Consider the following 144,179-nt stretch of genomic DNA (forward strand, 5'->3'; position numbering starts at 1 on the left):
CTTAATGGAATGCAACCACTGACTAACTGTTCTATAATTTCCTTTCTTCTGCCCCCCTTCCTTCTGAAAGTGTGGGGTGACATTTGCAGGTTCCTAGTTCGCCAAAAGCTTTCCAAAAAAGTGACACTCTTGAAAGATCATTACTCATTCTTTAAGAGAATGATGAGGGGGAATTTCTTCTCTCAGAGGCGGTGGGAATGTGGAATGTGCTGCCAGAGCAATGGCACGGTCGATCTTCCAACATTTCAGAGATGTTTGGATGGGAGGGAATGTTGGTTGCTGGAACTAGGCAGATTAATGGCTTGGCACAGACTAGACTGGCCCAATGGCATTTTCCTGTGTTGTAATGTTTCATGACTGTAATGCCTTCACAAACTCTTCAGCTACCTCTTTCTAAACCTCGGGGTGTAAATCATCTGGTCCAGGAGTCGTATCTACCTCCAGGCGTTGCAGCTGCCAAAGCACATTTTCTCATTAATAATAGCATCCATACTCACTTCTGTCCACGATACTCTTGAATTACTGGCCTTTTCTGAAAAAGATGATAAGTCAGGGTAAGAGGTGTAGTGGGCAGGGGAGACAGAATAACAAAGCGGTACTTCATCGGTGACATTGGGAGAAGGGGAGAGGAGTTAATTAATAAAAATCTCCTCAGGATATGTTTTTCTTAACGAAACCAGAATTGCATGCCGGCATGTGTAGAACTAATACAAAATACACACCACTAAAGTCAAATGAGAGCATAATCCAGAAACATGAAGAAATGGTCACTATGGAAGATCAAGTGAACCACTCATGTCCGTCCATAGAAGACATCCCAGCGATTTGAGAACACGATTTCCTTGCAAACTGAGAAATGAGTGTGCTTCGTGATGGCTGTACCTCAAGTTGTACCAGCTTGATCTAAGAAACAAGTAAAATATAACTATTATTATTATTTTTTTTCATCATCTTCATCCATCATCATCATTATTTGACAAACCTTGCATAGACATTCGATCGCTTCTTCATCATTAAAGGTAAAATAATTAATTAAATGGTCTAACTATATTCTAAAGATATAAATATGAACTTTAGTAAGGATCCGTGCAGAGCAAAGTTATGAAAGTTGCCATAGAGCTGGTAGTTTATGAACCAGTTCAGCCCGATACAATACAACTGAGAGATAGATATTAAACTTACGATTAAAAGACGTGGGAGCAGAGATAGGTTATCGAGTTTGCACCACCATTTCATCATGGCTGATCCAACTTTCCTCTCTGACCCAATCGCTTTCTTTCACCCTGTATCCCTTCATGTCCTGACAAGTCAGGAATCTATCAATCTCTGTTCTAAATAAGCAGAAAGTCTGGGCCTCTACAGCTGCCTGTCGCCACGAATTCCACAGATTCACCACACTCTGGCTAATCTCATCAACGTTGGATATGGAGGCCCCGCTATTCAGAAACTGTTTCTTCTGGTCCCAGAATCTCCCACCACAGGACGCATTCGGTCATCATCCAGCCCATCGGGGACATTCGATATATTCAAATTGTATCACCCGTCAGATTCTCTTCATATGACAAAATATTGAAGCCCGGAATCATTTTCATAAACCTCTGCTGAACTCGTTCAAGTGCTAACCCATCCTTTCTAGGTCCACGGGCCTAAAACAGCATACAATCACTAAGTGAGATGTTGTGCCTTTTTCTGTTCACAGCTGGTATGTACAGACCACGTGAGGTCCTCAGTGATGTGGATGCTAAGTACCTTAAAGCTGTTTACCCTCTCAACTATAGATCCATTGATGTCAATAGGGGTTAGCCTGACTCTATTCCTCCTGTAATCCACATCCAGCGCCTTTGTTTTTGCGACATTGAGGGAGAGGTTGTTAACTTGACACCACTGTCTCAGAGAGATAACTTCTTCCCTATAGGCCACCTCGTTATTTTTTGAGATTAGTCCAATCAATATACTATCGTCGGCAAATTTAATTAACAGATTGGAGCTGTGGGTGTCGATACAATCATGGGTATACAGGGAGAAAGGGAGGGGACTCGGTACATGGCCCTGAGCTGCTCCTGTGTTGAAAGTCAGAGTGGTGGAGGTGAGGGAACCCATTCTTACAATATTCTGGCGATCTGAGAGGCGGGGTCAAGGACGAGATCTCTGAGCTTCCTGTCGAGCCTGCGGTGAATTATGGTGTTGAATACTGAACTGTAGTCCAAGAACAGCAATCCCACATAAGCATCCTTCTTCTCCGGATGAGTAAGGACGATGTGTAGATAAGCGGCTATTGCGCCGTCTGCCGATCGGTTGCGTCGGTTGGCAACTTTTAAGGGGTCCAGCACCCTCCTTTCATAAAAGGGTTACATACACTAATCACACAGGCCTGCGTTCGTCACCAAGTAATCTCAATGCCCCGCTGTGTCCCCACAACTTCGTGTCAATCAGGAACGGATACGTCCTGGGAAATGCACAACGGAAATGTGAAGGAATTTTAGGCTGGTGTTCTGGACAGGTTTTCCCCATGCAGGCAGGGAAAGGACGGTAGGCTGAAGGAACCGGACCGGACCCTAACAGCATCACCTCTGCCTTCAAATTCATCCTTACAAAGTGAATCATTCCGTCCCTTTCCGGGTTGAACTCCATCTGTAACTTTTCAGCGCTGCTCTGCGTCCTGTAGCTGTCCTGTTGTAATCTGTGACAACCTTCTATACCATCCATAACTCCACCAACTTGCACATCATTGCATGTGCAATAAACCACCATTCCACCTCCTTGTTTACATAATTTTTAAAGCACTAAAATTCGGTGCTCACGTAACAAATTTCTGCAGGACAACACGGGCACCGTGATCCAGAGAGGAAACGTTCCATTCACAACTATCCTCTGCCTTCTTGGGCGTCGCTCCTGAATCCACCAGCCAACTTTTCCAGGATACCAAGTCTTTTAACGTTTTGAAATGTCTTACCTGATTAACTGAAGGATGACCATCACATCCTCACAGAGTTGAAGCAGGCTCGAGAAACATCATCTTCCCCTCACAAAGCCATACCGATTCTTCCAAATCAGGTAATACTTCTCCAAATTCTCCTAAATTCTGTTTCTAAGAAGGTTCTCAAATAAGTAGGGCTTACCGCTTCCCACAGTCACCCAGGGATTCTCCCGACCACAAAAGAGGACTTATCTATCCTAATGTATTTTTTCAGAAGTTCCAGTACATCCTCCCTCCTAATCTCGGTATGTTGTCGCACCTGCTCTGTCCCTGGTCCACCGGATCTGAATCCTGCTGTGTACCTGTTTCGCCCGCTCCGGATCTGGTTCTACCCTGGTAGCAGCCCTGCTCTGTATCCTGTTCTGCGCTGGTTGCCGGCCTGCTCGGAATCCTGTTCTTCCCTGGTTGTCGGCCTGTTCATTATCTGTTTTGTCCAGCTGGTCGTGTTCCCCTGCTTCTCTCGTACGCGGGTCCCGCTGTTCCGCCTTATTTGCCTTGCCCGCGTTGTCACGCTGTCTGTTGACTTTCCCAATGTACCCGGTGTATCCCGGTTGTCCTGCGGCTCAACCTGGACCCAGCTCCCTTCTGTTACCTCGCCTCCTTCGGGTAAGCCAGGCCGTCGCCGTTACCCCTCGCGTGGTTCGGTCCCTTCTTGTCCCTTGCCCCCATCGGGTAAGCCAGGCCGTTGCCGTTACCCTACGGGTGGTTCTGTCCCTTCCTACCCCTCAGCTCTGATGGGCTGTGCCCCGCACCTGCCCATGTGTACGCGCCTTGCCCAGGCCTACGTGTTTCCGCCTGGGAGGCGCCCCTGCCCTTGATCCATATGCGGCCCGCCTTGACGACTCATCCTGCCCTGCTTGAAATCTGGGATCCTCTCGCCTCGCCTGACCTCCGGGATCCAGTCCCGCCTGCATTACCCTTTACATGCCATGGCATCCCCATCCTGTCCTACCCCTAGCACTTCAGTGCCTGCGTCCTGCATTTGGGTCCATTCCATGTCCGCTCCTGACAGATACTTTCTCAAGTCAACCGAGGGGCGCATGCTAGTAAAAATTCCTCAATGGAAACAGAGTAATGAGACGTTCTCCAATAAGCCGAGGCCCGCTCATCGCTCCGAGAACCACATTAGGCACAGAGCTACTCTCTGCAGAGGAAGTGTGATTAAACGGTGACTTTGAACACTTCCGCTGTTCTGCACTTACTCATTGTGACGCTCGAAAGGCAATATACCTGACATTAAATCAGGGGATAAAAATACAACCTCGTGGCAAATAATAGAACAACCTGGGAACCTGCAGAGGATTCACAGATTTCACTTGTTTCTTTTGTTCAAAGAGAGAATGGATAGAGAAATAGTGGTAGAATTGTGGCAGGGTTGAGAATATCATTGAAGTGAAATAGACTGCACCGCACGTTACGGGTATGAGGTGGTCAAGTCATTCACTGGCAGAGGTCAGGTTCCTGCCAAACGGCCCATGTGCGCGCTGGAAAACATTGTTCTTCAAACTGTCCACAGACCTCGCTAATTTCCAGGAGACACATTCCGTTTTTGCTCATAGGTCTCTGGAATATCTCTGTGGATCTTTTAAACTGTTTGGAGGAATATGTGCAGTGCACTTTACTGTAACACGTGTCAGATGTTACTGAGATTTCCATCGCTCCGTCCGCCCTGAACGGCTGGAGCGAACGAACGAAAAGAACAAACGGATGTTCCGCTTTAATAAAGAAGTGTTCTCCATTTCACCTGCCAGAACAAACTCCTTCCCTCAATTTCAGAAGCCAATGTGTTCCGTCAAATGGTACCAAATAAATCGACTTCAAGATGAATGCCTACTTTAAAAGCAATACAGATACAAAAGATAGAATAGACACATATCCTATTTTAATGACTCAAGCCAGGTATCACGGTAAATAACGTGAAAAAATCACATAGATTGCAATATCCCTTGAGGAGTCAAATTCAGGACACGGGAACAATGAGTAAAAATAGTTCAACGTAAGTGTTTGTGCAGTTGTTTGTCACTAATGTCCCTGACGTGATCGCCACGCTAATTGCCTCAGTGGAATTGTTCTCACCTCAATAAAAGTCTGTTAAACCGATCCCCAGTCAACCTGAGCAGCTGAAACGCTCCGTACAACTGAACGCTCCTTCTGACGGAATATGGGATATCCGCCGATTTTCAACATCGCGGCCATTTTCTATCCCACACTTGTAGCGGTTGGTGTCCCCGGTAAGATGCCGGAGCTGGTCACTTTATGTATGGTGCCGTCGTTACTCTGCAGCGGTATCAGCACTGTTACTGAGCACAGATGCAACCGTCGGCTGAAACGTGTTTCCGGAATGGGGGATTCAGACTTCAAACGGTTTTACTTACATTTTCCATATTTCGATAGCAGTGTTTTCTTCCTTTGTCAATTAAATTGGTCCAGAAATTGCCGCAGTTTCATAATTTAACCTCCCTAGGCTTTCTTAAGTGATGCTGGTCTCTGCTTTTCTAGGTCCGTGTCTCTATCAGCGGAGACACTTTGACCTGATAACAACGTGGCAGTTTATTTAAATGAAGGTCCAATATATTTCCAACATATAGGACTGTTCTTCCGTAGTCAGTAAATGTGTACTCGTGCTTGATATCTCCATGATGCCAATCTGTCACCGCTACAAAAAATCCCTTCGGCTATTTCACCTCTAATAATTGACATGGTGTTGATTACAGGAGCGATCGACTGCTCACCGGTACGTGAGTCGTGGAATTCGGAATCCTCGCTCTAAACTGTGGGAATGTCGCCAATCCACTGACACTCACATCCGTCATTGTCCTCCAGCCGGTGTGCAGCGACGGAGACCGCACACACTGGATTTCCCGCTTTCCACTTCCAAACGGACCATGCCCTGCATAGCATCGGTAGAATGGGGGCATTCAGGGAACTGACCGTATCACTATTTTGTTTCCAAATTTCTTGCAGTTAATTTAACAGCGATTGTGATCCTCTCTCGGGGAAAGTGCGGACTCTCCAAATGCATCACCCGTTACCTGGTTGGAATGGCAACAGCGGATATGATGGTGGTTATCGTTGTTGCTTTAGTGGAACAGACCAACAATATCTACATTTATTCCAGATCCCTGCTCATCACTCCTGTATGCGCTCTGACACTTGTATTTCGGCTTGTAACGAGGGATTTTTCTGTTTGGTTCACGGTCAGTTTTACCTTCGATCGCTTCATCGCAATATGTTGTCAAAAGCTGCGGGAGCGAGACTGCACCGAGAGAACAGCAACGGTGGTTCTGGTGACCGTGGTTATAGTGAGCTGCGGGAAATGTGCACCGGTTTACTTTGCCGTTGAACCTTACGTCATCATTGAAAACATGCCCTGGCGTTGCGCCCTCACATATGAATACGCTAATTCACCCGTGTGGAGAGGATATGCATTACTGGACCGTATTTTAACACCATTGATACCAATAGGCTTAATCCTGGTGTTTAACGGGTTAACCGTAAGACATATCGTTGTGGCAAATAGAGTCCGCAGAAAGCTTCGGCACAGCGGCGACAATCAGAAAGATGCCGAGGTGGAAAAACGCAGAAAATCGATTATTTTGTTGTTTTCTATATCAGCTAATTTCATCTTACTTTGGATGCCCTCTGTAGCCTATTCTATGAAATGGCAAGCGCAAAACTATTATTACCAGGACAGATATTTGAGTTCCCCGGTATACATCCTACAGCAATTTGGTTCCATGTTGCAAATGCTCAGCATGTGCACCAATACTTGTATCTATACACTGACACAGAGGAAATTCAGGGAAGAGCTGAGGAATGGAATGAAGTACGTGTTTACATTAAATGGCCATCTGCGTAGGTAACGCCCGTGCCTACTGATAATTCAGAGGAGTTTTCAAATAAAGCCGTTTTACAATGAACCGGTTTGTCAAATGTGTCACTAATTCAAGCAATCATATGCCTGTTCGTCCAGAAATTGCAGAAATGTCGGAGTATTGATGACTTCATACAGCTCAGGTAGGTAGCAATACAAACTCTCAATGCTCCTGGCGTGATTGTCACTTTGGTTGAAATATGTTCCAAACTATCACATCACTCGACTGTCACAAGGACAGGGATGGGTGCAGAAATTTCCGGGGATTAGATGTTTCAAGATGGACAGTTTCGCGTAACAAACTGGAAAGTGAGTGCGATGGGAAACAAGGGATATTATCGCAGCTGCAGATACGGAGGGCAACAGTGAGACAAACAGAGATATGTGATCACCTCATTTGGATTATTCCATGCAGCCGCCACTCTAACAAAAAAAAACCTGAGGAACCGATCGGGAAGCGGGACATGGACATTTACCATGTTATTGACATGGCGAACTGAAACTTCCACAATATTATTTGGCAACTCCACAAGGTAAAAAGTTTCGGTATAGCATATTTTCTCAGTTGTGTCCAGGAAGGTTTAATGTCACTATAAGAAGACAGGTGGACTAGCGAACAGTCCAAACCGGATCTAATATTAGAAAAGGAAACGTATCAGGTGACAGATCTTTCCGCGGCTCAGCATTACAGAACAACAGGGCACAACTACCCTCCATTTACCTTGACCAGGGAGCATGGGATCTATTTAAGTGGAGATCCGCGAATTATGGAATTATGGTGCTAGCCGGCAGGAACTTGGGAAGGTAAATTTGGAAAAGATGTACTCAGTGAAATGCGAAACAAATATGAGGGGATTGGATAGGGAGCATTGACATAGGGTTCAGTATAGGCTTGTCTCCGTGAAGCAGGGAAAGGATGATAGCGTAAAGTAACTCTGGGTGACAAGAAAGTTGGAACAACTCCTCAAGAGGGAGAAATAACGATTCTTAAAAATTAGGAAGAAAGAATCAGGTAAGGCTATCGCGGGTCAGAGTGTAGAAAGAAAAGAATTTAACAATGGAATTAGAAGAGATAGAAGGGAACTTGAGAAGTTCTTGGCGAATTGCACTGTGAAGAGTAGGCGGAGACTGGACACAGTCTGGGCAGTTCAGAGGAAAACTTGTATCCAAAAAGGCAGTGAAGCTCCTCACTGAATACATTGATGAATGTGAACACCGCGTAAAACGGCAGACGCTCAGAAAGAGGATTCGGGGGAAACTTCGCAAGTATTATGATGGATGATTCCCCAGTGCCAGAAGGGATATAGTCCAGGTAATTTGGGAAAGCGAGAGAAGTTATTAGTGAGCTTTTGGACAGGATCTTTGTCTCATCGCTGGCCACGGAAGTAGAACTGGATGACTTGGGGGGGGGGGTGGTGCGGGGGGGTGGAAAATATTATTCATTTGTTGACGAAAGATAATAGGGATACTTCTTGGAATTACAGATGGAGCCTTACATCAGTAGTGGGTAAACTACTGGGGAGGATTATTGAAGAAGGAAATTATGAATATTTGGAGAAACGTTGTCTGGCTACGGAGAGAGAACATGGCATGTTGTCTTTTATGAGCCAGATTGAATTATATGAAAACAAAATGTGAAAATAAAACCAACAGATGAACCAGGACAGTCGATGTGGGTGCTTTAATTCTGGTCAGACGTTTGATCGGTTCCCCATACTAGACTCATTCAGAAAGTCAGACGCATGGTATCGAAGGAAACCTGGTTTCGTTGATTCAGATTTGGCTTCCTAACAGAAGGTAGATCATGTAGTAGATAGGGTGAATTCTTGCTGGAAGACAGAGGACAACCGTGTTCCGCACAGAGCGTCGAAATTGTGGTGCAAGTTACAACTCTATTTTGGACTCTGCAGTTACAGTGTACCGAGAAACAGGGCTGAGGGAAATAACCAATTTAGTCTGACCACCCAGCAACAGCTGGAATGTTAATGGAATTAGGGGTGACGATGTAAGCAAATCGCTGAACTATTGACTGCACCGGCACGTTATCTTAACTACCCCGTCATTTACATATTACAATAAAGATGCTAATTTATGGAAATAGGGCTGAAAACGTAAGCAGATCGCTCAGCTATTGACTGCACCACCACGTTATCTAAACTGACCTGTCATTAACATATTACAGGGCAGATGCTACAATGACTTCAAAGCAATCATTTCCAACGGAGCCCAACAACTTAAAAACAGCTTTTCAAAGTGTTCAGCAGCAGGTTTTTCTGCTGATTAAAATAACTAGCCTTCCAAAATGCCTATTCCAAATTCACAGTTCAAGTACACACCAAGTTATCCTAATGCCAATTTGCCTCTGTATCGTGGTTTTATCGTATCGGGTGTAGATACGCTCATATTTCAATCCCTTTAACCCTGAATCCACATGGCCTGTGTGGAATCCGTGTCTCCCTCTGAGATCAATAATAAATGAAACATAGAAAACTACACAAACTGAAAACGCAGCGAAGGCAAAGCAAATATCCGGGCTCACACTTGTCTTCCTTCAAACCCATCGCAGGCAATTGGAGAATACAGATTAAACAACTTCCAAATCTTCCATCTTCTCATGCTGTAAACATCCATTAACTCAGTCTCCATGCTTCAGTTTGCGCAAGGACAGAGGGATCGAACAGTATCAACGACTTTCTAGATTGGTCGGTGCTGTGAGACATTAAAGCTCTAACCCAGATATCCAGCGAGATAGCCAGAGGGAACCAACGCACAGAAATAGGGTCTTCAGCCCGTCCAGTCAATGAGGATTTATTTAAACTGCCTACTCCCATCGACCTCACCCGGACCGTGGCCATCCATATCCCAGTACTTATCCAATCAACTCTTAAACGTTCGCATCGGAACCTCAATACATTTGCGTAGGCAGCACTGTCTACACTCTGGAGTCCATCTGGGTGAAGAAGTTTCCCCTCCTATATTCCTTAAGCATTTCACATTTCACCCTTCACCCATGATCTCCAGTTGTATTCTCGCCCAACGTCTGTAGAGAAAGCCCGCTTGCATTTACACTCTCTATACGCCTCATAATGTTGTCCACCTCTATCAAGTCTCCCCTCAGTCTTCTATCCGCTCGGGAATAAAGTTTTAACATACGTAATTGTTCCTTCTAATTCAAAACATCCAGTCCCGGCAATAGCCGGGTAACTTTGTTCTGTATTCGTTCAAACGTATTTATATCTGCCCTGTTGGTAGTTGAGCAAAAATTAGTCTAATTAGGCCTCAATAATTTTTTAAACAGCATCGACATAACACCCCAACTCCTGTACTCAGTACTTTCGTCTATGAGGGCCAATGTACGAAAAGCTTTTTTTGCGACGCTGTCTAACTGCGCCACAACTTTCATTGAATATGGACCTGCATTCCCAGATTGGTTTGTTCCATAGTACTCCTTAGTGCCCTGTTTCTCATTGTGTCAGATCAAGCCTAGCTTGTCCTCACAAAGTGCAAAATCTAACACTTGTGTATGTGTTAAATCCGACCCGCCGTTTTACAGCCCGTTGTTCAAGTTGGTCCAGATCCCGCTTAATGCTCCGTTAGTCTTCCTCACTGAGGAGAAAGAGACTGGGGAATGTAAAGAGACGGCGGCGAGAGTCTGAGAAGGTCGGGAGGGAGAGAGACGCAGCCGAGATTTTAGGATAGGAGAAACGGCAAAGAGCGAGAGAAACTGAGCGAGACCGGGTGCGGCGGGGTAAAAGGAGAGACCGAGGGCTTAGAGAAAGACCAGGGGGAGGGAGGCCGGGGAAGTCGAGAGATCTGGAGTGAGAACAGATATTTGTGATGTGGAATGATCATTGTGAGGAGGAAGATTGGAGGATAACTCGGTCAGGGAGAGCCCGAGACAGCGGTGGGGGGCGTAAGATATGCGTGAAACATGATAGGAGAGAAATTGGCCGGCAGGAGGGGGGGGGGGAGAATTGGGGAGGCTGATGGATACAGAGGGACACGAAATTAAAATACCTGGGAGGGAAATAGACACTACGGGTTGAGAGAGAGACTAGGATGAGGTCGGAAAGTGTGAGTCAGAGAATGCAGTCCATAAATGCACTGAGCGATTAGAGGACTTTCCTTCCTGCAGGGAATTCTGGGAGTACAGCGCTTCCATTCTAAAGTCCTTCAGAAACAAACAACCCGTGTCATCTCGCTGACCTCTTTCACCCCGCCTGATTAAATACTCTCCTTCCCACACCGTATCCTCGATCTCGCTTTCCTAAACTGATCTTCGCGGTCCTCAACCTCTCTCTCCGTTTCTGTGATCACATCCGTTGGCTCCTGCTACGAACGCCACAACGTAGTATGATGAATCACACTGAGTCATGGTAGTAATGGGACATTTTGGGCAATTGACAGAGTGGGACCTTCTCCCCGGGTCCCTCTACCCAACTGTCGGCTGTATAACCTGCCCGACCAGAAAGGGAAGCAATGGAGGCTTACCTAAATGACTCTTTCGCGGCGGACATTATCCGAGCCTCATCTTCCCCTGTAGGCGCAGGATTCTTCTTTGTGGGGAAGAAATACGGCTCACTGCGCCCCTGCATTGTCTACCGTGGCCTGAACAACATCACCATAAAGAATAAGTCTCCACTGCCCCTCATCAACTCTGCCTTCGAGCCCCTTCACGGAGCCACAACTTTCTCTAAGTTGGACCTGCGGAGTGTCTATCACCTGGTCAGGATAAGGGAGGGAGATGAGTGGGAAAAAAGCTTGTAACACCCCTCTTGGCCATTACGAATACCTGATCATGCCATTCGGACTCATGAATGCCCCCGCTGTCTTCCAAGCCCCGATAAACTATGTCCTTTCGAAATTTATTAACCGTTTCGTTTTCTTTTATTTGGACGACATCTCAATCTTCTCCCGTTATCTCCAGGAACACACGCACCATGTCCGTCAGGTTTTTCAGAGGCTTTTGGAGAACAAGCTATTCGTTAAGGCAGAGAAGTGCAAGTTCCATGCCCGTTCCGTCAGTTTGCTGGAGTACATCATTGAGAGCGGGCAATTGAGGGCGGATCGCGAAAAGATCCGGGCGTTGCCGGAGTGGCCAAACCCCACGACGCTTAAGCAACTCCAGCGATTTCTGGGGCTCGCACATTTCTACCGTCGCTTCATCAGGGATTACAGCCGGGTGGCAGCGCCCCTTACTCGACTCACCTCTCCTGTGACCCTTTTCACTGGACCCCCGAAGCGGACTCGGCCTTCTCGGAGCTGAAATTGCTTTCCCTTGCGCTCCCATCCTGGCCCAACCTGACCCGTCTGGTCAATTCATTGTGGAAGTCGACGCCTCCGACTCTGGGGTGGGAGCGGTCCTCTTCCAACGCTCCAGCCCAGACCAAGAGCTCCATCCCTGCGCCTCCTTCTCTCGCCGCCTAAACCCCGCCGAGCGGAACTACGACGTAGGGACCCGGGAGTCACCGTCCGCCAAACTCGCTTTGGAGGAGTGGAGACATTGGCTGGCGGGAACGGAACATCCATTCATCATCTGGACGAACTACAAGAACCTCGCATAACTCCAAATTCAGATTCACACTCGCCTATCGTCCTGGTTCCGAGAACGGGAAGCCCGATTCTCTCTCCCGTCAATATGTCTCCGAGTAAGGTCTCCCGAACGCCGAGACCTTCCTTCCACCATCCGGTGTGGTGGCTGCCCTCACCTGGGAGATGGAATCCATAGTCAGCGAGGCCCAGCGGACTCAACCTGACCCAGGGAATGGAGCCGCCAGTCGTCTCTTCGTGTCCGACGCTGTTCGGTCTCAGATTCTCTAGTAGGGGCACAAGTCTCGTTTCACCTGCCATCCCGGGATCGATCAGACTCTGTCCTTTCTGGAGACAGTTCTTGTGGCCCTCCATGGATGCTGACACTCGCTCCTCGGTCTCTGCCTGTTCTGTGTGCGCCCGTGTAAAAGCCGCACACCGACCACCTGCTGGGTTGCTTCGTCCGCTACCTCTCCCTTGTTCGCTACCCCCTTCACATGGTAACACTGCTGTACTCACCTTGGTTGACTACTTCCTGAAAGTCGTGTATTTCGCAGCCGTTCCCAAACGCCCTACAGCCCGTGACTCAGTCGACCTCCTTGTTCATCACGTCTTCCGCCTTCATGGGATTCCCTCGGACATCATTTCTGATCGGGGTCTCCAATTTGTCTCTCGAGTCTGGAGAAAAAGAGTCTTCTGAACTCGAAATAAAACCTACCAAGGCGGTTTGTTTCATGTACCAGCATTATTTATATGAATAATTTTCCCTCAGCGAATCTAATTTGATGCCTTCACAGTGTATCTCTGCCTGCAAGCTCCCGTTGGGGGCGGGGGGGGGGGCTGGAGTTGGTACTATCATGGTCCTGATCGTCAATTTCGTATTCCCTTTTATTTTCCTTTGATTGTGCCACGATTCCGACTGCTAATTTCCCATTTGCTTCTAAATCCATGTGATAACGGCATACCTATTTTTCATCAGGACCGCGGATTTGCACCCACTAGTTGCCTGATCGTTGGATTTGCCTGCGTGGTAATTAACTTTTCCCGACCGCTTAGGATCGTATCTTCTAAGTTTTTCTCCAGTATCGAGAATTACTGGTACTATTCTCTCACATCTTATCATTTTGTTCTTCACATACTTTTAGACAGCCTTGAGGTTTTCACTAATACTGCTCGGAAAGGCCTTGTCATCGCATCGCAGGCTCTCGTGATTTCGATCCTAATCTCCATCCGGGTAGCATTAAAATCTTCTGGTTCATTATCATTACCTGTTTTTCTGAACATTTCGTGAGCATTCTGTATCTGTCAGTCTCTGTTACAGTGTGAGAGTGTGGATTTCATTCTGTATCAGTCAGTCTCTGTTACAGTGTGAGAGTGTGGGTTTCATTCTGTATCAGTCAGTCTCTGTTACAGTGTGAGAGTGTGGATTTCATTCTGTATCAGTCAGTCTCTGCTACTGTGTGTGTGTGTGTGTGTGTGTGTGTGTGTGGATTTCATTCTGTATCAGTCAGTCTCTGCCACAGTGCGAGAGTGTGGGTTTCATTCTGTATCAGTCAGTCTCTGTTATAGTGTGAGAGTGTGGATTTCATTCTGTATCTGTCAGTCTGTGTTACAGTGTGTGAGTGTGGATTTCATTCTGTATCTGAAACTCTCTACTATCGTGTAAGTGTGGGGTTCGTTCTGTATCTGTCTGCTCCAGCATTGCGGGTGTTGTCTCGGTCCCGGACCTGTGAATATCAGACACAGTGTGAGCCGCTGTGTTTTTTTTTTCTCCTTCTTTCCCGCTGTTCCACCAATCTAGTGAATACTCTTCAAATAGATTCTGTATTCACTGAGCTATTCTTAGAACAAGAGACTTCTACAATTGGATGATGTTAAAGTAGTGAGAGAGACAGTGCACTGTTCAATAATGACGGTTGTACTGTGCCACACATTCAGCGCCATCGGGTCAGATGGCAAACAGACCATTCTGCATGCTACACGTTGCTAAACCGCACAGCGCCAGCTGAGCAGCATTTGATCCGTAAACCTCTATGTTTTGGCAACACAACTTCTGAAAGGTTGAATGAAAATAAACAAAATAAATATATTGATTAATTTAAATAACTGTGTAAATAATTTCATAAATCGATTGAAATAGAACCCACCAAGACAGCCTGTTTCATGTAGCTACATTATTTATATGAATACATTTCCCTCATCATTTCGAAATTGCTGCCTTCACCGTGTGTCTCCGCACTCTTACGTTTGCTGATTCTGTCACATATTCCTTAATGTGGACCGGAGCGTGAATCTATTCGAGTTATGTCCCACTCATACATAATATAAGAATCATTTCGATTTTCTTATGACAGCTTCGGACTCGTCTGCCATATGCCATGAATTTTTTGTTTGAGAAAATTGTAACTACGTTGTTCTGTGCAGCACTGAGAGAGTTTGGGAGTAGGATTGTGTGGGAAGCTCAAGTTTGACGTTTGGAATCATCGAAAGGTCCTCATTGCAGAAGGTGGTTGACTGATGAACTGTGAGAAATTGCTGTCAGTGCTACGTCACTGCACAGCCTTCTGTGTGATGCCCCTCTTGCTCCTCTGCTTCAAGGAGAGAATGACACATTCTCCTCTAATATAACTTTTTTACTATTTAATATCAAGATAATGGATATGACATAATAGTATTGCTACACAATTGTTAGAATTACGTTTGTTAGAATTACATTATATATATAATTAACATATCCAAAAAGAGAAAAAAAAAACAAAATATATACCCTTCCAAAAAAAACGAATCTAAACAATACTAACCAAAAAAAAACTAAGAACAGAAGAGAACATGAGCTGTTTACAACATCAAAAAAAAGGACCATTAGTGTCATCAACTCCGTACCTCCTTTCATATATTAACACAAGAATAGGTTTGGAAAGAGGTCGAGTCACATCATATGGAAGTTTTGAATAAAAGGCCTCCAAGTCTTTTCAAATTTAATAGATGGATCATATATAACACTTCTAGTTTTTTCTAAGTTTAAACATAGCATAGTTTGAGAGAAACAATGAAATATGGTGGGAGGATTAATCTCTTTCCAATTCAGCAAAATAGATACTTTAGCCATTAATGTAAGAAATGCAGTCATCCGACGCGTTGAAGAGTTCAGGCAGTGTGGTTCTATCATTGGTAAACCAAAAATTGCAGTAATACGATGAGGTTGTAAATCAATGTTCAAGACAGTTGAAATAATGTCAAAGACATCTTTCCAATTTTTTTTTTTCAAAGCAGAACATGACCAAATCATATGAGCTAAAGAAGCGGTCTCAGAAAGACATCTATCACACACTGGACTTATGTGAGAGTAATAACGAGCTAATTTAGCCTTGGACATCTGGACCCGATGCACTAATTTGAACTGTATCAACGAAAGTTTAGCACACATAGAGGATGAGTGAACTAATTGAAGAACTTTGTTTCCTATTTTTCGATAGGTGAAGTAAGTTTGTTCCCTTTCCCAATCATTTTTTAAAATTTTATTAAATGCATCTAAACGAATTTTCGTAATTATATTGTAGATAGTTGCTACTGCACGTTTCTGAAAAGGATTTAATTATTTTTTTCCAAACTATCTATAGAGCATAGATTCGGAAATGTAGGAAGGACGGTATTTAAAAAGTTTCTAACCTGTAAATATATTTTAAAAAATGGGATCTAGGTAAATTATATTTGTAAGATAATTGTTCAAATGACATGAAACAATTATCCAAAAATAAATCACAAAATCGTGATATACTTTTAGTTTTCCAAGTCAAATAACAATGCATCATTCCAATCACTGAGTCCGCTCCCAGTACTGAGTGTCGTTACCGTTCGCCCAACATACACGCGTGTAAGGCAGCTGGGGCACTTGCTTTACACCTTTTAATCCACCAGAAATGAGTTGTCTGCAAAGTTTGTTCTCTGTTTCCAACTTATCTGCCCTGAGACCTAGCTGCGGGGATACAGTAATTAACTCATTATTTTTGTTCTTCCCACAGTGAATTTAGTGGTGATTGTCACCCTGTCCCGGGGAAAGTGCGGCCTCTCCACTTGCACCACTCGCTACCTAGTGGCCATGGCAACGGCGGATCTACAAACTATCATTTTTGATGCCTTATCGTGGCGGGTCAGTTATTACTACCTCCCCGGGACTTTCCTGGACATCAACCAGGTGTGCAGCGCGATCGCTGCACTGGGATTGGCAGCCACAGACTGTTCTGTCTGGTTCACCGTCACTTTTACATTTGATCGGTTTGTCGCCATCTGTCGTCAGAAGCGGAAAGCAAAGTATTGCACCGGGAAAACTGCGGTTGTGGTTCTGACAACAATTAGCGTTCTGTTTTCTTTTAAATATGTGCCCTACATCTTTATATTTCAACCTGCGAAAGTGATTGACAATATACCCTGGGATTGTCGTACAAAGCCGGGCTACTAAACGGATCCCGGCTGGGTGGGATATAGCGGGCATTCTACCATTCTAACGCCGTTACTCCCGTTCGTGTTAATACTACTGTTCAACGCTCTGACAGTCAGACATATTTTGGTGACGAGTCGCGTCCGTAAGGGGTTGAGGTGTCAGAGAATGGCGGAGAACCGCAGTGACCCGGAGATGGAGAGCAGGAGGAGGTCTGTGATCTTACTTCTCAGCATCTCAGGCAGATTCATCATCCTGTGGTCGGTGAATGTTGCCGAATTCCTTTATTACACCATAGCCGGGTTCGATCAAAATAATTACAATGATTCTGAATAAGTTGCTGCACAGACACGTTTATTTATGGAATAACTCAGTCTAAGTTCAGAGAGCAGATCATCAGAGAAGCAAAATATCCGCTCACGTTAGTTATTCAACTAATTAATAAACAAAATATTTAAGTTCTTATCAGAGGCGGTCATTGCGTTTTCCATCGTGGCAATACAGAACTGGCGGCCATCGGAGAACGTGACAACGGCGAGAATGAAACTGGTTCAGAGCCCGAGAGAGACGCGGCAGTGGAACCGACCCTTCGGCACCCGCAGCCCGCGACATCCAACCAATTGTTAACCTCAACCTCTCAATTAGTTGTGTTGCTCCCATAACGCGGCCTTCGTCACGGCCACAGACCTTTCTATAAGGAATCCCGTTCTTCAGCGTAAATACTCATCTGTCAGGTGACCTATAACATCATTCCTTCACGGTAACGGAGAGGAACCGGCGCACCTTGCGGAAATGTTGCCAACTCAAGGAAATCGGGCTAAATTCACGCAAAGCGCCCCGGAATCAGATCAGGTCTAGTCCATACTTGAATTGAGTAGGCAGCGCCGCGAAGAGATTCATCCAACATCCGCACTTCCTTCAACACGCCATCTACCTGTACAGAGACGCTAACTTCGACTGTGAGTGTATCTGTGCCCAGTGAGTTGGCATCAACCTTGCGATGCTTACCTGCACTGGGTATGTCTCAGAAAAGGTCCAATTACCATTTACAGAAAATCTATTTCACACGGTAGCTTGAACGACATTGTGAGGAAGGCGCCGTTCATTTTTATTTCCCTATGTGTTTGTTAGGAGGAACAACGCATCTTTTTGACGGAAACATGCTATAAGCCGCCGATGGGCACTTTATTAAGGTTTGGGGCTAAGACCCAATAGTCAATTTAGACAATCAAGTGGCATTAGATGCAGGGGCAGAATTGAGCCATTCGTAACATCAAGCTTTTCCGCGATGTAATTTTGTGTGGTCTGTTCTCAACCCCAGTCTACTTCCTTCTCCCAGAAAGCGTTAGCATTCTCAACAGTCAAGACTACTTTAATTTATTTTCTTAGCTGAAAGGATAACTTGGCCTTCTCACCATTTTAAAGCCAGCATTGCCTCTGCGTTCGTTACGACCGATTTAACCTGCAAGATGTCATTGGGGAATCCAGGGCAAGAAATCTTAAGTCCATATGCGTCTCTTACTTCTGAATTTTCTCCTAAATTAGAAACTTTTCTGCACATTAATCGCTCATTGCCACACTTGCAGAAACTGCATTCCTGATGTCATTTCCATGCCCATACTGTCAACCTGACCCCTCTGTCGGCGACACTAATTGTCTCTGCAGGTAAATCCGGGACACCTGAATCCCATCTTTTAGCTGACTCTCCACTATTCAGAAGCTCTGTTCAGTAGTTTCCTGCCTGACCTCTGCCACCCTTATATAACGGCACTACATTAGCTGTCTTCCGGCCTTTCCGTACATTACCTTTGATATAGACCCAAGATGTAGATGTCTGATGGCCAAAAGCTCAATTTGTGTTTCATCAGAACCTTCTTCCAGCTGACGTCAGAGACTCCTATATGCCTTCTCCCATCAACTAGCCAAGATATCATGTGAGTTTTCTTTTTAACATTGACTTTTCTTTGCCACTCTCCCATAAAAATGCGACAGGTGAAGCACCCGGGCAATAGTTATTGCCTGAGGAGTCTTCCCCCATCTCAGCCACTGAAGCTTGTTATTCCTCTAGAGTTGTCATAGGTCTCTATGGTGACCTCCCTCACTTGTCCACTTCTTGCAGTTTTTGAGGACGGCTTTCTCTAGACTGATTTACAGCTGTGCCATATTCTGTCCATTCCTTGATCATTAACTTAACTGTTCCCCAAGTGATATTCTATGAATCGGCAGGTAATTTTCTTCAATCCATCTCCTGACTTGTGCCTTTCAATAACCTTTCCGTGAAATTGATTGCAGTGTCCTTTTGTCTTCATGGTGTACCTTTTGCCAGGATACCGACTCACCAGCAGCTGGACCTCCTAAAAGCAAATGCAGTTTTACTAACATCGATTGAAACACCTCGACTGCACGCTTTGGTCTCGATTTAACTACTTATGTGACTCCTTGGCTGCACCATAAGACCTGAAGACATAGGAGCAGAATTAGGCCATTAGGCCCATCGAGTCTGCTTCGCCAGTCCATCATGGCTGATCCTGGACCCCAATCTGCCCGAGACACCTGACCTCTCGCCATATCCATTGATCACCTGACCGATCAGATAACGATCGACTCCCAGTTTAAACATGCGTACGGACTTGACCTCGTTCGCATTCTGTGGAAGAGAATTCCACAGATTTACTACTCTCTGGCTAAAAAAAAATCTCCACAGCAGTGATATTCAGGTGAGTCATATTAAAGGCGGTAAATACGTATGCAATCAATTATTTTGCTTTATACTTATAATTTAAAGAACGTTTGTCGATGACTTTGCAGAGATTTGCATTTACTTTGACACGAAGGAGCCTTTTTTTAATGTCGATCAGTATCAAAGAAGCCAAATTAAATCAAACGGTATTCACTATTGTCAAACGATAGAACATTAAAACTTCCACGGGGGTGAAAACTTTTTATCGGCACTGCAGCTAGACTGTCTGAGCCTGTTTCACGGTACGGTATTTGCCAATGTGGAGGGAGAGCGAGTGTGTAAATCTTCCTTTTCCAGTCCTTCCCTCTTCTCTTCCAGTCCTGATGAAGGGTCTCGGCCTGACCGCCGACTGCATATTCCCAGCCGTAGCTGCTGTCTGACTTGCTGACCTCCCCCAGCACATTGTGTGTATCGCACAAGATTTCCAGCATCGGCAGTATCTCGTGTGTCGTTGTAAACCTGTCGGGATCAAAGGATATTGGGAATGTGGATGGTGAAGTTCCACGGGAGGGGGTGTAGGGCAGGTAACACCTGCAGCTCAAGACATCGAGCTCCTAGCAACTATTAAACTCATTCTAATTTTCATTTTTATTTTTTCACAATATTCCCGCTCTCGTCACCGCCACACCACTGTCGGCAATTACAGAGCGGGTCAGGATCCGGGGACATTCAAGACCAAACCGGCGGTAATGCAACTCATTCGCTACTTTAGTCTTTTGCATCGGAATTAAATGAATATGCAAAAACAAAACAGTCTGCACGAATTTACTGGAAACTTTAAACTTACACTGCATATGAGATAGATCTATTATGGAGAAATGTTTAACACTATAGAACGTGTACATTCGTTTCAGAATTGTGTATGGAGGAAAACCCAAAGACTACTTCCAGATTTCTTCCTGATCACTGTAGTGGTGTTTATCATTTTAGGTTTCTGGAGATTTACTGAAATACTACCGTGTCGGTCTCACGGTTTAATGCTGTTGCTTAATGACTTTAGTATGAAAACAGTTGTAGATATTAGCATTGGGACAATGTGCACCCTGTTCAAGTAACATAACTTTGCAATTTCCTCTTTCATATTTCTGCTGTTTTTTTTTCACTTACTGAATTCAGAACGTTCTGCATGTTTGGAATGGATCTATTAAGTAAGTTTTTCTTGCTTATTTATCCTGTAACTTTCCATCCAGATTATTATTATGGATGAACATACACTAAATTCTGGAGGAACTCAGCAAGCCAGGTTGTATTTTAGTTAAAAATGTGTACATTCGATTTTTCGGGCCAGGACTGGAGAAACAAAAAGCCGAGCAGTAGATTGAAAAGGTGGGTGTGGGGATGGGAGAGAAAAAAACCGGGTGACAGGTGAAACCTAGAGAAGGAGGGGTAACGTACAGAACTGGGAAATTGATTGCTGAAAGAGACAGATGGCCACGGAAGACAGGAAAATGGGGGAGCAGCACCAGAGGGAGGCGATGGGCGGGCAAGGAGATAAGGTGAGAGATGGAAAAGCGGATGGGGAATAGTGAAGGGGGGCTGGAGTCATTGGCGACAGTTTAAAAAGAATCGATGTTTATGTCATCAGGTCGAAGGCTAACCAAACGGAATATAAGGTTTTGTTCCTTCAAGTCAGAGTGCCCTGATCACGACGGTAGGGGAAGCCATGGATGGACATACCGGAATGGGAATGGGAAGTGGAATTAAAATGGGTGGCCACAGGGAGATCCCTCTATTGACTCCCGCTAGAAGACTCATAGAAACATGAAAAACTCGCAGCACAATACAGGCCTTTCGGACCACAAAGCTGTGCTGAACATTCCTTACCTTAGAAATACCTAGGCTTTACCCATACCCCTCAATTTTCTAGGCTCCATGTCTCCATCCAAGAGTCTCTTAAAAAACCTTATCGTTTCTACCTCCATCACTGTCACCGGCAGCCCATTCCACGCACTCACCACACTCTGCGTAAAAGCTTACTTCTGACATCTCTTCTGCACCTACTTTCAAGCACCTTAAATCTCTGCCCGTAGGGAAAGTGGGAGGCGAGTGAGACTGCAGTAAGACATTTCGGGGACAAACAGTGGCGATCAGTGGGACACTGGCGAGATGGAGGAGAGAGGGACAAGGGAGGAAGGAAGTGACTGGGAGAGACCCCAGGGCTGGAGAGCGAATAGCGGGCGAGAGACAAGGAGGAGTAATTATGAACGAGCCTGGTAGGTGTGGAGGTGAAACTACGGTTTAGAGAGAGAGAGATGGCAGACGAAGAGTCTGGGGTAGAGACAGGGTGCCTGGGGACTGACAGAGGGAGTGCTGGAATGAGGAAGCATGGGGCTTTGTGAGTCAGTGAAAAGGCTTATGTTCATTAAGGACAGAGGGCTTTCTGACCCGCAGGACATTATGGGATTGCACTCCCACCATTGTGAAATCCCTGTGAAACACCCACACTTTTCAGCCGCAGCTGGAGCTCAGTGCAGGCTGGAGGCGTGTCCCAGAGGAATCTTCCCCTCCCTGAGCGAGAAACTGGCGCGGACCGTAAACGTCCTTACTTCGGAGCATCCGGCTCCCCACTCTTCTCTCTTTTACTTGCTCTTCGAAACGAAGACCCCGGGGTGCCTAGTCTCCTCCTGGGACTCAAAATGCGCCCAACCTCCAGCCTTGCATTTTAAGCTTGCCGTACGCTTCTGTCCCAAATGCAAAGGGAACTAACGTAGAGGGACCTTCCCGTGACTGTGTACAGAGCAGCCTCTCATCCGTTCCGTGCCCTGTTCCGGCGGCGTCGAGGGTAAGCATTCACCTCAACCAGAAGATTTTCTGTAGCTTTAAGCAGAACTCCACGGCATGGTAGAAATGGACTTTAATATGGCATTCAGTACCGTTAACCATGCTAGGGACTTTCAGAACGTTAGATGGTTTGGTATCCAGGGAGAGTTGGCTGGAGGATTCAGAACTGATTCCCAGAGGAGACAGAGGATCGTTGTAGATGGAGTGTTTTCTCTCTGAATGCCGGTGAAAGTAGGGTCCTACAGAGATCTGTTCTGACCCACAGATTTTGTGCTTTAAAATGTTTTGAATCATGAAGTGGAAAGGTGGTTTATTGTATTTGCAATGATGTGGTGGTTGGTGTAAAATGGATAGAGTGAAAGTTTGTCACAGGTTAAAACGGGACAGCGATAGGTCGCAGAGAAACGCTGAGAAGTTACAGTTGGAGTTCAACACGGAACGTTACGGAGTGATTCACTTTGGGAGAGTGGATTTGAAGGCAGAGTTGATAAGTGATTTTTCTTTTGTCAATTATTTCCGTGCCGGCATTGACGTTGTTTCATAAATACATCTGGCTAGGCTTTCTGAAGTGATGCTGGTCTCTGCTTTTCTAGGTCTCAGTTCCCAGTGCTATCTTGTGTCTAGTCTGTTCCTAGTCCCGAGTCCTCGACTGCATCCAGGTGCCGAGCCCGAGTCAAGACCCATGTTCTGGATCACTGTCCAGTCTCTGGCACGTAGTCCTAGTCCAGACACCTAGTTCGAAGTTCCTCATCCAGGTCCCCCTTTCACAGTCTGTGTCCTAGACCAGGCTCGGTGTGCTTGTCTCGTCCAGGGCCTGTATCCATGTCCAGCGTCCTTTCCTCCTGGCTTCCCTTGCATTCTGGATAAAGATAGTGCTGCTCCCAGTACTTCAGTGTCTGTGTCTTGCATTTGGATCCACTAAAAGAGCCCCTCCCCCCTTTGCAACATAAACCAGCCGGTGGCGTCCTAACTGTGATTTCTTCAATATAACGAACATTACCGACAATCTGGAATCTGCAGCGGTCGCGGTTACAGGGCTACTAACTTGTTAAGTAATCTTGATATGAGGATGGAGGTAGAGGTAGAATGAGGCGGAGGAATAGGAAGAGAGTGACGGGTTGAGAATGTTGTGTGTGGAAAGTGGAGAGCGGATGGCTGCAGATGAAAGTGAGTGTGTGGAGAGATGGTGGGGAAAAGAGAGAAGGAGAGGGAGAGAGACCATAAGACATAGGAGCAGAATGAGAGCATCTCGCCTATCGAGTCTGCTCCGCTATTCAATCATGACTTAACCTTTTCCCCTCCTCCTCAATCCCAGTTCCCGCTCTTCACCCCGTAATGTTCATTGTCAAGTCCAATCAAGGACATAACAATCTCTGCCTTAAATATACCCAACGATCTGGCCACCACAGCTGCACGTGGCAACGAATTCCACACATTCAACATACTTTGGCTCGGGAAATTTGTCTGCATCTGTTTTGAAAGGGCGCCCCTCTATCCCGGGGCTGTGCTCTCTTTCCTAGGCTGTCCCACGATGGAAAACATCCTTTCCACACTCACTCTGTCCAGGCCTTTCAACATTTGAAAGGTTTCAATGAAATCCCCCCTCATCCTTCTGAATTACAGCGAGTACAGACCCAGCGCCATGTTACGCTCCTTATGTGGTAACCCTTTCATTGCTGGAATTATCCCTGTGAAACTCCGCTGGACCCTCTCCAATGGCAGCACATCTTTTCTAAGATGACGGGGTCAAAGCTGTTCAAATACCTCCAGGTGAGCCCTCACCAGTGCCTTAAGGCCTCAGCATCAGATCATGGCTCTTGTATTCAAGACGCCTTGAAATGAATGCTAACATGCCATTTGCCTTCCTCACCACCGACTGAGCCTGCAAGATAACCTTCATGGAATTCTGCACAAGGACTCCCATCTGCCTCTGCATCTTAGATTCCTGGAATTTCTCCCCATTTAGAAAGTAGTCCGCACATTTGTTTCTGCTATCAAGTTGCATGACCCTGCATTTTCCCACATTGCACTTCATTTGCCACTTTCTTGCCCATTCTCCTGAACTAAATCCTTCTTCATCCTTCCTGTTTCCTCAGCACTACTGCCGCTCCACCAACCTTCGCATCATCTGAAAACTTGGCAACAAAGCAATCTATTTGATATGAATCATTTATATAAAACATAAAAAGAAGCACTGACCGCTGCAGAACAAGTGATTGGCCGCCAACCAGAAAAGGGTCCTTTTATTTTAACTCGCTGCCTCCTGCCAATCAGCCAATGCTCTAACCATTTTAGTGAAGTTCCTTTAATACCATGGGCTCTTAACTTGGTAAGCAGTTCATGGGAGTGCACCTGATCACCTTAAGGCCTTCTGAAGTTCCAAATATACAACATCCAATGCATCATCTTTATCTACCCTACTTGTAATCGATGAATTCCAAAAGAGTCGTCAGGCAGGATTTTCCCTGAAGGAAATCAGGCTGAGTTTGTATTATCGTGTCCTGTGTCACCAGGTACTCCATCACCTCATCCTTAACAATTGATTCTAATATCTTCCCAACAACTGGTCTATCATTGCCTTTCCGCTGCCTTCTTCCTTAAAGAGTGGAGTGACATCTGTAATTTTCCAGTCCTCTGACACCATGCCGGAGTCTCCAATGGATTTTGAATGATAATTTCTAATGCCAGCAGAATCTCTAACGCTACGCCTTTCAGAACCCCAGGGTGCAGTTCATCTGGTCCCGGTGAATTGTGTACCTTTAGGTCTTTCAGCATTTCGAGCAGCTTCTCTCTTGTAACTGCACCTACTTCTCTTCCTTCACAATCTACAACATCCAATCCAGTACAGCTGATACCCCTAGTAGGCTCAACGACAAACTGTTCTGAAAGGCTATCCCTCGGGCATTCAAAAAACTCATTTCCTTGCGATCCATTGCCAACCTGATTTTCCCAAATAACCTTCGTGCTAAAATGTCCCATGACTACCATAACATTGCCCTTTTGACTCGTCTTTTCTATTTTCTGTTGTAACTGTGGTCCACCTCCCACTCACTGTCAGAAGCCGCTATATAACAGCCATCAACGTCTTTTTGCACTTACTTTCTTAACTCAACCCACAAAGATTCAACATCGTCCAGTCCTATGTAACACCTTCCTACTGATCTGATGCTATTCTTTACCAGTAGGGCCACACTACCCATATTGCGTACCTTCCTATCCCTCTGATATAATGTGTGAACTTGGGCATTCAACTCCCAACTACAATCATTCTTCAGCTACGATTCAGTGATGGCCACATCATACCTAGTAATGTACTATGTTGAGAGTGGACAGTCACGGGGGATATAGAGAGGGGGATATGGAGATTGGTGAAGCAAGGGGAGGGAGCTGGAGAGCGAGATGGAGAAAGGGATAGAGGGGTAAAAGAAAGGGAGTGGGACAGTCTTTTACGGAGACTGGGATAGAAAGGCGGAATTGGGCGGAGGCCTGTTGGGCGACAGAAAAGGGTGAAGGAGGATGAGTGTGCAGGGTACCGAGGTGGTGTAGGTGAGCGATAGGGGCGGCATGGAAGGCGAGGTGAGTGGAAATAGCGTCAAGAGAAAGGGCAAGGGGAGACGAGTTTGCAGCGTGAATGTGTGCAGTGCGGAGGGTGTGGTAAACTGACCGGGTTCCTGGAAAGGAGGGTTTCAGTGTTTTGGGTGTCGAGGAGAGTGGAGCGATTTGGAAGGGAAGACGGAGAGGCTGGAAGATGAGTCCATTGTGAGGGTGAGCGGCAGTGAGGAGACATGGATGAGTGAGAGGCGGTGCGTCTGCTCAGAATGATTAGACTAATCAGTTATTTATCCACAGTGGCGAATATGTTAGTCATGGTTCAGATTCTGGCCATCGTCTCGGAATCCCACAAATAAACTTTCACCGCACATGGTTCTGGTTCTGCAATCCGCCGCTGGGGTCCGGGGGGAGTTGTTGACTGAGGCGGGGGTTGGGGGTATTGCGATTTCCACGCATTTCTCCTGGTCTCTGTGTCGAACTGTAAATTCGTCAGATCATGGCCTCCCATCCATGTACTTAACCAGGTTTCTCAAACAGAAATTGTTAAGACTTCGGACAAAGTCAGGAATTAAAAAAAAAAAAAAGTTGTGTATGTTTCGCCTAACGTAGACTGCTTATATTTCAATGCAAAATGGTATTGAAGGAAAGGGAGATGAGCTCAAGTCTTGGATGAACACAAGGGATTGTGAGATGGTAGCCATTAGTAAGACTTGGCTGCAAGAAGGGCAGGGTTGTTTGCTCGATAAAAGGGGTTCCCTCCTTTTAGACGAGACAGAACGAGGGCAATTAAAGGGGCAACTGTTGAGTTACTAGCAATGGGAATATGTCACGTCACTGCTTTGTCAGTACAGCCTGGGGAACTCGTCTAGTGAGGCTTTATCTGCGGGGTAAAGAGGAACAATTTTTAGAGAGTCCACATCCTGTTGCAAGAAACATAATCTGTTACAGGAGGTGATTTAACTTTCCAGGAATGGACTGGGATACCCGCACTGAAAAATGATTTGATGTGCTGGAGTTTGTCAAATGTGTTGAGGAATGCTTTCTAAATCAGTACTTTGAAGTCCCAAAGAGAGAGTGTGGGAGCGTCGGTTTGTGAGGTGTTGAGACTCTGTGCATGACAGATGTTAGTGTAGGGAAAGTCTTTGCACCTAATGATCACAACGCCTTTAGGCCAAGGATAGCTCTGCCTCATGGGTTGAAATCCTAAATTGGAAAACAAATTATTTTTAAAATATCCGGAAGATTCTGAGAAGTGTGATTGGGATAGGTTGTTTTCTGTCAAAGGTGTACCTGATACATGGGAGACCATCAAAGGTGAAATTTTGAGTACTCAAAGCTTGTGTACGAATGTCAGAATAGAACGTACTGTAATTATAACCGTTTTTTTTGGGAACCTTCGTTTTTAAGAGAAATTGCGGCCATGGTAAAGAATATAGATGTATCATAGCACGTGTAGGGAGCGAGGAATCTGTGGAATATAAGCAATTGCAAGAGGGCACCTAAGAAAGACACCCGGAGGGTTGAGAAATGTCACGAGTTTGTCCCAGCAGAAAAAGTGAAGTAGAATCCCAAGGGATGATACATGAATTGTAAGAGAAAGGGAATTGCAAGGCACAAAATTGATCTTCTGGATTACCGAAGGGTAATCTGTGTGGAACCAGAAAACTGGGGAAGATCTTAAATGGAGTCTGAGGCAATGCAGAGTGAGTTCAAAGACTCCGCGCAGATTATAGTAGAGGATGAGTTTGCAGACATGATGCAAATTAGGGTGAGTAAGTCCCCAGCGACTTACAAAATGTTTCCTCGGACCTTGAGGGATGCAGATATATTTAAGTTAGGGTGGGTAAGTCCACAGCGACTTACAAAATGTTTCCCCGGACCTTGAGGGATGCAGATATATTTAAGTTGTGCTTGGCGGCAGGTGGGGTACCGAAGGATTGGCTGAGGTTGTCCCGCTCTTTCAGAAAGGTTCAAAAAATAAACAAGGAAACTTAAGGCCTCTGTTCCTGACATGGTAGTGAGAAGGCAAGTTAGTGGATGTTGTCGGCATAGACTTTAGCAAGGCATTTGACAAGGTCCCGCATGGAAGGCTGCCCAGGAAGGTTCAGCGGCTGGGTTTCAATATGAAGTAGTACATTAGATTAACCATCGGCTTTGTGGGAGATCCCAGAGTGTGGTAGCAGTTGTTTGACTCTGGGAATGGAGGCCTGTGACTAGTGTAGGGCCGCAGGGATCGGTGCTGAGTCTGTTACTTCTAGTCATCTGTATCAATGATCTGGATGATAAAGAGGTCAACGGGATTACAAATGTGCGGATGACGCCGCGAGTGGGGGTATATAGTACAGCGAAGGAGGCTATCATACCTTGCAGAGGGATGTGGATCAGCTGGAAAATTAGCAAATAGACCTTCGGTTGGAACCAGGAGGCTAGGGTTTACAGATTAAAAGTCGGACACTGATGAGTTTGGTACAACAATGGGGTCGGGGAATACAGGGTCATAACACGTTGGAAGTGGTGTCATATTGGATAGGGTCGATAGGAAAGGTTTTAGCGTATTGGACCATAAATGTTTGTACTGGGTGCAGGGGATGGGATGTTATGTTGAAGTTGGTGAGGCCTGTTGTAAGAGTATTGCCTGCAGTTTTGGTCACTTAACTACATGAATCATGTAAACAGGTTAGTAAGAATACATTGAAATTTACAAGGATGATGCCGCGATTGGATGACCCACGTTATAGGGAAAGATTGAATAGGTTAGGACTTTATTCCTTGGAATGTAGATTTCCGGGACATTTGATAGAGATTTTCCAAATTATGAGGCTTACAGGTAGGGTTAATGGAGCGGAGGGATAGGGAGAGAGGGATAGACCGGGGGAAAGGGGAATGAAGGACAGAAAGGAAGTGCAGAGGGGAGTATCGTGGTAGTGAGAGGGGTGCTGACCGAGCAGTACAGAGCTAGAGGCGAAAGTGTGGGCGGAGAGCAAGGGGAGTGAGAGAGTGTAGAGTGAGTGGAAAGACTGGTGGAGAGAGGGACAGAAATATGAAGGATAAGTGGTGATGATGGTTTCACTCATCTTTCCTCCTCTTCTCCTCCTCCACTTCCCACTCCCTTGACAATCTCTTCCCAGCCCCTCTCCCGCCCTTCATGCCCCCTGTAGAAAATCGTCATGATGGACGCTAACCAACTCGCACCTTCAAACCTCGCCTCCAGCTTGCACAGAAATCCATTGAAAACGACTTCCCCGCTCTACAGCCTGAAGAGGTCAGTGCATAATTTCATCACGGGTGGCCATTTTCAATCCACGGGTCACACCTTCTCTCATTATCAATCAGGACTTCATACACTCCCTTTGGGCATTTTAACGTAGGTGAAAATTTTCAGTGAGTGCATCTCTCCATCCCAGACGACATTCTGACAACAATTCTTACTGAAGTTCATCCCTCACTCTCTCCATGGTTCCCATTTTTGATCAGTCCATCACTCTTTCCCGTGTTAAATCATTTGTCCCTTTGGAATAAGCGACATTTCAAGAGGACATCAAAAGCTTCTTTTGAAACGTACAGTCGGAAACAAAATGCGAGACTTGATGTCGGACGCTGGGCAAAGATGCTGGAGAGATAGTAATGGGGAAAGGAAATGGCGGACGAACTGAATTTTGCATCAGTCTTCACTGTGGACGAGACGAGCAATATGGTGGAATTTCCCGATGGCATGGCTCATGAAGTGTGTGAAGTTACCATCAATGGAGATAAGGTTTTTTGGGAACTAAAATGTCTGAAGGAAGATAAGTCACCTGGATTCAGATTGTGTTGATCCCAGGATTCTGAGAGAGGTGTCTGAAGAGATTGTGGAAGCATTAGTGATAATCATTCAGGAAGCACTCCGTTCTGGAAAGATCCTGGAACACTGGAATTTTGCATGTGTCACTCCACTCTTCCAGAAGGGAAAGACTCAGAGGAAAGGAGATTGTAGGCCAGTGAGGCTGATCTCGGATTGGAAAGGCGTTGGTGTATATTATTAAGTAGCTCTGAGGGTACTTGGAGGCACATGATAAGATAAGCCGTCGTCAGCATGGTTTCCTCAAAGGACAATCTTGACTGATTAATCTGTTGGAATTATCTGAAGACATAACAAGCAGGAGAGACCATGAAGAATCGATCGCAGCTCTGGACTCGGATTGTCAGAAGGCCATTGACAAGATTCCATACATGAGGCTGCTTAACAAGTTACGAACTCGTGGTATTACAGGAAAGATTCTGGCATAGATAAATCAGTGGCTGATCGGCAGACGGAAAAGAGTGGGAATAAATCGAGCCTTTTCCGGTTAGCTGGCGATGGCTAGTGGTGTTCCACAGGGACATGTGTTGCGAGTGCTTCTTTTTGCACGTTTTCCAGAATTTGGATGGTGTAATTGATCACCTTGTTGAAAAGTTTGCAGATGATATGAAGAAGGGTGGATGGACAGGTAGTTTTGAGAAAGTTGAGGTGGTACAAGGGGACAGCCAGATTAGGAGATTGGGCAAAGGCGTGGCAGTTCGAATACAGTGTCAGCAAATGTACTGTCAGGCACTTTGGTTGAGGAAGTGGAAGGATTGAGTATTTTCAAAACGGAGAGAAATTACAAAAAAAACGGAGTTGACAAACGGAGTTGACAATGTACTTGGGAGTGCTTGTGTAGGATTCCCTAAAGGTAAGTTTTCAGGGTGACTCCGTGGTGAGGAAGGCAGGTGCAATATTAGCATTCATTTCAAGAGTGACAGAATATAACAGCAAAGATGTCATGTTGAGACTTTGTAAAGCACTGGTGAGGCCACACTGTGAGCAGTTTAGGCCATTACCTTAGAAAAAGTGCTGTGAAACTGGAAGAAGTTCAAACGAAGTTCAGGAAAATGATTCTGCGATTGAATGGCCTGTCATATGAAAAGTGTTTGATGGCACTGGGCCTGTATTCACTGGATTTCAGAAGAATAAGGGGTGACGTCATTGAAGCCCGACATAAGAGTTTGACGGAGTGAATGTGGAGAGGATGTTTCCTCTGGTGGGAGAGTCTAAGACCAGAGGACACACACTCAAAATAGAAGGGCGTCGTTTTAGAAGGCATTTATTCAGCCAGAAATTGGTAACTGTGTGGAATTCTTTGCTACAAGCTGTGGAGGCCAAACCTTTACGTATATTTAAGGAAGAGTTTGATCGTCTCTTGATTGGTCAGGGCATTAATGGATACACGGAGAAGGCAGGAGACTGGGGCTCAGACGAAAACGGAATCAGTCATGATGAAATGGCGGCACAGACTCGATGGACCTGATGGCCGATTTCTGCACCGATGTCTTATGAACTTTCCGGGAGACAAATTCCACAAATGATTCCAGTGGAGTGGAGGCAACAACCCCTGCTTGTGAAATGAAACCCACTGTTTAACGTGGGGGAGGGGGTTTCTTACGTCAGCAGTTGCCCAGATGGCAATAGTCTCTTAATGTTCGTGTTAAATAGTGAACATGAATAAGCTCCCCTAGATCTAGAATCTCTGAGAAAATAATTGACAACACTTGTTCCCGTTGGGTGGGAGTAAAATGTCGAACGTTTTTCGTCTAATTTCAGTAGAAATGCGTCTCCCTGGTGAGGGCTGTTTAAGCTGAAACTCGTTCTGTGACGGGCAACACCGTTTCACTGTGGGAGGAGCACAGACCCTCCCAGAAACCGGGCTGGAGTAAATTCGCAGCTTTCGATTCCCCGATTTTAACAGGAAAACTCGGCCCCGCTGGTTGGGATGAAAGGACAAGAAGGGATCTGCACGGAAATCCAGACAGAAACTGCCTGCGGCCGGGAGGGAGGATTAACGCAGCCTGTTTGTTATCCTGTTTACGGTTGCTACATTTGTTCCGCTCCTGCTCCCTACGGCAGTCGGACCTGTCAGGTCGGTGAGAGTTAGTGTGACCGGGAGTGAGGCAGTCCAACTTTACCTGTTCGCAGCCGACCCTGTCGATCTGAAATCAGTGACTGACACTCCCCGTCACCGCCACCCCCCCCCCCCCGAATCCCCGTCCCCAAACTTGCACCGAGGAAATGGCGAACGGAGCGAGAATCAGTAACCTTAGACCCCTTCCCTTGTGATGCTCTGGTTACTGAGTGTAGGCCAGAGAGACTCGATCTTCCCAATCTCCTGTCCGAATATGTGTAGTTCCCTCACCATCTTCTCTTCTCTGTCTATAGGCCTCACTTCCTCCATCCACCCCCCCATCCTCCTCACCCGTCACCATCCTCACACAGCAGTATGTCAGTAAATCTGCAGAAAAGCTCAGTACCATTAGAATAGTTGGAAAAGTATGAGCAAATGAGAACTGAGTGTGTCCGGACCTCTAGTTCTATCAGCTTGAACCGAGAAAAACAAAATAATGCAGATTGACGTGTATAACACACATATCACATAATATCCCGGTCTGAAACCGTTCTGCAAGACTTACAAAGAAAAATAAGGACTGAAATGAAGAATTTTGGAAAACACCATGTACACTGGAACCCATTTACATTAACTCCACCTGGGAAAGAAGGATGGACAGAATGAAACATAAATACCTTATACAACAGTCAGATGAAACTTCTAAGGACATATTTTCATTAATGGAAACAGGATTAACCACTCCAACGAACATATACTATACTGATAAGAAGTACACGAAACTGAAATTAAATAAAAGCACAAGGATGATAAATGAAGGAAGTATCACGACAGTAGAAACTGTTAACCAATGGAAGAGCATAAACTCCACGCCCAGCAACATCCTTGTAAATTTCCTCAATACTACTTCATCATACTACTTCAGCGTGACATCCCATCTCCTGTACTTAACTCTTTGATACGTGGAGGCCAATGTGCCCAAAGCTTTCTTTACCACCTTTTCTACCTGTGACGCCACTTTCAACAAGTTATGGACCTGTATTCCCAGCTCCCTTTGTTCTACCGCACTCCTCAGTGCCCGACCGTTCAAGCTCCCCTGGTTAGTTCTACCGAAGAGCAACTTCTCGCATTTGTCTGCGTTAAATTCCTTCAGCCATTTTCAGCTCAATTCTCCAGCTGGTGCGGATCCCGCTGTAAGTCATTACAGCCTTCCTCGCTGTCCACTACACCTCCAATCAGGCTGTCACCCGCAGAGTTCAAGTAAACCACATTATCATTCAGATGGTTGATAGAGACGAGAGACAAAAACGTAACCAGCACTGCTCCCTGCGGCACTACAGGAGTCACAGGCCTCCAGTAAGAGATGCGACAATCTCCCTCCACTCTCTGGCTTCCACTACAAAGCCGGTGTCTGATCCCATTTACTACCTCATTGTGAATGCCGAGCGACTGAACCTTCGTGACCAGCCTCCCGTGCGGGAGCTTATCATATGGTTACTTACACCGACACAATCACGTGGCAAACATCATTCACCAAAATGTTGCTTTAAAAGCCAAACTCATAAAAGGTGCCATACATTGCTATAAATACAATCCGCGTCCTGTTTTAGATTCAGTGGCCTACAATAACATGACGAGAGACACGTTATTGCGGGTAGGGCAATCCATAATACCTGGTATAGCACACGAGGACACGTGAGCAGGAAGTGGAGGTGAGAATACAGAGATAGGTAGACGGATAATAATAGTTATGATGATCATTATGATAATAATAACAACAACAGCAACAACAACAACAACAACAACAACAATAACAACAACAACAACAACAACAACAATAATAATAATAATAATAATAATAATAATAATAATAATAATAATAATAATAATAATAATAATAATAATAATAATAATAATAATAATAATAACAAAAATAACAATAATAATAATAATAACTGATGAATTCCTGCAGAATATTGCCCAAAATTGTCAAAGTGCCACCGATAAAGATTGGGTCAAATGTGCTTTGTGCCTTCGGCACCGCTTTGAGAAGTGAAATGAAGTTTATACTGAAAGACAGACTGTTGCACTCCATCACTTGTGAGGGAACGAGACGAGTCAAGCGGCTTCTGTTTCAGTGGGGAACTCGTTTGGGACGAGTGACCATCATCCTACTCGATTCCAGGTTGTTAGAGAGAGAATAGACGTTTCAGTCAATAAACTATGAGGGGTGATTGATAGGTTCGTGGCCTAATGTAAAAGGAGTCAATTTTAGAAAACCTAGCATATTTAATTTTCAACATAGTGCCCTCCTTCATTTGCACACTTAGTCCAGTGGTCGTGGAGCATATTGATCTCTTCTTTGTATAAGTCAGCGTCTTGGACTTCCAGAAACAGTCCACAACATGGGGTGATTGCTAAGTTCGTGGCCTAAGGTAGAAGAAGATGAGCTTTTAACTTCAAACTTTCTGCATTTTCTCTCAAAGTTAAACTGCACGGGCATGTAACGAGAGCGGTATAACTCATCTCTTTCTACCTTAGGCAACGAACTTATCAATAATACCTGCTGTGGCCCACCTGCAGGTCCAAGACGCTCTGTTACATGCACGGGCAGTTCAACTCTTTGAGTGATAATGCAGGAAGTTTGAAGGGAATGACTCATCTCCTTCTTCATTATGCCACGAACTTATCAATCATCCCTGCTGTGGACCACTTCTACAACGAAGAGATCCATATGTTCCACCACCTCTGGACTATGCGTGTACGTGTAGGAGGGAACTATGTTGAAAAATAAATATGCTTGTTTTTCTAAAGTTGATTCCTTCTACCTTAGGCAACGAACCTACCCATCTCCATCGCAAATGGTGTGAACCGTACTTTCGGTGGCATAAGGAAGGAATAATGGGGTCATCATGCACGAAACAGCGCCCCCTAACGCATTCACCAGTGGATTGGGAATTGTCAACCAGGCCAGTCTAAAAAAATCACTAAGCAATTACCATCAACATATCACTTGCAGTACTAGAGCGAAACAACACACTGGACCATTGCTACAACACCGCCAAGAATGCCTACTGTCCTATTCCACGCCCTCACTTCGGGAAGTCTGATCAACTGGCTGTACCTCTACCCCCAAGTATAGGCAGAGACCGAAGACTACAGCAAGTGGAGTGAGGACCAAGACTGTTTGGACAAGGGAAGGACAGGAGAGACTGCAGAACTACCTTGAATCTGTAGACTGGGCTGTATTCAGGGATTCATATTCGAATCTGGATGAGTATGATGTAGTTGTTACGGACTTCATTAAAACTGTGTGGATGAGTGTGCGGCTACAAAGAATTACTGTACAATCCCAACCCAAAGGCCGTGGCTGAACCAGTTGGTACGTTGTCTGCTGAAGTCTAGATCTGTGGCATTTACATTTGGCGACCTGGGTCTGTACCAGTAAAACAGATATGATTTGGGGACGGCGAAGTGACAATTTCCAACGAGCTTGGAGGCGACATCGGATGTACGACAACTCCGGCACGGTCCGCAAAACACTACTTCCTACAATGCGAAACCCAATGGCATGAATGGCAGTGATGCTTCACGACCAGATATACCAAACACCTTCTCTGCGCGAATGTAACGACAGCTGTGAAGATCCCTGCTGGACGCGGTGACTCGGTGATCTTCGTCTCAGAGGCGGATATTAGGCTGTCTTTAAAGTGAGGGAACACTCACAAGGTGAAAGGTTCGACAGAATTCCTGGTCAGGCTCTGAAAACCTGTCAACCAAATGATGGAGGTATTCAAGGACATTTTCAACGTCTCACTGCTACGGGTGGAATTTCCTACTGCTTCAAATGCAGCTACAATTATACCAGTGCCTGAGAAGATTTATGTGAGCTGCCTTAATGACCATCGCCCGGTAGCACTCACATGCACAGTGATGAAATGCTTTGAGAGGGTGTTCATGACTAGAGTGAAGTCCTGCCTCAGCAAACACCTAGACCCACTGCAATTTGCCTATCGCCACAACAGGTCAACATCATAAGCATTCGTAATGGCTCTTCATACGACTTTAGACCACCTGGACAACACAAACACCTGTGCAAGATGCTGTTTGGTGACAGTAGCTCAGCATTCACACCATCATTCCGCAATCTTGATCCAGAAGTTACAGAACCTGGCCCTCTGTGCCTCCGTCTGCAATTGGATCCTCGACTAGAAAGTCGAAAATCTATGCGGATTCGTGAAAATATCTCCTCCACGCTGACGATCAACTTTGGTGCACCTCAGAGCTGTGTGCTTAGCCCACTGCTGTACTCTCGGTATAACCATGACTGTATGGTTAGACGTGGCTCATCTACCACCTATAAATTTACGGATGATACAAGCATTGTTGGTCGAATATGAGATGGAGACGAGAGGGCGCACGGGAACGAGATATACCAACTAGTGGAGTGGTGTCTCAGTAACAACCTGGCACTCAACGTCAGTAAGACGAAAGAGCTGATTGTGGACTTCAGGAACGGCGAGACAAAGGATCAGATGCCGATCCTCACAGAGGGATCAGAAGTGGAGAGAGGAGTGGTTTCAAGTTCCTGGGTGTCTGTTTATACTGAGGACCTAACCTGGTCCCAACAGCTATAAAGAAGGCACGGCAGCGTCTATACATTTTTAGTTTGAAGACATTTGGTATGTGAACAAAATAATCTCAAAAACTTCTTTAGACGGAGAGCATTCTGACAAGCCGTGTCACTGTCTGGAATGGAGGGTTGTTGGTGGGGGGGGGGTGGTGCGGTGCTTCTGCACAGGACCGAAAGAAGCTGTGAGGGTCGTAAATTTAGGCAGCTCCATCTTGGATACAAGCCTGTAAAGTTCCCAGGACACCATCCTGGACCGGTGTCAGCGTCCTTTATTCAGGACCCCTATCAGCCAGGGCATGCCCTTTTCTCATTGCTACCATCAGAGGGGAGGTGCAGGAGCCTGTGGGCACACACTCAGCGATTCAGGAACAGGTTCTCCCGCTCTGCCATCCGATTCCTAAATGGACATTGAACCCGTGCTTACTATCTCACATTTCTATCATATATTATTTCTGTTTTGCACGATTTTTAAAATTCACTATACACCCAATGTATTTAGTTTACTTATTTTTCTAATTTTGCTCTGTTATGTATTGCATTGACCTGCTGCTGCTAAAATACCAAATATTGCGGCACATGCCGGTGATAATATCATGAGAATATCTGTTTGCATTCGGTACTGCAGCGTTCCGGAGAGAGCGAAGGACATGTCAAGGCACAGATGAACTCACCGTTCTTCACTGGAACCAAGAAAGAGGTCACTTTATGCCACTAGACGCGGACTCCTGAGGTCAAAAGAGTGGAACTGTCCCAATGCAAAAGGTTTTGCAATTCAGAAACTCTCCCCCATATGTTTCATGGACATTCTACTGTATTATGATGATATGAAAATTGGCCATAAAACACTTGAAAAGGAACAGAAAGAGAGGAGGGCAAAGAATAATAATGCTCCCTCTCTCTGTATCTGTCTCTCTCTCTCTCTCTCTCTCTCTCTCTCTCTCTCTCTCTCTCTCTCTCTCTTCTCTCTCCCTCTCTCTCTCTCTCTCTGACTGTCTCTCTTACTCTCCCTTCTCTCCTTCAGTCTCTCGCTGTCTCATCTCCCGTCTCTCTCGCTTCTCTCCCTCTCTCGCTCTCACTCTCTCTCTCTCCTTAAGCCAAATACTCATGCCACAATGCTTTTCAATCACAATGTTCAAAAGTTTGTTTTTGAAACATATACCACTTTTCTTTAAATGCTTAATGAGAATCTGCACGTTTTATTCTAACATCTTCGAATTTTACTCCTTTTTTTGCGAAATCTACTGAATATTTTATCAATAAATTATGAACATATAGAACTTCATACATCGATATTATTTGACAACATCTCCCCACATCTGCTACTCAGCTGCTACGCAAAAAGGGTTAACTGCATGTGTCATTTCATTAAATGCCGATATCGTCATTTCCACGGAGGGTTTCAGCGTCACAAGGGAGTTTCCCTCTCCTATTAATAAGCATCTGAATCACTGAGCTCTCACTGAACAGCCGCTCCGGCACTCACAGTGATTCGCCGATCCACACAGCGGGACAGAGAGAGCGCGCTGCAGAAGGAAGGTTTGCTGGTTCCGTAATGGATCAGAGTCCGGGAACAGCAGAGTGGGGAGTGACAGAAATTCCGAAGAATGTCTTCTGGGCTGCTCAGTTTATCATTGCTAATTATGAATGGATGACCCTAGACCTTCGAATTACGTATGCATTAAAAATCATTCAATTGATCTACTTCCCCGTCCTCGCGATCATTGCTCTTCCCGGTAAGTCTCTCTGCAAAGCTCAAACACTATGCAACACTATTAAACTGTTTTCTAATGTTTATCGCCCATTTGAAATCATTGCTGCTGTCGCACACCGCGGATAAGACATTTTGAAAGCTTCAAATTCTGCAGCGATGCTATTCACTGTGACTATCGGCACTGTGCAGGTCGGTGATGTAACCGGTAAACTCTGCCCAACCGTTGCACACATCATGTCATGACCGGGGCGTTGATATTTTGCCTCTGGAAAGGTTGTTTCTTTTGTGTCCCGTCTTCTCCCTCGAGAACATCAGCTGCCGAATCAAGCTGCTTCCAGACCTTGTGTTTACAATGCAAATTAATTTTCCAAATCCAAATATTTGGAAATATAATCCAAATCCGCAATATTCTCGCAGCCAACTGCCAGCCACAAATCTACACACTAGCCACAAATCGGACAAATTCTTCACAGAGAACGCTTCCTGATGTGTGTCACTTGAATATTAGTTTTTTCTCCTCCTTGCAGTGAACCTGGTGACGGTTTTAATCCTGTCCAGAGGAAAGTGCGGTCTCTCCAGAGTTGTCACTCTCTACCTGGTTGCCATGGCAGCGGCGGATGTTATGGTCCTTGTCCTGGACCTGATATTGAGCAAGATTCCGTACACTTACGTGCCAATGAAACTTTTCGTCTGGGCCTGGGATACACCAGTGTGTAAAATCCACGCCGTCCTGCTTTACGCCGCCACCGATTGTTCGGTCTGGTTCACCGTCGCTTTCACCTTTGACCGGTTTGTGGCCATTTGTTGCCAGAAGCTGAAAACAAAATATTGCACCGGGAAAACTGCGGCTGTGATTCTGGGGACAGTGACTGTGATCAGCTGTTTAAAGAACATTTACTGGTATTTTCGGCTCTCAGGACATTATGAAGCGATAATTGCTCCATTTATTTGTCTGAAAACTGGGTATTATGTGTCTTTATCTGTCGCAATGCCAATAGACTTATTTTATTACCTTCTCACCCCTGTAATCCCATTCCTGCTGGTTCTCCTGACAAACGCATTAACCGTCCGGCATGTTTTAGTCACCAGCAGAGGGCGCAGGAGACTCCGGTGTGCTGACAAGGGACAGGGTGCCGGGGACCCGGAGATGGAGAGCCGCAGGAAGTCCCTCGTTTTACTGATGATCATCTCTGGCAATTTCGTCCTACTGTGGGGACCGTTCACTGTGTATTCTTTGTGGAACCGACTGGCTGCTTCCTCTGCGGTGACGCTTCCTCCTGATTCTCTGCGAGAACTGGGCTCGATGCTGCAGCTTCTGAGCTGCTGCACAAACACGGCTCTTTACGCCGTCACCCAGACCAAGTTCAGGGAGCAACTGAAGGACGCGATAAAATATCCCCTGGCTCTCATTGCTGGAAGGATGTCATGAAGTAATGATGTTTCCCTGCCTGGCTCAACTAATTCACCACTCATTGCAAGCAAACTCTGCAGCAAAGGGGACCCGTGTAAATTCGTGTTCGTCTCATTCGTCACTCGCTTTACTATCGCGCATGATTCCTCACTCCAGCTCAACTGACGACCCTTTGAATCGTTTTATTTTCTGCATTCACCAGTGTATATTCCCCTCTCTTCCCGAGTGGAACGACCTACGTTTATCAGTGTATATAGCGCCGCCCTGGTGACCCACAGTTCTGTCTTGCAAGTCCCACCGTCCACCTGGTGCGGATGCACTGCCCCGCTCCAGCGTGCGATTGTGTGTACCCGAAACCTCTCCTGTTCAGCGGTCCAGTTCCTCCAGTTCGCAGTTCGAGACTGGAGATCGTGTCCCGGGTATCGGTGACCGAGACCAAGGATTCCGGAAACATCTTGCAATCTCAGTGTCAACGGGAGCTAGAAAAGTCGGTGTTAGCCTGGTGGAAATGCGAATGTCAGTCCGCAATGTGGGATGCAATTGCTGTAGTTTTTTACAAAGCCTCAGTTTGGTCGAGGGGGAAGGCGGGGACAGACACGTCGCCGGATTCCAATGAGAGAGAAACGCGGGGGAAATACAGCGCACAGACTTTGGTGGTTTACCGATAGGGATCGAGAGACTGAAAACTCTGGAACTGCGTATTCCTTCAGACTTAGCGCAGTCCTAATGCTATTGGCGTGTCTTCCAAACTTACCTGACTTCCCCAAATCTATCAAAGTCATTCAGAGTCATTGGACCAGCCGGTAAAATGGGCTGAGAAGTGGTAGATGTAATTTCATTCAGGGAACTGCGAGCTGTTGCGTTAGGAGGATTCACACGTGTAGTAAACAGAACGATCACGACTGCTGGTGACGCATCACTGACTCTCTGGTATAGTCACTGTGTATTCAGACCGGTCACTGAACACACGGACAAGGTTTCTCCCTCAATATCGGCAATCGTGTTAGAAATGCTTGTATCAGGTCCATGAATATCCGCACAGATCATCTCATTGGTCATTCAGAACTTCCCTCAAAAAACTAACACTGCCGTTACATTTCCTGTCCCAACTCGGACACAGCAGTGACTTTCATATTTAAACTCGTCAATAATAATACCCCATAAACATCGACCACGGACTGTGACTGAATATCCGAGCACAATATTACATTTACTTCTAAATACCCAACCCCTATTCTGCATATTAAATTGTGAATTGTCCATCAAGAGCCGAAGTGTACAACCACGGGATGAACTACTCAGTTGTGCGTTTGCGCAAAATCAAATTAAGACAAGTTATTAAACGATCTCCAATTAAAACACGAATCCCTATGTTATTCCAATCTCAGGATACGTTAGAAATCACCGTTTCAAAGTGAGTCTATCATCAAAGTCCGTATATGTTACCATATCCTATCTCAAGATCTTTTTTTAATTTCTGGCTGTTACAGGAGGGGGTGGAAGAGAAGTAAACTATTTTCCCCCAACTGCTACACATAAGCAGATAGCCGCTGCCAAACAACTGAGAAGGTGCGTTTTAAAGATTTGTGAATGTGAGTCTGCAAGCAGCAGGGAATCAAATCGAGGCAGATCGGCAGACGGAGACTGTCGTGAATCAGTTGCTGTTGGATCGGTACAAACTCTCCACTCGGCATACTGACCGCGTGTCTGTGACGTCCTGGAGAGACACCGCCAGGACTGAAGAGGTCAGCAGACCCAAACACAAACTGAATGCTATGCCAACATGTTAGAGCCATCAAAGCCGTAATTTGGACGTTCAAAAAAGACACTTCAGTTCAATAAACAGAACTCTGTGTTTTTATAGACCTTCAGAAAGACACTTCAGTTGAATAAACAGAACTCTCTGTTTTTATAGACACCGCAGCGCTGCTCTGGGGAATAATGGGGACACGATTTTTTTCTTTCATCCCGCCCCTATCCCAACTTATTAGCTTTATGTATCGCCTTCTATCTTTTATCACCTCCATCTTCATATTCCAGCTCGATCCCCCATCTTTCCCAGTGTGATTAGGCAACTAAATACAGGAGCAGGAGTAGTCCACTCGGCCGACAGAGTCTTCTCTCCCATTCTATCATGGGTCATTTGTATCTACTCAACCCCATTCTCCCGTCTTCTCCCCGTGACGTGGCATCCAGACTAACCAGGAACCAACCAATCCACGCTTTAGTATGCTCAGTGTTTTGGCGTCTACAGCCGTCGATGGCAATGAATTACCCAGGTTCAACATCATCTGGCTGAGCGAATTCCTTCTCGTCTGTGCTCTAAATGGTCGACTTTCTGTACTGACGCTGTGCCCCCTGGTCCTGTTTCCACAGTTACTCCATCGAGTCCTTTGGGTATTCGATAGATTTCCATAAATCCACCCTCCATGTTCTGAACTCAGGCGAGTACAGGTTCGGAACCTTCAAACTCTCCTCCTACGCTCAGCCGTGCATTCCCGGAGTCATTCCCGTGAACCTCCCTGGACGCTTCCCAATACCAGCACTACCTTTTTTACTGATGTGTCCCAGACCGATCACAATACTCCGTGTGGTCTGATGAACGCAGTCAAACTCTCCTCATCCGCTCAGCCGTGCATTCCCGGAGTCATTCCCGTGAACCTCCTCTGGACCCTTCCCAATACCAGCACCACCTTTCTTAATGAGGGGTCCCAGACCGATCACAATACTCCGTGCGGTCTGATGAACGCGGTGAAACACCCGCTGAGCGTTTATCTACATTCATTAAACCATAGAGCGACCAGTTGGTTTCTGCAGTAAAATTAAGTCAAACACCATGTTTCCTCCATAATCTATCCACCTGCTGATATGTGGAATCACGGTTAACAACTGAGCTCTCAGAAATGCGCATGCGTTTAGTGGTGATCTATTTTACTTGCCGTCTATCCTGTAGAGATGAAATGTGCCCGTCATCAGATATGTAATATGTAAGGATCAGTTCAGCTGTTCACACGGATGGACGCTCTGCAGAACATGGGAACTGTCGGGGACGGGTCACTCGTGTCCCGCCCGTTCTTTCTTTATTTTATTTTCATTCTCTCCGTTCGGTGTCATTCTTCTATCTGATTATGTTCACGGTGTTTTACTCCGGGCTTGTCCAGTCAGAGTGGATCAGCTCCCTTTTCTCCATTCTCCTCGCTGTTTCTCATTCTCCTATTTAGTGATGTTCACGGTGTTTTACTCCGGGCTGGTCCAGTCAGAGTAGATCAGCTCCCTTTTCCCCATCCTCCTGGCTGTTTCTCATTTTCCTATTTAGTGATGTTCACGGTGTTTTACTCCGGGCTGTTCCAGTCAGTGTGGATCAGCTCCCTTTTCCCCATCCTCCTCGCTGTTTCTCATTTTCCTATTTAGTGATGATCACGGTGTTTTACTCCGGGCTGGTCCAGTCAGAGTGGATCTGCTCCCTTTTCCCCATCCTCCTCGCTGTTTCTCATTTTCCTATTTAGTGATGTTCACGGTGTTTTACTCCGGGCTTGTCCAGTCAGAGTGGATCAGCTCCCTTTTCCCCATCCTCCTCGCTGTTTCTCATTTTCCTGTTTAGTGTGTTCACGGTGTTTTGCTTCCGATTTCACTCCCGATCCCCTCGATTACTCCGGAAACTTCCCCGCTAATGTCTTCAACCTCGCCGATATATAAATTTAGATTGGTGTGTTGCAGCATGAGGAATCATCATCGGAGCACACAGCGGAGTCGTGTGTTTTGTTTTCTTTCTCAACAATCTCTCCATCTCCTGACTGCTCCCTCTTTGTTCTTTCATATCCCAAGGCTCCGTGACAATTTGCTTCTTTGCTTCTCCCTCTGTTCTCTGTTTCTCTCCGACCGCACATCCGGTCCCCTACTGAGCAAACTACATCTCATTGTAGCATTTTGGAACATATATTTACACTGATTATAAATGTACGCTGCACTTTATAGAACTTACAAAGCCACCGAAAAAAAGCGTCTGATCTTTTTCCTTCTCTCTCTCTCTCTCTCTCTCTCTCTCTCTCTCTCTCTCTCTCTCTCTCTCTCTCTCTCTCTCTCTCTCTCTCTCTCTCTCTCTCTCTCTCTCTCTCTCTCTCTCTCTCTCTCTCTCTCTCTCTCTCTCTCTCTCTCTCTCTCTCTCTCTCTCTCTCTCTCTCTCTCTCTCTCTCTCTCTCTCTCTCTCTCTCTCTCTCTCTCTGCAACTAACTGGAAATTATCTTGCAATATAATCGATTTTTGGAAAGAAATAGGAAATATGATACAGGAAATCCGAATTAGAACAGAAATTGCAGAAAACGGTCAGCTGATAATGTAGGTTCCTTTTCGAATAATAATTGATATTTGAGGTGTCTGTAGTTACTGTTCACCACAAGGAAAAACACCACAGTACCTCGTGTCTGTGGATTCGAACAAGGTATCTTCATTCATTCATCATCTGGTGGGTCATCCACCCGATCGGAGTTTCACCACAAGGAGAAACACCCCAGTACCTCGAGTCTGTGGATTCGAACACGGTATCTTCTCACATTCATCATCTGATGGGTCTTCCACCCGATCGGAGTTTCACCACAAGGAGAAACAACGTACCTCGTGTCTGTGGATTCGAACACGGTATCTTCTCACATTCATCATCTGATGGGTCTTCCACCCGATCGGAATTTTACAACACCATTGAAGTAGGAGTCGGGACGACGGGTAACTTCCGGGCGTGAAGGGATTCATGCCACCACTTTGTCCATTCTCTTTATCAGTCTCTGTCCTCCTGCGCCCGCCCTCCTTAAAACAACACTTGCTGCTTTTCCACCTGTCCACGCTTAGTCCGCAGTCTTCACTGCAGGGCCATCAAATTTATCATCGTTAAAAAAACGGTCCTAACACACCCTTGTGGAAAACTCCTAGTCACGGGTAGGCAACCCGAAAACTGTCCCTTTGCTTTGTTCCCACGCTTTCCCTGTTGTCAGCCAGACGATGCTCGACGTATGCTACTGCCTTTCATGTAATACACTCGGCAGATTCGTGTGCGGAATCTTGTCAAAGACCTTCCGAAAATCGAAGTGCACAACATCCACCATTTCTCATTTGTCCATCCTGCTTGTTAATTCCTCAAATAATTCCAAAGGGTTTGCCAGGTGCCCTTGAGGAAAACTATTTTGCCACGTGTCTTCGAATATCCGGAAACCGCTTCATTAACCATCCACTTCAACATCACCCCGAACACTGCGGTCTAATTATAGAGCTAACTGCCCAATACATTCCTTTCTGTAGCTTCCCGCCCTGCCTGAAGACTGAAGTGTCATTTGGTATTCTCACTCCTCTGCAACCATGCCGGAGTATCGTAATATTTGAAAGATGATTACCAAAGCACCCACAATCCCGTCAGCCGCTACTTTTAAAACTCTGGGGTGTGTTCCCGTCATTTCAAGGTGACCGATCTACCTTCAGACTGATTAGTTTCTCAAACAGCTTTCCCTTAGTCAAAGCAACCGCCCTCACTTCTTCCCCTGACACCCTCGAACTCTCGGCATACTGTCAGTGTCTTCGACAGTAAAGACTGGTGCAAGATACTTGTTCAGTTCGTCCGCCATTCCCTTGAATCCAGTTATTATCTCTACAGCGCTATTTTCCAGCAATGTTTACACTCCCATGTTTTTTACTATATATATATAACCTGTATGATTGTTGATATTATTGGCGTGATACCCTTCATATTTAATTACTCTATTCCTCTCCTCTTATGACCATCTCCAACTGAATCCCACCATGCGTATCTTCAATTCACGCCAAAACCCCTCCCCTCTCCACGCGACTCCTTTGTCCATTCGACCCTCCCCATAGATCGCCCTACTGGCGCTTATGCTTGCAAGCGGAGCAAGTGCTATACCTGCCCCTACACCTCCTCCCTCAGGGCCTTAAACAGTTCTTCCAGGTGAGGTGGGATGTACCTCACAGAAACCTCGCGCATTGTAACTGTTCATCCATGCTCTTGTGCTAATTATAACAATAATTTCGACTTCAGCTTCGCCCCTTGCATTTTAATATCGATATTTAAAACATCGCCCATGTACCTACCGAAGCGCCTCTTCAATGCTCCCAGTGAAGCTGCCTCAACCACGTTCCCTGGCCTCATTCCTGATGCTCAGCACCTTCTAAATCTTTGCCCACTCAGCCTGAACCTGCGCCACTCATTTTGGACAAACCGACGCAACATTCCAATAGCTTTCATCCCCATTCGTCTACTTTCCAAGGCATAAACACTCAGCCTGGCCAAATTCATAATTCTGACCCTCAAGACCAAGTAACATCCTCATAAAACATTTCTACACTACGTCCGGTCTAAACATTTTATTTCAACAACAGAGTGAGCAAAGCTCTCGTGTTCCAGGTACTGAGGAAGATTGTGAGAAAAAGAGCGGCCTGATGATGATGGGCCATTGTACGGGTGGAAATGGTCGTGGGTGAGAGCACATCACACACTGGGTTCAACATTACAGTATGGGGTTTGATACTGCGTATGTCTGCCCGCGCTCCCTCAATATCTATTATATTCCTATATGCACATCCCAGAGTCCAACATGGACACTCTGCTGATGTGGGGGCGTTTGTCCTGTGCACGATCATTTTCCACAGGAGATGTTGCCATTAGATTCCTAGGAACACAGCCGGTATCTGCAACTGTCGTGGGCCTTGTTTACACGTGGAGATAGTTCCTCAAAATTCAGTTCAATACTTATTCAAAGGGTGGCTGCGTAATTCCCTAAGGACAGATGGGCATGTTTAAAGGAGCTGGTGCAGATCACAAACACAGTCTGGTTCTGCTTTGTTTGAATGGGCTGTTATTGTTATTATTATCATCCTGAAGGTAAATCCTCCAACACTTCCCTCCAAGTCCCTGTGTTCCGAGTTTACCACCCGGGATCCCTCTTTCACTTTAGACGGAAGATAATAAAACAGGTGCAGCTGTCGGCGATTCAGCCCCTCAAGCCAGTCCTGACAGTCGATAATATCCATGGATCTTTACCATCTCTCAACTTCTCTCCTGTTCCAGGCTCCCATTGTACTAAATCCCAATCTTTGAATATGTATCCCCTTCCTTATTATGTACAGCCATTGATCTAATCTCAGCGAACCCCTAAGGTGGAGAATTCCAGATATTCACTCATTTCCACGAGAGGAAATTGCGATATACCTCAGTTGTACAAGAGCAAGGATGTCCTTTTCCATTTGTACAGGGCCCTGGTGAGACCACACCTGGAATATTGTGTACAGTTTTGGTCTCCAGGTTTAAGGAAGGACATTCTGGCAATTGAGGAAGTGCAGCGTAGATTCATTAGGTTGATTCCTCGGATGACAGGGCTGTCTTACGCAGAGAGATTGGAGAGATTGGGACGCTGGAATTGAGGAGATTGAGAGGGGATCTGATTGAAACGTTTAAGATAATTAAAGGAATTGATAGGATTGAGGCAGGAAATATGTTCCAGATGTTGGGAGAGTCTAGTACCAGAGGGCATGGATTGAGAATAAGAGGTCAGTTATTTAAAACAGAGTTGAGGAAGAGCTTCTTCTCCCAGAGAGTTGTGGAAGTGTGGAATGCACTGCCTCGGAAGACGGTGGAGGCCAATTCTATGGATGCTTTCAAGAAGGAGCTAGATAGATATCTGATGGATAGGGGAATCAAGGGATATGGGGACAAGGCAGGGACTGGGTATTGATAGTGAATGATCAGCCATGATCTCAGAATGGCCGAAGGGTCTACTTCTGCACCTATTGTCTATTGTCAATCGGCCCCATTATGTCCGCTTGTTGAAAGCTCTGTTGCAAATAGATACATATCCCTTGGGTGGGGTAAGTGGAGATTACACGGAATCCCCGGGATCTCAGATATTTAACCCGGGTGTTCCAGATTCCTCCAACATCCCAAATATATGTGTGATTTTGGTTTGTTTTATGTGTCTCTTTAAATGCAGGTGAGCGGCAGGCTACGCATGAGAACAAGTGGGAATGTAAGGGGAGTATGAAGGGCTGGGGCATATTTGGTTTTAAAATAGACTTTGATGGCTGGCAAGAAGTTCATAGGTTGAAGTGCCCGTTTTCGTGCTGGTGTTTCTCTGCCTCCCTCTCAGCATCTACCCGGCTGTGTCCTCTCAGGTTCTGTCTGGTTCAAATAGGTCACCCCTCACTCTATAATCTTTAGCCTTTCGTGATAAGAGCACACCTTTGATTCAGGAATTCGCTGTGGTGATAGGTTCTGGACTGTCAACGTGAACGTATTCTCTCTTAAATAGGGAATTCTGAGCCGTACATAGTAGTCGAGGTGTGGCTGTGTTAATACACTGCACAGTTGTATTTCTAAACTCCAGCCCTGTTGTAATAAATACAACAGTGTTACTTGCTGCGTTAACAGTATGATGCACCATCATACATACTTTTCTAAATCTCACACGGAAGGACATCCCAATCGCTTTGAATTTCACTTCTGTGTAATATTCTTCACTTGATGCTTCTTCCCTCAATCACTAACCTGCATGTGCAGACTTTTTATTTACTCTTTCTATCTATCAGTACGCAAGTCCAAATTTGCGCATTGCAACCGGCCCTCTCACCTCCTTTCAGGTTAAAAGCAAACTTGGATACACTCTCCAAGTCATGATTACAAGAGGAAATACAGACGATGTCCGTGTCGGGTACTAACCGAATCGAAGTGACGAAACCCGAGCGCGAGGCCGTGTCGAAGTAACACAGAACGAGGAATTACCCAATATATTATCGATTTAAGAAACTGGACAGATCGAAATGGGTCGTTGTCGGAGTCGCAGTCGAGGGACTGTTCGGCTCTGCTCGCTTCTCCGCGGGGTTTGCTCGCCTCTGTGCTGGCCTGAGGCTGTGGCCTACAACTGGTGGATTCTTGTCCGGCAGCAGAGATGTCTGACTTTGTGACCTTGAGTTGTGAATACTGTTTTCGTGCTTTTGTTTTTGAACGATCTTTCTCTCTCACACACACACGCTGTTTGCTCTCTCTCTCTCTTGTTAAAGGAACAGTCCACTTTCAAATAATTATTCAAATCTCGTCACGCTTCTCTCCTTTTAGGATAAATGTTGATGAAATAACATTTTTTGTGTTAATTAATGATTATGCAGCTTAAAGCAATACACTTGTAATTATCAGGTAACATAGCAAAGCATTACAAACTTAAACATAACATTAAGCTGAACAAACTATAATATTTTCAGTACCATTCACGTGTTTTATTTCCAAGTCAAAATCTTCCAAGATCAGACTCCAGTTCAGCAACCTTCTATTCTTATCATTCATTTTACCCAGAAACACTGATGGATTATGGTCCGTGTAAACCACAAGTGGCTTCTGCGCAGGACATATGTAGTCAGCGAAGTATTGCAATGCTGGCAGCTCTTTCTCAACGGTGGCATAATTTTTCTAATGCGCATTAAATTTCTTTGAGAAATAAGCTACTGGATGTTCAATTTCATCATCATGCTTTAACCATATAACATTCAGCCTGAGACTCATTCCACCGAGATGTAACACTGAGTGTTACAGGAAGTCATTCCTGCCTATGGCCATCAAACTTTTCTAATCTTCCCTCGGAGTGTCAGACACACTGAGCCAATAGGCTGCTCCTGGACTTATTTCCACTTGCAAAGATTAAATTATTATTATTTAATTATTGATGGTTTTATATTGGTATATTTCTACACTATTCTTGGTTGGTGTGGCTGTAACAAAACTCGAGTTCCCTCAGGATCAGTCTGCCTGTCTGTTCTACAGGTTCCACAGTGTTAAAATGAGAGAACAATAGCTGTAGCTTTTATCCGTCATCTTTACAAATCTACATACGAATTATCACCGAATGTAACGTGTCATGAGGGGTATCATCTTCAAATGAATAACCACATCACACCCAGGCAAGGGTTAACACATAAGTGGTCTCTGCAGGATACCCCAAATCAGATCCACTCCTATGGGTTAAATGAGGTGACAACCACACATTCGATGTACGGTGAATCGATAATTTGTCCACCCTTGTGGCAAAGTAAAGTTACAAACAGTGACCCTTGGCCACTGGTTCCCTGGTTTCGATTCTTCCATTTTTCCTCCTTCGTCTCCGTCTGACTCTGAGTGTCTGTGTCCTCGGTTAAAACTAAACAAGCTGCGAGTCAGACTGATTCACCTTCGGAATCTCTCTTAAAATGACAGTCCATATCAAATGAAACCTAGGGATTCATAACAATGGCCACTCCCCACTATGAACTGACTTGTGTTCCAGTATTTGGGATGACTGAGTGAATCCTTTCCCACAGACTGAGCAGGTAAACGGCTTCTCCCCAGTGTGAACCTGCTGATGTCTCTGTAGGTTAGCTAACCGAGTGAATGTCTTCCCACAGACTGAGCAGGTGAACGGCTTCTCCCCAGTGTGAACTCGCTGATGACTATGTAGGTTGGAAGAGTGAGCGAATCTCTTCCCACATTCTGAGCAGGTGAATGGCTTCTTCCCAATATGAACTCGATGATGTCTCTGTAGATTGGATGACTGAGTGAATGTCTTCCCACATTCTGAGCAGGTGAATGGCCTCTCCCCAGTGTGAACTCGCTGATGCACCAGTAAGGTGTATGACTCAGTGAATCCTTTCCCACATTCTGAACAGGTGAAAGGCCACTCCCCAGTGTGAACTTGCTGGTGTGTCAGTAGTTGAGATGACCGAGTGAATCCCTTCCCACACTCTGAGCAGGTGAATGGCCTCTCTCCAGTGTGAACTCGCTGATGACAAAGTAGGTTGGATGAGTGAGCGAATCTCTTCCCACATTCTGAGCAGGTGAATGGCTTCTCCCCAGTGTGAACTCGCTGATGACTCAGTAGATGGGATACCTGTCTGAATCCCTTCCCACATTCTGAGCAGGTGAACGGCTTCTCCTCAGTATGAACTCGCTGATGACTCTGTAAGGTGGATGACTCAGTGAATCTCTTCCCACAGACTGAGCAGGTGTACGGCTTCTCCCCAGTGTGAACTCGCTGATGTACCAGTAAGGTGGATGACCGAGTGAATCCCTTTCCACACTCTGAGCAGGTGAACAGCCTCTCCCCAGTGTGAACACGCTGGTGTGCCATTAGGTCAGATGACTGAGTGAATCCTTTCCCAGATATTCAGCAGATCACCAGCCTCTGCCCAGAGTGAACTGGTGTGTCCACAGGTGGGAAGACTGACTGAATCCTTTCTCACACACAGAACAGGTGAATGGCCTTGCCTAGTGTGAATGTACTGATGTACCTTCAATTGTGATAACCGAGTGAATCCATTCCCTCTATTTGAGCAGGTGAATAGACTTTCTCCTGTGTAAAATGATGGGTTGCCAGTTGGTAAGATGACCGAGTGAATCCCTCCCCACAGTCTGAGCAGGAAGGATGATCGAGTGAATCCCTCCCCACAGTTTGAGCAAGAAGGATGGTCAATTGGATCCCTTGCTCCACTTCTTAAATTTCTGGACAGAAACAACCAAACTGGTGTGCCATGTTTGAACTTCCTGGAGACAAATTCCTTCTTGTTTTTAACCTGTAAAAAGATTTACAAAATCCATCAATGGGTGTAGGACAACATTTCAGATGAGATTACTTGAGTTACCAAGGTTTGATCTGATATCACACTGTTACAGTGAGGTACAACCCAAGTTGGACAGAGAAATCATCTCCTGACTGGGCAGAGGGCTGGTATCTGGAATGACCATCAATTTCCTGATGCTCTTCCTGTTTCTATAAGAATCGAGCATTTCTGGCATCTCCAATTTGTACCTTGGTGGAGTTGGACTCTCTCCATTGGTATTACTCCCTGTTCCTGCTGAGCTGCATGGGTGCCTGGCCGCACAGTAAGAAAAACTGTCTCACGCAATTAGTCTTTCTTGATGTGCATCTGGGATTTTCTTTTATGTATTATAAACTTAAAGTGCCACAGTTTTAATGTCATATAAAAAATTCCTGTTGAGGTGAATGGTTGGTCCGCACAGCTGTTAAAAAGACACAGTGAATTTTTGTAATATTTCACATTCTTGTAGGAAAATTACAACACAGAAACATGCCCTTTGAGCCATCTAGTCTGTGCTGAACTATTTATACAGCCCACTCCCATACCATCCAGGTACCTACATGCACCTCTGAAATGTTGAAATCGAGCTCGCATGCACCAATTGAGCTGGCTGTTCATTCCACACCCGTATGACTGTCTGTGTGAATAAGTTTCCCCTCATGTTCCCCTTATCATTTCACCTTTCACCCTTAACCCATGGCCTCTGGTTGTAATCCCACCCCATCTCAGTGGTAAAAGCCAGCTTGCATTTACACTATCTATGCCCCTCTATCACAATCAAATCTCCCCTCAATCTCCTACAGTTCAAGGAATAAAGTCCTTACCTGTTCAATCTTTCCTTATAACCCAAGTACTCCAGACCTGGCAACATCCTTGTGAATTTTCTCTGAACTCTTTCAAAGTCCTTACATCTTTCCTGTAGGTTGTGACCAAAACTGCACTCAGTACTCCAAATTAGGCCTCACCAATGTCTTCTACATATCAACATCACATCCACCTATTGTTGTCAGTACTTTTGTTCATGAAGGCCATTGGGCTAAAATCTTCCCTTCCGTCTCTATCTAACTGTGATACAACTTTCAGTGAATTAAAGACTTTCTTCTACAACAGGTCCCTTTCTTGTACAACACTCCTCCGTGCCCGACCAGTCACTGTGAAACACCTCCATTGGTAGGTCAGACCAAAGTGCAACAACTCACACTGGTCTGCATTAAATTCCTTGTTCCATTTCTCAAACCATTTTGCCAGCTGGTCCAGATCGCACTGCAAGTTTAAATGCTTTTTTGGCATTGACTAGATGGGCCAAAGAGCCTGTTTCTTCACTGAACCTCTCCGTGTTTCTATGGCAGAGAAGCTGGCCAAACTTGTTTGGAAGGGAAAGGGTAGGATTGACAATTGGGCAGCAGTGGCTGGAGTTTCTGCAGCAATTCAGGACCTGAGTGATTCTGCAGAAGTGGAAGCATTAGAAAGACAGGAGGACACAACTGTGGCTAAAACGAGAAGCCAAAGACAACATAAATGTCAAAGAGAGGGCAAACAAAAGAACAAAAACTATTCGGAAGCTTTGAGAAACCAAAAGAAGACAACAAAAAAATTCAGATGAGCTCAGTGCATGGAATCATGACTTCTAGTCATTAATGGGTCTCGGTACCACCCAACAGTCTGAGGCATTTAGAGTAACAAAATATACAAGGCTTCAATTTACCTTTCAACTTTCATTTTGGCAGGCACATACAAACTCTGCATCCTCAAAAATTCACATCTGAAGGCCTCCCACTTACAGGTACTCCTTTGCCAGGAGACAGCCTGTCCCAAACCACACTTGTCAGATCCTTTCTGATAGCATCAAAATTGACCTTTCTCCAATTTAGAATCTCAACCCGTGGTCCAGTCCTCTCTTTTTCCATATTTACTTTGAATCTCATGGCATTATGATCACTAATTTCTGTCACCAGCCCTGATCATTTCCTAACAGGTTATTGCACACTTCTACATCAGGAATTCTACGTATTGATTTAGGGCACATTTGACAAACTCTACCTCATCTAGTCCTTTACAGTTTATGAGTCCCAGTCAATATATGGAAAGTTAAAATCACTTACTGAATCAACCTTTTTGTTTATTGGCATGGTCTGCAATCTCTCTACAAATTTGATCCTCTAAATCCCTCAGACTGTTGGCTGCAACCAAGTCCCAGTATTGGTTACAATACCTGAATTCCCTACCTGAGCTCATCTGGCTTTCCTACGACGCTTCTTGCGTTGTGATATACACAGCTCAGCACATTCATCATACCAGGCTCAACCATCTAACTGCTGAATCTATCTATGATCTGAACATCTGACTGGTGTCAAGGAAACAAAACCTCCATCATTGTCACAAAAACAAAGGAGCTGATTGTGGACGACAGGAAGAATGGAGACAGGCTAACCCCTATTGACATCAATGGATCTGGGGTTAAGAAGGTGAACAGCTTTAAGTTCCTCGGCATAAACATCACAAAGCACCTTACATTGTCTGTGCATACCGGCTGTGTTGTGAAAAGAGCACAGCAGTACCTCTGTCACCTCAGATAGTGGAAAAAGTTGGAGATGGGGACCAAAATTCTGAGGACTTTCTACAGGGACACAATTGAGAGCATCCTGACTGGCTGCATCTCTGCCTGGTATGGGAACTGTACTTCCCTTAATTGCAGGAAACTGCAGAGAGTGTTGCGGACAGCCCAGCACATCCGTAGTGGTGAACTTTCCACTATTCAGTACATTTACACAGACAGATGTATAAAAAGGGCCCAAAGGATATCAGGGACCAAATTCACCACAACCACAAACTGTTCCTGCAGCCACCATCCAGGAAACGGTACCACAGCAAAAGGAGCAACAGGCTCCGGGACATCATCTTCCACCAGGTCATCAGACTGATTAATTCATGCTGATACAATTGCATTTCAATGTTATATTGACTGTCCTATGTACAAACAATCTATCATAAATTACCATAAATTGCACATTTCACATTTAGATGGAGACATAACATAAAGATTTCTACTGCTCATGTTTATGAAGTATGTATCTAATGAAGTCAATTCAACTTAATTCACCCTCTCCATTATCTGTTTGGTCATTCTGGCTCCCATTCCCGTAACAGCTTATTTTAACCACATCACCCGCTCCACCCTCACTAGCACTAGCATGCCTTACCACTTGGATATCAGTCCCCTCTTGTTCTGTTCCCCTAACTAATGAATCCCCTATCACCCCTTTGACCTTTTTCTGTCAGGTAATCCCCTTCACCACCAGTTTCTAAAGTGGTCTACCTTTTGTTGTGTTTGATGGGCACAAGAGTACTCTGCAATGGCTATTTAACCTCATTCCCCTTCCTGACTCTCTCCCAGTTTTCTGTGTCCTGCACCTTGGGTGTAACTCACCATGTCATATCTATCACCACCTCCAACTCCCGGACGATCCAGAATTCATCCATTTCAGGTTCCATCTCCTTAACGTGCAGGGTGCACATCTGGTAGGTGAGGACATCAAGGACACTGGAGGTCTCACCACCTTCCCACCAATGTCCCCTCTAATTTGTAATGACCAGTGTGCACACAAATCCTGTACTGTGCACTTTTTTTACTCGGTGACATGTGCACAGTAAATTTTATACAGAGAGGTAATTGTTTTCACAGCTAGCAAATCACTGTTGATAAGTACTTTGATCTCTCCTAGATTTGATTGAGTTCATCTGCACTCTCACACAACCTATGTAGCAGGCCTGTAATGGGTAATGAAGGATTTTCTCATCAAAGCTTTTGCATATTGTCCATATGTGGTTTGCTTGCTAAATTATGCTTTAAAAAGTCAGATTTGCAAATATTACTCCACTTCTTCCCACTTACAAATTCTCCAGCACCTCTTGCATTGCCACAATACACACAGGTAACACCAGTTTCTATATTGGGCATAAGATTTCCCCTGAACCCTCCTGAGCAATTGAGGGTATATAAAAAATTCATTTTGAACCTGTGTAACCTCTGGCTAAAAGAATAGTTGGGAGTGAATAGGAATTTTGAACTGAAGTGAACTCAGTCTTCAGCGTTTAGCTAAGACAGACTCATTACCAGTTCTCTGTGGCTTGCAGAGAGACACATTGAGAGCTGATCAGATTATACATTGTATCCTCGTTGTGAGTAAAGGGAGGAGGACTCACTGATAGGGACAGGAATGAACATCTGTTTGTAATTAAGTCAGGGCCTTGCAAAGGGAATAACTGAAAAGGACTGGACAGTCCATCCATCTATAATTAAAACCAAACTCTGTTATCTAAGTAATTAAGTTTTGCATCAACACACTTAGGGTGTGTGCCAGTTCAAATAACATCTTGCAATATTAATGTATGGGATGTACTATGTATAAATATATGGCTGTAACCCAAGTCATTCGACTTGTCAGAAGGTGGCAGTGCTCCCCTTTGACAACTGGGTCTCAAAACTCCTGCAGGCATTTGAATGCACAATAAACCATGGCGTCGATAAGAAGCTGGTCTCCTGAGTTTTATTCAGATTCAACTTTAACATTTGGCATCATGAACAGCATCCCAATATAGGGAGTGCCAAGCAGACGGGCTGAGTAAGCAGCTGGACCACTCTGGGGACTGCGGAGACCGAAAGGGAGCCCAATGGGTATTTGTCACTCACCGTTAGTTCCTTTGGACGTACGGTGCCTCACTCAAGGCTGATCACATACCTTGACAGGATCGGGAAAGAATTTGTTGGGAGATTTGTATAAGGTAGGCAAAATTTTACTAAGTGGCCAGGAGGCAGACATGCCAGGTAAATTCATCAATTAAGCAGGAGGTGCAGGCCGGGTAAATTTATCTCATTGTTAATTGAGCAGGAAGCTTTGTGCCCAATAAATTACATTGGTCAATTGCAGTCAATTGATACAAGTAGGCCAGCAGCAGCCCGATACAATTTGTATAAGAGTTCTTCAGACAAGGAAAAATATTTGTGAATATTGAGTGCAGCGCTGAATAAGAAATTGGAGAACAAAATGCGGCCATGGATGGGGGAGGGTGCAGGAGCCTGGGTTATTACCTCATGAGAACAAGCAGTAAATTTGATTTTTAAAAAGAACTGAGGAAAGAAGTGGAAATTGTTGAAAAGGGAATGGAAGGAAAAGGCAGTTGTAAAGCGGAACTTTGCTGGCTATGCCACTGGTGGCATTGTGGCTTCAGCGTTGGACTTAGAGGCAAGAGGTCCGGAGTTCGAATGCAGCCGACTCCCTTGCACACTTTCATCTGTGCTGGGTTAGAGCTGGTGAACAAAACAACTCACCCAGCAGAAGGCAATGGCAAACTACTGCTCTAACTTGCCTTGTACATGATTTCCCAACACCACACAGTGGCGTAGAAGGAAATCCTTGGCTAACTGGAAAAAATTCCGTATGTGACATACCTTTAAAGTGGAACAGTATATTATCAGCAAGTTGGAGGAATAATGCATGTGATAAAGGGATAGAGTAGTGGTCACCAACCATTTTAAGCCCAAGATCCCCTACCTTGGCCTTAGTAAAATGCAAGATCAACCCAGATCAATTAGTTACACACATGCGCACCAGGGCAGAAAAGACCGGAAGTAAAGCCCCACAACCTGGAAGTAGCAATAATGTATAAACACTGGGGCACCCGCCCTTTTTTTGCACCACAGACCGGTTTAATATTGACAATATTCTTGCGGACCGGCCGACGGGGGATGGGGTGGGTGGGGGTGTTAAACACAATGGGAATACAGCGATACTCGAAACTGGTTCCTTATGTCCAGTCTATTCTGTAATTTAGTTTTCGCAGCTCTCGGCACTTACCTTCTGTCCCGCACTGCTCAAGTTTTCTCCGCTGAAAAAGCTCAACACATTTGCGTTTAAGTGCAGGGTGCTTGGACTCGGGGTACCGAAGCAGTTTGGAGGGCTTCATTGCCTCATTGGACAGCCTCCTGCCCGCCCGCCGCCAGATGCCTTGGCTTGGTTTGGTTGGTCGTGGGTCGGGTGAGAGGACAATGTCAGGACCGGAGGTCCCTGTCCTGGGGCCTCGGCAGTCACAGTCCGGAGAGAGTGACCGGCCGAGCAAGGAGTGTGACAGAGCACGCGCCCACCCCCCCCCTGTAGGACCTATCAGCCGACAAAAGTTTGTTTCAGTAGATCACAGCACGGTAGCTGGTCTGATACCTATAAAACGCTGAGCCCGAATTAGGTCGTCTGCGAATATTTTAGCACTGCATTCCCCACGAACATTCAGTGTGCTAAACAGGTTTAGAAGCAGCACTCCAGGCCAGTAGTGATGGCACTTCCCACCGGCCGCCCGAGGCCAACTGGTGATCTCTGGCACGAGGGTGCCACTGCGGTTCGGCGACTGATGACCTCGCGTGCACTCAAGTTCAACAGTGGGCTGACAGGGAACGAGGAAAGGTGCAGCTGTCTCATGTTGTTTCCTCATGGCCCAGTGGTTGGGGACACTGTGTAGTTACACGCATGTAGAAAGAATGGAACTAAAACCCCACAACCCGGAAACAATCTCTCAACAGTTTCTTTCTTCCTTTCTTTTTCCTGGGATCTACTGGCGAAGTCTCAAAGATAGACTAGTCGATCACAATTGACAGGTTGGCGATCACTAGGATAGAGGTAAGTACTGCAGAAGGAACACCAAAGGTTGGGAGACATTAAAAACAGAGCGTGAATGGGTGGATGGGCGCCGAAAACGACAGCAGGAGAAACACCGTAAGCAAACCGAGGCCAGCCTACATGGGAGAGAAAGGCAGGAACGTCAGTCTAAAGTTAGAACTGATAGGGAAACATGGGATCCCGAACCCGTGTCTGGCATATCGACCCTGTAGAGTTTTGTGGCCTGCTACAGCACTTTCTCAGGAAACCAAGCCTTTAATGATGGGAATCTGTCCACCCAATTTAATGTCTTACTGCTTCAATGCTTACCAACTAAGTTAGCCCACATCATTAACAAATAATATGGATTGGCCAGACAATGACCAAAATCGAATGCAACGAGCTTTAACGTATCATTGGAACACGGCTTTCAAATGCCAATCAACCCCGAAGAGAACTAATATTACAGGTGAATGGAAACTGCCTCTGTCTGTCGATGGAGTAGCACTAATCCTGTGCTGCTCTTAGTTTTCTCTCCCGCTCACAGATTAAATTTTGAATTTCAAATTTTTAATTGCTGATTCTTGAAGGGGAGTGATATGTCTATGTCTACGAGAAGTGGGAAAAATCTGCATGAACCTACTGACAAAGGTAATGAAAAAGGAAAGACGCCGAAGGAAAGATCTGTTGAAATGCCATCATGGGCTGAAGATATTGTTTGGACACTGAAATCAATTCAAGATCAGAATTAGGCAATTAAAGATCAACTGAAAATGAATATAATGAAATGAACTTATTTCTGGGAAATCTTAAAGATATGGAAACTCAAGTTACTAATCATGAAGAGGAATTGAAGTCAACTAAGCAAATACTGTCTGAAACTACAACCCATTTGGAAAAATATCGTTAATAAGATTATTGATTTGGACACTAAGTCTCGCAGAAACAACATATGAATCGTTGGATTGCAATAAGGAGCTGAAAATGGAGACTTAATGATTTACTTTGCTAAGCTCTTTCATGATCTATTTCTGACTATTTCATCACAGCCACCTGCTATTGAAAGAGCACACAGGCTGTCCACTTCGAAATTTAAAGACTCAACCAGACCAAGATTTATTTTGGTTTGTTTTCATCACTTTAAAATTAAAGATCAAATAATGCGACAGGCAAGAAACAGAGTTTTCAGATTCAATGAGTCTGAGCTCCATTTTTACGAAGATTATCCGAAAGAAGTAATGGAACAAAGAGCAAGATTTGCTTTGGTAATGAAACAAGCATATGATAAGAAACTATTTCCCTCTTTGAGTTACACGACAAGAATGAAAGTTTTTCCTCCTAATTCTTCCCCATGTACTTTCTTTGACCCAAAAGTCGAGCTGGATTTTGTCCAGGCTATACCTGTTACCGTCACTAACGTTACTACCGAATGAACTATCTGTAAAGCTGTTTGATTATCTGTATATTACTCACACTACGAAAAGAAGATACATCAAGGCTATTTGGATATTTCATTGACAGATTGATAAAAGAAGAAAAGAAAACCTGCTCATCATTATATCCTATCTGATTTTTTTTGGAAAGAAGATTTACGGATCAAGTTTGACTGTTTAAATGGTTAATTACATATTTGACTGAGAAAAGTGGATAAAAGGATTTGTTCCCTTTATCTAATATTTGGTTTGATTTTTTGTTGTTTCTTAAATTACTAACTGGTAGTTTTTTTTTCTACCAACAGGGTTTCTTTTTATATATTTATCTGGGAGGGTTAAGTTACTATGATTTTACTAATTAATATTTTCATCAATTTAGTTCTGTTAAGTATACTATTAACTTTTTTAAATCTGTTTTATTATAGCGCCCTATAACTGAATTTAAAGTTTTCTTAGGGATTTAAAGCTAAACTTAAGATGGGGCTGGTTTTTCTCTCTAAGAGATTATATTATTTTGATTATTTTTCTGTTTAAAAAAATGATGGAATGTAAACACTCTCCTTTGTTGAGACTTTACTGTCTTTCTTGCAAGGTCATTTTATATATTTTATGTACTGGCTGGGGGGAGGCAGAGACGAGACCAACAGAGTGGCCCATGTCATTGCATCTATCTTAGTTCACTTGCCTTTTTTTCAGGCTTTTGGGAGGGTGGGTGGGTTTAGAGTTAGGAGTTTTTTCCCATTGGGTGGTTCCGGAGCATGTGTGTTTTCTATATGGCTTTATTCTTCATCACTGCCATCTTTGATAATCCCATAATGGTATGCGTTCTTCGCAAGTATAAAGTCAATTACAATAAAATTATAGTATGGCATTTAAATGGATTAATGTAATAAGTTGGAATGTACGTGGTTGGAATCATCCTATTAAATGAAACAAAGACTTAAAATTATTAATCGATTCCAACCTGATATAATTTTTGTTCAGGAGACACATAGCAAGGCAGGAGATCAAAATAGATTTTTTTGCTGGTGGAATGGAAAACAACTCCATGCTACCTCTCAGAGCAAAACTAAGGGTGTGTCTCTCTTTATTAAATCTAATATATTTACACAAGAGGAAATTGAATCAGATTCTAATGGTAGATTTTTAATAGTTAAAGGAGTGTTTGTAACAGAAAGGTTGTTTTGGTTAATTTGTCTGGTCCTAATTTAGATGATCCTTCTTTTTTAAAAAGAATATTTGCTTTACTGCCAGATTTAAATGAGTATATGTTGTTAATGGGTGGGGATTTTAACTTTTGATTAAATCCTATGATTGATAAGAGCTCAACTAATCAACGACTTCCAAATCGTTTTGCATCAGTTATTAACTCTTTTTTGACTGATTTTGGGTTGATCGAATTATGGGGACATTTACACCCTGGTAACAGAGAATATTCGTTTTCTTTCCATGTTTATAAAATATATTCAAGGATTGATTATATTATAGTTAATCCCCGTCTTTTGCCTAATGTTAAAAACTGTGAGTATGACGCTATTGCTATACCTGAACATGCGCCTTTGAGTTTGTCCTTTGAATTTGACGATGACATTTTTGTCCGTCCACCATGGCACATGTCTCAGACTTTATTGCAAAGCTCTGACGTTACCAGTTTTATCGAAAGCCACACAAAATAATTTCTTTCTTTTTGATGATATAGGAGGTATGTCTAAATTAATTATATTGGATACATTTAAAGCATTTTTACGTGGTCAGATTATTTCTTATTCAACTAAACTTAAAAAACAGACGAAAGCAAAATTAGATAAAATTTCAAAACAAATTAAAGATTTAGATAATATCTATGTGACTTCCCCTAATATTGACATTTTAAAAAAGGGTGGAACTTCAATCATAATATAACCTATTATTAACGCATTCAATTGAAGTTTATCTACTTAAGTTAAAGAGCCAATTTTATACGCTTGGAGATAAAAATAATAAACTACTTGCATCTCAATTAAGATCAGCTGGAGCCAAGAGGCAAATTTTGAAAATTCGTAGAAAAGCTGGTACCCTGGCTCGGCATTATGAAGAAATTACCAAGATTTTTCAAGACTTTTATACTGAAGTTTATAAATTTCAATGTCCAGTAGACTCTTCTGAAATGAATGTGTTTTTTTTACGAACGATTGCTTTTCCTAAAATTTCTGTTGAGGATCAAAAAACTCTGGATGCCTAAATTACTGAATCCAAAATTCATAAAGCTATTTTCTCAATGCAGTCTGGTAAGGCCCTGGGACTTGCCGGTTATCCTGTAGAATTTTATAAAAAATTTGGATATGTTCCAGATATGTTGATGTTTAAAGAATCTTTTGTGAAAAGTGATTTACCCTCAAATTTTTATGAAGCTTCTATTTCTTTAATTCTCAAAAAGGATAAAGATCCTTCTGTTTGTCTCTCATACAGACCTATTTCATTGTTGAAAGTTGATGCTAAGATTCACTTAAAGATAATGGCCAATCGGTTGGAGAGTATTTTGAGTAAAATCATTCTTAAAGATCGAACAGGCTTTATAAAGGGTCATTATTCTTTCTCAAATGTTCGGATATTATTTAACATTATATATTCACCTTCTTCTAAAACTCCACAATGCCTTATATCTTTGGATGCTGAAAAAGCATTTGATCGAATTGAATGGAAATATTTATTTAACGCTTTAGAAAAATTTGGTTTTGGTATTAATTTTAATAATTGGATTAAAATGATATATAAAGCTCCAATTGCTACTGTTGTCACTAATAATTGTAGGTCTCCTTTTTTCAGCTATCACGGGGGACAAGCCAAGGTTGTCCATTAAGTCCTTTGTTATTTAACTTAAGATTAGAGCCCCTTGCTATTGCTCTTTGTGAAGCCGAAAATATTCATGAGATTCTTGTGAATGAGACCATGCACACGATCTCTCTTTACACTGACGATTTATTGATATATATATCCAAGCCTGAATAATATATTCCTGCTTTGGTAAAATTATATGACTAATTTGGAGACCTTTCAGGATATAAAATAAATTTTAGTAGAAGTGAATTCCGTTAAATGAATCTGTCTCTATATATGATAATATTCCTTTTAAAGTTATGGATTCTTTTAGATATTTAGGTGCTATAATTACTAAAAAATATCAGGATCTTTAAAAAGCCAATTTCCCTCCTTTAGTGGACTTTTTCAGATTTGTTTTTACAAGACTGTTTAATGTCTTTTTCACAGTTAATGGACAAATATGTTATCTCTAATACACATTTTTTCAGATATTTGCAGGCTGGGAATTTTTAACGTGATTTTTTACCAATTTACCCCTCAGCCTGCTCTTTAAATTTGGCTTATGCTATTTTTCAGTTTAGACCTTTTCAAAAACAATTAATAGCAATTGTTTACAAACAGTTAATGAATGCTCGCATGTCGCCAAATGATAGGGTTCAATGCACCTGGGAAGTACAACTTCAACATTCCCTTTCAGATGATCAGTGGAGTAAAATTTATTATTTAGTCAATAATTCACCTATCTGTTAATGCCATATCTTAATTCAGTTTAAAATAGTACACAGGGCCCATATGTCCAAAGATAAATTGGCGCACATTTTTTCTAATATAAGCCCTATTTGTGACAGATGTACTGAAGAAGTAGCTACTCTAACTCATATGTTTTGGTCATGTGTAAGTTTAAACAATTTCTGGAGGGATGTGTTTGGAAAATTATCTAAGGTTATAGATGTGGATGTTCAACCTAATTCACTTACAGCAATTTTTGGGATTATTCCAGAAGAAGCAAGCAAAATGTCTGCTTCCGCCCAACAAAATGTTTATATTTATTTCAGAATATTCCAGTTTTTGTTTACTAAGAATTTTTTTGATCGGATTGATTCTATTATTCTATCTTTTATTTGGGATAATAAAAGACCAAGATTTAGTAAACGTCATTTGCAAAAGTTGAAAAAGGATGATGGTCTCACTTTGCCTAATCTATAAATGTATTATTGGGCTGTTAACCTGCATTGTATGTCCTTTTGGTTTTATTGGGTTGATAGGAATGATCAGCCAATCTGGGTAGACCAGGAACTGAGAGCTGTGAAACAGTTTTATTTAACTTCGTTAGTAGGAGTTACTCTACCTATACAATTAGCTAAAGTTGCTAATATAAACCTATATCCTGTGGTTAAGCACTCTTTACAAATTTGGATCCAGTTCCGCAATTTTTTTATCTTAAAAAAGTTAAACATTGTAGTATAATTTATCGTAATTACTTTTTAAACCTTCTTGGAGTGTTCCAATTTTTTTTTACTTTGGAAAAATAAAGGTATTAATTATTTTTTGGATTTATTTAAAGAAGGCAGATTGATGTCTTTTGAACAATTTGTCGATAAGTATTCTCTCTTATATTCACATTTTTTACAATATCTTCAAGTTAGACATTTTTAACAAAATATTTAAGTAATTTTCCTTACATATTGGAGGCTGATTTGTTAGATACTATTATGAATATGAACCCCTTGTTGAAAGGTTCTATTGGAAGAATTTATAATTTATTATTGCAAAGGGATAAGCGTCCTTTACTTAAGATTAAACAGGATTGGGAGAAGGAACTCAATTTCCCTTTTATATGGAAGGATTGGACATGGATTCTGAAGCTGGTTAACTCTTCTTCGATCTGTACTTGGCATTCACTGATTCAATTTAAAATTGTACATCGTTACCATTTGATGAAGGAGAGACTTCCAAAAATATTTCCCAATGTTGACAAGTATTGTGATAGATGTAAAAATGAGATAGCCACACTGACACATAAGTTCTGGTCATGTTCAATATTAAATCAGTTTTGGAAGTCAGTCTTTTCGACAATTTCTAAAGCACTCAGAATCAATCTACAACCTAATAAATTGACTATGCTTTTTGGAATAATTCCTCAAAATATCCATTGTATTTCTGTGTCTCACCAACATGTTTGTTACATTGATAGCTAGGAGGGCCACCTTGCTGAAACGGAAGGGTATATCAGCTCCTACTTTGTCACAATGGTTCTCTCAGGTGATGCTGCATCTTGGAGAAAATTAAAAATCGAACCTTTGTACCTTTAATTGATTTTGAGAAGAGATGGGGCTCATCTGCTCGTTATTATCATTTCAGTTAACTCCACGATCTAAATGTAATTTTTTTTTGATATATCTTTTCTTTCTTTTTGGTGGTTTGATTTTTATTTTTGGAAGCTTATTTTATGACGCATGGCACCGGGGTTGTACCTCCAATGGGTTTCTTTTTAATTCACAAGTTTTTCAATCCTTAAGATAATTTTTATGAGGCATTGTAAGTGTTGTTACTTCGATGCACTTGTGCTATTTTTAAATAATAATAATAAAAAGATATGAAAAGAATATTAAAGGTGAATATGTTCAGTGGGAAGAAGGATATGAGTGGGCTACATCTGGGGATCAGAAATGGGAACAGAAACCGACCAAGAGACAGGTGGGGACAACAACCCGTTTAGAAATTGACAAGCAAGGATGCTTCCTACCATCAGTACCATCCCTCAGGAAGAGCCCAGTGTTATATTGACAGTTGCTGCTATTCCAGTTCCGTTCATGACGGCTGTGAAACTGAAGGGGCAATACATTGAACAGACTGCAAAGATGTTACTGAAGGAACTAAGTAGAAGGACTCTCTCAGACTAAAGGAAATTGTATTGGTTGATAGTGGAGAGTGATGAACCTCTAGGTTTCTTGCCGTGGATTGTCATTTTAAGAGATAGTGCCTGAGTGACGCCAGCTTTCTCGGGGAGGGAGGGGAGAGAGAGGGGGGGAGAGAGAGAGGGGGGAGAGGGAGGGGAGGGGGAGAGGGGGAGGGGGAGGGGGAGGGGGAGGGGGAGGGGGAGGGGGAGGGGGAGGGGGAGGGGGAGGGGGAGGGGGAGGGGGAGGGGAGGGGGAGGGGGAGGGGGAGAGGGAGAGGGAGAGGGAGAGGGAGAGGGAGAGGGAGAGGGAGAGGGAGAGGGAGAGAGAGAGAGAGAGGGAGAGAGCACGAACGTGTGCTGGAAATATTTGACCACACAGCGTGTTTACACTTCCCAGTTTGTTTCATTGAATTAAGGATTATTCATCCATTGTATACCGAATGTGGGATTGTCACTTTGTTTGATCCAGTGGAGTGGATCTGTTGGTTTGGGAGTATCCTGTGAGGACCACTTGTGCTAACCCTTGCCTGGATGTGGTAATTCACTTGAAGAGGTACCCCTGTGACCAATCACTGTTGGTGATAATTCGTATAATCCAAATGGGAATTTGTTGGATTATTTTGAGGCTACCACTTCTGTTAACCCTTAGCTGGATTCGGGTGTGTTATGTGTGTAAAGGGGGTTTCTTCTTTTTTCTTTGTTACTGTTGGGAAAGGGTTTCTTTTTGTTAACTAGCAGGAATGCTAATTTACTGATAACGAGAATGGTATTCCTTTGTAAACCAATTAATGTTCTTTCTTCTGAGTCTGTAAGCTTTTGTTGACGGGCTTTTGGGCAGATCGGCGCGAGGGGGTCGAAAGAGAGGACGCAATGCTCTAAGCTGGGCGAGGATCGGACCCCAAAGGGGGGTCCGAGGCCGGGAGATTCTCCAAGGAGGGGGGGGGATGAAGCTAGATGTGCTTGGTTGACCACTCGGATGGTCCTGAGCTGTTTGGAGAGTCGAGGAGTTCGGAGGGGATCGAATGGTGGCCAGAAGACTTCAGAAATTGAGCTCCAATGGTTGTGCACGAAGTGGTTTGGACTTTGATAAGTTTGGCGCCTTTTCTTTAATTTTCTCTTCATATATACTGTATCGTTATTAATCACTTAGTTATAGTAACCTTTATAAATTGTACTCATTTAATCGCATATGGTGTACTGTCTGTTTGTGGGCGAGGCGGGGACATCACACAGCATCCACACCAGCTGATTACCCAGTTTGGCTGGGCCGAAGTCTGCTCCCCCTAGACAAGAACGAGCTGAGCGAGCCTGAGGCGACCCAGGGTGTTACATTGTGGGGGCTCGTCCGGGATTGATTTCTGTGGAGGCTGTGTGATCACCCTATTTAAATTGTGTCTGCAGCGAAGAGCTGGTGTGCCTGTGTGGGTGTGCGATTGCTGGTTATCGCTGCGTGTGTGTTGTGTGGGGTGGCTGCTGTTGGTAGCAATTGTCGTTGTTCGAGTTCCGACTAGTGCTGACGAAATGGTGGTGGGACCATGGGTTGTCCGTACTGTTTGGAGATTGAGGAGTGACAGGTTGGGATGTTTCTGCAGTGGTGAGCTCCGCCCGGTTATTGGAATAATGTCCAGCCCTAAAGGGGCGGAGGCGTGGGTGGAGCGGACCTCTCAGTTGTTGGGTGAGTGGCAGTGCTTGGCTGAGGAAAAGCGACAGGGACGTGTTGAAAGTTTGAGTAGGCAGGCTGGTGACTTTGTTAGAACTGTCAGGCGCAATTACCTCGAAGTGACCACTGCCAGTTCTGGGAAAGTGTGGGAAAATGCGTGTGGTTCGACTGGAAGTCAAATGCCGCAGCTGGGGGGCTTATTATATCTGTGGCAGGAGATTGGTGGGAAGTTTTTAGGGTATCCCTTTTTGCCTAGTGGGGCAGATAAATTGCTTGCGGTGCCAAGGGGATCTGTCAAGGGGATCAGTTGTTCCGTTGATTCGAGAGGTGTCGGGAAACTGAGAGGAGGCCCAGTGGGGGAACGGCTTGGGGTCTCTGGGGGAGCACATTCCCAGCAATGTACCAAGGAACTCCCGAAAGGAACAGACCCTATTCCTGAAGGCTTAGAGGGGCCATGCGCACAGGTGTTGTTACGGATGGATGGAAGTCAAGTTAAAGCCATCCTCGGCACCGGGGCACTGGTTAAGTTGCTGTACAGTTTGTTTCATAACCGTTATTGGAAACATTTACCCTTGACGACATTCAGGACACTGGAGATTCGGGGTACCAGTGCCGGTGATTATCCAGACGACAGTTGTTGGTCAGTGAAAATGGAGTTCTTAGAGGCAAATGTGGAGGAGACTGAGTTTCATGAATCATTAATGCTGATGTGTCCGGACCCTGTTGTGACGGGCAGCGTTTCTGTTCTAGAGAGAACTAATATCCTGCTGGTGTGCTTGGGGGCCTGCCCGGAGGAGGTGGGTGAGCGTTGTTTGGAGGCATTGTCGATGCACCCAGAGTTTCGAGCTGCTTGTGTGGACGTGTGTAGCAGCATTGGGCTGATTCCGAATTCAAACAAGAGCCAGTGGTGGTACGGCCTGGGGGACGTAGCTGAGGGTGAGACCCTCTTAGTGGACGCTGTGAAATACCACGAGGGAGCGGAGTTGACTGCTGAAGACACCTCGGAGAGAGAGAGGTTGCGGTGACTGGCCCCTGAAGCCGTGGAAGACGTAGCGTGTGTGTGGATTATATTGCGTTGAAGAGGCGCACTGTCAGTGACCAGAATATGGCCCTGAGGGCTGGAGAGGCGATGGCCTGTCTGAGTGGTGCGAAATGGTTTAAGGTGCTGGATCTGAGGAGTGGATGTTGCCAGATCCTGATGAGTGGGGCCAACAAGGAGTTCCCTAGGAGTCTTCGGGTCCGAAAAGATGCCACAGGGCATATCTGGAGCCCTTGCAACCTTCCTGCGGGGCAGGTGGAAGACCATAGGGGATGTGGAGGCGTTTGGAGTTTTGGTGTGTGTGGATGATCTCTTGGTGTTTGGATTTGCCTCAGGAGAATATGAAGTGAGGTCGTTGCAGGAGCAGCTGAGAACTACCGAGTTAAAGTGTTTTCGGGACACGTGCGAAGGTCGCAGCTCGTGAGTTACTGTCTCTAGGGAATCAAGTTTGAAATGAAGATGGAGAGACTGGAGAAAGTGATCTGGAACCTTTCGGAAGACTTACAAGTTGGAGAGAATGAAGAAAGTTGTCTGGCTGAGGGTAATAGCAAACTGAGAACCCGGAGAGGGGATTTGCGGAGGTGAAGAAATTACAGACGAATCTCAGAAGAGAGAAGCGGAAGCTTGAAGGGAACCTGAAGATGACTGTCGACAGTTCAAATGAAGTGCAAAATCTGAAAGTTGATCTGGAAGAAGTCATGAGGAAGAAAAAGCTGGAGAGAAGTGCAGTGAATACTGAACAGGAGGCTGAAGAGACTGCGGGAGCAGTGCAGGCCACGTGTTTCCGTTTGGAGAAGATCAAACAGCAGCTACCGATCACAGGAATGAGGAAGAATACAGATTCGATGGATGATGTGCTGGATGTGTGGTACATGCTGCCTTTTGCTGACTTTCCCTCGATTCAGGAAGAGACCTTTGGCCCTTCTCCCATTGAGTCAGGTGTAGCGGGGAGGGTTAGCTGTTTGCAGTGTGGGGCATAAGTGAGAGGTTGAGAGAGGAGTTGGTAGTGGGCCCAAGGTATTCCCAGTTGTGTCCGAGCCTGAAGGGTTTAGGTGAGGGGGTACGGAGGCCTCAGAAGGGTTAGGGAACTCCCAGATAGTTGGCCTAAGTAGCGCCTGAGGAACAGGGCGTGAGGGTTACTGTGTGGGGAGGAGATGTCACTGTTTGTGCTTGGGTTACAGTGTGTTGGCAGGAAAGGTGGCGAGTTATTTAGTAGTCATGAGGACATGACTTTTATTTGGTGGAGGGAAAGTGTAAAGGGGGTTTCTTCTTTTTTCTTTGTTACTGTTGGGAAAGGGTTTCTTTTTGTTAACTAGCAGGAATGCTAATTTACTGATAACGAGAATGGTATTCCTTTGTAAACCAAATGGGGATTAATGTTCTTTCTTCTGAGTCTGTAAGCTTTTGTTGACTGGCTTTTGGGCAGATCGGCGCGAGGGGGTCGAGAGAGAGGACGCAATGCTCTAAGCTGGGCGAGGATCGGACCTCAAAGGGGGGTCCGAGGCCGGGAGATTCTCCAAGGAGGGTGGGGGATGAAGCTAGATGTGCTTGGTTGACCACTCGGATGGTCCTGAGCTGTTTGGAGAGTCGAGGAGTTCGGAGGGGATCGAATGGTGGCCAGAAGACTTCAGAAATTGAGCTCCAACGGCTGTGCACGAAGTGGTTTGGACTTTGATAAGTTTGGCGCCTTTTCTTTAATTTTCTCTTCATATATACTGCATCGTTATTAATCACTTAGTTATAGTAACCTTTATAAATTGTACTCATTTAATCGCATATGGTGTACTGTCTGTTTGTGGGCGAGGCGGGGACATCACACAGCATCCACACCAGCTGATTACCCAGTTTGGCGGGGCCGAAGGCTGCTCCCCCTAGACAAGAACGAGCTGAGCGAGCCTGAGGCGACCCAGGGTGTTACATGTGGTAATCACTTGTGAGAAGGGATATTCTGTGGAAATCACTGTCGGTAATACTTTGTGTGTTGGATCTGGATTGGGAGTACCTTGCAGAATCTACCTGTGCGTTAACCCTTGCTTGGGTGGTCATACCCTTTGAAGACTTATGCCTGTGATAAGCTAATTTTGGTGATGTTTCGTGTGTGGATTTAGAATAACAATGGATAAGACCTACAGCGACATTATCCTGTTTTACCACTGTGAAATTTGTGGAATTCAATGTAGTTGCCTTCTCTCGACATTCACCTTGGATTAAAAATATCTCTCTCGTCATTTACTCCATGGCTTAACTGAACTTTTATGCTTCACCATCTCAAGACTTTGAGCTTGGTATTCCCTGTGCTCAGTGGTTTGGGAGATATATTTCCACATATGTGTACTCATAACACCTTTAACTTTAGATTATTTTGCTTAAGTTGTTATACAAGTAGATACTAATAAAGACAGCGCTTTTAACATCAAAACTAGACTCCAGGTGTTGTCTATAGCTGCTGGTTCATTTAAACCATTACGGGTGCGTAACAGTGGTGTTTGTGTTTATGTCTTTGAGAGGGCTCACCCCAGCATCCAGTTAAGATTTTTCTGTCTCTGTCACACTTATGCCAAATGGGTAGAACTAGGGGCCCTGACATTCACAGTGTATTGACAGATGTATCTCAGGCCCCCAACAAACAGAACTTCCTACACTGGGAAACATGCTTCCTGGCCATAACTGCAGGTGCCCAGCAGTGGAAAGGAATAACTGAGACTGAGCGATCTTTGATGATAGTTTTTCTCTCCTATGGAGTAGCCGGGAATTCATGAGAGATAATAAATTTGGCTACAGCACTTGAGGAGCTGGCCACAACATTGCAGGGGCCCTGACAGAAACACAGGCCCAAGTAACAGAAATACCCACTGAAAAGATTGCAATCTGGCAAACAGTCGTACAGAATCTTACGGCTTTAGATTTTATCCCAGCTGAGAAGGGGGAACCTGTGCTATTATTGACACAGAATGCTGCACCTTTATCCCTGATGTGTCTAATAACACTACATCTCTCTCCGAGCACACTGCCTAGGAGATTGACAGCATCAAGAAAGTAGGGCAGGATTTACACGGGTTCACGGAAGGGTCGAAATGGTGATCTTCAAAGGCCTGTTTGTAATATGTGGGGCATGATATTGCATTATGTCCTAATAGTTGTACATATCATTGTTATAGTTACTGTTGAATGCAGTTTTTCTCACTGAGAAGTCAAAGCTGTACTTGGTTGCTTTCTCTGTAAAAAATTACTGTTTTGTTGCTCATGTAATGATCAAAAAGGAGGGAATGATGAAGTATGGTTTAACACTTCATTAAAAAATAGCAGCCTGTTTTTCTGAAAGAAACTGCTGATGATCAATAGATGTACTAAGCCATGCTGAGCCATATTTCTTCTTCAGGGTAGCTAGCTACGGTTTCAGGATGCTTATCTCCTTGTGTGTTCATGCGCAGAGATAGGACAGCGTCAGTCTGTTCTGCGTGTGTAAGCCATTATGACTATTTTGTAATTTGTCTTTAGGGGCTCCAGCCTGTCATGTAGTAAATAACTTTGGTTCCAGCCTGTCTTGTGTGCGGAGTATCTGGATGGATATATCTGTGGTGAAGGGGAATTGTTAGTCAGTTAGTGGATTGGGTGGGAATTCCTGTTGGAGTGGCTAACTGAGTAAGCCCCGGGTACTTAGAATAAAGAGTTTGTACTAATACAGTCTCTGAGTGACTCTCTCCGGATTTGACTTCCACAGAATGGGATTGGTTTCAAACGGCTGGGCTGCTGGAAGAACAGTACCAGACCTGCAATGATTGCAACTGGGTCTGACAGAGGCATAATTGGTTCTTCAGTCTCACTCCAGCCGTTTCCTACCTTCTCTTGTACAGGTATGTAATGTCTAAAGGACCAATGTTTGAATGAATGAGACTCACACAACTTTCTCCTGACTGAATCACTGGAATCTCCGAGTCAGATAGGTCCTCTCCAGTTGATGCTCTCAATCCTCGGGCTGGTTCACATGTTGCTGTTCCCTTGTCTTCAGTCGTGGGTTTTCTTCCAATAAATCTCTCACTGCAGGTCTAACGTTAACATGAAAGATAATGAAGCACATTAATAATAAAAAGCAGAACCAAACATTTCTGCTTAATGTTACTAAGAACAAAACTCACTGAAATTTAAACGTTGAAGGCAGATATAATGATCTCAGTGAAGAATCTTTTATTGTCCCTCACATGATACAAAAGAATATGGGATAAAAAGGAGCCATCATTCAGTCATGGTAAGACATAAGGTACAGAATTAGGTGATTTGATCCATCTGGTCTGTCCCACCATTTAACCATGGCTGATTTTTATTCCAACACCATATTCCTGCCTTCCTCCTGTAACCCTGAAGCCACTTAGCAATCATGAATATATTAATCTCTATCATAAATATACCCAAATCGCAGCCTCAACCAACCTCTGTGGAAACAAATTCCACACTTCGGACACCTAATGGCAAAAAAAAATTCGCAACTGAATTTTAACGAGAAGCATCTTTATTCTGAGACTGTGCTGTCAGATCACAGACTCTCCGTCTAATGGAAACATCCTCTCCATGTCCACTGTATCCAGGCTGTTCAGCATTCGGTAGGTTTACTTAACCAAAGCTCGCCTCCACAAACCCCACCGTCCCTCTGAACTCCATCCAGCACAGGTCAAGAACCATCAAATGCTCCTCATACATAAAGCCGATCATTCCTGAGATTATTCATGTGAACCTCATTAGCAACAACTGTACTGAACACATTTCCAGCAATAACAGGCAAACTGGTTCCAGGATAATTGACAGGGAAAAGTTGTGCTTCCTTTACTGATCTACTATCACAGATCGAGTCATTTCCATTTCCAGGTTAAATGTAATAAAAAGAAAGTGGAATTACCAGAAACACTCAGCAGGTAAGGAACAGCTGCGGAGAGGGGAACAAACTTTACAATTCAGGTTAATGACGTTTCCTCAGAATGACTTCAAACATTTAGTTTTTAGTGCAACTTGAGATTCTGCCTGATTTCCACCGAGTGACAAACTGGTGACAGTGAGGGGTCCCCTCACACAGTTTGAACACCAGACTCACGGGTCTATTTCTACTGTTGTAAACACGGAAAAGCCGGTCCAGAGACGTCAGAACACACCGCAGCTACTGAATTAATTATACAAAAATGACAAAGATAGAAGAAACAACAAGCACTTTGTTATATATACTTTGATCCTCACCAAATTTTTATCAACACACTATAGAGAATTTCCCATCCGGACACTTCACGCTTTGCATGGTAGCTGCGAGGATCTGCACAGTCCTTTGGATCCAGATCAGTCCTCGGTAAAGCAGGCAGTGAAATCAAAGATTCCCACAACCTGGGACGTTCTCCTTTCTCACCCAGCACAGTCCGGGAGAAGACACAACAGCCGGAAAGCTCCAGGACAAACGCGAGGAGCCTCTGGAAGCGGGGCGAGTTCGGGAAGTTAATGGGACTCGGTGGGCAAAATCACACCACGTGACCTTGCATCACAAAGGGGAGGGCGGGGCGAATCTGCGGCACACAGTCTCACGTGACCTGTCGGCGGGACTTCCATTTAAATTCTGCAGAAACAGACAGCCTGGGCTCCTGGTTTGGATGGTTCAAAGCAGATTAAGTGGAGTTGACACATTTCTGACGAGCCCAGATAGTTGGGAAACAAATGAATTCCTGGCCCTCAGTTCGGGGCTCACGGCCAACATCGGATCTCCCCGCTCGGGATCGGTCTCAATACTCACCGATGGGAAAGTGATATCTTCGGCCCGCAGACAGTGATCCCGACGGAAGAGACGAAAGTCTTTCCCGATAACACAGCCGACCTACTTCAACTCTGAGCGGAGAGGATAACACCGTCCAGCCGGAGACTGTGAACATGCGCGAAGAGATTGTTACATCATCGGGAGGCGGGGCCTCTGAAACAGACGCGCGGCATCTGCGGTTAAATGGGAGGGGCAAACGGGATCACGTGTCGGGATTGGTGACACCCCCCGCCCCCCCCCCCACCCCCAGGCAGAGACCCCAACTACTCATTAGTCTGTGGAAAGAAGCAAACTTGCCGCTCACATCTCCTCTCACCTTAAATTTATTAGACATTTCAACCCCCAGGAAAAATATATCGTCTGTCCACTCTATCTATTCCTCTCGTAATCTTATAAACGTCCATCCAGTCTCACCCCAGCCTGCGCCGCTCTGGAGAAAACAACACGTTTGTCCAGCCTCTCGTTATAGCTCATGCCCTCTAATCCAGGCAGTGTCCTGGTAAACCTCTTTTGCGCCCTCTCCAAAGCCCCGACATCCTTCCGAGAATGGGGGAGACCAGAACTGTATGAAACACTCCAGATGTGGTCTAACTAGTTTTATAAAACTGTGTTACGAGCTGCAACGTTTTAGAAACGAACCAGCAGTAATAGAGTTCACAGCGGAGTCTGGTTTTGATGTTTAAACCATTCTCTTTATTAGTGTATAGTAACTTAATGAAATAAAGGAAAGTTGACAGTGTTAAGTGTATATATGTGTAAATGTAATTCCCAGACTATCGAGCCTGAGGGGACAAAGCTTAGATTCCTGAGATGGTAAAGTAGGAATGTTCAGTAATACACGGAATGATGGGACAGAGATATTTGTCATCCAGGGTGAAACGTAGAGAAAAGGCCATTACTTCAAAATAATCGCCGTCGAAGTTCTTATCCGTTGAATCCGTCCACATACGAGTTATCAGTGAAAGTGACCTGTCACAGGAATACCGTTTTCCAGGGGTTGCCACACAACATGCCCAGGCAAGGGTTAACACAAGATATTCCATAACCCACTCCTATTGATTATACGAAGTGACAGCCACAGACGTTCGTTGTGGTTCCGTGTACCGATGATCAACCCACTCTTGTGGGCAGAGGAGAGTTCCAATCCTCAGCTGCGACTAACTGAAGCGATCAGCTTTTCCAGTCTCTCTCTCTCTCTCTTTAGACTGGCCGACTGCCTGTCTGCAGATCGCTCTCTCTCTCTCTCTTTTATGGTTCAGTCCACAGTCAGCGCTGTCAGCCTGTGACTGACGTCATAGTCCCGCCTCCTTGGGGTCTGAGATCCCTCTGATCATCGACACTGTTCAGGGTTTTGCATTTAACAGTGTACTGTCTCATACATTCGACCTACCGAGCTGCCAAGATGATCATCACTAATCAAATCTCACTGAGATTTCTCAGGTCCTGTTGAATTTATTGACAAGTGCACCAATACGGGAAGATACAGGTACAGAGAAACATTGACTTATGGCAGCATCACAGGCAAATACATTCAGATAACACACGGAACATAAGTTATACGATTCTCTGTCAGTAACAATCTGTAAATATGTTTTAAGTCATTAGCGATGTATAAAATACATTGTGTCATGACAAATATTAAAATGTGCATTTTGTCTCAATAACAGACATGGAAATGTTGAATTTGGTCCCTGTCTCCATTCCTCCTGTAATCCACAACCAGCTCCTGTGTTTTTGTCACAATGAGGGAGAGGTTGTTTTCTTGACACCACTGTGTCGGGGTGATGACTTCTTCTCTGTCGGTTGCCTCGTTATTATTTGAGATTAGGCCAGTCAGTGTAGTGCCGTCAGCAAATTTAGTTAGCAGATTGGAGCTGTGGGTGGCGACACAACTCATGGTTGCACAGAGTAAAGGAGGGAGGAAGAAGACAACCCTGTGGGGTATGTGTGCTGAGGGTCAGAGAGAGAGAGAGAGAGGTGAGAGAGCCCACACTTACCACCTGCCGGCTATCTGACAGGAAATCCAGGATCCAGCTACACAAGGCAGGGTGAAGGCCGAGGTCTCTGAGCTTCTTGTCGATACTTCACGCCTTGGTATGGCTACTGCTCTGCCCATGACTGCAAGGAACTGCAGAGAACTTTGGAGAGCAGTGAACATCAGAGAAACAAGCCTGCACTCGATGGACTCTCCCTACACTCCCCCTCCCTCGGAAAAGCTGGCCACGTACTCAGACCCTCACAACCTGGACATCCTCGCTGCAAATCCGCTCCCACATCGGGGAAGAGATACAAAAGCCTTAAAGCGCGAACCACCAGGCTCAAGGACGGTTTCCTGTCTGTGGTTATAAGCCAAATGAATGATAAAATGGACTCGGCCCCACAATGTAACTCGACGTGACCCTGCACCATATGTCTATCTGCACTGCACTTTCTCTGCAGCTATAATGCTTTGTTACATTGTTGTCTTGTCATTTTCATTTTTCATTTTTAGAATTTTTTTTACTAGTACATAATCTTCTACAGCTACAGAATGAAACAAGACTTCAATAGATTAATATGTATATAATTAATAAAGTTGAAGGAAAAAACTAATCGTAAAATATAAAAATGGAAAATATATATAGGAAAAGGAAGGAAATAAAGAACCCCATCTAACTGGGAGGGAACCCACTAACAACAAAAAAGGGAAAAAACCCATTAGGAATCAACCCCCCGGAGCAATACGTTTAACCATCATCTAAATATAAAAATAGAATCATCAACCGCCATTTCATATTTATAATAAAATAAAATTGGAAGGAAACCATATAGCATATTACAAATTAAATGATAATATTTGGCAAAGAACTCTATCTTCTCTCAAAATCGAATCGAGGATCAAAAGTTCTCCTATTTTTTTTCAAACTGAGACATAAGATTCCTTGAGAAAACCATTCAATTAATACAAGGGAAGAAGTATCTTTGTATCTTAATAAAATAGCTCTTCTTGTCAATAGTGTAACAAATGCAATTACATGTTGATCTGAAGATGAAATACCCTGAATATGATGTGGAACTATACCAAATAGAACAGTCAACCTATTAGGTTGTAAATTCATTTTCAGAGCTTTAGATCTTGTTGGAAATAAAGACTTCCAAAACGATTTTAATGATGAACATGCCAGAACATATGTGACAAAGTAGCTACTTCAGTTTTATATATATCACAGCATTTGTCTATACTAGGAAATATTTTAGATAGTCTCTCCTTTGTTAAATAATAACGGTGAACAATTTTAAAATGAATTAAACAATGGAATATAGAAGAACAATTTCCGTTTTTCAAAACTCGAAGCCAATCTTCATTAACAAAGATCATATGAAGTTTTCTCTCCCAATCTTGTTTAATCTTTAGTGATATGTTCTCATTTGTAACAAAAATAAGTTATACATTCTGCCAATGGAAACTTTCTCTAAGGGATTCAATTTCAAAATGGTATCTAACAAATCAGATTCTTGTAAATATGGAAACTTAGGTAAGCATTGTTGTAAAAAATGTCGAAACTGAACATATTCCAAAAAATGTGTATGAGCGAGAGAAATTTTGTCAATTAGCCCTTCAAAGGTCATCAATCGACCATCACAAAATAAATCTCTAAAAGAATGGATCCCTTTATTGTTCCATAGGAGAAAAATGGGGTCAGTTGTTGAAGGTTTAAAAGAAAAGTTTCGATATAAAAAACTAGACAACTAAATTGTTTCAAATTTAAAAAATTACGAAACTGAACCCAAATCCGTAGGAATAGTTTAATAACCGGGTAAAGATTGAAATTTGGAATTTTGGAGAGCTGTAAAGGTAATGGAGCTGCTAATATTGAAGTTAAATGAAATTGTTTAACAGCTTTTAATTCCAAATCAACCCATAATGATTTTTGTTTCTTATCAAGCCAGTATAACCGAAAACATAATTGTCTAATATTCACATCCCAATAATACAGTCTTAAATTAGGAAGTGCAAGACCACCATCTTTTTTAGATTTTTGTAAATTATACTTATTAATTCTTGGTCTCTTATTGTTCCAAATAAAGGAAGAAATAAGAGAGTCAATTTGGTCGAAAGATTTTTTAGTTAAAAAGATAGGTATACCAAACAAGGCAGTAAGGGGATTTGGGTCAAATTGGACCCAAAAAAAGTTGTGAAAAGGCATGGAATACTTCCCGCCAAAACTTTTCAATTGTAGGGCAAAACCAAAACATATGAATTAACGAGGCATCAGCAGAGTTGCATTTATTACAAAGTGGAGAAACATTCTGGTAAAAACTGGAGAGCTTCTGTTCATAATCGTATGCTCTATGAACCACTTTATATTGTAGAAGAGAATGACGAGCACAGACAGATGATTTATTAACCCGTTTAAGAATTCTATTCCATCTATCATCAGAAATCTGACAATTTAGGTCATCCAACCAAGCTCTTTTTATTTTATCAAAGAAGTCTTGTCTAGAATCAATCAACAAGTTATAGATACCGGTAATAGAACCATTTACAAAGGTGTCCTCGTAAACCTCTTCTGCGCCCTGTCCAAAGCCTCGATATCCTTCCGAGAATGGGGGCGGCCAGAACTGTATGAAACACTCCAGATGTGGTCTAACTAGTTTTATAAAACTGTGTTACGAACTGTAACGTTTTAGAAACGAAACAGCAAAAACAGAGTTCACACTGGAGTCTGATTTTGATGTTAAACCCATTCTCTTTATTAGTATCTACTTCTAACATAGTAATTTAAAGAAATAAAAAAAAGTTAGCAGTGTTATGTGTATACATGTGTAAATATAATTCCCAGACTATCGAGCCTGAGGGAACAAAGCTCAGAGTCTTGAGATGGTAAAGTAGGAAAGTTCAGTAATCCACGGAATAAATGATAGGAGAGAGATATTTGTAATCCAGGGTTAAACGTAGAGAAAAGGCCGTTACATCAAAATAACCGTCGACGAAGTTCTTATCCGTTGAATCCGTCCACATACGAGTTATCAGCGAAAGTGACCTGTCACAGGAATACCGTGTTCCCGGGGTTACCACACAACAGGCCCAGGCAAGGATTAACACAAGATATCCTCAAATCCACTGTTATGGATTGTACGAAGCGACAGCCACACACGTTCGTTGTGGTTCCGTGTACCGATGATCAACCCACTCTTGTGGGCACAGGAGAGTTCCAAGCCTCAGCTGCGACTATCTGAAGAAATCAGCTTTTCCTGTCTCTCTCTCTCTCTCTTTAGACTGGCCGACTGCCTGTCTGCTGATCGCTCTCTCTCTCTCTTATGGTTCAGTGCACAGTCAGCGCTGTCAGCCTGTGACTGACGTCATAGTCCCGCCTCCTCACGCCGGCGCTCTTAAAGAAACAGTCACAGTACGACCGCAGGCTCGTAACAGCCGCAACACAACTTCCCGACTTTTGAACTCAATGCTTCATCTAATAAAGAAAACCATGCCATTTGCCTGCTTAACCACCCGATCAATTTGTGCTGTCTCTTTCAGGGAGCGATGAACTTGGAGTCTAAGATCCCTCTGATCATCAACACTGTTCAGGGTTTTGCATTTAACAGTGTACTGTCGCATACATTCGTCCTACCGAGCTGCCAATTTGATCATCAATAATCAAATCTCACTGCGATTTCTCAGGTCCTGTTGAATTTATTGCCAAGTGCACAAGTACGGGAAGGTACAGGTACAGAGAGACACTGACTTGTGGCAGCATCACAGGCAAGTACATTCAGATAACACACGGAACACAAATGATACGATTCTTTGTCAGTAACAATCTGTAAATATCTTTTATGTCATTAACAATGTATAAAATATATTGTGTCATGATCAATATTAAAATCTGCATTTTGTGTCAATAACAGACTTGCAAAGTTTGAATTTGGTCCCTGTCTCCATTCCTCCTCTAATCCACAACCAGATCCTTTGTTTTTGTCACTGTGCTGTCTTTACGACAGTTATTTAGTTTATAATATTTTCGCTTAGTGATTCATTCAATAGTATTTTCTAGTTAGAATTAGAAGTGTTTAAAGTATATTCATTGCATGTAAAATATATCGGCATGCGATGACGTCACATCCGGTTTCGCCGCGTCTTGTGGGAAAACACCGGTTTGAAATTAGCGCGAGGGTGGGGGCTTTCCACGAGGCTCACCTGAGCACAAGCAGTTTTGCAGGCATGAGAAATCACAGTGAGAGCAACGCTGTAAGTTAATAGATAATCGATATATTGAACTAAGATATTAATGCTGATCCTGTTAGAGGTAACGACGGTAGATAATGTTTATGCTTTCGTTAGTTAAAGAGTCGCGGATAGTTTGCATGGAAGTGTATTTAAAGTAGTCAATGGAGCAGGTAACCTCTCCCTGTATACTGCACCTTAGTGTAATGTAGTTATAGTCACCTTTGCAAGTATTTACACTTGAAATGTGATATTAAGGAAGGAACAAATACTGTATCAATCTTGTATTGTTTTATCAACAGTTTTCACCATATGTTAATGTGAAGAGTGAACAGTAAATGGTTAATCTTACTGCGATCTGGTTCTTATTAACTGTGGTTTATCCGGACGTTAAATTCGGCGTTTCGTTACACCCGAAGGAGAACGTTACAGTCACAATGAGGGAGAGATTGTTTTCTTGACACCACTGTGTCGGGGTGACGACTTCTTCTCTGTAGGCTGCCTCATTATTATTTGGTATTCGGCCGATCAAAGGAGTGTCGTCAGCAAATCTAATTAGCAGATTGGAACCCGCCACTGCAGCCCCACCGTGCACTATGTACTGATTGCAAAGCTACGAAATTGCATGTGAATAGCCTTCCCTCCCCCCAACTCCACTCTTTCTGCGTCACCAGTAGACTGGGACATCTCTCATCTCGCTGCCTCCGCCAGGACATTAAACTGTGAACAACTGTGGTCAGGGACTGATCTCTGGGGTACTCCAAACGCTACCCCCTTCCAGTCTGAAAACGACCCACTCATCCAGACACACACTACCGGCAGTTTATCATCTCCAACGAAAAAGCCTAACACCTACTCCCGTTGTTCAATATCATTGCTAACTCTGAGATTACAACCATCAAATACCAGGAGGGACATAATAATCAGAAAGTCTCTAGTCACAGCCGTGTAAATAAAATGTGATCTCAGTGGGTGTGTGGCGCATGCTCAGAATGCGAAGGAGACAGACAGACTGAGCCAAGTCACAGACTGATGAAGGGGAGGAATGATCCATTTTGATACAGAGAGGGAAGCAGAGAGTTTGATATTGTGCCTGGTGCCGAAACTGCGGTCAGTTTGAAGATGAAGTATTATTCCTCCAAATTGTTTGGAGCTGTGACAGTGTTTTTATCAGAAGGCACCATGGAGAGTAGATGATCTGAGTTGAAATGCTGTCCTTCCCCTCCTACTGGCCTTGCATGGAGTAGACGTGTTTCTCGAACAGCTTCGTTCTTTTTAAGTTACTGAATCCAATCCGCGTTGATGTTTCGTGCTAAAACTTCTGGTAAAAAGAAGCGGATCCTTCTGTGACTGGGGAAGCTATTGCGGAGCTAATTCGGAAAGCTCAGAGCGAAACGTCTGAACGACATTCGGATGTGTGTTTAAAGGCTACCACAGAGCTTAAACGGATGGAGATTCTGCTGCAGACTATTCAAAACACGTTGCAGGAACCGACTACTCAGATTCAGGAACATGAGGATGCTGTAACGAGAGTCGATACTAAGACGGATGAGTTGGGGAAGTTCGGAGATAAATAATCGAAAATCGTTGAATCTCTAAGACAAAAGATTGTCGCCTTGAGAATAGATCAAGAAGGAACAATATGCGAATTGTGGGTCCAGACTCCGCCTAGAATAGACCGGGCACACCGAGCCCCAGTGTTTAAATCCTCTTCTCAACAGGAACCTCGACCTGTGGTCATTGCGTTTCTTGAAAAGAAAGGTTACTATAATTCGCCATCTCGTCGGTTAGGTATGATTAACTTTGAAGATTATAAGATAAGGCTGGTCGAATATTATTTGCCCCAGGTATTAAATAAACGTTTTAAGTATTAAAAAGTCGTGGCTGAGTTATATAACAAAGGCTATAAACCTTCACTAAATTACCCCGCTCGCCTCAGGAATATTTTGAAAAATGAAATGTTGTCCTTCATCCACTTACAAGCTTTGTAAACTTATAACAGTGTAGAAAATTCAAGAGATTTGTGTTTAGGAATCTCAACCACAACAGCTCGTTAGTTCCGCTCTATCTGTCAGTTCACCAGCGCTTGAAAGCCGCCGATCCTTGAATGTGGGGGCGGAGATGCTGGAGAAGACAGCGCCCCACTCGCTCCAAGGAGAGCCCGAATACGTGACCATGTCCGCGATCTGTTTGGATACACCGCCATGACGTTATAGCACCGTGACTTCATTCACTGACTCTCATTTCGGAAGGGGTTCATCCGGCCATCGCAGATACACCAACAGCTTCACACTGGGAAGCGGCCGTTCACCTGCTTCGTGTGTGAGAAGAGACTCATTCAGTTAACCCACCTTGTGATGCTCCGGTGAGTTCACAATAAATAGAGGTCACATGTCTGTCCGGAGTGAGCAAAGAGTTTTACTCACTCATCCCAGCTGCTGCAACACCAGCAACTTCACATCAGGGAGGAAGTTCAAATCAGCTCCGTGTTAAATGTTTCACCATCTCGGTGACTGAAGGCAGCTGCAGGTCCATGAGGGACTGTTACTGTCAGATTCCGCAGTTCTTGCGGCTGCTCATCGCACACAGGACTGAACCCTGGTCACTGAGCATTTGAGGAGTCTGTTCTGCTGATGTTAGCCTTAAACTAGACTGGTGTTTAATACAATGCATCTGTGAAAGTTAAATCAGTTTTATCAAATCCCGTGCGTCAGGTACTTACTGTCTCTATCACACTCAAAATGCACACTAGAGAGGCCACTCAACCCATCTGATCCTTACCCATGCTTCTGTTCCATATCAGTTTATGAAAATCTACCCCTGCCGTTTCCCTCTCACTCTCCCTGATATGACAGGTTGCAACTAGTCACCACTCTGTGGGATAGGAGATTTCCCGTGAATTTCATAGAATAATAGAAATCTACAACAAATTACAAATGCTTTGCCCCACAATGTTGTGCCGACCATGTAACTTACTCTAGGAACTGTCTAGAATTACCCTACTGCATAGCCACCCATTTTCCTAAGCTCCATGTACCTATCTAAGAGTCTCTTAAAAGACCCTATTGTATCCGCCTCTACCACCGTCGCTGGCAGTGCATTCCACACACACACCACTCTTTGTTTTAAAAAGCTTGGCATTATCATCTCCTCTGTACCTACTTCCAAGCAGCTTAAACCTATTCGCCCTCGTGTTAGCCGTTTCAGCCCTGGGAAAAAGCCTCTGACTATCCATACGACCAATGCCTCTCACATCTTATACACCTGCATGAATTCTCTGCATGATTTTCTCCGGGCTGAACAAGACGATGAGCTCACTGTGGTTGTGACGTTGTTCAGGCCTCCGGACGAAGTTGGTTAAACTCCTTCTTCCCCGCTCTTTTCAATGTTTTGGGTCATTTTCACCAATTTTAAAGGGCTGTGCCTCAGACAGCAGGGTTGTTGCAATAGATCACTAACGGAGTCTTGCTTCGATGTTAAAACCATTATCTTCATTGGCATCTACTCCAAATATAAAAGATTTTATAAAGAAATAAACAGAAATTAACAGTGTTAAGCGTATATATAGCTCCCAAACTATCAAGCTTGGGAAACAATGCTTAAAGTCTTAAGATGATAAAGTGGAAAAGTTCAGTAATCCACGGAATAAGTGAGTGAGAGGAGAGATTTGTAAATCCACACGAAAATGTAGAGAGAAGGTAATTACGAAGAATTCCACACACATTCCACGCTGGGTAAACGAAATCGCAGTCGCCGAAGATCTTATCCGTGGATTAGTTCCGAAATCCACTTCGAAATATCACCAGGTGACAGTGACAGGAATATCGTCTTCAAGTGGTTACCACAGAACACTCGGATTCCAGGTAAGGGCCGACAAAAGTGATACCACAGGATACTCCAACAAATCCACACATATGGATTATACGAAGTGACAGCCAGACATCCGTCGTGCATTGCGTGCCGATGATCAACCCAATCTTTTGGGCATAGCAGTGACAAGCTGAATTCTCTCTCACTCTCACTCTCTCTTCCTCTCCCTCTCCCTCTCTCCGTCACTCTCTCTCTCCCCTCCCTCTCTCCCCTGCACTCTTGTCTCTGCTGCAGCGCATGTGTGACGTCACAGCTTCGCCTCACAGGCACTTAAAGCGACACTCACAGTAAACGAACCTGCGGTCTCGCAACACAATACACCTCTGAAGCCTGACAGCAGACTAGCGAGTGAATCTTCGATGGAGCAGAGTCAGAAACCAAGTTGCCAGTCAGGGATTTGGGGCTCCAGAAAGAGATGGGGCCTGGAGTTTACAAGGAGGAGGAAGAAGAGGAATCGAACCTGCAGGATGTGGCTACAAATGAATGATCAGACACATTTGGAAACTGCTTGATTGAGGTAAAAAAGGTGGTTAATTTCTGCAAAATACTGGAGGAAATCAATAGATCAGGCAGCAAATGTAGAGAGGAATAAATAGACAACGTTTAGGCCGAGCCCCTTTAGCATGCCTAGACTGTGTACTCCTCTGCTTAGTTGCTACCTGAACTGCACAGTTCCTCCAGCATTGTGTGCGTGTGTGTGTGTGTGTGTGTCTTTATTTCTGGCAACTGTAGAATCTCTTGTGTTTTATATCTGTCTTTGTAAGAGGGTTGTCCGAGAGGCATTAGATAAATGGAATGCCTGTTGATATTGAGTACATTCTTTTTGGGAGCTGCTTGCTACGTTAAATCAGCTACTGAGTTTTCTACATAGAAAGAAACCCGGCGGTGTGGACATGAAACTGGTGCTAGCAGGAATGTTTAATGGCACCTGGATTACCCATGAACCCCTGGGTTTAAAATTTCGCTGCTTCTGAAGCAACGATCATATGCGCAGGCATCAAGGTCGATGACGTCACAGAATAGCACGCATGCGCGCCGTACACAAAGGCGCTCCGGAGGATCGGTAAAGGTAGGAATGATTTTCCGGGCTGCTATTTTAAACACCGACTGCGGGACATTTGCTGGGAACTCCGGATATCGTAGCCGCAATCCTGGGACAGTCCTGCCCTCTTCCCTCTCTCTCAGCCCCTCGATCCGTACACGGGCCCCGGGGAGCTTCCGGTTGATGAGGGAATGGGAACAGATGGATCTCTCAGACAGAGCTGAGCTCCAGCTATCTAAATGCAAGGATTAGGAACTCGGAGAAAGGGAACAAAATCTTTTACATCAGCAGTTGAGAAAATCACCTTGGTTCTATCTCCGATCACAAACAAGAGAAAATCTGCAGATGCTGGAAATCCAAGCAACACACACAAAATGCCGGAGGAACTCAGCATTAGTACTCTTTTCCATAGATGCTGCCTGGCCTGCTGAGCTCCTCCAGCATTTTGTGTGTGTTGCTAGAGCTACCTCCTCTCGTTCTGCCCTTTTCTACCGGTGAGAACATGTTTTGTCCCATTCTCTCTGGGTACGTAATGATATCAAACAACTTTGTCCTGGGGAAAAAGCAGCTTTCATATTACAAATGTGCCAGACTCCAATGAGACAGACTACTGCCCTTCCCTTCATATTCATTGGCATTGCCATCACTGAGTTCACCACCATCTGTCACTTGGGGGAGGGTTCAGGGGAAATACTTATGTACAATACGGAAACTGGTGTTGCAGTATTGTGGTGATGCAAAATTTGCTGGAGAATTTGCAAGTGGGGAGTGATATTTGGAAATCTGACCTTTGATAGTATCATTTAGCAAGCAAATCACATGTGGACGGTTTGCAAAAGTTCTAGTGAGAAAATCCTTTATAACCCACAACAGGCCTGTTACATAGTTTGTGTGAGAGTGCCTATGAACTCGATCAAACCCAGAGGAGATCAAAGTTCTTATCGACAGTGAGTTGCTAGCTGTTAAAAGAAATACCTCCCTATTTAAAATTCAGTGTGCATGTTGTCAGTGGGTAAAAATTGCACAGCACAAGGTGTTTCAGCACACCGGTCATTACAAATTAGACGGGACATTGGTGGGAAGGTGGGGAGACCTCCAGTGCCCCTGATACCCTCACATACAAGATGTGCATCCAGCTGCAGCCTGTAACCCTGAGCTTTAAGGAGCTGGAGCTGGAAATGGATGAATTCTGGATCATCTAGGAGTTGGAGGGGGTGATAGTTATAACATCAAGAGAGGTGAGTTACACCCAAGGTGCAGGACACAGTAAACTGGGTGAGAGTCAGGAAGGGGAATGAGGTTAAATAGCCGTCACAGAGTACTCTTGGGGTCATCTCATACAACAACAGGTAGACCACTTTGTAAACTGTTGGGGGGATTACCTGGCAGAGGAAAGTCAAATGTCCATATGTTCTCAACCCCAGATCCATTGATATCAATAGGGGTTAGCCTGTCTCCATTCCTTTGTAGTCCACAACCAGTTCCCTTGCTTTTGTGACATTGAGGGAGAGGTTGCTTTCTTGACACCCAGACAGACGTTGTTCAGACCTCAGACAGAGTCAGCAGACAAAAGGTTGAGCATGGTGCGATGAATGTGCTGAGCTGTGTATATCACAATGCAAGAAGCATCGTAGGAACGCCCGATGAGCTCAGGACAGGGAATTGTGATATTGTAGCCATTATTGGGACTTGGTTGCACCGAACACTCTGAGAGATTTAGAGGAGCAAACTTTGCAGAGATTGCAGTCTATGCTAAAAAACAAAGGTTGATATAGTAAGCGATTTTAACTTTTTATATATTTAAGGACCAAATGGGGTAGAGTTTGTCAAATGTGCCCTTAATCAGGATGTAGAATTCCCGATGTAGAAGTGTGCAATAAGCTGTTAGGAAATGATCCATTGTTAGTGACTGAAATTAGTGTATGTAAACACTTCATATCTAGCGATCGTAACAACATAAGAGTCCAAGTAAATATGGAAAAAAAAAGCGGGCTGGATGATGAGCTGAGATTCTAAATTGGAGGAAGTTCAATTCTGATGGTATCAGAAAGATCTAACAAGTGTGGATTGGGACTGGCTGTTTTTCTCGAAAAGCAGTACTTGCAAGTGGGAGTTCTTCAGAAGTGAGGGTATAGAGTTTGTATATGCCTGCCAAAATAAAAGTTGTAAGGTAACTGGTGCAGGGAACCGTGGTTTTCAAGAGATATTGAGGTCCCGGGTATTTTGTTCCTCTAAATGTCTCAGACTGCTGGGTGCTACCAAGAATCATTAATGGCTACAGTATCATAATGCCATGCCCTGAGCTCATCTGACTTTTTGTTTTAGAAACTTTGTTTCTAAAGCTTCCTAATAGTTTTTGCTCTTTTGTTTGCCCTCTCTTAGGTGTTTCTGTTGGCTTTGTCTTCTTATTCCAGCCACGGTTGTGTCCTCCTGCCGTTTCAATGCTTCCACTTCTTTGGGATGTATCGATCACTCAGTTCCCGAATTGCTCCCGGAAACTCCAGCCATTGCTGCTCCATTGTCAATCCTACCTTTTCCCTTCCAAACAAGTTTGGCCAGCTTCTCTGTTATAGAAATGTGGAGAAGTTCAGTACAGGAACAGGCTATTTAGCCCATTTTGTCAATGCCAAAAGAACATTAAAGCTTTCTAATGCAACTACCTGCACTGGAACCATCGGCCTCCATACCCCTACCATCCAGGCTCCCATCCAAACTTTTCTTAAGTGGTAAAATTGAGCTCATGTTCACCACTCGTGCTGGCTTCTTTTCCACACTCTCACGGCCAATTCAATGAAGAGGTTTTACACATATTCCCCATAAATTTCACCTCCCCACTTAACCCATCACTTCTGGTTGTCATCACACTTAACATCAGTTGAAAAAGCCTGCTTGAATTTACCTGTTCTATGCCCTTATATTTTTTCTACACAGGAACAGAAAACCTACAGCACAATACAGGCCTTTTGGCCCACAAAGCTGTCCCAAACATATCCTTACCTTCGCCAAGGCCCTCTAATTTTCTAAGCTCCAGGTATCCATCCAGGAGTCCCTTAAAAGACCCTTTCGCTTCTGCGTCCACCAGGGCTGCTCACCAATCTCTGTGTAAAAAAAAACTAACTTCGATACTTTGAACAATTCCTCAATGCAATGTATAATTTCCTTGTCTCTGTTTAGTGCATTTTTTAGGTGTATAAGATGATGAGGGGCATTGATCGTGTGGATAGCCAGAGGTTTATTCTCAGGGTTGAAATGGCTAACATGAGGGGGCATAGTTTTAAGGTACTTGAAAATAGATACCGAAGGGATGTCAGGGTTATTTTTTTTTTGCACAGAAAGTGGTGGGTCTGTGTAATGCACTGCCAGCAGCGGTGGTCAATGCAGATACAATAGGGTCTTTTAACAGCCTCTTAGATAGGAATATGGTGCTTAGAAAAATAGAAGTCTATGCACTTCGGAAATTCTTCGCAGTTTCTAGAGTAAGTTACATGGTTGGCACAACATTGTGGGCTGAATGGCCTGGAACAATAGACAATAGATAGTAGGTGCAGGAGTAGGCCTTTCAGACCTGCTAGCCAGCACTGCCATTCACTGTGATCATGGCTGATCATACACTTTCAGTAACCCATTCCTGCCCTCTCTCCATATCCCTTCACCCCACTATAAGATGTCTATCTAACTCTCTCTTAAATGCATTCAGAGACTTGGCCTCCACTGCCTTCTGGGGCAGAGCATTCCACATATCCACCACTCTCTGGGTGAAAAAGTTTAGGCATCTCTGTTCTAAATGGCCTACCTCTTATTCTTAAACTGTGGCCTCAAGTTCTGGACTCACCCATCAGCGGGAACTTTCTTACTGCCTCCAGTGTGTCCAATCCCTTAATAATCTTATAAGTTTCAATCAGATCCACTCTCATCCTTCAAAATTCAAGTGTATACAAGCCCAGTGGCTCCAATCTGTCAACATATGACAGTCCCACCATTCCAGGGATTAATCTTGTGAACCTGCGCTGCACTCCCTCAATAGCAAGAATATCCTTCCGCAAATTTGGAGACCAAAACTGCACACAATACTCCAGAACATGCTGTAGATTTCTATGTTCTAGGTTGAACAGCGAAATCACTTTTTTTCTTTAATCTGTGCAGGGTCCATGATTTTAATGCCAGTTTTCCACACTCCCATAGAGCCTTTCTCCATCTCCTGAGTAAACATAGATGAAAAATTATTTAAGATCTCCCCCATTTGCTTTCGTTCCACAAGTGGATCACCATTCCGGTCTTCCAGAGGACCAGCTTTGTGCCTTACAATCCTTTTGCTCTTGATCTATCTGGAGAATCCCTGTGGATTATCATTCATCATTTCTGCAGGACAATCTCATGCCATCTGGATTTATTTCTTATGTGTTCTCTTGCATTTCTTATCCTGCCTATCCCTGTTATACAACTTCATTTTATGCTTCACCAGGGTCTCAATATCCCTTGAAATCCAAGGTTCCCTACAGTTTTTTATCTTCACTTTTTATTCTGAGAAGCAAATTCCCCCTTTGTACTTTAAAAATTTGGCTTTGAAGGACTCCCATTTACCAAACACACCTTTGCCATAAAGCAGCCTGTCCCAGTCCACAGTTGCCAGATCCTAGTATCTTAATTCAAGCCCTGAACACATCCACCTTTCCTACGCTGCTCCTTGTATTGAAATATACAGGGCTCAGCATATTCACTGCACCATGCTCAACTTTTTCATTCCTGACTTTGTCGGAGGACTGAACACCAACTGTCTCCATCACCCCTCCACTATCTGTTCTATTATTCAGGCTCCCATTCCCCCTGCAAGTTTAGTTTAGCCCCCCTTACCCCCACCTCCCTCCATGCAGATCTATCACCCCTTTGGCTTTCCTCTCCCAGATCAATAAAAAGGAGGTGCATACCAGGTACAGGCAGATAGGAACAAATGGGGTACTTATGAAATACAGGAAATTCAAGTGAACACATATGAAAAAAAAAATAAAAGGAGGCATGAGCTTACCTGGGCAGCGAAGGTGAAGGAGAATCCTCAGGGATTCTGCAGATATGTTTAGAGCAAATAGATTGCAAGGGAAAAAATTAATCCTCTGCATCAGAATGGTAATCCATATGAGGAGACAAAGTAGATGGGGGAGATTATTTTTGCATCCGTATTTACACTGGAGATGGACACAGAGTCTATAGAAGTGAGGCAAAGCAGCAACAACTTCTTAAGGCAAATTAGTGTGGATAAATCTGGGACTCTGGGACTCTGCGGAGGACAAGTGCAGAAACTGTCAGGGCACAAGCAAAGATATTTAAATAATCCTCAGTGGCAGGTGAGGTATTGGAGGATTGGAGGACACTGTTTGAGAAAGGCTCTAAAAATAAACTAGGAAATTGTACATTGATGAGCTTGACATCAGTAGTGACGTTATGTGCTGGACCCGGACAAGTATTTGGATAGATGTGGACTGATTAAGGATAGACAGCATGGCTATGTGCATGGCAGGTCATTTCTAACTAATCTTATAGAGTCTCTCGAGGAAGTTATCAGGGAAGTGGATGAAGGCAAGGCAGTGGATGTTGTCTACATGGACTTTAGCAAGACACTTGACAAAGTCTCATATGGGAGGTTGGTCAAGAAGGTTCAGTCAATCAGCATTCAAGATGAGATAGTAAATTGGATGAGACACTGACTTTGGCAGAAGCCAGAGTGTGGTAGCAGATGGTTGCCTCTCTGACTGGAGGCCTCTGATTAGTGGTGTGCCACAGGGATCAGTGCTGGATCTGTTGCTGTTTGTCATCTATATCAGTATTCTAGAGGATAGTGTGTTTAACTGTATTAGCAGATCTGTAGATGAAATGAAGATTGGTGGTGTAGTGGTCAGCGAGGAGGACTATCATGGCTTGCAGTGTTATCTGGACCCACTGGGAAAATGGATTGAGAAATGGAAAATGGAATTTAATGCAGACAAGTGTGAGTTGTTGAACTTTGGTCTGACCTACCAAGGGAGGTCTTTCAGAGTGACTGGTCGGGCACAGAGGAGTGTTGTAGAAGAAAGGGACCTGGGAATACAAGTCCTTAATTCACTGAAAGTGTTATCACGGTTAGATAGAGACGGAAAAAAAGATTTCAGCCCATTGGCTTTGATGAACCAAATACTGACAATAGATGGATGTTATGTTGACTTGTAGAAGACATTGGTGAGGCCTAATTTGGATTATTGTGTGCAGTTTTGGTCACCTACCTACAGGAAAGATGTAAAAGAGTTTCAGAGAGTTCAGAGAAATTTCACAAGGATGTTGCCAGGTCTGGAGGGCTTGGATTATAAGGAAAGATTGAACAGGTCAGGACTTTATTCTCTGGAATGTAGAAGATTGAGGGGAGATTTGATTGTGGTAGAGGGGCATAGATAGCGTAAATGCAAGCTGGCTTTCTCCACTGAGACAACAAGAGGCCATGGGTTAAGGGTGAAACATGAAACGTTAAGGGAAGCATGAGGGGAATTTCTTCACACAGACGGTCTTCCGGATGTGGAATGAGCAGCTAGCACAAGTGGTGCATGCGAGCTTGATTTTAACATTTAAGAGGTTCGTGTAGGTACCTGGATTGGGAGTGGGCAGTTTAAATAGTTCAGCACAAACTAGATGGCCCAAAGGGCCTGTTTCTGTGTTGAAATTTGCTATGACTGTGACAACAACCTGAAATAATACAAAAATTCACCCTAAGTCCTTTTAACAGCTGTGCGGACCAACCAGTCATTTCAGCAGGAATTTTTATATGGCGTTAAAACTGTGGCACATTAAGTTAATAATACATAAAAGAAAATCCCAGCTGCACGTCAAGAGACTATTTGTGTGAGACTGTTTCAGTTACTGTGGGGCCAGGCACCCATGCAGCTCAGCAGAAACGGGGAGTAATACCAATGGAGAGAGTCAAACTGAGCCAGGGTATAAACTGGAGATGGCAAAAATGCCCCATTCTTATAGAGACAGGAAGAACATCAGAGAATTGATGGTCATTCCAGATACCAGCACTCTGCCCAGTCAGAAGAAGATTTCAGACAGACAGACATACTTTATTGATCCCGAGGGAATTTGGATTTTGTTACAGTTGCACCAACCAAGAATAGAGTAGAAATATAGCAAAATAAAACCAAAAATAATTAAATGATAATAAGTTATGCAAAGTGGAAATAAGTCCAGGACCAGCCTATTGGCTCAGAGTGTCTGACATTCTGAAGGAGGAGTTGTAAAGTATGACGGCCACAGGCTGGAATGACTTCCTGTGACACTCAGTGTTGCATCTCAGTGGAATGAGTCTCTGTCTGAATGTACTCCTGTGCCTAACCAGTACATTATAGAATGGATGGGAGACATTTTCCAAGATGGCATGCAACTTGGACAGCATCATCTTTTCAGACACCACCGTCAGAGAGTCGAGTTCCACCCCCACAACATCACTGGCCTTACGAGTGAGTTTGTTGATTCTGTTGCTGTCTGCTTCCCTCAGTCTACTGCCCCAGCACACAACAGCAAACATGATAGCACTGGCCACCGTAGACTCGTAGAACATCCTCAGCATCATCTGGCAGATGTTAAAGGACCTCAGTCTCCTCAGGAAATAGAGACGGCTTTGACCATTCTTGTAGACAGCCTCAGAGTTCTTTGACCAGTCCAGTTTATTGTCAATTCGTATCCCCAGGTACTTGTAATCCTCCACCATGTTCACAGTGACCCTTTGGATGGAAACAGGGGTATCTGGTGCCTTAACCCCCCTCAGGTCCACCACCAGCTCCTTAGTCTTTTTCACATTAAGCTGCAGATGATTCTGCTCACACCATGTGACAGTTTTCCCACTGTAGCCCTGTACTCAGCCTCATCTCCCTTGCTGATGCATCCAACGATGGTAGAGTCATCAGAAAACTTCTGAAGATGGCAAGACTCTGTGGTGTAGTTGAAGTCTGAGGTATAGTTGATGAAGACAAAGGGAGACAGGACAGTCCCCTGTGGAGCCCCAGTGTTGCTGACCACTCTGTCTGACGCACAGTATTGCAAGCGCACATACTGTGGTCTGCCAGTATTTATCTGTCTAACTTGGGATTAACCTCACTGTAACAGTGTGATACCAGATCAAAGCTTGGCAACTCAAGTAATCTCATCTGTAATGTTGTCCTAAACCCATTGATGGATTCTGTATATCTTTTTACAGGTTAAAAATGAGAAGAAATTTGTCTCCAGGAAGCTCAAACATGGCACACCAGTTTTGTTGACTCTGTCTAGATATTTAATAAGTGGAGCAAGGGATTCAATCGACCATCCTTCCTACTCACACTGTGGGGAGGGATTAACTTGGTCATTTGACCAACTGGCAAGCCCGTCATTTTACACAGGAAAAAGGCCATTCACTTGCTCAGAAAGTGGGAATGGATTCACTCAGTTATCTCAATTGGAAGGTACAAGTTCACACTGGGCAAGGCCATTCATCTGTTCTGTGTGTGAGAAAGGATTCAGTTGGTCTTCCCATCTGTGGACACACCAGTCAGTTCACACCACACTGGGCAGAGGCTGGTCATCTGCTGAATTTCTGGGAAAGGATTCACTCAGTCATTTGACCTAATGGCTCACCAGCGAGTTCACACCAGGGAGCGGCCGTTCACCTGCTCAGTCTGTGATAAGAGATTCACTCACTCTTCCACCCTATGGAAACACCAGCGAGTTCATACTGGGGAGAAGCCATACATCTGCTCAGTCTGTGGGAAGAGATTCACTGAGTCATCCACCCTACTGGTACATCAGCGAGTTCACACTGGGGAGAAGCCGTTCACCTGCTCTGTCTGTGGGAAGGGATTTACTCGGTTATCCCACCTACAGAGTCACGAGCGAGTTCACACTGGGGAGAGGCCTTTCACCTGCTCAGTCTGTGGGAAGAGATTCACTGATCCATCCAACCTACAGAGACATCATCGAGTTCACACTGGGGAGAAGCCGTTCACCTGCTCAGAATGTGGGAAAGAATTCACTGAGTTATCCAACCTGCAGAGTCACCAGCGAGTTCACACTGGGGAGAAGCCGTTCATCTGCTCAGAGTGTGGGAAAGAATTCACTGAGTTATCCAACCTGCAGAGTCACCAGCGAGTTCACACTGGGGAGAAGCCGTTCACCTGCTCAGAGTGTGGGAAAGGATTCACTGATTCATCCACCCTACAGAGTCATCAGCGAGTTCACACTGGAGAGAAGCCGTTCACCTGCTCAGAATGTGGGAAAGGGTTCACTCATTTATCCAACCTACGGAGACACCAGAGAGTTCACACTGGGGAGAAACCATTTACCTGCTCAGAATGTGGGAAAGGATTCAGTGAGTCATCCACCCTACTGGTACATCAGCGAGTTCACACTGGGGAGAAGCCGTTCACCTGCTCAGAATGTGGGAAAGGATTTACTGCTTCATCCACCCTGCATAGTCACCAGCGCGTTCACACTGGGCAGAAGCCTTTCACCTGCTCAGTCTGTGGGAAAGGATTCACTCGGTCATCCAACCTACAGAGTCATCAGCAAGTTCACACTGGGGAGAGGCCGTTCACCTGCTCAGTCTGTGGGAAGAGATTCTCTCATTCATCCACCCTACAGAATCATCAGCGAGTTCACACTGGGGAGAAGCCATTCACCTGCTCAGTCTGTGGGAAGAGATTCACTCAGTCATCCCAAGTACAGAGTCATCTGCGAGTTCACACTGGGGAGAAGCCGTTCACCTGTTCAGAATGTGGGAAGGGATTTACTCAGTTATCCCAACTACTGAGTCATCAGCGAGTTCACACTAGGGAGAAGCCGTTCACCTGCTCAGTCTGTGGGAAGGGATTCACTGATCCATCCAACCTACAGAGTCATCAGCTAGTTCACACTGGGGAGAAGCCGTTCACCTGTTCAGAATGTGGGAAGGGATTTGCACAGTCATCCCAACTACTGAGTCATCAGCGAGTTCATACTGATGAGAGACCATTCCCCTGCTCAGTCTGTGGAAAGAGATTCACACATTCATCCACCCTACAGAGACACCAGCGAGTTCACACTGGGGAGAAGCCATTCACCTGCTCAGTCTGTGGGAAGAGATTCACTCGGTCATCTGACCTACAGAGTCATCATCGAATTCACACTGGGAAGAAGCCGTTCACTTGCTCAGAATGTGGGAAGAGATTCACTCATTCATCCACCCTACAGAATCACCAGCGAGTTCACACTGGGGAGAGGCCATTCCCCTGCTCAGTATGTGGGAAGAGATTCACTCGCTCTTCCACCCTGCAGAGACATCAGCAAGTTCACAATGGGGAGTGGCCATTGTTATGAATCCCTAGGTTTCATTTGCTGTGGACTGTCATTTGAAGAGAGAGACAGAGATTAAGAAGGTGAATCAGTCTGACTTACAGCTTATTTACATCGCTCGCAGCTTGTTTAGTTTTAACCGATGACACAGACACTCTGAGTCAGAAGGAGGAAAAACGGAAGGATCAAAATCCAGGAACCAGCGGCCAAGGGTCTGATGCGCCATCAATAACTCTCGGAGACCTGAGGCGAGATATGGGCTTTTATTAGCTGAAAAATTGAACACTCTCAGCAGCAGAACAGCAAGAGATCAAGGAGCCGTGCCTCCAATCTCCTTTATACAGGGGTCTGTGGGAGGACATAGGAGCAGTCAGCAAGGGGGGGGGAACGGGACGTGTCCTGTCAGGTATATGTAGTTCACCACAGGGTCGCTCTTTAGAACTTTCCTATGCCCACAATGGTAGGTTAATTATCAATTCACCATACTTCGAATGTGTGGTTGTGACCCTGTTTGATCCATATCAGTGGATCTGTTTTGAGGTATCCTGTGAAGACCACTGACGTCTTAACCCTTGCCTAGATGTGGTGTGGTAATTCATTTGAAGACAATACCCCTTGTGACAAGTCACTTTCGGTAATAATTCATATGTGGATTTGGAATGATGACAGATAAAGTATACAGCAACTGTCCTCTCATTTTACCACCATGGAACCTGTGGAATTTGACATAATTGCCTTCTCTTGATATTTACCCTGGATTACAAATATCTCTTATCATCTATTCTGTGGATGAACTGAACTTTCGCACTTTACCATCTCAAGACTCCAAGCTTTGTTTCCCCTGAGCTCAATAGTTTGGGAGTTATATTTACACACGTCTATACACATAACACTGTTAACTTCTGTTTATCTTGTTTAATTTGCATTTTTTTTAAGTAGATTCTATTAAAGATAGTGGTTTTAACATCAAAACCAGACTCCAGGTGTAATCTATTGCTGCTGGCTCGTTTCTAAAGCATTAAGGTTCATAACAAATTTGGGGCCTGCGTCTGGGATAGGACCAAATTTGGGGTCTATTGATCGATTTATTATCGATTTGATTGGGGAAATCCCTTTTGATTTATTTGTGTGTGGAAATCAGCAGCAATGGATACTGATAAATTTCTGGAAACGCCAACCCCTGAGGCATTAGTAAAAGCCAAAATGAATGAATTGCTGACTGTTGCTACTGGGCTGAATCTTAAGGTGTAAGGGTGTGTGAAGGACCAGGGTAAGTGTAAAACTGGGAGAGCAGGTAACGTTAAAAAAAAATACATGAGTTTTTTTTTAATATAATCTAGGCATCCACTCCCTTTTGCAGAGACTGGGATCCCTGGTTCAATCGGTAATGATGTTGTGCATTTCAATGTTCACCTCTCAGTCCTCAATTCTCTAAATGAAAGGGTTATCACATTTGATCTTTCTTCATATGATGACCCCACCACTCCAGGGATCAGTCTGGTGAATCTTCATTGCACTCTCTATAACAAACATTCTCTAACCTCTTTGTTAATCCTCTGTGGAATTAATTTCCATTTTCTTCTGCCCCGTGTTGCCTCAACCACTCACCCTGCACCCCGTCACTATTTCCACCTTCCCACCTCCTCCGTCGCATATATCCAACTCTCACTCCACATCTCTTGCCCAATCCGTACCCCTCACCTCTTTTTTCTGACTATTTCTGTCCACTCTCAGTCCAGAAGGAAGGTCTCAGCCTGAAATGTTAACGGTTCATTTCTCTCCACAGATGCTGCCCGACCCACTGAGTTCCTCCGACAGTTCGTTCTTTGGTGTATATAACCCTGTTAGTATGGGGAGTGGGATTCCAAGTACAATCTCAACAAAACACGCATAATTGTCACGTTTCCCGAATCATTGGCCCCACTTGCATGTCAAAAGTTTGCCGGTGTTTGCCCCCATGTGTGAATCCCTCTGCTCGCCACCACCGTGTGCTCAGACGGTTCCACAGATTTCCACCGGGACAAACATCCTGTCCGCCCCTCTCACACCATCTTTTTCCTATCAATAAAATCCCTCCTCTCCCTCCCCGCGGAACCGGCATCAAACCGACGGGCCGAACGGTCTCCTCTTACTTCGAGGCGATACATCAGACTCCGGCCGCAGGAGACGCTTCACAAACGCCCCAACTTCCCTCGGAGGGAAATTAAAATAAATCAGAAAGCGGACATTTACTCTGCTGTGATGGGGAGTTCGAGGTTGGAGTGGGGGTAACACCCTCTCAGCTTGTCCGCCTCTGCGACGGGTGGACGACACCGCGCACGTGAGGGCAGATCACGGTGTCAGGAGCGGGGGGAGGGGGGGGGTCGTCGTGACGTCACCTGTGGTGGTGCGCTCACATTTAAAAGCACCTTATTGGGCGTTCCTTATGATTTCGGAGGGACAACAACATTAATCACGGGTTTCATCACTCAATCCAGTGTTGTGAGATGTAAAGTCCCCTGTTATGTGTCCGGCTGTGCCGTGTTGTTGGTGGAGTGGGCAGCGTGGTGTTTGTCTCGATTCGGGTCACAACACCAGAATTGCCAGCGGGGTCCACACACAGTGTATTAGCCAACAGAAAACCTTTCGTCCCTGCAGTCTTTGTCTCCCGGTAAACAACACCCTGACAGTGTGGACCATAGGTATCCTTCTTCACCCACCCCGTTTTTGTTCACTTTATGAACATACAATCAATCCGTGCACGGTATATAATCTGTTGTTACTGTTGTGTTGTTGTGTTGCTCTGGAGCCGGAGTAATAATTATTTCGACCTCATTTACACGTGTCTGCTGAAAATGGAATTAAGCAACCCTGAATCTTGAATAAACATTTCAGCAGCTGAGCGTCACATTTCTGTCTCTCAGCGTTATTGCGGCAGAGCGCCACCTGGTGACAATGGAGTCCACAAATCAGTGTGTCCTGTTATTGCGGCAAATTACCACCAAGTGACAGTGTTGTCCACAAAAGGGGGAGGTTTACAGCGATAAGGAGGGGTGTCGGGGCTGGAAGCCAACTGCAAGTGGATGAAGTGCCAGACCTGCCGATAACCTCTCTCCTCATCACGAGTCAGGGTCCCAAACTGTCCTTCTATATGAGGCAACTTCTCAACATCGGGACTGTTGTGGTCATCTACTGTTTCCAGTTTTCCAGTTGTGGCCTCCTCGACATTAGTGAGACCCGATGTAGTCTCTGCTTTCTGCACTCTGTCCCGATGAGATTCTGCAGATGTTGGAGATGCAGAGTAACAGACACAAAATGTTGTAGGAAGTTAGGAGGTCCGGTAGCTTCTATAGAGGGGGATAAAGCAAAACAGAGATTTCCTGCCGAGACCCTTCATCGGGACTGGAAGTGCGGAGAAGCCGGAATAAGATGGTGCGGGGAGTGGAAAGTGTCCAAGCTGGTAGGTGATAGGTGAAGCCTGATAAAAGTGAAGGTGAGTGGGTGGGGGAGGAGGGAGATGAAGTGAGACGCTGTGAGCTGGCAAGTGGAAAATGCAAAGGGTTGAACAAAAAGGAATCTGATAGGATAGGAGAGTGGATAATGGGGGGAAAAAGTAAAAGCGGAACGAGAGAGAGACAATCCGCAGTGGGGAAGAGTGGAGACAGGATGGAGGAGACGGGCGTGTGGGTTGATGAAAAAAAAAGGTAGAGGTAGAAGTTAAAGATATCGATGTTCATGTCATTGAGGAGTAAACTACCCGGATGTAATATGAGGTGTTGCTCCTCCAACCTGAGAGTGCGCTCATCGTGTTAGTTAAACAATGAACCGGAAGGGAGAGTGGATTAATAATTTCCCTCTGGGATCCGTATTAAATCAATCCTCTCTCAACTTAAACCAGTGCTCTCTGATTGTTGATTCCACAAAGGTGGGGAAAAGGACTGCGCATATACCCCATTTCTGTACCCTCATGGTTTGGAACGCCTGCATAAGGTCACCTCAATCTCCTGCACTTCAAGGTGTGAAATCCCAACCTGTCCAACCTCTCTCCAGAACTCAGTCCCTCGAGTACCGGCACCATTCTCGTAAACCTCCCCTGCACTCATTCCAGCATGACGTCCTCTCTCCTGTAGCAGAATGACCAAACAGGAGGAAATCTGCAGCTGCTGGAAATTCAAACAACACACACAAAATGCTGGTGGCACTGTCAGAAGCACTGTCAGTGACGAAGGGTCTCGGCCCGAAAAGTCGACAGTGCTTCTCCCATTACATGTTGCCTGGCCTGCTGTGTTCCACCAGCATTTTGTGCAGAATGACCAAAACTGAATACAATAATCCAGGCGCGAATACTCTAATCCTAATGAAACCTCATTGGCCTCTTCTTCAGACCATGAGCCATGAGATATCGGACAGAGGCTGCTCAGCCAATCGAGTCTGCTCCGCCATTCCTTCGTGTCCAATTGATTATCTCTCAACCCCATTCTCCTGCCTTCTCCCCATAATCTTTCAACATCCATTTAAAATACACTCAATGACTTGACCGCTACTCCGTTCATGGGAATGAATTCTAAAGATTAAAATTCCTCCTCATCTCTGCTGTCAGTGGATGCCCTATACATTGAGGGCTGTCCTCTGGTCCCAGATTCACACAGTACAGGGTGCATCTTCTTCACAGCCACTCTGTCTATGCCTTTCAATATTTAATAGTCTTCATTGAGATCCCCTCTCTCTCTTCCAGACCAGCGAGTACAGGGTCAAAGCCGTCTAATGCTCCTCATACTTAACCATTGCATTCCTGGAATCACCCTCGTGAAACTTCTCCGGACCAGCTCCAATACGAGAGTAGCATTTTCTCAGATAACAGGTCGGAAACAACTCACAATACACCGAGCGATCTGACCAATGCGTTTTAAAGCTAGTGTCACATCCTTGCTATTATATGCTAACATTACTGTTGCCATCCTTAATCAACACAATCTGCAAGCAAACCAACAGGGACTCCTGCTCAAGGACTCCCAAGTACCTATGCTCTTCTGATTTTTGAATTTTCTCCCATTTTTTTTCTACGCCCCTATTCCTTCTACAAATTGTACATGACCGTTCCCTTGCATACACCGTGTTACATCCGCCACTTCGTTGCCTGTTCTCCAAACCTATCGAAGTCTTTCTGCAGACTCCCACTTCTCTCGAAACTACCTGCCCCGTACGTATCCTTGTATCAACTGCAAAGTTCGTCACCAAGGTATCAATGCCGTCATCCATATCATTCAGATTTAACATGAAACGATGCGGTCTCAATACTGACCCCTACAGAACACCATGAGATACGACAGCAAAACAGAAATGCCCATATTATTCTGACGCTTTCTCCCTTGTCAGTCAGCCAATCTTCGATCCAAACACGTCTCTTTCCTGTAATTCCATGAGCTGTCATCTTGTTAGGCAGCCTCACATGCAGCAACTTGGAAACATAGAAACATGAAAATCTTGCAGCACAGTATAGGCCCTTCGTCCCACAAAGCTGTGCCAAACCTTTGAAATACCTAGGCTTACTCATAGCCCTCTATTTTTCTGAGCTCCATATACCTATCCAGGAGTCTTTTAAAAGACCCTCTCATTTCGGCCTCCACCACCACCACCGGCAGACCATTCCACACACTCACCACTCTCTGCGTAAAAATCTTACCCCTGACATCTCCTCTGTACCTACCTCCAAGCACATTTAAACTGTGCCCTCTCGTGTAGTCATTTCAGCCCTGGGGAAAAGCCTCTGACAAACCCCATGATCGATGCCTCTCATCATCTTGTACACCTCTATCAGGTCATCTCTCATCCACCGTCACTCCAAGGAGAAAGGGCCGAGTTCATTCAACTTCTTCTCATAAGGAATTCTCCTCAATCCAGGCAACATCGTTGTAAATCGCCTCAGCAACATTTCTATGGCTTCCACGTCCTTCCTGTAGTGAGGCGACCAGGACTGCGCACTATATTCCAAAATGCGTCTGATCAGGGTCCTATATAGCTGCAACAGTAAGTCACGACTTTTAAACTCAGTCCAATGGTGGATGAAGGCCAATGCACCGTACGACTTCTTAACCACGGAGTCAACTTGTGTTGCAGCTTTGAGTGTCCTATGGACTGGAACCCCAAGATCCCTTTGATTCTGCACACTGTCAAGAGTCTTACCATTAATGCTATATTCTGCCATCATATTTGCCCCATCAAAATGAACAACCTCACACTTATCTAGGTTGAACTCCATCTGCCACTTCTCAGCCCAGTTTTGCATCCTGTCAATGTCCCACTGTAACCTCTATCATCCTTCCACACGATCCACAGCACCCACAACATTTGTGGCATTAGCAAAATTAATAAACCATCCCTCCACTTCCTCATTCAGGTCAATTATAAAAATCAGAAAGAGTAGGGGTCCCAGAACCGATCCCTGAGGCACCCCACTGATCACCGACCTCCATGCAGAATATGACCCGACTACAACCACTCTTTGCATTCTGTGGCAAGCCAGTTCTGGATCCACAAAGCAACGTCCTCTTGGATCCCATGCCTCCTTGCTCTCTCAACTAGCCTTGCATGGGGTACCTTGTTAAAGATCATCTGAAAATCCAAGCAAACAACATCCACTGCCTCTGCTTTATCTATCTTGCCTGTTATTTCCTCAAAATATTCCAAGAGATTTGTCAGACACTATTTCCTGTAAAGGAATCCTGCTGACTTTATCCTACTTCATCATCCTCCCCAATTACAGTACCCAAAACACTCACCCTTAATATACCCGGACATATTCCTGACCACTGAGCTCAGACTAACTGTCCTATCATCTCACTGGACAATATTTTTTTAAAGTGTTGCTTCCACAGAATTGTTTTGTTTATGATAGACTGCTTGACGATTAGCACAAATATAATTTCAGACTACTTGTATCAGGTAGGAATTTGGAAAAACGACAAATTATATTTTATTGAATATATTATATTTAATTGCATAATGGTGCTGATGCTTTGCAATAGTGCAACTAAGTTAAAAATATTTTGGTAATGGTTTTCATTTGTACTCAGTATCCGAGGCTTTTCGCTTAAGTGTCCAACAATAATTCGCAGCGTTGCTGGATTCAGTGGAAACGGCGTGAATAGATGAAGAGTCGGTCATCTTTGGTCCAAATTCCGTTTGGACCGTCGGGGTCACCAATGTAGCGATGTACTACATGCAGAGCATTCGGTAAGTCATTTTGAGACTAGTTTATTCAAACTTCGCGGCGCTGGCATTTAATCCTTAGCGCCCGCCCTCTCCGGGCGGAAATGACGCCAGAGCTGCATTACTAAAGTCTCTCCAGAATGTTCTCCAGAATGATATCACAAAAAGCACACGACAAAACAGACTGCACTAGAAAATCTACATAATGTTTGGTAATCCCCAATTTCAGAGTCCAGAGAGGCGGCTGCGTATTAATATCGCGCTACCTTCTTAGCGCGTTTCCCGGAAGGGAGAACCAAACCCACCAGACAAAACAAGACGACCCAGACACACCAAGAGACCAACTCTACCACCCAACAAACCAAAAACTAAAGCTACAAGACCTACACAAAACCACATAGTTACACATAGTTATATCTAATGTATAGTTACAACAGTGTAGACAACATCAAATTGATTAAAAAAAAAACAGACCATGGGTACAGTAAAAATAGTCCAAAGATGTTAACAGACTATAAGTTGAAAAGAAACCACCACAGAGTTTCCGCAAGTCCTCAGGGTCCCGATAGACTCGTCATCCTACGCAGTCGGCAGAAGGCATTCCCGTGAACGTTCTCCGGACCCGCTCCAATACGAGCACATCTGTTTTCGCAGATTGTAAACTGTTCACAATTCACCAAGAGCGATTTGACCAATGCGTTTTAAAGCTACAGTGTCACGCCCTTGTTATTATATGCTAGCATTCCAGTTGTCATCCTTCATCGATTCAATCTGCAAGCAAACCTTTAAGGACTCCTGCTCAAGGACTCCCAAGTATTTATGCACCTCTGATTTTTGAAATTTCTCCCATTTATTTATTTTTTCTCTACGCCCTTATTCCTTCCACAATTGTACATGACCGTACATTTGCATACACTGTACAATTCCATACATCTCATCCACGACTTCGTTGTCCGTTCTCCAAACCTATCGAAGACCTTTTACAGACTGCAGCTTTGCTCTAAACTATCTGTCTCTTATCAGTATCAACTGCAACGTTCTGTGGATGCTGGGAATCCAAGCAACACATACACAAAATGCTGGAGGACCCTAGGAGGCCAGGCAGCATATATGGGAAATGGTAAACAGTCGACGTTTCGGGCCGAGACCCTTCATCAGGACTGGGGGGGAAAACATGAGACGTCCGAGGAAGAAGTGCGGGGGTGAAAAGGGTAGAGTAAGTGGTCGGTGATAGGTGAAACTGCGAGAGGGGGAGTAGTGAAGGTGGAAAAAAACTTCTTAGGATTTTATTTCCTTAACGATCCTCGAAAAATCATTGCTAATGCCTCCACATCTCTTCAGCCACCTCCTTCAGATCTCTGGGGTGTATATCATATGGTATAGGTGACCTGTTTACCTTCAGACCATCTCTGTTTCCAAGAACCTTCTCCCGAGTAGCGTAACTTCACACATTCTGACCACTGACATCTGGTACTTCCGTATTCCTGCCGGTGTCTTCGAGAGATGAGTGATGTACAAGACTTATTCAGTTCATCTGGCATGACCTTGCACTCCGAGCCCATTACTACCTCTCCATCATAATTTTTCAGTGGTTCGTCATCCGCTTCTCCCTTTCTTTTACACTATAATTACCTGAAGAAACATTTGGTATCCTCTTTAATATTACCGGCTAGCTCACTGAAGTGTCCCATCTTTTCCTTCTTAATTATTTTAGTTGCATTCTGTTGGTTTTTAAAATCTTCTCAATCCTTCAACATACTAGTGATTTTTGCTCTATGCCCTCTCTTTGGTTTTTCTTAACAGCCACGGTTTTGTCACCTTAGCTTTAAAATTCTACTTCCTCTTTGTGATGCATAGAAATTTGAGGGGCGAAGAACATCTCAGGCAGAACTGCAGTCAGCTCGACTTCTTCAGTCTGCAGGAAATTCAAGGGGAACCTCTTCACCCACAGAGTGGTGACTGTTTGGAACTCATTCACATGGACAGTGAGAGGTGAACAACAGGGGAGGATTTGAAAGATCTGCTGTGGAACAGAATCATTGGCAAGGTCCAGCCGGCCTGAGGTGACTCTCTGCTGTACACTAGGTGTGTTATAAATTCACTAAGCACCGGAGACAGTGTTTAATATAGAGTTGATTTATTTGTCACAGGTCTAGTCCCATTAAAGGTGACTATGCAGCAGAAGAAACTCCTCACATGCCTGGTGAGCAGCAGCAATAATTGCAGAGTTCAGCACCGACACTCACTCTCGAATTTGCATTCAGCAACGCTGATGAATAAATATTCAGCATGCAGCTCATTGAAACGTTCTCCCAGTGTGAACCGGTAGTGTGTGGTAAGTGTAACACACAGTAAGGTTTCACTGCTAAAGTAACGGCCTCTCTGTAATGTTTCGCTGCTGAGGTAATGGTTTCTCTGTGGCAGCAATGTTTAGGGTAAGACTAGAGGAAATAGGGTTTTCGAGTGTGGGGCTATGCAATGACAGAAATATTCTTTCTTGTGAGTCTGGAAGAGAGATTTTCACGGTTTTTTGCTGGCGAGAGATGAGAAGACGTGAATGGAGAGAGCGGGCCCTTTTTCTTTTTTTTCAGTTTCTTTACTAACCCTGTAATCAAAATAAGTATTATAGAGCTCAATCGTTTAATTGCATATTGTGCATCGTTTGTTACTTCGGGGTACTGATCTGTACCATGGGAAACATAACACAGCATTCACCCAAATGAGATTTCCTAAGTTTGCTCGGGCTGGGGGGGGGGGGGGGGGGGGGCTATCACCCCGTATATTAAACTGCCAGCTGAAGCGATCGTTACGTAAGGTTAGATGAATGAGTGAATAGCTTCCCTCATTCACAGCAGATGAACAACCTCTCCACAGTGTGTACTGAATGATTGGTTGATTTGGCTGTGAAAATCTCCTGATAAAGTCTGCACAGGTGATTAGTCTCTACCCAGTGTGAACTCGCTTGTGTCTCTGTAGTTGAAATGACAAAGTGAATCCCTTCCCACACATTGAAGCCAGAATTATTCTTCTCCGTCGAGTCTACGCCGTAGGCTCTACTTGGCCGCGTACCCGACGCTGCACCCTCGGCTGTACTGTATGCCGTAGCCTAATGTGCACATACCTAAAAATGCAACTACGCATCACAGCGACGCAGACGACAAGAACTGTGATTGGTCCACTTAGTAGCAGCCAGTTTCCTTTTCTTTTTCAATCTTTTTATTAAGTTTCAAATTTAATAAGCATAGCAATTATATAACGATACAAAGAGATCGGGATTACATTAATAACGGTTGACACGTAAAAGCACAGATTTCAAATGACAAATATAGTTTAACCTCCTAATCTCATAGCAACTAACCATGAAAGAGATATTATATAAGGTGAAAAAAATCGTAAACTAGAAAAAACACTAAACTTTAAAAAAGACAGAATTGGGCTGTCATATTACATCGGCTGAAATTATTTGGCGTTAACTCCGCTTGTCTATACAAGAACAAAAACTTATTACACAAGATTCGGAAAGGGTCAACTTAAATCATATGAAAATATTGAATAAATGGCCTCAAAGTCTCTTCAGATTCAACCGAAGGATCCACAGTACCACTCCTAATTTTTTCCAAGTTTAGACATGCTATGGTTTGGGAAAACCATTCAAATGTAGTAGGGAGATTGGAACCTTTCCATTTAAGTAAAGTAGATCTGCTGGCCATTAATGTAACAAATGCAATTAGACGACAAGCTGACGAGGATAAATGACTAGAGTCCATCATCGGTCGTCCAAAAATTGCAGTAGTAGGATGTGGTTGTAAATGAATACGCAGAACTACTGAGATAATATCTCAAAATATCCTTCCAATATTTTTTTAGAGGAGGACAAGACCAGAACATATGTGTCAAGGAAGCTACCTCGGAATTACATCCATCAGAAACAGGATTTAATGGCAGTAAAAATGAGCAAACTTATCCTTGGACATATGAGCCCGATGAACCACCTTAAATTGCATGAAGGCATGTCTGACACACACTGAAGAGGTATTTTCTAGTTCAAGAATTTTCTCCCATTTCTGCATAGGTAAAGGTATCCGAAGTTCTCTTTCCCACTCATTCTTAATTTTATCAGAAGTATCCAAGTGTATTTTCATAATTAAATCATAAATAAATGATAATAAACTCTTCTGATGTGGATTTGAACTTTTTTCCCCCGTAACTTCAATTCGATGTGATATCGGAACAGAAGGTAAAATAACATTCAAAAAGTTTCTAATCTGTAAATATCAGAAAAAGTGTGATCTAGGCGAATTATATATATTAGAAAGTTGTTCAAAAGAAATAAAACAATCATCCATAAATAAGTCACGAAAACATAATTTTCCCTTTGTTTGCAATAAAAGAAAAGCTTGATCAATTTAAATGGTTGAAAGAAAAAAAATAGATATAATAGAACTTGACAGTATATATTTATTTGGTCCAAAAACGTACCAAAATTGAAACCATATTCCTATTGTATGCTTACTTATTGTAATTACCATTTGCTTATTAAATTTAGTAAGTGCAAAGGGAACCACAGCCCCTAACATAGAAGCCAATGAAAACTCCTGTCGAGACTCACGCTCAAGGTTCATCCAACTCTTGTGTCCAAAACATTAAATATCGAACATTAATTGCCCGATAATAAAAACTATGATCCGGCAAAACCAAGCCTCCTTCCTTTTTTGATTTCTGTAACTATTTCTAATTTAACCTGGGATTTCTATTCTGCCATCCATATGCAGAAATTTTAGAATCAATAATATTAAAAAAATGTTACAGATAAAAATTGATACTGCCTGAAATAGGTACTGAAATTTAGGTAAAATAATCATCTTAATAGCATTAATGGAACCAATCAAGGATAAGGACAATGGGGACCATTTAGTAAACAATTGTTTAGACTGATCAATTAAGGGTAAACATTAACTTTAAATAAATCGTTCTGCTTCTTAGTAATTTTAACACCCAAATAAATAAAATAATCAGCAAGCAATCTAAATGGTAACTGTCTGTAAATTGAGACTTGCCTATTTAATGGGGAAAGCACTTTTATTAAGATTCAGTTTATAAGCAGAAAAACTACTAAACTGTGCAAGATGTGTTATTACTGCAGGAATGGTTTACTCTGGATTAGAAATATCTAGCGACAGGTTATCTGCATATTGTGATACTTTACGCGTCCCATTCCCATGAGTAACACCAAATATATTGGATGAATCATGAATAGCAATTGCCAAGGGCTCCAGGCCAATATCTGATAGTAAGGGACAGCCTTGTCTAGTACCTTGGAAAAGCCTAAAGAAAGGGGATCTCTGATTATTAGTGAAACAGACGCCAAAGGTATATGTTATATCAATTGCATCCAAGATATAAATTTTGGGCTAAAAGTAAATTTCTCTAGTATTTTAAACAAATATTCCCATTCAAATGTATCAAACGCCGTCTCGGCATCGACCGAGATAACACATTCTGGTGTCTTAGATAAAGTCATGTATACAATGTTCATTAACCTCCAAACATTAAAATGTGTATAATGATTTTTAATAAATCCTGTCTGATGCTCGGAGACAATTTGTGGCAATATCTTCACCAATCTAATTGCTAATATTTGAGAAAGGATTTTAGATACAACATTCACAAAGATATTTTTCTGTCTGTTGCACATTCAGTGAGATCATTTATCATTTTTGGGAATTAAATAAATTGATGCTTCATAAAATGTTTGTGGTAACTTATGTACAAATAAAGCATCTTTAAAAATTTTACCTAACCAGGGAGAAAGTAAACCGGAAAAAGATTTTAAAAATTCAGCTGTATACTCATCCGGACCAGGTGCTTTACCAGAATTCATTGAATAAATTGCTTTCTTTATTTCCTCTTCAGTAATGGGTGTGTCTAATACTAAATGTTCATCAACTGATAATTTCAGAATATTTAATTTCCTGAAAAATTCATGCATTATGATAGAATCCTCAGGAAATTCTGATTGGTATAAATTGGTATAAAATTCTTGAAAAAATTTGTTAATTTCGTCATGGTCAACCGTCAAAGTATCATCCTGTTTAAGAACCCTATTAATCTGAAGTTTCGCTAAAGCAGCTTTTAATTGGTTAGCCAATAATTTACCCAATTTATCAACAAATATATAAAGTAACTGATTTTCAATCAGGGATGTTAATAACAAATGATGTTGCATCTGAAGTTCAACTCTCTCTTTATAAAGCATCAAATGGGGAGCAATAGAATAATTTCTATCAATTTCTTTAATCTTATCAACCAATGTACGTATTTCATTATTAATTTGAAATTATTTTTTTTTCAATCCAGCAGAGTGTGAAATAATTTACCCTCGGATATATGTTTTAAAGGCATCGCGTGATATCCCACTTAAAATTTCTTCCATTGAGTTAGTTGAAAAGAAAAAAGCAATCTGTTCTTTAATGAAATTAATAAAATTTAAGCCCTGAAGTAAAATAGAGTTGAACCGCCATTGTTTGGTACCAAAGGTTACATCAGTTAACTTAACTGATCATTTCAAAGGTGCATGATCGGAAATGGCAATGTTATCATATTCACAGGCAGTGACAAATGAAACTAATCGAAAATCAATAAAGGTGTAAAGGAATCTAGAGTAATTATGATATACATGAGAAAAAAGAGAACTCTTTTTCATTAGGATGTAAAAACCTCCTAATTTCTAAAATTCCAGAGTCAACTAAGAAGGAATTAATAAAAATAGCAGATTTGTTTGTAAGTACCTGATTAGGCACAGACTTATCCATCATACGTTTCAGACATCAATTAAAATCTCCACCCATTATTACCATATATTCATATAAATTGGGAAGAAATGCAAAAAAGTGCTTAAATTCAGTATAGTCAGTATTTAGTGCATAAATATTAACCAAAACTAATTTATTGTCATAAAGTTAACCGGTGTTTAATAGAAGTCTATCATATTGGTCTGAAATTGTATCATAGTGAACAAATGAAATCTAGGAGTCTATAAAAAAAAGAAACACCTTTCACCTTAGTCGATGAGTTAGAGCAAAACTGTTGGCCTTTCCGAAAACTAAGGAAGCGCTGATTACCCTCCTTAATCAGATGAGTCTCCTGCGCAAAAATAATCTGAACATTCAGTCTATGAAAAACTCAAAAAATATTCTTCCATTTAATTGGATGATTCAAACCGTTCGTATTCCATGAAACAAAATTAATAATGACAAAATTAATTAGGAATATCCATTTTCCTTAAATAAACAATGTAGTATGTAAAGGGTTAACCATATTGCATAGGAAACTCACGAATCAGGAAGATGGAAAATAGTTTAAAGAGGAAACGGAAGTTACGAAAATACAGACATTTTTGTAGTTTCAGTTCAGCCAAAAAGAAAAAAATACTAGACTAAAAATAGCCCTACCCCACCCCCCCACCCCAAACCACAAAGACCAAAAACCTGGCCAATAGACAGCCAAACAACTATCTAAGAACCTCCCTACCCTTGTCTCCCTTGAGGGCAAATCTCTCAAAATAAAAAAAAATTAGAAACAAACCACCCATTGTCAAAACATTACGAGAGGAATGTCAAGCAGATGTTAGAGAAAAAACAGCCAATTGCAGACCATTTTAAAAGGAAAGGTCTTAAAAATGACACAAAATACAATTTTAATAATATTTCAAGAAAAAGGAAATAATCAGCAAATCAAAGTCTTAATGATTTTCAAAAGCAAACAACTAAAAATAAAAAAGTAAAACAATGAAGGAAAAATTAAAGGAACTTTAACGTGGAAACATAATAAACGTCCGTACGTCAAAACACAGTGCGACTGTAATCAACCCAAGGGCAAAGTTCTAAAGTGTCCAAATCTATAAGCTGGTTGTTAATTAATAAACCAGATACACAGACATAAAGGAACCGTAAATTTCACAGACATCCACGCTCAAATATTGATCTTCAAAACATTAGACATCTGCGTTCAAGCTTAGATCTTCGAGAAATTGTTTTGCTTCATTCACAAATTTAAAGCATTTGAATGATTTGTCGGGCAGAGCAACCCTTAGGTGAAATGTTTAGAACAAAGCTGGACAAAGATTCCTCTGATATAATTCTGACATCACCATTTTAAAATGCAATCTTTCTTGCATAACCTCAGGACAAAAATCTACAACAAAATGAAACTTAAGATGCTGATGCTCAGTAACTCCTTTCTGATGAGCAATCGGAATGAAGAGCTCCTTAGTATTCCCATTGTGACATCGTAGAATTACATGACGCGGTTTTAACCCTTTCGACGGTTTTGGTTTCAGCGCCCGATGTGCGCGGTCGAGCGCAGGAAGAGAAGAAAAACCTCTGAGCCAAAGACCTCCATTCAGAATTGAGAAAAAAATGAGTAAGATCCCAGCTCTCAATGTCCTCACTGTGTCTATTATTCGCAAATTCAGTCTGTGGCTTCGACTCTCCAAATCAATAATCTTGACTTTATTCTGCTCCAATATATGAGTGGTCAAAGTTCATTTCTTTTCCAAAGAATTCAATTTGTGATCTCTGTTTCAAGCTGTTACAAGCGATGAAATTTCTCACTGCTGTTTTTTGTTCTTCTTTTCAAGTGTTGCCAACCTACCTTCACTCTCCTTTAACCATACTTCCAAGGTAGTAAACCTTTTAGCAAGTTTTTCATCCAAAAGAATCGAGATAGCCTGTAAAGTAAGTTGAAACTTTTTAGGCTGTTCAAAGACACCTGCTTTCTTCCCATTTCCATTGCAGTTTCCTTGCCTTCAGCTAATGCCTTTCTTCTTCTGTAAGCCATTTTAGTCGATTAAAATTCAAATTCAAATATATAAAAGTGTTATAAACACTTTGATAAAGATATTAAAGGGGTGGTAAGTAAATTTAAAATGAATAGAGCAAAGCCGGAAAGCGACTCCATGTAGCGCCTCCAAGAGAGTCTTTTGCCTAATGTAGCCTAATGTGCACATTCCCAAAACTGTAACTATGCATCGTGGTGACACAGACAGCAAGAACTGTGATTGATCTACTTGGCAGCAGCCAGTTTCCTCCTACGCATATCCTGTTGTTTCAAAGTTGGAAAATGGAACAAATTGAGGAGAGGGTAAGTGAGGAAGTCAGAAAATATGTACATTTGCACGACTCTTCACCGGCACACAATAAAGACTTGAAAATGGCATCAAATTTGTGGAAAGAAATTTCCACAAGAGCGGCTTGGACGTCATGGACTGCACAAAGAAATGGAAAAATTTCTCTCTTTCTGCGCTGCAGTAATTTCAATAAAAGTAACTCTTGTTCAACATCCATTAGCTCCAACTCCAACAAGATGAACTCAGCAGTTGCCATCGTTCCCAACTCCACTCGAGTCAATTCAACACAGTGGAATAGCACCCCAACACCAACTAGCGTTTTGGCAGAGCAACGCAGGCACACAAACACACAAGTAGAAATGCTCACAACTGTGTAGACAACATGTATGGGCTACTGCATATGCTACACCATAGTGCCTACTCAGAGGTATAATTCAGGCTTGAGCAGGTGAATGGCTTCTCCCCAGAGTGTACTGACCGGTGTGCTTGTAGGTGGGATGACTGTGTGAATCCCTTCCCACAGTCTGAGCAACTGAACAGCCTCTCTCCAGTGTGAACTCGCTGATGTACCTTCAGTTGAGATGAGCAAGAGAATCCCTTCCCACAGTCTGAGCAGGTGAACGGCCTCTCCCCAGTGTGAACTCGCTGGTGTACCTTCAGATGAAATGACCGAGTGAATCGCTTCCCACAGACTGAGCATGTGAACGGCCTCTCTCCAGTGTGAACTCGTTGATGTACCTTCAGTTTAGATGAGCAAGTGAATCCCTTCCCACAGTCTGAGCAGCTGAACGGCCGCTCCCCAGTGTGAACTCTTTGATGTACTTTCAGTTGAGATGACTGAGTGAATCCCTTCCCACAGTCTGAACAGGTGAACGACCACTCCCCAGTGTGTACTGACTGGTGTCTCAGTAGCTGAGATGACAAAGTGAAACCCTCCCCACAGTACGGGCAAGTAAATGGCCGCTCCCCCGTGTGAACTGACCTGTGTGCTTGTAGGTGAGATGACTGAGTGAATCTCTTCCCACAGTCCGAGCAGGTGAACGGCCACTCACCGGTGTGAACCCGCTGGTGAGCCATTAGGGCGGATGACCGAGTGAATCCCTTCCCACACACTGAGCAGGTGTATGGCTTCTCCCCAGTGTGAGCTGACTGGTGTCTCAGTAGCTGAGTCGACAAAATGAATCCCTTCCCACAGTATGAACAGGTAAACAGCCTCTCCCCAGTGTGAACTGACCTGTGTGCTCGTAGGTGGGCTGACTGAGTGAATCTCTTCCCACAGTCTGAGCAGGGGAATGGCCTCTCCCCAGTGTGCACTTGCTGATGTACCTTCAATTTAGATGACTGAGTGAATCCCTTCCCACAGTCTGAGCAGGTGAACGGCCGCTCGCCAGTGTGAACTCTCTGATGTACCTTCAGTTCAGATGACTGAGTGAATCCCTTCCCACAGTCTGAGCAGGTGAATGGCCGCTCCCCAGTGTGAATTCTCTGATGTACCTTCAGTTTAGATGAGCAGCTGAAGCCTTTCCCACAGTCTGAGCAGGTGAACGGCCTCTCCCCAGTGTGAACTCGTTGGTGAGCCATTAGGGTGGATGACTTAGTGAATCCCTTCACACAGTCTGAGCGGGTGAAAGGCCTCTGCCCCAGTGTGAATTGACAGGTTTGTTCACAGGAGGGAAGACCTACTGAATCCCTTCTCACACAGAGATCAGGTGAATGGCATTGTCCCAGTGTGAACTTGCTGATGTCCCTTTAGCTGAAATATCTGAATCCATTCATACCGTCTGAGCAGATGAATGGGAATCACCTGTTTAAAATGACAGGCGTGCCAGTCGGTCAGATGATAGAGTGAAATCCTCCCCACAGCCTGAGCAGGAAGGATGATCGAGTGAATCCCTTGCTCCACTTCCTAAATATCTGGACAGATTCAGCAAAACTGGCGTGGTGCATTTTAGATTCCCGTAGAGAAATTTCTTGTCATTTGGAACCTGTAAAAAGATTAACAAAATGCATCCGTGGGTCTAGGACAACATTTCAGATGGGATCACTTGAGTTGTGAAGCTGTGAACTGACATCACACTGTTACAGTGAGGTTCAACACATGTTGGAGAGTGAACTCATCATCTAACTGGGCACACTGCTGGTATCTATAAGATGCCTCTCTCTATAAGAATGGAGCATTTCTGGCCTGGCACAGTTTGGAGAGACATTTGTATTATCCCTGTTCCCACTGAGCTGATAGGTTCCTGGCCCCACAGTAACTGAAACACTCTCAGTCAAATAGCCTGCAGTGCATTCCACGCACCCACCACTCTCCGGGTAAAAATCTTACCCCTGACATCCCCTCGGTACCTATTTCCTTGCAGCTTAAAACTCTGCTCCCTCGTGTTAGACATTTCAGCCCTGGGAAAACAAACCTCTGGCTATGAACACGATCTACGTCCCTCATCATCCTCTACACGTAAAAAAGGCTCTAAACATAAACAATGAAATTATACATTGCTTTGGAAAATTGTCAGAAGTATACACGATTATGAGGGTATAGATACGGTAAATGCAAGCAGCTTTTTTCCCACTGAGGTTGGGTGGGATAATAACCAGAGGTCATATGTAAGAGGGGAATGTGAAAATTTAATGGAAACATATGGAAAAGGTCCTTACTTAAATGACAGTTAGAGTGTGGAATGACATGCCAAGACAAGTGGCGAATATGAGTTCAGTTTCCCTATTTAAATGAAGTTTGGATGGGAGCCGGGATGGTAGGCGTATGGATTTGTATAAAAAGGGCACAAAGGTTATCGGGAACCAAATTCACCACAACCACAAACTGTTCCTGCTGCTACCATCCAGCACACAGCACCACAGCAAAAGGACCAACAGGCTGCAGGACATCATCTTCAACCAGGCCATCAGACTGATTAATTGATTCCTATGCTTTCTTGACTGTGCTATATACAAACTAATTATTATAAAACAATTTAAATTAACATTGCACATTTAGATGGTAATGTAATGTCAATATTTATACTCCTCATCTATATGAAGGATGTATATAATAAAGTCAATTCAATTCAATTCACCATCTCCACTATCTGTTCTGTCATTCTGGCTCCCATTCCCCCTACAACTTACTTTAACCACATAACCACCGCCCACCCCCCCGCCCCCCCACTACCTCTGGCAAGCCTTACCACTAGGATATTAGTCACTTCTTGATCTGTTCCCCTAACTAACAAATCCTCTATTAGCCCTCTGCCAGGGAATTCCCACAACAGCTTCTAAAGTAGTCTTCCTGTTGTTGTGGGGGATGGCCACTAGAGTACTCTGTGATTCCTATTTAACCTCATTCCCCTTCCTGACTCTCACCCAGTTTCCTGTGCCCTGCACCTTGGGTGTAACTCACCTTTCTGCATGTCATATCTATCAACACCTCCAACTCCTGGATGATCTGGAATTCATCCATTTCATGTTCCAGCTCATTGAAGTGCAGGGTTACAAGCTGCAGCTGGATGCACACCTTGTATGTGAGGGCATCAGGGACACTGGAGATCTCCCCGCCTTCTCACCAGTAGCCCCTCTAACTTGTAATCATCAGTCTGCAGATACTGTGCATTTTTTTATCCAGTGACAAGATGTGCACAGTGAATTTTATATAGAGATGTATTCATTTTCATAGCTGGCAAATCACTGTTGACAGGAACTTTGATCTCCTCTGGGTTCGATCAAGTTCATCTGCACTTTCACAAAACCTATGTAGCAGGCCTGGAATGGGTAATGAAGGATTTTCTCACCAAAGCATTTGCATTTTGTCCATATGTGGTTTGCTTGATAAATTACACTTTAAAAATTCAGATTTCCAAATATCACTCCACTTCTTCCCACTTGCAAATTCTCCAGCAACTTTTGCATCACCACAATGCACACAGGTATCACCAGTTTCTATATTCTACAAAAATATTCCCCTAAACCCTCCCCCAATGACTGACGGTGATGAACTCAGTGAATGCAATGCCAATGTATATGAAGGGAAGGGCAGTAGTCTGTCTCACTGGAGTCTGGCATATTTGTAATGTGAAAGCCACTTGTTGCCCAAGCCAAAGGTGTTTGATATCATTACGTACCCAGGGAGAATGGGACAAAACATGTTCTCACCGGTAGAAAAGTCCAGAGCAAGAGGAGGTAGAACAAGCAACACACACAAAATACTGGAGGAACTCAGCAGGCCAGGCAGCATCTGTGGAAAAGAGTACTAATGCTGAGTTCCTCCAGTTTTTTGTGCGTGTTGCTTGGAATTCCAGCATCTGCAGATTTTCTCTTGTTACAAGTTGGACGTAGAACAAAGGCGATTTTCTCAACTGGTGATGTAAAAGATTTTGTTCCCTTTCTCCGAGTTCCTAATCCTTGCATTTAGATAGCTGGAGCTCAGCTCTGTCTGAGAGATCCATCGGTTCCCATTCCCTCATCAGCCGGAAGCTCCCCGGGGTCCGTGTACAGATAGTGGGACTGAGAGTGAGGGAAGAGAGCAGGACTATCCCGGGATTGCGGGTCACGGTGACCGGATTTCACAGGAATTGTCCTGAAGTCGGTGTTTAAGATAAAAACACAGAGAAACTTTCTTACCTGCACCAGAAATTTTCAAGGCCTTCGGTGTACTACGCGCATGCGTGATACTCGTAGACGTCATCAGCGCTGACGCCTGCGCATTTCATCGGTGCTTCGGCGCCTGGGAAATTCTTAACGCAGCGCCTTATGGGTAATCACGGTGCCATTAAACATTTCTGCAGGCACCGGTTCAACGTCTATACCTCATTTTTTTCGTGTATATAGAAAAATCAGCAGCTGGTTTAACGCGGAAAGCGGCTCCCATAAACAATATACTCAATATCAAAGTGTATCTAATGCCAAAGTAAAACGCAGGTGTAAAACACAGGAGATTCTGTAGTTGCTGGAAATACAGGGACACACACATACAAAATGCTGGAGGAACTCTGCAGTTCAGGCAGCAACTAAGCAGAGGAGTACACACTCGGCATGCGGAGCGGGCTTGGTCTAAACTTTGTCTATTCCTCTCCACATTTACTGCCTGATCTGTTGATTTCCACCTGTATTTTGCAGAAATTAACCACTTTTTTTTTTCGGTCAACCAGTTTCCAAATGCTTCTGATCTTTCTTTTGTCGCCAGCTCTGGGAAAAAGCCTCTGGCTATCCACACGACCAATGCCTCTCATCATCTTTTACATCTGCATCAATGTATTATACGAAGTGACAGTCACACATCCGTTGTGCACTGCGTGCTGATGATCGACCCAAACTTGTGAGTAAAGGGTAATCAAAGCTAGTGGCATGAGTTACAGGGCAATAGAGTCGTGGGGCAATTGAAACAGAAAGCAACAAATGCAGGACAGAGTATTGTATTTGAATGCACGCAGCATAAGGAATAAAATGGACTATCTTGCAATTCAGCTCCTGATTGGCAAACGTGACGCTGTGACCATCTGTGAAACTTGGCTAAAGAATGGCTGCCATTGGGAGCTGAACGTCCAAGGATTTAAGGTGTATCAGTAAGATAGGTGAGTGGGCACAGGAGGTGGTGTGGCCATGTGTACAAGAAATAATATTAAATCATTGGAAAGAGATGACATAGGATTGGAAGGTGTAGAGTCTCTACAGGCTGAATAAAGAAATTTACGATGCGTGTCGCTGCTTTGGACTACGGCATAAATGGATTTGTGGCTAAATTTGCCAATGATACCAAGATAGGTGGAGGAGCGGGTAGTGTTGAGGAAACAGAGAGCCTGCAGAGAGATTTAGGTAGTTTAAGGGAATAGGCAAAGAAGTGGCAAATTGCTGGAAGGAGTAAACGGACAGACTATTGTTTAGATGGAAAGTGAATTCAAAATGCAGAGATGCAAATGGACTTGGGAGTCCTTGTGCGGGATGCCCTAAAGGTTAACTTCCAGGATGGGTCTGTGGTGAAGAAGGCAAATGCAATGTTGGCTTTCATTTCTAGAGGTACAGAATAGAAGAGCAGGGATGCGATGGTGAGGCTCTATAAGGCACTCGTGAGATCACACAGACTATTGTGTGCAGTTTTGTGATCCTTATTTTAGAAATGATATACTGACATTCGAGAGGGTTCAGAGAAGATTCACGAGAATGATTCCAGGAATGAAAGGTTTACCATATGAGGAACGTCTGGCCGCTCTTGGGCTGTATTCCCTCGAGTTCAGGAGAATAATGGGGATCTCATAGAAACATTCTGAATACTAAAAGGCCTGAACCGATTATATATGGCAAATTTAATTTCCCGTGGTAGGGGATACGAGGAAAAGAAGGCCTGATTCCAGAATTGAAGGACGTCCATTTAGAACAGAGATGCGGAAAAATTACATTAGTCAGTGGGTGGTAAATCCGTGGAATTTGTTGTCATGGCGGCTGGGGAGGCCAAGTCATTGGGTATATTTAAAGCTGAGATAGATAGGTTCTTGATTAGCCAGGGCATCAAATGCTACGGGGTGAAGGCAGGGGAGTGGGGATGACTGGAAGAATTGGATCAACCCATCATTGAACGGCGGAGCAGACACGATGGGCCGATTAGCCAACTTCTGCTCCAATATTTTGTGGTCTTATAGTCTATTTCACTGTTTCGACCTGACAAAGTGCAGCCAATATTTCTGGATATATGGCCCATTCAAATGAGAATTTAGGCTTTTCTCTTTTTCTGAGCTCGTCATAAATGTGTACACTTTAGTTAAGCTTTGCTCCAGAATTTCCACACAATTAAAAGTGTTTATTACAGTTTTTATTTTGATTTTTGCACTACTTATATAATTTAACGATTTAAAGTGTATGTTTTTGTAATTCATAATTGTTAAAATCTACTGTTATGAATTAGGTTCTACTGCTACCGTAAAGACAAAGAATTTCATGACATATGCCAGTGCTATTAAACCTGATTCAGATATTGATATGGGAGACCCGGTTACCTGTTCCCAGTTACCGCGGATCGTTATGCGAGATTGAAGCCTTTTCTATTTATTTGCATTCCTCAGAAATGACAACAGTTCAGTTTCCTTCTGATGTTCCAAAGCAGATGCTCAGTCTGTCTAATATTTCCACACAATTAGAATGGGCAATTTGTTTATTCTCATCATGTACCGAGATACAGCGAAAATCCACACAGATCGATACATTGCAACAGTACATTAAGCTGATATACGAATAAACAATAACTGTAGCAAAGCATTATGACTGCAGAGAAAGTGCAGTGCAGATAGACATATGGTGCAGGGTCACGTCGAGTTACATTGTAAGGTCGAGTCCATTTTAGCATTCATTTGGCTTATAACCACAGGCATGAAGCCGTCCTTGAGCCGGGTGTTACGCACTTTAAGGCTTTTGTATCTCTCCCGATGGGGGAGCGGGTTTTGCATCAAGAATGTCCACGTTGTGAGGGTCTTTGAATACATGAACTGCTTTTCCGAGGCAGGGGAAGTGTAGGAAGAGTCCATGGAGTGGAGGCTTGTTTCTCTGATGTTCTCTGCTCTCCAAAGTTCTCTGTAGTTCCTTGCAGTCATGGGCAGAGCAGTAGGCATACAAAGGCGTATCGACAAGGATAAGTTCCTGGGCCTTCACCCTGCTCTGTGTAGCTGGAATCTGGACTTCCTGTCAGATCGCCGGCAGGTGTTAAGTGTGGGCTCCTTCACCTCTCTCCCTCTGACTCTCAGTACACATACCCTACAGGGTCTTCTCCTTAGACCCCTTCTTTACTCTCTGTGCACCCATGATTGTGTTGCTAGCCACAGTTCCAAACAGCTAATCAGATTTATTGACGATAGTACACTGATTGGCTTAATCTCAGATAACAATAAGGCAACCTACAAGGAAGGAGTCATTCACCCTGACACACTGGTGTCAATAAAACAAACTCTCCCTTAATGTAGCAAAAGCAAAGGAGCTGGTTGTGGACAAAAGGAGGAACGGACAGAGGGAAGCCCCAGTTGATATCAATGGATCTGGAGTTGAGAGGGTTTACAGATTTAAGTTCCTTCACACATCACCGAGGATCTCACGGGGTCTGTACATACCGGCTGCGTGGGGGAAAAAGGCAAAGCAGAGCTTAGTTCACCTCAGGCCACTGGGGACCAGAGTCACCCCAACCAGAAACTATTCCAGCTGCTACCATCCGGGAAATGATAACGCTGCATAAAAGACAGGGCCAACAGGCTCCGGGACAGCTTCATCCACCAGGCCATCGGATTGATTAATTCATGCTGACAAAATAGTATTTCTATGTTATATTGTTGTACATGCAATTTATGATAAATTATGATATTGCACATTGCATATTCAGACGGAAACGTAAAGATTTTTACTCAGGTATATAAAGGATGTAAGTAATAGTGTCAACTCAATTCCCTGCCCATCTGGGATAATCACTATCCAACCTGTATCCAACCAACTCAATCATATATATCAACCATCTTGGTCAACCTCTGTCCAGTCTGTATCCCACCATCTCAATGATATATATCAACCATTTTGTTCAACCTCTGTCCAAACTGTATCCCATCACCTCAATGATATATATCAACCATCTTGTTCAACCTCTGTCCAGCCTGTATCCCACCAACTCAATGATATATATCAACCATCTTGTTCAACCTCTGTCCAGCCTGTATCCCATCACCTTAAAGGTGTATATGAACTATCTAGTTCAATCTCTGTCCAGCCTGTATCCCAACACCTGAATGATATATATCAAACTTCTTGTTTCACCTCTGTCCAGTCTATATCCCACCACCTCAATCATATATATTAATCATCTTGTTCAGTCTCTGTCCAGCCTGCATTCCACCACCTCAATGATATATATCAACTATCTAGTTCAACCTTTGTCCAGCCTGTATCCCACCACCTGAATAATATATATCAAACGTCTTGTTCCACCTCTGTCCAGTCTATATCCCAACACCTCAATGATATATATCAACCACCTTGTAGATACTCTGTTTAGTTGTATCCCATCAATTTATACATCAACAGTTTATCTTCAACCATTGTGACGTATTTTGCCTTACCGAGTTATTTCTGAAATCATTGTTTGTTACCTGGGTCTACCAGAGGATTTATTGAATACAGCACCAGGTAATGTACAGACAGCCACTGCGATTTTAGCTTCAACGTTACCAAGTGTCCGCCGTGTTAATCTTTGTCAGAAGGGGGCTTGGAAGCAGAAATAACGGATTCATAGTGGGGTGGGGAGGATGTTATGTATATTAACTGCTTATCCCTGTATTGGATTGAAGAGAAAACTAACGAATATTGGCATTATATCTGTGCAACTTTGTTCAGGCCATCACAAGTATCTTGTAATCAGTTAATAGTTGTGCATCATTTAAAGTAAAAAGTGAAAATGTTATAACCGTTCAGCAGATCGGGCAACATCTTGGACAGTCCCAGTTCCGGCAATGGATCTTCCACAGTTTGTCTTTCCACAGATCCAATCTGATGTACCGAGTTTCCAGCACTTTAATTTCAATTTGATATTAAACTCGTTTTATTCCTGTTAGCCTACAGGAAATGCGAAGGCCAATTGTGCTGGGCAAGATCTCATTTAACAATTGGAAAATGACAAAATGTGTTCAGTTTAGCTGATGGAGACAATGTGAAATGTGAAACATGCCTGCAGTTGCCCCGCCTCAGGTTTTCCAGCCCAACATCTGACTCAGTCAGAAGATCATCAGGTTCCCGTTCTGCCACAGGTTGATGACGGAGTGTTGGTGTTTGAACTCTGAATGGCCGAGACACTGCAGCATATTACTGGCAACAAGGAGTCCTGGGCGAGTTGCAGTTTGAGTTGTAATCCTGGGCAACACTGGGCATATAGACCTGTCAGTATTTGTGATTTGGCCCAGGACAGTACTTCCACAGATGGGAGATGAATGTTCCTCCTTTCACAATGAATCAAAATTCTTGGGATGCTGGGCCTTCGTTTTGGGGAAATCGCTGATTACATCACGCACTGTGAGATGTAGGGATGACGTACAAGGATTACAGGTTCGCTGAGTGGCAGATTCAGCTGTGTGACTCTGTGTGGTTGGATCTTGGGATATCGCAGTGCTAGATCCAAGTACAATAGACTCGGGGATAAACGGCCTAGGGTTATGATGTGTGAGCGAGTATTTCTGTTCTGGGTTCAGATGTTTGTTTCTGGAGTCCCTTTGGAAGCAATAACTGCTATACTGAGGAGTGGATGAGTTACCATTCCATCCCTCACAGAGAGAGGTTGTGAGTAAATGGGCTGTTCCGTGTTTGCAACAGAAATAGACCCGTGAGTTTGTTGTTCAAACTGTGGTTGGAAATCGCCCCTCACTGCCACCTGCCTGTCAGTCGGGGGAAATCAGGCAGAATCTCAAGATGCTGGAAATCTTCACAAAAACGGAACATAGTTGACACCACTCTGAGGAACGGCTTTGAATCCAAATCGCGAACTTTGTCCTCTTGAAATGATCCTGTGCACAGACGCTTGTTTAGTGATACTTAGTGGAACAGTGAAGGAATCTCTGTTTTCCCCTGTGAATTATCCTGGTACCACTTTCTCTGTTGTTCCGGGAAATGTGTTCAGTACAACTGCTGCTCACACGGTTTACAAAAGTAATCTCAGGAATGAGAGGGTTTATGTTGGACAAGCATTTGATGACTGGGCCTGTACTCTATGGATTTCAGAAGTATAGAGGTGGACGGGATCTTAATTAAACCCACAGAATGCTGATCAGCATGGTGACGGTGGACATGGAGAGGATGTTTGCATCAGAAGGACAGCCTGTGATCTGAGAGTACAGCCGCAAAATAAAGAAGTTTCCCTTTAAATCTGAGATAAGAGAAACTTCCTCAGCCAAAGAGTGTTCGACATGTGGAGTTTGTTGCAACAGATTGTGGTTGAGGCTGGAATTTGGTATATTTATGGCAATATATTATTGATCACTAGAGGAGGAATCATGTTTTATTAGCCAGAACTACGATAAGATTAAATCAATACAACACAAGGCATGGTTAAAAGCAGCCTTTACAATTTTAGATTCATCATTTCAAAATGGCTGCCATGTTAACCTTTGTCACAATGTAACTCATGGCGTGTGATGTTGAGTTTGTTATTTCCTTTTTCAGTTACTTTTGTTGAGCCACTTCCTCCGTTTCCATGGTAACAAACCACTGGCAGTGCAAGAAATGTCACATAATTTCCTCGCTCTGTGTTCACTTCCACGCAGCGCAGAGACAGTAACCTCGGGAGCAAATGCAACAGAATGATATTGGGAGTAAAGGGTGCTGTGAGCATTGGCTGTATGGAATGAACTGAGAATATAGAAATATAGAAAATCTGCAGCATAATACACAGGCCCTTCGGCCAACTGTGCTGTGCGAAACATGTACTTACTTCAGAAATTTCCTAGGTAGACCCATAGCCCCCCACTATTCTAAGATCCATGTACATATCCAAGATGCTCTTAAAAGACCCTACTCTATCCGCCTCCACCAACGTCGGCGGCAGTCCTGTCCACGTACACACCACTGTCTGGGTAAAAGAGAAGACATACCACTGACAGCGCCTGGGTACCTAATTCCAGAGATCTTAAAACTGTGCCCTCTCGTATTAGCCATTTCAGCCCTGGTAAAAAGCGCCTGACTATCCACACGATCAATGTTCATATCATCTTGTACACGTCTATCAGATCACCTCTCATCCTCCGTCGCTCCAAGGAGAAAAGGCAAAGTTAACTCAACTTTTCTCTGAAGGCATGCTCCCAAATCCAGGAAACATCCTTGTAAACCTCTTCTGCACACTTTCTATAGTTCCTACATCCTTCGGGTAGTGAGGTAACCAGAACCGAGCACAATACTCCAAGTTATGTCTGACCAGGGTCGTATATAGCTGCAACATTAGCACTCAGCTCCTGAACTCAGTCCTTCTGTTGATGAAGGCCAATGCACCGTATGCTTTCTGAACCACACAGTTAACCTACGCAGTAGCTTTGAGTGTCCTATGTACTCGGACTCCAAGGTCACTTAGATCCTCCACACTGCCAAGAGTCTGACAATTAATACTATATGCTACCATCATTGATGAACTAGCAAAATGAACCACCTCACACTTTTCTGGATTGAATTCCATCTGCCTCTTCTCAGACCAGTTTTACATCTAATCGATGTCCCGCTGTAACCTCGACAGCCCTCCACACTATCCACAATAACCCCAACATAAGTGACATCAGCAAATTTACTAACCTATCCCTCCACTTCCTCATCCAGGTCATCTCTAAAAATTGTTAAGGAAAGGGTGCCAGATCCCTGAGGCACAGTACTGGTCAGCGACCTCAATGCAGACTACAACAACTCTTTGCCTTCTGTGGACAAGCTAGTTCTGGATCCACAAAGCAAGATCTCCTTGGATCCGCTGCGTCTTTACTTTCTCAATAGGCCTTGCATGGGGTACCTTATCAAACGCCTTGCTGAAATCCATATACAATCCATGTACTGCTCTAGCTTAATCAATGTATTCAATCACATCATTAAAAATCAATGAGGCTCGTAAGGCACGACCCGCCTTTGACAAACCCATGTCGATTATTTCTAATCATATTATGCCTCTCCAAATGTTCAGAAATCCTGCCTCTCAGGATCTTCTCCACAAATTTACCATCACTGATGTAAATTTCATTGGTGTATAATTTCCTGGGCTATCTCAACTCACTTTCTTGAATAAAGGAACAACATCAGCAACCTTCCGATCAGTTAATATCTGTGCATTAACAATCAACAAAAACAGTTGTTACAGTAAATTCAAAGTAAAAAGGGAGAATGCTGGAAACATTCAGCAGATCGGCAGGATCTCGGACAGTCCCAGTTCTGAAACTGGGTCTTCCACCATTTCTCCTTCACGGATGTACCCTGATGTACTGTGTTCCCAGTATTTTCAATTTTATAATTTTACAATGTGTTTCGGCTACCCTGAGGTTACCTTGCATGTTCTCCAGGCTTACATGTTAAAAATCCCCAACTATTATCATAACATTGCCCTTCCTACAGGCGTTTTCTATTTCCTGCTCTAATTTCTAATCCACATTCCGACTGTTGTTTCGAGGCCTTTATAAAACAGCCATTAGGGTCCTTTTATCCTTTCCATTTCTGAACTCAACACATAAAGACCCTACACCTTGCGATCCTATGTCATACTTTTCACATGATTTAATATTTTGTTTTCTTATACACAGGCCACACCATCACCTCTACTGACTAACCTATCTTTCTGACACATCGTATATCCTTATACAGAGGCCACACCATCCCCTCTACTGACTAACCTATCTTTCCGACACACCGTATATCCTTATAGACAGGCCACACCATCCCCTCTATTGACTAACCTATCTTTCCGACACACCGTATATCCTTATAGACAGGCCACAACATCCCCTCTACTGACTAACCTATCTTTCCGACACACCGTATATCCTTATACACAGGCCACACCATCCCCTCTACTGACTAACCTATCTTTCCGACACACCGTATATCCTTATACACAGACCACACCATCCCCTCTACTGACTAACCTATCTTTCCGACACACCATATATCCTTATACACAGGCCACACCATCCCTCTATTGACTAACCTATCTTTCCGACACACCGTATATCCTTATACACAGGCCCCACCATCCCCTCTACTGTCTAACCTATCTTTCCGACACACCGTATATCCTTATACACAGGCCACACATCCCCTCTACTGACTAACCTATCTTTCCGACACACCGTATATCCTTATACACAGGCCACACAATCCCCTCTACTGACTAACCTATCTTTCCGACACACTGTATACCCTTATACACAGGCCACACCATCCCCTCTACTGACTAACCTATCTTTCCGACACACCGTATATCCTTCTACACAAGCCACACCATCCCCTCTACTGACTAACCTATCTTTCCGACACACCGTATATCCTTATACACAGGCCACACCATCCCCACTACTGACTAACCTATCTTTCCGACACACCGTATATCCTGATACACAGGCCACACCATCCCCTCTACTGACTAACCTATCTTTCCGACACACCGTATATCCTGATACACAGGCCACACCATCCCCTCTACTGTCTAACCTATCTTTCCGACACACGGTATATCCTTATACACAGGCCACACCATCCCCTCTACTGACTAACCTATCTTTCCGACACACCGTATATCCCTCTACACAGGCCACACCATCCCCTCTACTGACTAACCTATCTTTCCGACACACGGTATATCCTTATACACAGGCCACACCATCCCCTCTACTGACTAACCTATCTTTCCGACACACCAAATATCCTTATACACAGGCCACACCATCCCTCTACTGACTAACCTATCTTTCCGACAGACCGTATATTCTTATACACAGGCCACACCATCCCCTCTACTGACTAACCTATCTTTCTGACACACCGTATATCCTTGTACACAGGCCACACCATCCCCTCTACTGACTAACCTATCTTTCCGACACACTGTATACCCTTATACACAGGCCACACCATCCCCTCTACTGACTAACCTATCTTTCCGACACACCGTATATCCTTGTACACAGGTCACACCATCCCCTCTACTGACTAACCTATCTTTCCGACACACCGTATATCCCTCTACACAGGCCACACCATCCCCTCTACTGACTAACCTATCTTTCCGACACACTGTATATCCTTATACACAGGCCACACCATCCCTTCTACTGACTAACCTATCTTTCCGACACACCGTATATCCTTATACACAGGCCACACCAACCCCTCTACTGAATAGCCTATCTTTCTGACACAACGTACATCCTTATACACAGGCCACACCATCCCCTCTACTGACTAACCTATCTTTCTGACACACCGTATATCTTTATAGACAGGCCAAACCATCCTCTCTACTGACTAACCTATCTTTCCGACACACCGTATATCCTTATACACAGGCCACACCATCCCCTCTACTGACTAACCTATCTTTCCGACACACCGTATATCCTGATACACAGGCCACACAATCCCCTCTACCGACTAACCTATCTTTCCGACACACCGTATATGCTTATACACAGGCCCCACCATCCCCTCTACTGTCTAACCTATCTTTCCGACACACCGTATATCCTTATACACAGGCCACACCATCCCCTCTACTGACTAACCTATCTTTCCGACACACCGTACTTCCTTATACACAGGCCACACCATCCCCTCTACTGACTAACCTATCTTTCTGACACACCGTATATCTTTATTGACAGGCCAAACCATCCTCTCTACTGACTAACCTATCTTTCCGACACACCGTATATCCTTATACACAGGCCACACCATCCCCTCTACTGACTAACCTATCTTTCCGACACACCGTATATCCTGATACACAGGCCACACAATCCCCTCTACCGACTAACCTATCTTTCCGACACACCGTATATGCTTATACACAGGCCCCACCATCCCCTCTACTGTCTAACCTATCTTTCCGACACACCGTATATCCTTATACACAGGCCACACCATCCCCTCTACTGACTAACCTATCTTTCCGACACACCGTATATCCTTATACACAGGCCACACCATCCCCTCTACTGACTAACCTATCTTTCCGACACACCGTATATCCTTATCGACAGGCCACACCATCCCCTCTACTGACTAACCTATCTTTCCGACACACCGTATATCCTTGTACACAGGCCACACCATCCCCTCTACTGACTAACCTATCTTTCCGACACACCGTATATCCTGATACACAGGCCACACCATCCCCTCTACTGACTAGCCTATCTTTCTGACACACCGTATATCCTTATACACAGGCCACACAATCCCCTCTACTGACTAACCTATCTTTCTGACACACCGTATATCTTTATAGACAGGCCACACCATCCCCTCTACTGGCTAACCTATCTTTCCGACACACCGTATATCCTTATACACAGGCCACACCATCCCCTCTACTGACTAACCTAACTTTCCGACACACCGTATATCCTGATACACAGGCCACACCATCCCCTCTACTGACTAACCTATCTTTCCGACACACCGTATATCCTTGTACACAGGCCACACCATCCCCTCTACTGACTAACCTATCTTTCCGACACACCGTATATCCTTCTACACAGGCCACACCATCCCCCCTACTGACTAACCTATCTTTCCGACACACTGTATATCCTTCTACACAGGCCACACCATCCCCTCTACTGACTAACCTATCTTTCCGACACACCGTATATCCTTATACACAGGCCACACCATCCCGTCTACTGTCTAACCTATCTTTGCGACACACCGAATATCCTTGTACACAGGCCACACCATCCCCTCTACTGACTAACCTATCTTTCCGACACACCGTATATCCTTGTACACAGGCCACACCATCCCCTCTACTGACTAACCTATCTTTCTGACACACCGTATATCCTTATACTCAGCACACCATCCCCTCTACTGACTAACCTATCTTTCCGACACACCGTATATCCTTATACACAGGCCACACCATCCCCTCTACTGACTCACCTATCTTTCCGACACACCGTATATCCTTATACACAGGCCACACCATCCCCTCTACTGACTAACCTATCTTTCCGACACACCGTATATCCTTATACTCAGGCCACACCATCCCCTCTACTGACTAACCTATCATTCCGACACACCGTATATCCTTATACAGAGGCCACTCCATCCCCTCTACTGTCTAACCTATCTTTCCGACACACCGTATAGCCTTATACACAGGCCACACCATCCCCTCTACTGACTAACCTATCTTTCCGACACACCGTATATCCTTGTACACAGGCCACACCATCCCCTCTACTGACTAACCTATCTTTCCGACACACCGCATATCCTTCTACACAGGCCACACCATCCCCTCTACTGACTAACCTATCTTTCCGACACACCGTATATCCTTATACACAGGCCACACCATCCCCTCTACTGACTAACCTATCTTTCCGACACACCGTATATCCTTCTACACAAGCCACACCATCCCCTCTACTGACTAACCTATCTTTCCGACACACCGTATATCCTTATACACAGGCCACACCATCCCCTCTACTGACTAACCTATCTTTCCGACACACTGTATACCCTTATACACAGGCCACACCATCCCCTCTACTGACTAACCTATCATTCCGACACACCGTATATCCTTGTACACAGGTCACACCATCCCCTCTACTGACTAACCTATCTTTCCGACACACCGTATATCCCTCTACACAGGCCACACCATCCCCTCTACTGACTAACCTATCTTTCCGACACACCGTATACCTGATACACAGGCCACACAATCCCCTCTACCGACTAACCTATCCTTCCGACACACCGTATATGCTTATACACAGGCCCCACCATCCCCTCTACTGTCTAACCTATCTTTCCGACACACCGTATATCCTTATACACAGGCCACACCATCCCCTCTACTGACTAACCTATCTTTCCGACACACCGTATATCCTTATACACAGGCCACACCATCCCCTCTACTGACTAACCTATCTTTCCGACACACCGTATATCCTTATGGACAGGCCACACCATCCCCTCTACTGACTAACCTATCTTTCCGACACACCGTATATCCTTGTACACAGGCCACACCATCCCCTCTACTGACTAACCTATCTTTCCGACACACCGTATATCCTGATACACAGGCCACACCATCCCCTCTACTGACTAGCCTATCTTTCTGACACACCGTATATCCTTATACACAGGCCACACCATCCCCTCTACTGACTAACCTATCTTTCTGACACACCGTATATCTTTATAGACAGGCCACACCATCCCCTCTACTGACTAACCTATCTTTCCGACACACCGTATATCCTTATACACAGGCCACACCATCCCCTCTACTGACTAACCTATCTTTCCGACACACCATATATACTGATACACAGGACACACCATCCCCTCTACCGACTAACCTATCTTTCCGACACACCGTATATGCTTATACAGAGGCCACACCATCCCCTCTACTGACGAAGCTATGTTTCCGACACACCGTATATCCTTATACACAGGCCACACCATCCCCGCTACTGACTAACCTATCTTTCCGACACACCGTATATCCTTATAGACAGGCCACACCATCCCCTCTACTGACTATCCTATCTTTCCGACACACCGTATATCCTTATACACAGGCCACACCATCCCCTCTACTGACTAACCTATCTTTCCGACACACCGTATATCCTTATACACAGGCCACACCATCCCCTCTACTGACTAACCTATCTTTCCGACACACCGTATATCCTTATACTCAGGCCACACCATCCCCTCTACTGACTAATCTATCTTTCCGACACACCGTATATCCTTATACAGAGGCCACTCCATCCCCTCTACTGTCTAACCTATCTTTCCGACACACCGTATATCCTTATAGACAGGCCACACCATCCCCTCTACTGACTATCCTATCTTTCCGACACACCGTATATCCTTATACACAGGCCACACCATCCCCTCTACTGACTAACCTATCTTTCTGACACACCGTATATCTTTATAGACAGGCCACACCATCCTCTCTACTGACTAACCTATCTTTCCGACACACCGTATATCCTTATACTCAGGCCACACCATCCCCTCTACTGACTAACCTATCTTTCCGACACACCGTATATCCTTGTACACAGGCCACACCATCCCCTCTACTGACTAACCTATCTTTCCGACACACCGTATATCCTTGTACATAGGCCACACCATCCCCTCTACTGACTATCCTATCTTTCCGACACACCGTATATCCTTGTACACAGGTCACACCATCCCCTCTACTGACTAACCTATCTTTCCGACACACCGTATATCCCTCTACACAGGCCACACCATCCCCTCTACTGACTAACCTATCTTTCCGACACACCGTATATCCTTATACACAGGCCACACCATCCCTTCTACTGACTAGCCTATCTTTCCGACACACCGTATATCCTTATACACAGGCCACACCAACCCCTCTACTGACTAGCCTATCTTTCTGACACACCGTATATCCTTATACACAGGCCACACCATCCCCTCTACTGACTAACCTATCTTTCTTACACACCGTATATCTTTATAGACAGGCCACACCATCCTCTCTACTGACTAACCTATCTTTCCGACACACCGTATATCCTTATACACAGGCCACACCATCCCCTCTACTGACTAACCTATCTTTCCGACACACCGTATATCCTTATACACAGGCCACACCATCCCCTCTACTGACTAACCTATCTTTCCGACACACCGTATATCCTTATCGACAGGCCACACCATCCCCTCTACTGACTAACCTATCTTTCCGACACACCGTATATCCTTGTACACAGGCCACACCATCCCCTCTACTGACTAACCTATCTTTCCGACACACCGTATATCCTGATACACAGGCCACACCATCCCCTCTACTGACTAGCCTATCTTTCTGACACACCGTATATCCTTATACACAGGCCACACAATCCCCTCTACTGACTAACCTATCTTTCTGACACACCGTATATCTTTATAGACAGGCCACACCATCCCCTCTACTGACTAACCTATCTTTCCGACACACCGTATATCCTTATACACAGGCCACACCATCCCCTCTACTGACTAACCTAACTTTCCGACACACCGTATATCCTGATACACAGGCCACACCATCCCCTCTACTGACTAACCTATCTTTCCGACACACCGTATATCCTGATACACAGGACACACCATCCCCTCTACCGACTAACCTATCTTTCCGACACACCGTATATCCCTCTACACAGGCCACACCATCCCCTCTACTGACTAACCTATCTTTCCGACACACCGTATATCCTTGTACACAGGCCACACCATCCCCTCTACTGACTAACCTATCTTTCCGACACACCGTATATACTTCTACACAGGCCACACCATCCCCTCTACTGACTAACCTATCTTTCCGACACACTGTATATCCTTCTACACAGGCCACACCATCCCCTCTACTGACTAACCTATCTTTCCGACACACCGTATATCCTTATACACAGGCCACACCATCCCCTCTACTGACTAACCTATCTTTCCGACACACCGTATATCCTTATACTCAGGCCACACCATCCACTCTACTGACTAACCTATCTTTCCGACACACCGTATATCCTTATACAGAGGCCACTCCATCCCCTCTACTGTCTAACCTATCTTTCCGACACACCGTATATCCTTGTACACAGGCCACACCATCCCCTCTACTGTCTAACCTATCTTTGCGACACACCGTATATCCTTGTACACAGGCCACACCATCCCCTCTACTGACTAACCTATCTTTCCGACACACCGTATATCCTTGTACACAGGCCACACCATCCCCTCTACTGACTAACCTATCTTTCTGACACACCGTATATCCTTATACTCAGCACACCATCCCCTCTACTGAATAACCTATCTTTCCGACACACCGTATATCCTTATACACAGGCCACACCATCCCCTCTACTGACTCACCTATCTTTCCGACACACCGTATATCCTTATACACAGGCCACACCATCCCCTCTACTGACTAACCTATCTTTCCGACACACCGTATATCCTTATACTCAGGCCACACCATCCCCTCTACTGACTAACCTATCATTCCGACACACCGTATATCCTTATACAGAGGCCACTCCATCCCCTCTACTGTCTAACCTATCTTTCCGACACACCGTATAGCCTTATACACAGGCCACACCATCCCCTCTACTGACTAACCTATCTTTCCGACACACCGTATATCCTTGTACACAGGCCACACCATCCCCTCTACTGACTAACCTATCTTTCCGACACACCGCATATCCTTCTACACAGGCCACACCATCCCCTCTACTGACTAACCTATCTTTCCGACACACCGTATATCCTTATACACAGGCCACACAATCCCCTCTACTGACTAACCTATCTTTCCGACACACCGTATATCCTTCTACACAAGCCACACCATCCCCTCTACTGACTAACCTATCTTTCCGACACACCGTATATCCTTATACACAGGCCACACCATCCCCTCTACTGACTAACCTATCTTTCCGACACACTGTATACCCTTATACACAGGCCACACCATCCCCTCTACTGACTAACCTATCATTCCGACACACCGTATATCCTTGTACACAGGTCACACCATCCCCTCTACTGACTAACCTATCTTTCCGACACACCGTATATCCCTCTACACAGGCCACACCATCCCCTCTACTGACTAACCTATCTTTCCGACACACCGTATATCCTTATACACAGGCCACACCATCCCCTCTACTGACTAACCTATCTTTCCGACACACCGTATACCTGATACACAGGCCACACAATCCCCTCTACCGACTAACCTATCCTTCCGACACACCGTATATGCTTATACACAGGCCCCACCATCCCCTCTACTGTCTAACCTATCTTTCCGACACACCGTATATCCTTATACACAGGCCACACCATCCCCTCTACTGACTAACCTATCTTTCCGACACACCGTATATCCTTATACACAGGCCACACCATCCCCTCTACTGACTAACCTATCTTTCCGACACACCGTATATCCTTATGGACAGGCCACACCATCCCCTCTACTGACTAACCTATCTTTCGGACACACCGTATATCCTTGTACACAGGCCACACCATCCCCTCTACTGACTAACCTATCTTTCCGACACACCGTATATCCTGATACACAGGCCACACCATCCCCTCTACTGACTAGCCTATCTTTCTGACACAACGTATATCCTTATACACAGGCCACACCATCCCCTCTACTGACTAACCTATCTTTCTGACACACCGTATATCTTTATAGACAGGCCACACCATCCCCTCTACTGACTAACCTATCTTTCCGACACACCGTATATCCTTATACACAGGCCACACCATCCCCTCTACTGACTAACCTATCTTTCCGACACACCGTATATCCTGATACACAGGACACACCATCCCCTCTACCGACTAACCTATCTTTCCGACACACCGTATATCCTTGTACACAGGCCACACCATCCCCTCTACTGACTAACCTATCTTTCTGACACACCGTATATCCTTATACTCAGCACACCATCCCCTCTACTGAATAACCTATCTTTCCGACACGCCGTATATCCTTATACACAGGCCACACCATCCCCTCTACTGACTCACCTATCTTTCCGACACACCGTATATCCTTATACACAGGCCACACCATCCCCTCTACTGACTAACCTATCTTTCCGACACACCGTATATCCTTATACTCAGGCCACACCATCCCCTCTACTGACTAACCTATCATTCCGACACACCGTATATCCTTATACAGAGGCCACTCCATCCCCTCTACTGTCTAACCTATCTTTCCGACACACCGTATAGCCTTATACACAGGCCACACCATCCCCTCTACTGACTAACCTATCTTTCCGACACACCGTATATCCTTGTACACAGGCCACACCATCCCCTCTACTGACTAACCTATCTTTCCGACACACCGCATATCCTTCTACACAGGCCACACCATCCCCTCTACTGACTAACCTATCTTTCCGACACACCGTATATCCTTATACACAGGCCACACCATCCCCTCTACTGACTAACCTATCTTTCCGACACACCGTATATCCTTCTACACAAGCCACACCATCCCCTCTACTGACTAACCTATCTTTCCGACACACCGTATATCCTTATACACAGGCCACACCATCCCCTCTACTGACTAACCTATCTTTCCGACACACTGTATACCCTTATACACAGGCCACACCATCCCCTCTACTGACTAACCTATCATTCCGACACACCGTATATCCTTGTACACAGGTCACACCATCCCCTCTACTGACTAACCTATCTTTCCGACACACCGTATATCCCTCTACACAGGCCACACCATCCCCTCTACTGACTAACCTATCTTTCCGACACACCGTATATCCTTATACACAGGCCACACCATCCCCTCTACTGACTAACCTATCTTTCCGACACACCGTATACCTGATACACAGGCCACACAATCCCCTCTACCGACTAACCTATCCTTCCGACACACCGTATATGCTTATACACAGGCCCCACCATCCCCTCTACTGTCTAACCTATCTTTCCGACACACCGTATATCCTTATACACAGGCCACACCATCCCCTCTACTGACTAACCTATCTTTCCGACACACCGTATATCCTTATACACAGGCCACACCATCCCCTCTACTGACTAACCTATCTTTCCGACACACCGTATATCCTTATGGACAGGCCACACCATCCCCTCTACTGACTAACCTATCTTTCCGACACACCGTATATCCTTGTACACAGGCCACACCATCCCCTCTACTGACTAACCTATCTTTCCGACACACCGTATATCCTGATACACAGGCCACACCATCCCCTCTACTGACTAGCCTATCTTTCTGACACACCGTATATCCTTATACACAGGCCACACCATCCCCTCTACTGACTAACCTATCTTTCTGACACACCGTATATCTTTATAGACAGGCCACACCATCCCCTCTACTGACTAACCTATCTTTCCGACACACCGTATATCCTTATACACAGGCCACACCATCCCCTCTACTGACTAACCTATCTTTCCGACACACCGTATATCCTGATACACAGGACACACCATCCCCTCTACCGACTAACCTATCTTTCCGACACACCGTATATGCTTATACAGAGGCCACACCATCCCCTCTACTGACGAAGCTATCTTTCCGACACACCGTATATCCTTATACACAGGCCACACCATCCCCGCTACTGACTAACCTATCTTTCCGACACACCGTATATCCTTATAGACAGGCCACACCATCCCCTCTACTGACTATCCTATCTTTCCGACACACCGTATATCCTTATACACAGGCCACACCATCCCCTCTACTGACTAACCTATCTTTCCGACACACCGTATATCCTTATACACAGGCCACACCATCCCCTCTACTGACTAACCTATCTTTCCGACACACCGTATATCCTTATACTCAGGCCACACCATCCCCTCTACTGACTAACCTATCTTTCCGACACACCGTATATCCTTATACAGAGGCCACTCCATCCCCTCTACTGTCTAACCTATCTTTCCGACACACCGTATATCCTTATAGACAGGCCACACCATCCCCTCTACTGACTATCCTATCTTTCCGACACACCGTATATCCTTATACACAGGCCACACCATCCCCTCTATTGACTAACCTATCTTTCCGACACACCGTATATCCTTGTACACAGGCCACACCATCCCCTCTACTGACTAACCTATCTTTCCGACACACCGTATATCCTTGTACATAGGCCACACCATCCCCTCTACTGACTATCCTATCTTTCCGACACACCGTATATCCTTATACACAGGCCACACCATCCCCTCTACTGACTAACCTATCTTTCCGACACACCGTATATCCTTATGGACAGGCCACACCATCCCCTCTACTGACTAACCTATCTTTCCGACACACCGTATATCCTTGTACACAGGCCACACCATCCCCTCTACTGACTAACCTATCTTTCCGACACACCGTATATCCTGATACACAGGCCACACCATCCCCTCTACTGACTAGCCTATCTTTCTGACACACCGTATATCCTTATACACAGGCCACACCATCCCCTCTACTGACTAACCTATCTTTCTGACACACCGTATATCTTTATAGACAGGCCACACCATCCCCTCTACTGACTAACCTATCTTTCCGACACACCGTATATCCTTATACACAGGCCACACCATCCCCTCTACTGACTAACCTATCTTTCCGACACACCGTATATCCTGATACACAGGACACACCATCCCCTCTACCGACTAACCTATCTTTCCGACACACCGTATATGCTTATACAGAGGCCACACCATCCCCTCTACTGACGAAGCTATCTTTCCGACACACCGTATATCCTTATACACAGGCCACACCATCCCCGCTACTGACTAACCTATCTTTCCGACACACCGTATATCCTTATAGACAGGCCACACCATCCCCTCTACTGACTATCCTATCTTTCCGACACACCGTATATCCTTATACACAGGCCACACCATCCCCTCTACTGACTAACCTATCTTTCCGACACACCGTATATCCTTATACACAGGCCACACCATCCCCTCTACTGACTAACCTATCTTTCCGACACACCGTATATCCTTATACTCAGGCCACACCATCCCCTCTACTGACTAACCTATCTTTCCGACACACCGTATATCCTTATACAGAGGCCACTCCATCCCCTCTACTGTCTAACCTATCTTTCCGACACACCGTATATCCTTATAGACAGGCCACACCATCCCCTCTACTGACTATCCTATCTTTCCGACACACCGTATATCCTTATACACAGGCCACACCATCCCCTCTACTGACTAACCTATCTTTCTGACACACCGTATATCTTTATAGACAGGCCACACCATCCTCTCTACTGACTAACCTATCTTTCCGACACACCGTATATCCTTATACTCAGGCCACACCATCCCCTCTACTGACTAACCTATCTTTCCGACACACCGTATATCCTTGTACACAGGCCACACCATCCCCTCTACTGACTAACCTATCTTTCCGACACACCGTATATCCTTGTACATAGGCCACACCATCCCCTCTACTGACTATCCTATCTTTCCGACACACCGTATATCCTTGTACACAGGTCACACCATCCCCTCTACTGACTAACCTATCTTTCCGACACACCGTATATCCCTCTACACAGGCCACACCATCCCCTCTACTGACTAACCTATCTTTCCGACACACCGTATATCCTTATACACAGGCCACACCATCCCTTCTACTGACTAGCCTATCTTTCCGACACACCGTATATCCTTATACACAGGCCACACCAACCCCTCTACTGACTAGCCTATCTTTCTGACACACCGTATATCCTTATACACAGGCCACACCATCCCCTCTACTGACTAACCTATCTTTCTTACACACCTTATATCTTTATAGACAGGCCACACCATCCTCTCTACTGTCTAACCTATCTTTCCGACACACCGTATATCCTTATACACAGGCCACACCATCCCCTCTACTGACTAACCTATCTTTCCGACAGACCGTATATCCTGATACACAGGCCACACCATCCCCTCTACTGACTAACCTATCTTTCCGACACACCGTATATCCTTATACACAGGCCACACCATCCCCTCTACTGACTAACCTATCTTTCCGACACACCGTATATCCTTATACTCAGGCCACACCATCCCCTCTACTGACTAACCTATCTTTCCGACACACCGTATATCCTTATACACAGGCCACACCATCCCCTCTACTGACTAACCTATCTTTCCGACACACCGTATATCCTTATACACAGGCCACACCATCCCCGCTACTGACTAACCTATCTTTCCGACACACCGTATATCCTTATACACAGGCCACTCCATCCCCTCTACTGACTAACCTATCTTTCCGACACACCGTATATCCTTGTACACAGGCCACACCATCCCCTCTACTGTCTAACCTATCTTTCCGACACACCGTATATCCTTATACACAGGCCACTCCATCCCCTCTACTGACTAACCTATCTTTCCGACACACCGTATATCCTTGTACACAGGCCACACCATCCCCTCTACTGTCTAACCTATCTTTCCGACACACCGTATATCCTTATGCACAGGCCACACCATCCCCTCTACTGACTAACCTATCTTTCCGACACACCGTATATCCTTGTACACAGGCCACACCATCCCCTCTACTGACTAACCTATCTTTCCGACACACCGTATATCCTTATACACAGGCCACACCATCCCCGCTACTGACTAACCTATCTTTCCGACACACCGTATATCCTTATAGACAGGCCACACCATCCCCTCTACTGACTATCCTATCTTTCCGACACACCGTATATCCTTATACACAGGCCACACCATCCCCTCTACTGACTAACCTATCTTTCTGACACACCGTATATCTTTTTAGACAGGCCACACCATCCTCTCTACTGACTAACCTATCTTTCCGACACACCGTATATCCTTATACACAGGCCACACCATCCCCTCTACTGACAAACCTATCTTTCCGACACACCGTATATCCTGATACACAGGCCACACCATCCCCTCTACTGACTAACTTATCTTTCCGACACACCGTATATCCTTATACACAGGCCACACCATCCCCTCTACTGACTAACCTATCTTTCCGACACACCGTATATCCTTATACTCAGGCCACACCATCCCCTCTACTGACTAACCTATCTTTCCGACACACCGTATATCCTTATACACAGGCCACACCATCCCCTCTACTGACTAACCTATCTTTCCGACACACCGTATATCCTTATACACAGGCCACACCATCCCCGCTACTGACTAACCTATCTTTCCGACACACCGTATATCCTTATACACAGGCCACTCCATCCCCTCTACTGACTAACCTATCTTTCCGACACACCGTATATCCTGATACACAGGCCACACCATCCCCTCTACTGACTAACCTATCTTTCCGACACACCGTATATCCTTATACACAGGCCACACCATCCCCTCTACTGACTAACCTATCTTTCCGACACACCGTATATCCTTATACTCAGGCCACACCATCCCCTCTACTGACTAACCTATCTTTCCGACACACCGTATATCCTTATACACAGGCCACACCATCCCCTCTACTGACTAACCTATCTTTCCGACACACCGTATATCCTTATACACAGGCCACACCATCCCCGCTACTGACTAACCTATCTTTCCGACACACCGTATATCCTTATACACAGGCCACTCCATCCCCTCTACTGACTAACCTATCTTTCCGACACACCGTATATCCTTGTACACAGGCCACACCATCCCCTCTACTGTCTAACCTATCTTTCCGACACACCGTATATCCTTATACACAGGCCACTCCATCCCCTCTACTGACTAACCTATCTTTCCGACACACCGTATATCCTTGTACACAGGCCACACCATCCCCTCTACTGTCTAACCTATCTTTCCGACACACCGTATATCCTTATACACAGGCCACACCATCCCCTCTACTGACTAACCTATCTTTCCGACACACCGTATATCCTTGTACACAGGCCACACCATCCCCTCTACTGACTAACCTATCTTTCCGACACACCGTATATCCTTATACACAGGCCACACCATCCCCGCTACTGACTAACCTATCTTTCCGACACACCGTATATCCTTATAGACAGGCCACACCATCCCCTCTACTGACTATCCTATCTTTCCGACACACCGTATATCCTTATACACAGGCCACACCATCCCCTCTACTGACTAACCTATCTTTCTGACACACCGTATATCTTTTTAGACAGGCCACACCATCCTCTCTACTGACTAACCTATCTTTCCGACACACCGTATATCCTTATACACAGGCCACACCATCCCCTCTACTGACAAACCTATCTTTCCGACACACCGTATATCCTGATACACAGGCCACACCATCCCCTCTACTGACTAACCTATCTTTCCGACACACCGTATATCCTTATACACAGGCCACACCATCCCCTCTACTGACTAACCTATCTTTCCGACACACCGTATATCCTTATACTCAGGCCACACCATCCCCTCTACTGACTAACCTATCTTTCCGACACACCGTATATCCTTATACACAGGCCACACCATCCCCTCTACTGACTAACCTATCTTTCCGACACACCGTATGTCCTTATACACAGGCCACACCATCCCCGCTACTGACTAACCTATCTTTACGACACACCGTATATCCTTATACACAGGCCACTCCATCCCCTCTACTGACTAACCTATCTTTCCGACACACCGTATATCCTTGTACACAGGCCACACCATCCCCTCTACTGTCTAACCTATCTTTCCGACACACCGTATATCCTTATACACAGGCCACACCATCCCCTCTACTGACTAACCTATCTTTCCGACACACCGTATATCCTTGTACACAGGCCACACCATCCCCTCTACTGACTAACCTATCTTTCCGACACACCGTATATCCTTATACACAGGACACACCATCCCCGCTACTGACTAACCTATCTTTCCGGCACACCGTATATCCTTATAGACAGGCCACACCATCCCCTCTACTGACTATCCTATCTTTCCGACACACCGTATATCCTTATACACAGGCCACACCATCCCCTCTACTGACTAACCTATCTTTCCGACACACCGTATATCCTTGTACACAGGCCACACCATCCCCTCTACCGACTAACCTATCTTTCCGACACACCGTATATCCTTATACACAGGCCACACCATCCCCTCTACTGACTAACCTATCTTTCCGACACACCGTATATCCTTATACACAGGCCACACCATCCCCTCTACTGACTAACCTATCTTTCCGACACACCGCATATCCTTCTACACAGGCCACACCATCCCCTCTACTGACTATCCTATCTTTCCGACACACCGTATATCCTTGTACACAGGCCACACCATCCCCTCTACTGACTAACCTATCTTTCCGACACACCATATATCCTTGGAGGTATTGCCTACTGAGTCTCTGTGCTTGGACGTTAGGAACAGGAAGGGGTCAATAACTCTACTCTGTGTGTTTTTACCGGCCACTTAATAGTAACAGGGATATCGAGGAGCAGACATGGAGGCAGATTCTATAAATGTGTATTAATAGTAGGGTCGTCGAGGTGGGAGGTTTTAATTTCCCAAGTATTGATTGGCAGCGCCCTGGAGCAAGGGGATTAGATGGGGTGGAGTTTGTTAGATGTGTTCAGGAAGGTTTTTTGACATAATTTGTAGATAAACCTACAAGAGGAGTGGTTGTGCTTGATCTGTTATTGAGAAATGAACCTGGTCAGGTGTCAGAACTCTCAGTGGTAGTGCATTTTGGAGATAATGATCACAATTCTATCTCCTTCACCATAGTATTGGAGAGGGATAGGAAGAGACAGGTTAGGACAGCATTTATTTTGAGTAAGGGGAAAAATAAGCCTACCAGGTGGAAACATGTAAGCATAAATAGGGAACAGGTGCTCTCAGGGAAATGAACGGACGAAATGTGGCAAACGTTGAGGGGATATCTGCATGGGATTCTGCGTAAGTACGTTCCAATGAGACAGGGAAAGAATGTTAGGGTACAGGGACCGTGGTGTACAAATTCTGTTGAGAAACTCGTCAAGAAGAAAAGAAAAGCGTACGAATTGTTCAGAAACTTGGTAAAGATGGAGATCCAGAAGATTATAAGGCTAGCAGGCAAGACCTGATGAATGAAATTAGGAGAGTCAAAAGGGGCCACGTGAAGGACTGCAGGGCAGGATTAAGGCATTAATAAAGTATGTGAACAGCAAAAGCATAAGAAATGAGAGAATAGGCACAATCAAGTGTGACAGTGGAAAAAATGTGTCTGGATCCGGAGGAGATAGCAGAGGTATTTAATGAATACTTTCCTTCAGTGTTCACTGCAGCAAAGGATCTGGGCGATTGTAAGGATGACTTACAGCTGACTGAAAAGCTTGAGCATGTAGCTATTAAGAAAGAGGATGTGCTGGAGCTTTTGGAACGCATCAAGTTGGATAAGTAACCGGGACCAGACGAGATGTACCGCAGGCTATTGTGGGAGGCGAGGAAGGAGATTGCTGGGCCTTAGGCGAGTATCTTTGCATTATCACTGCGGACGGGAGAAGTTCCCGGGAATGGGAGGGTTGCGGATGTCGTTCACTTGTTCAAGAAAGGGAGTAGAGATAGCTCAGGAAAGTATAAACCAGTGAGATTTACCTCAGTGGTTGGTAAGTTGATGGAAGACATCCTGACAGGCAGAATCTATGAACAACTGGAGGGGCAGAACATGATTACGAATAGTCAACATTGCTTTGTCAAAGGCGACCTGCATAATTGCATTGTTTGACGATATGACTAAATGCATTGATGAAGGTAGAGCAATAGGTTTAGTGTGTATGGATTTCAACAAGGCATTTGATAAGGTAACCCATGGACGGCTTAATGAGAAAGTAAGATGGCATGGGATCCAAGGGGATATTGCATTGTAGATCCAAAAATTGGTTTGCCTACAGAAGGCAAAATGTGGTTATGGGCGGGTCATATTCTGCATGGAGGTCGGTGACCAGTGGTGTGTCTCAAGGATCTGTTCTGGGACCCTTACTCTTCGTGATTTTTATAAATGACCTGGATGCAGAAGTGGAGGGATGGGTCACTAAATTGGCTGATGACACATCTGTTGGTGTTTTGTGGATATTGTGGAGGGATGTCGAACGTTACAGCGGGACATCGATAGGATGCAAATCTGGGCTGAGAGGTGCCAAATAGAGTTCAACCCAAATAAGTGTAAGGTGGTTCATTTTGGTAGGACAAATATGATGGGAGAATATGGAATTAATGTTAAGACCCTTGGCAGTGTGGATGATCAGAGGGATCTCGGTGTCCGAGTCCATAGGACACTTAAAGCTGCTACACAGCTGTTCAAAGCTTGACTCTGTGGTTGAGCAGACATATGGTGCATTGGCCTTCAACAACCGTGGGACTGAGTTTCGGAACCAGGAGGTAACGTTGCAGCTATATAGGTCACTGGTCAGACCCCACTTGGAGTACTATGCTCAGTTCTGGTCACCTCACTGCAGGAAGGACGTGGAAACCATAGAAAGGGTGCAGGGGAGACTTACAAGGATGTTGTTTGGATTGGGGAGCATGCCTGATGGGAATTTATTGAGTGAACTCGGCCTTTTCTCCTTGGAGCACCGGAGGATGAGAGGTGACCTGATAGAGGTGTATATAATAATGAGAGTCATTGATCGCGTGGATATTCAGAAGCTTTTTGTCAGGGCTGAAATGGCTGACTGTCACTGTCCGATCAGTGAAGACCGCATTCCGCTTCACAGTCCGGTCCGTGGATTCCGTATTCCGGCTATTCCTTTTCTCCCTTGTTCCGTAGGGCGCCTTAATTGAGGCACCCGATTCTCGTTTCGGGCTGGCAGCATAAATTGCTGTGTGGTCCAGTGATTCCTTGCTGCACCGTCCTCGTCAGTAACCGCGTCAGAATTCCAGTCAAGATAACCCGCCGAAGTGAGACTGGAGCCGCTGTCTGTGGTAACTGGGCGGCGTCAGCGACTTGTAGTTATTTTGAACATCTTTTTTGTTTTAAGTTAAAGAAAAGTCTATCTTTGTGTGGTTTTGTCTTTCCGTGTTCTCTCCTCCGCTGGGTAGGTCCGGCCATTTTCCGCTACCCTGAGTGTTGCGTGTCCTGTGTCTAATAAGAGTCCCGGCTCTATGTCCTGTGTCCAAGGAGGAGCCCTGGATCAGTGTTTCGTGCCCTGTGTCTAAGAGGAGTCCCGGCTCTATGTACAAGGCGGAGCATCGGCTCAGTGATCTGCGCCCTGTGTCTAAGTCACGTCTCAGCCTAGTCCAAGTCAAAAGTCTAGGTCCAAGTCGAGAATCAAGTTCCAAATCGAAGACGAGAGCTGAGTTCCAAGTCCAATTCGACAGCCAAGTCCGAGTCTAATCCGAGTCAATTCCGAGTCAAGTCCAAGCCAAGACCCAGTCAAGATGTGGCAGGCTGAAACTATGAGTCTGCCGCCCTGAGTCCCGAGTTACGACCTGAGTTCCCTGTCAACTTCTAGTCCCAAGTCGAAGTCCATGTTTCCAGTTTCTCACTCTTCGTCTACCTTCGTGCTATCATTTTGTCCACGCTTCTTGGCT

General features: G+C 44.4%; 2 protein-coding genes and 1 long non-coding RNA gene across 3 annotated transcripts; 2 read left to right on the plus strand and 1 right to left on the minus strand.

Annotated features, from left to right (window-relative positions):
- Positions 1-48,811: 48,811 nt before the first annotated feature.
- Positions 48,812-115,840, minus strand: LOC132390284 (gastrula zinc finger protein XlCGF57.1-like). The gene is made up of 3 exons (XM_059962897.1): positions 115,794-115,840; positions 111,718-113,161; positions 48,812-50,658 (listed from the first exon to the last, which is right to left on the minus strand). The coding sequence occupies exons 2-3, from the start codon at positions 112,755-112,757 to the stop codon at positions 49,806-49,808; spliced, it is 1,893 nt and encodes a 630-aa protein (XP_059818880.1). The 5' UTR covers positions 112,758-113,161; positions 115,794-115,840; the 3' UTR covers positions 48,812-49,805.
- On the plus strand, positions 84,520-97,172 carry LOC132390283 (gastrula zinc finger protein XlCGF26.1-like). The gene is made up of 2 exons (XM_059962896.1): positions 84,520-84,565; positions 92,754-97,172. The coding sequence occupies exon 2, from the start codon at positions 93,161-93,163 to the stop codon at positions 94,883-94,885; it is 1,725 nt and encodes a 574-aa protein (XP_059818879.1). The 5' UTR covers positions 84,520-84,565; positions 92,754-93,160; the 3' UTR covers positions 94,886-97,172.
- Positions 103,769-109,511, plus strand: LOC132390285 (uncharacterized). The gene is made up of 3 exons (XR_009510843.1): positions 103,769-104,112; positions 104,200-104,384; positions 105,917-109,511. It is a non-coding gene; the product is annotated as an uncharacterized LOC132390285 (long non-coding RNA).
- Positions 115,841-144,179: the final 28,339 nt, after the last annotated feature.

Source organism: Hypanus sabinus, unplaced genomic scaffold (assembly GCF_030144855.1).
Source record: "Hypanus sabinus isolate sHypSab1 unplaced genomic scaffold, sHypSab1.hap1 scaffold_830, whole genome shotgun sequence".
In the NCBI taxonomy this organism is placed as follows: Eukaryota; Metazoa; Chordata; class Chondrichthyes; order Myliobatiformes; family Dasyatidae; genus Hypanus; species Hypanus sabinus.

What these genes read in the sequence shown, in the direction of transcription:
- LOC132390284 (XM_059962897.1), bottom strand. Translation starts at nt 112,757, where the DNA reads ATGGCTCACCAACGAGTTCACACTGGGGAGAGGCCGTTCACCTGCTCA. An exon ending in CGAGTTCACACTGGAGAGAG is followed by an intron (nt 50,659 to 111,717) that starts GCTGTTCAGTTG and finishes CACTGGGGAGAG; the next exon opens with GCTGTTCACCTGCTCAGAGT.
- LOC132390283 (XM_059962896.1), top strand. Translation starts at nt 93,161, where the DNA reads ATGGCTCACCAGCGAGTTCACACCAGGGAGCGGCCGTTCACCTGCTCA.